Here is a 115,760-nt window from a genome sequence, read left to right on the forward strand (position 1 = left end):
TGAAAGAGCTGCAAAATCTGGACCACTACAAATCAGCCGGGCTAGACAATCTGGACCCTCTCTTTCTAAAATGATCTGCCGAAATTGTTGCAACCCCTATTACTAGCATGTTCAACCTCTCTTTCGTATCGTCTGAGATTCCCATAGATTGGAAAGCTGCCGCGGTCATCCCCCTCTTCAAAGGGGGAGACACTCTAGACCCAAACTGCTACAGACCTAAATCTATTCTACCCTACCTTTCTAAGGTCTTTGAAAGCCAAGTTAACAAACAGATTACCGACCACTTCGAATCTCACCGTACCTTCTCCGCTATGCAATCTGGTTTCAGAGCTGGTCATGGGTGCACCTCAGCCACGCTCAAGGTCCTAAACGATATCATAACCACCATCGATAAGAGACATTACTGTGCAGCCGTATTCATCGACCTAGCTAAGGTGTCACGACTTCAGCCGAAGTCGGTCCCTCTCCTTGTTCGGGCGGCGTTCGGCAGTCGACGTCACCGGCCTTCTAGCCACCGCCGATCCACTTTTCATTTTCCATTTGTTTTGTCTTTGTTTTACACACCTGATTTCAATCCCACAATTACTGTTTCATTATTTAACCCTCTGTTCCCCCATGTTTTTTTGTGAGTGATTGTTTATTGTATTTTCGGTCTGTCCTGGTGTGCGTGTATTTGTTACTTTGTATATTTGACATTTTGAGTAAAAGTATGTTGATTAATCACATCTGCTGTCCTGCGCCTGACTCTCTACACCAGCTACACATAGGACCCATTACATAAGGCTTTCGACTCTGTCAATCACAACATTCTTATTGGCAGACTCAACAGCCTTGGTTTCTCAAATGATTGCCTCGCTTGGTTCACCAACTACTTACATGCTGCCATCCTGCCCTGGTTGTCATATGGTGACAAGGACCATGTTATTTTGCTGTTCTTTGAAAAACAATTATCTCTTTCACCTTGGGGGATTTCTTCTTCATCTGAAGATGATGCATTGTACTCTGGGTTGTATTATTCTCCATCTTCTTCAGATTCCTCTTCTAAATCATTGTTCTCTTGATCCTTCTGGACAATTGAAAAAAGCATATCTACGACCTGTCGGGGACTGAAACGTGAAAGAGAGCAAAGAGAGAACTGGGGGGACTGTAATCTGCGGCACCTTTATAGCCTCTGACTTCATTCCCCACTAGTAAACAAGGAATGGTTTTATTTCAGACAAATAGATTTAGTTTATTTTGTCTGAAATGGTTTTTATTTTGTCTGTGACTCATGTGTGGGGTCATGGAGGGGAGATGCTGCACATGCACAAGAAAGTTATAGTTTTGTCTGAGTTAAATCAGTACCACACATAATCTAAATTTCTCATTGTGTGTCTGTGTGTGTGTGTGAGAGAGAGAGAGAGAGTCTTTGTGGTTTTGGTGTTGTGTAAATTATTGTATAAATGCTGTGTGAAAAAATGACCATAAGACAATCTTTGTACCCTGGTGGTGTACAGTTTTCATGGAAATATTAACAAAGGCGGTGTTTCACTTTTTCTAATGTTGGGGTCACTCTAGGAAAAGTAATCAAATATAAAGTAGAAAAAACATGATTTAGGGGGTTGTCTCTGCTGTTAAACATAGTGGTGGGTCATTTTTTACCCTTTATACAACACAAGGGTTAAGAGGCAGGGTTGGGGTGAATTCCATTTCACTCATCAATTCAGGAAGTAAAATGAAATTCCAATTGCCAACATCTTCAATGCTTTCAATAAGGATTTAAAAAAAATTGGAATTGGAATTTGGTTTACTTTCTGAATTGAGCGGAATTAAAATGGTATTGAACCCAACCTGGCATGAATACAACCCTTGTCTGCAAAAGCCAACTTTTACCTGGGGGCATGCTTTGTAGACCATTCAAATGCATTCCGATACCTGGTCCCCATGAAAAAAAACACATGTTTGAAGGTTCATAATCTATGCTTGTAGTCATCAGAAGAAGATTGAGGAACGTTTGGTGGATCCAAGAAGTACAAGCCCCCACATCATTCTCCAACCTCTGAAATGTTGTCTTTGGTGTGTGCATTTTTAAGTACCCATTAACGTTTTGTCTCTGTCTGACCGGTAGAGTAGTGGTTATGGTGGTTGATCCCCAAAGGAGGGTTTGAGAGTTCAAATCCCAGAGAAGCAGTTAATGAGGCAACTTCTTTCTTGTTGCCTTTGTGGGCCTGAAAGAGCAACAAGAGGTATGTAGGGGGACAGGGGCTAGTTCCCATCAAATAGCAAGAATGAAGTGACACCTTATTTCAAATGTCATTTCAATAGAGTTGTGATAACATATTATGCTGTGGAGTAACAATACAACCATTCTCTGCAAAAGCCTACTTTTACCTGGGGGCATGCTTTGTAGACCATTCAAAGGTGTTCCTAATCTTGGTTCCCCTGAAGAAAACCACATGTTAAGATAGTTTAGAAATAGTTGTAGTAGTGGTTATGGTGGTGAATTCCCAAATTCCCAAAGGAGAGGTTGTGAGTTAAAATCCTTGCAAAAGCATGCCAACTTGCTTTTGTTGCCTTGACAGAACAATGTTGAGGTGGGGTTCTGGAAGGACATAGACAGCAAGGGAAATTTGATTATAAAATGTTAGGTTACAGCAACTGGTGTTGAGTAGGAGTGCTGATCTCTGATCAAACCCACCCCTGTCCATATAATCTTATTCCAGATGTAACAGTATAGCTTCCATCCCTCTCCTCACCCCTACTTGGGCTCGAACCAGGCACCCTCTGCACACAACAACAACAGCCACCCACGAAGCATCGTTACCCATCGATCCACAAAAGCCGCGGCCCTTGCAGAGTAAGGGGAACAAGTACTTCAAGGTCTCAGAGCGAGTGACGTCACCGATTGAAACGCTGTTAGCGCGCATCCCGCTAACTAGCTAGCCATTTCACATCGGTTACACAGAGACAACTGATTCAGTATGATCTAGGCAAAGCTGATCGTAGAACAGTACTCCTCTGTACGCATTTATGAAATGTCTCAGGCTAAGAATGCTGAACTGGAATCAGTCCCCCCTGTCAAAGTAATGTTATTCATTCTACTCAGAAATTCTGAACAGATCCTAGTTCAGCACTCCTACTTCAAGCCACCAAGTGAATGTTGGGTCTTGGGTGCTAAATGTCTCGAACAGTGGTTGAAAAAGTACCCAATTGTCAAACTTGAGTAAAAGTAAAGATAAGTTAATAGAAAATGACTAAAGTAAAGTTGAAGTCACCCAGTAAAATACTAAGTAAGTAAAGATAAGTTAATAGAAAATGACTAAAGTAAAGTTGAAGTCACCCAGTAAAATACTAAGTAAACGTCATTGCTAAAATATACTTAAGTATCAGTGGTAAAAGTATAAATAATTTGACCTTCCATATATTAAGCAACCCAGACAGCACGATTCTCTTGTTTTTTTATTTAAGAAATAGCCGTGGGAACACTCCAACACTCAGACATAATTTACAAACGAAGCATGTGTTTAGTGAGTCCGCTAGATCAGAGGCAGTAGGGATGACCAGGGATGTTCTCTTGATAAGTGTGTGAATTGGACCATTTTCCTGTCCGGCTTAGCATTCGAAATGCAACAAGTACTTTTGGGTGCCAGGGAAACTGTATGGAGTAAAAAATGATTTTCTTATGAAATGTAGTGAAGTAAAATTAAAAGTTGTAGAGAAACAAAGTGTAAAAGTACAGACACACAAAGAAAACAGATATATAAACAGAATGTAGTGGAGTACTTGAAATACATTTTTGTTAAGTAATTTACACCAGTGGACTTGAAAGGAACACCTCAATTACCTCGACTAACCGGTGCCCCCACACATTGACTCTGTACCGGTACCCTATGTATATAGCCTCGCTATTTTAATTTTACTGCTGCTGTAACAGTATAACTTTAAACCGTCCCCTCGCCCCGACACGGGCGCGAACCAGGGACCCTCTGCACACATCAACAACAGTCACCCACGAAGCGTCGTTACCCATCGCTCCACAAAAGCCACGGCACTTGCAGAGCAAGGGGAAACCCTACATCTAGGTTTCAGAGCAAGTGACGTAACTGATTGAAACGCTACTAGCGCGTACCCGCTAACTAGCTAGCCATTTCACATCCGTTACACTCACCCCCCTTTCAACCTCCTCCTTTTCCGCAGCAACCAGTGATCCGGGTCAACAGCATCAATGTAACAGTATAACTTTAGTACGTCCCCTCGCCCCGACACGGGCGCGAACCAGGGACCTTCTGCACACATCAACAACTGACACCCACGAAGCATCGTTACCCATCGCTCCACAAAAGCCGCGGCCCTTGCAGAGCAAGGGGAAACCCTACATCTAGGTTTCAGAGCAAGTGACGTAACTGATTGAAACGCTACTAGCGCGTACCCGCTAACTAGCTAGCCATTTCACATCCGTTACACTGCTCTTTAGTTATTTGTTACCTTTATTTCTTATTTTTTACTTAACAGATATTTTCCTTAAAACTAAATTGTTGGTTTTAAGGGCATGTAAGTCAGCATTTCACTGTAAGGTCTACACATGTAGTATTCGGCGCATGTGACAAATACAATTTCATTTGTTACACATGTGAACATCGTGTGACATTATTGAAACTGTGTTGACACCTAGTGGACAACAAGGGAAACTACCACACACACACACACACACACACACACACACACACACACACACACACACACTATAACCTTAAAACAAATGGGATGCTTTAAATACGTTGCTCTTTTTTATTAGACACTAATATATATGTCCAATAAACAGACGTTCAAAAGTCGGAATGTAAAGCACAAACGACTGGAAAGTTCTCAAAAGCAGCTGTAGTGATTCAAGCATCTTGAGGTTACCTGAAATAGGTCAAAGCATATATTTTAAATGTTCTAATTTATTTCATCTTTATTTAACTAGGCAGGTTGAACTCAACAACATCGACACAGACACAAGTTACCTGCTATATTTGGGAAACAGACTTAACACAGAGAGAACTTGGCAAAATACAATGTATGTTTCTGTAGTACGAGTAGGCTGGTGTATAGAGTATCATCGGTAACAATTGTGTACAAGCCACCTAGCTAATAAAATACTGGGGATAGCGGCCATTAGTTACATTTCAACCATAGCGATTCCCTAATTGAGGTACAACAGAGTTCACCGGCGAATGCCGGAAATAATAACTAAACCAACGAACGACAAGTGGTGGAGGCTACCAGAATGAAGAGAGACATTTTTCCGAATAAACGTGGTGAGTGAAAAACGTAATTACATATCTCATTCTACCGCTATACGACTTTGTATGCGTTGTTTGTTGGCAACATTGATATTTACGTAGTAAATTCCTGTTGGAACTTTTCACAAATTATGCCCACCTGTTGTACGAAGACGCAAAGCGTTTGATGAGATGAAGGCTCGACTCAAGAGAATGTAAATGGACTACGCACTGCTGTAGCCGGCCACATTGAAGATTATGGTCATCGGATCGCCTAAAAAACTCTACACACCTGTCTGAAGATGCTGCTGTGTTTGACTCTCTCGGGTAAATAACTGTATGCTGCTCCTCCGCAGCATTGGATTTTTTTTATTTGATGATGAAGCAGTGGTGAGTTCTCACGTGCTCCTGTTCAGTAATATTAATATCTTTATTACTTTTCTTGCTAAAGTAACTGCCGCTTATAGCTCAGACTGAGATATGTGTGAATCTATATTGGTGCCCAGGCTTGGTTTTAGGTGGAAGAGCCTCAATCTTCTATTGATTTTCATTTCCACATAAATATAAAGGATGAGGCTATAGAGTGGCTATGCGGACTTAAGAGTCTACATTGGAAAGTTGAAATCCCCTGCATGTTAGCTCGTGGGAAAACCCCCTTTTAGGTCTTTACATGTTTAATTTTCGGGTTTAGTATAGTTCAGGGTTCATATCGTTTGTTTATGCTCGGTGAGATTGGAGTTGAACACATGGGAAAAGGTACCACGCCATTTTTACAGTAGGATTCAGTCTGGATATCGGTTTGTGGTATGTACATGGAACATTAGAGGGAGCCATAACCCCATTAAAAGGAAGAAGATACTGTCTTTTTGAAAAAAGAAAATATTGATATTGCCCTGTTGCAAGAAACTCATTTGGATGATAAGGAGCATCTGAAATTGCAACAGGGGGGGGGGTTGATCAAGTGTTTTTCTCATCATTTACATCCAGAAGTAGAGGTGTAGCAATTCTTGTGAAAAAGAACCTACCACTTAAGGTCTTGAATTGTGTGAAAGATACATTTGTTGGTTTTGTTATAATTAATGGTACTTTACAAGGGCAGAACATTTCCATAATGAATATTTACTTCCCCCCTGCCCACCCCCCTGATTTGCTCACTAAGGTATTTATAGACTTCTCAGAATTAAACTCAGACACTGCAGTGGTTGGAGGAGATTTTAATTGTTTGTTGAACCCCCTTATTGAAAAGTTTCCCAGCAGTATAGCTTCACTCTCTCCTCAAGCTAAGTCACTTAAAGCTATTTGTGATGATCTGGGGTATTCTGATGTTTGGAGAACCTTTCATCCCTCCAACAGAGAGTTCACTTTTTTCTCTTCACCTCATGGATGTCAGACTAGAATAGATTACTTTTTTATGCCCAGGACATCTTTGCAGTCTGTTTTATCCGCTAGGATAGGAAGCATAATCATATCTGATCATGTGGAGGTGATCCTGGACATAAAACTCAATGGGGTATCCAATCTGTCAAGACATTGGATGTTGAATACAACCATTCTTAAAGACCATACATTTACATCATATTTGATTACAGAGTTTACCTTCTTTGGGGTAGGGGGCAGTATTCGGAAGTTTGGATGACTGAGGTGCCCAAAGTAAACTGCCTGATACTCAGGCCCAGAAGCTAGGATATGCATATAATTGGTAGTATTGGATAGAAAACAAAATAATGGCTGTGAGTATAACATAACTGATGTAGCAGGCGAAAACACGAGGAGAATCCGTCCGGGAAAACATTTTTTTTCAGCTCACCACTGATTATAATGGCTGTCTATGGGAATATAAAAGGAATACCTCCCAGATTGCAGTTCCTAATGCTTCCAGCAGATGTCAACAGTCTTTAGAAAGTGTTTCAGGCTTGTTTTTTTTAAATTAGCTAGAATTTGTAAGTGGCTCCCATTTTGGTTGTGGTGCATGTCGGCGAGGGCGCGCACTTCGTTATTTATCTCCGGTAATGAACATACTATTCATCATCTTAAATTTGATAGTTTATTTACATATTAGGGTACCTGAGGATTGATTAGAAATGTTGTTTGACTTGTTTGGACAAAGTTTATTGGTAACTTACGGGATTCATTTGTATGTATTTTGAACGAGGGAAACCGCTGGATTATTGAGTCAAGCGAGCCAACTAAACTGACTCTTTTGGGATATAAAGGAGGACTTTATCGAACAAAAATACTATTTGTGATTTAGCTGGGACCCTTTGGATTACAAACAGAGGAAGATCATCAAAGGTAAGTGATTTATTTTATTGCTATTTCTGATTTTCGTGATGCCTCTGCTTGGTTGGAAAATGTTTGTAATGCTTTTGTATGCGGGGCACTGTCCTCAGATAATCGCATGGTGTGCTTTCGCCGTGAAGCCTTTTTGAAATATGTCAAAGCGGCTGGATTAACAAGAAGTTAAGCTTTTAAACAATGTGAGACATTGTATTTTCATGAATGTTTAATATTACGAATTTTGAATTTCGCGCTCTGCAATTTCACCAGATGTTGGCCAGATGGGACGCTAGCGTCCCACCTGCACGAAAGAGGTTAAAGCATTTTTCTCTATTAACTCTCAATCAACAGATAACCCCTTGCTCCTTTGGGAAACCTGTAAAGCGTATGCCAGGGGTCTGATTATGTCATACACAGCCACTAAGAAGCAGAAAAAGCGTGAAAAGCAAAATACTTTAGAGGGTGAATTAGGAACTAAAGAGAAGGACTACATTAACCTGTTTGGGCTGCAAAGGGCAGTATTGAGTAGCCAGATAAAATGTTCCCATTTCAAACGGCCTCGTACTCAATTCTTGCTCGTACAATATGCATATTATTATTACTATTGGATAGAAAACACTCTCTAGTTTCTAAAACCGTTTGAATTATTTCTCTGAGTGAAACAGAACTCATTCTGCAGCACATTTCCTGACCAGGAAGTGGAATGTCTGAAATCGATGCTCTGTTCTTCTTCCTGCCTATAAATGGGCACAAGACTTATTAGTATACATGCACGTCATACACCTTCCTCTGGGTGTCAAGAGGCTGTGAGAGAAGAAATTAGTTGATTATCTTGGTCTGAGATTGAACACATCATCTTGGAATGACGTGTCCACCATTTTCGGTACTCTGAAGGGCGCGAGCTGGACAGTGGGATTGCCTTTTGTTTAGCTGCCGTTATGGGTGACTACAATCTCCGGCTTTGATTTTATTTGATACATGTCACCATATCATCGTAAAGTATGTTTTTTCAATATGGTTTCATCAGATTATTGAAATTTTTTCGGGAGTTTTGCCGTGTTCCGTTCGCTTCCGTTTGTTTACATGGAGAGATCCGTGCCACCCGGCTAGCGCGCTTGCTAAATGAAGAGGGAAAGTTGCCGTTCTGAATCCAAACAACGACTGTTCTGGACAAAGGACACCTTGTCCAACATTCTGATGAAATAACATCATAAAATGGGTCTTACTTTTGCTGATATTTCATATATCTGTCGTAGTCGCCGGCGCCCAAGTGTTTCTGGCTATTGTGCTAAGCTAATATAACGCTACATTTAGTTTTCGCTGTAAAACACTTAATAAATCGGAAATATTGTCTGGCATCACAAGATGCCTGTCTTTCAATTGCTGTACACTATGTATTTTTCAGAAATGTTTTATGATGAGTAATTAGGTATTTGACGTTGGTGTCTAAGTTTTATGGCTGCTTTCGGTGCAATTTCTGACTGTAGCTGCAATGTAAACTATGATTTATACCTGAAATATGCAAATTTTTCTAACAAAACATATGCTATACAATAAATATGTTATCAGACTGTCATCTGATGAAGTTGTTTCTTGGTTAGTGGCTATTTATATCTTTATTTGGTCGAATTTGTGATAGCTACTGATGGAGTAAAAAAACTGATGGAGTAAGAATAGTGGTGTCTTTTGCTAACGTGGTTAGCTAATAGATTTACATATTGTGTCTTCCCTGTAAAACATTTTAAAAATCGGACATGTTGGCTTGATTCACAAGATGTGTACCTTTCATCTGGTGTCTTGGACTTGTTAATGTGTGAAAGTTAAATATTTAAAAAAATATATCTTTTGAATTTCGCGCCCTGCACTTTGAGCTGGCTGTTGTCATAAGTGTACCGGCGTCGGGCTGCAGCCATAAGAAGTTAAAACTCCCACTCCTGCCCTATTAAAGGAAATATCAGTCCTTAGATCAACGTTGGACTCTCTCCTAACACAGGACGCTGAAAAGAAAATAAGATTTGTCAGGCAAAAGCTATATGAACATGGCGATAAGCCAGGAGAGTACTTGTTGTACCTAGCTAAAAAGAGAGCTGACTCAGTCAATTGCTGCTATTACTGATTCTGATGGCAATCATTTATATGAAAATAAATTGATAAATGACTTAAGAAATTTTATGCAAATCTTTATGCCTCAGAACTGACAAATGACGCACCCAAATTAATGGAGGACTTCTTTTCTAAGATTGAGCTCCCTACTATTTCCGAAGAACAGAGGTCTCTCCTTAATGCCCCTATTACAGAGGAAGAGATAATGTTTGCAATTAAGAATCTGCAAAATGTTAGGGCCCCAGGACCAGACGGGTTTTGTAGTGAGTTCTATAAGGAGTTCCATGGCCTGATCCTTGAGCCATTGCGTGATATGTTTAACCACTCATTTTCAAATGACCAGCTCCCTCAAACGCTGAGAGAAGCCAACATATCACTTATTCTCATAAAGGGAAAATGCCCAGAGTCTTGTTCCTCGTACAGACCCATTTGCCTTCTGAATGTGGGTAGAAAATTGCTTTCTAAAATACTAGCCACAAGATTAGAAGACTCACTGCCACTAATTGCGAAAGGAAACCAAACTGGCTTCATTAAGGGCCGTAAGTCATGTAACAATGTCAGGCGGCTTCTTAATGTAATTCAAGCCTACCAACGAAGTGCTATGGATGGTCTTGTGCTCTCCCTAGATGCTGAGAAAGCATTTGATCGTGTGGAGTGGTCTTACCTATTCTTTGCTCTAAATAAATTTGGTCTAGGGGACCACTTTATAAAATGGGTGAAAGTTTTATATGATGATCCTCAGGCTGCTGTCCTTACTAATGGGCTAAGGTCAAATAGCTTCTCTATAAACAGAGGTACCAGACAGGGCTGTCCTTTGTCCCCTCTCCTATTTGCACTCGTTATGGAACCACTGGCCGAGGCCATCAGGGTAACGCCTGCTATACAGGGGCTGCTCATTGGTGATGTTCACCATAAAATAAGCTTGTATGCTGATGATGTCCTGATATTCATCTCTAGTCCCGAGACTTCAATTACATCTCTTGTTAACCTCTTTGGGCTGCAGGGGCAGTATTGAGTAGCCTGGATAAAAGGTGCCCATTTCAAACGGCCTCGTACTCAATTCTTGCTCGTACAATATGCATATTATTGTTACTATTGGATAGAAAACACTCTGTAGTTTCTAAAACCGTTTGAATTTTGTGAGTAAAACAGAACTCATTTTGCAGCAAACTTCCTGACAGGAAGTGGAAAATCTGAAATCGATGCTCTGTTCTAGGGCCTGCCTATAAATGTCCTTGATATTTATTAGTATACATGCACTTCATACGTCTTCCACTAGATGTCGACAGGCAGTGAGAGAAGAAATGGAGTGTATAACATGATCTGAGGTCGAATAAAAGCTCTTGGCATGACGTGACCCCAATTTCCTGTTTTCTGGAACGCGCGAGAAGTGACCTGGTATTGCCTTCTGTAAAGCTGTCGTTATAGACAACTAATATCTCCGGCTTTGATTTTATTTGATACATGTGACAATATCATCGTAAAGTATGTTTTTTCAATATAGTTTTATTAGATTATTGAAATGTTTTCGGGACGTTAGGCGTGTTGCTTTGTCTGCGTATGTTCAGGAAGGAGAGCTTCGCGCCACTTTGCTAGCTTTCCGTGCTAATTGACTGGAGAAGAGGACATTCTAAATCCAAACAACGATTGTTCTGGACAAAGGACCCCTTGTACAACATTCTGATGGAAGATCATCAAAAGTAGGACCCATTTTATGATGTTATTTCATATCTGTCGTACATGTGTACTAGTAGTTTGCGGCCAGGTTTTGGGCACGCTCTCGCCATAACGTAAACTGCATATCGTAATGAAGTTATTTTTAGAATTCTAACACGGCGATTGCATTAAGAACTAGTGTATCTATCATTTCCTATACAACATGTATTTTTTAGTAATGTTTATGAATAGTTATTTGGTCAGAATATGTGAGTGTCAGAAGAATATCCGGACGTTGTGGGAAAAAGATGCTACGTTAGCACAATGTATAACCACTGATTTCAGCTCTAAATATGCACATTTTCGAACAAAACATAAGTGTATGTATAACCTGATGTTATAGGACTGTCATCTGATGAAGCTTATCAAGGTTAGTCAAAAATTATATATCTTTTGCTGGTTTGTTACGATCGCTAACTTTTGCTGCTGGGGAATGGCTTGTGTTTCTGGCTATTGTGGTAAGCTAATATAATGCTATATTGTGTTTTCGCTGTAAAACACTTAAGAAATCGGAAATATTGGCTGGAATCACAAGATGCCTGTCTTTCATTTGCTGTACACCATGTATTTTTCAGAAATGTTTTATGATGAGTATTTAGGTATTTGACGTTGGTGTCTGTAATTACTCTGGCTGCTTCGGTGCTATTTCTGACGGTAGCTGTGATGGTAGCTGCAATGTAAAACTGATTTATAGCTCAAATATGCACATTTTTCGAACAAAACAGATTTATTGAATAACATGTTATAAGACTGTCATCTGATGAAGTTGTTTCTTGGTTAGTTTGGTTGGTTCTTGGTTAGTTAGGTTGGTTTTGTGCATGCTACCTGTGCTGTGAAAAATGTCTGTCCTTTTTTGTATTTGGTGGTGAGCTAACATAAATATACGTGGTGTTTTCGCTGTAAAACATTTTAAAAATCGGACATGTTGGCTGGATTCACAAGATGTTTATCTTTCAAATGCTGTATTGGACTTGCTAATGTGTGAAAGTTAAATATTTCTAAAAAATATCTTTTGAATTTCGCGCCCTGCACTTGAGCTGGCTGTTGTCATAAGTGTACCGACGTCGGGCTTGCAGCCAGAAGAAGTTAAACTTCTACTTGGTACTCATCCCGGATCCGGGAGCACCCTCATCAGTAAAAAAACTGACTAGCATAGCCTAGCATAGCGCCACAAGTAAATACTAGCATCTAAATATCATGAAATCACAAGTCCAAGACACCAGATGAAAGATACACATCTTGTGAATCCAGCCATCATTTCCGATTTTTAAAATGTTTTACAGGGAAAACACTATGTATTTCTATTAGCTAACCACGATAGAAAAAGACCCAACTTTTTTTTTTTCACCATTTTTTTTACTGCATAGGTAGCTATCACAAATTCGACCAAATAAAGATATAAATAGTCACTAACCAAGAAACAACTTCATCAGATGACAGTCCTATAACAGATTTATTGTATAGCATATGTTTTGTTAGAAAAATGTGCATATTTCAGGTATAAATCATAGTTTTACATTGCAGCCACCATCACAACTCTCACCAAAGCAGCTAGAATAACTACAGAAACCAACATGAAATACCTAAATACTCATCATAAAACATTTATGAAAAATACACGGTGTACACCAAATTAAAGACAAACATCTTGTGAATCCAGCCAATATTTCAGATTTTTTAAGTGTTTTACAGTGAAAACACAATATAGCATTATATTAGCTTACTACAATAGCCTACCACACTGCCCCATTCATTCAACATAACGTTAGTGATAGCGAATAAACCAGCAAAAGATATTAATTTTTTCACTAACCTTCTCAAACTTCTTCAGATGACAGTCCTATAACATCATATTACACAATACATATATGGTTTGTTCGAAAATTTGCATATTTAGCGGCACAAATCGTGGTTATACAATAAGAATAGTAGCCAAACTGCAAACAAAATGTCGGGAGAAATCTTGGGAGAGGCACCTAATCTAATCAATAACTAATCATAAACTTGACTAAAAAAATACAGGTTGGACAGCAAATTTAAAGATACATTAGTTCTTAATGCAACCGCTGTGTTAGATTTTTAAAATTAACGTTACTACGACATACAGCGTGCGTTAAAGCGCGACCGCGCCGAAATTAATGGCGGAATAATAGTTTAACATTTGACACATATATGAATTAACATCATAAATAGTTCTTACTATTTGATGAGCTTCCATCAGAATCTTGTACAAGTTGTCCTTTGTCCAGAATAATCGTTGCTCGGTTGTAGATTGTCGTCTTCAACTTTGGAATTAGCAGCAAACATTAGCCATGTGGCGCAGACGTGTCCAAATCCCCAGAACGCAGCACAAAGAAAAATACCGAAAATCGCAATATACTGATATAAACTGATATAACTCAGTTTAAAATAACTACATTATGATGTTTTTAACACATATATCGAATAAAATCAGAGCCGGATATATCTAACGCCTATAACGACAGTTTTTCAGAATGCAATCCTGAGGTCTGTCTCGCGCCATGACGAACGTTGAAAAGACTACACCCACGGTTCCAAGAGCTCTTGTTCAGCCTCAGATCTACCTAGACACCCCATTCCAATTCTCACTGCTTACTGACATCTAGGGGAAGGCGTATGCAGTGCATGTAGACCCATAGATTACATGCAAATTAATAAACTGACCCTGGAACAGAGCCCCCGATTTCAGATTTCTCACTTCCTGACAGGAAGTTTGCTGCAAAATGAGTTCTGTTTTACTCACAGATATAATTCAAACGGTTTTAGAAACTAGAGTGTTTTCTATCCAATAGTAATAATAATATGCATATTGTACGAGCAAGAATTGAGTACGAGGCAGTTTAATTTGTGAACGATTTTTTACAAAGTTGAAATGGCGCCCCCCTATTGAGAAAAGGTTATTATTGAATTATTCAGCGAATTCTCAGGCTACAAGTTTAACTTAACTAAATCAGATGCTATGCCACTTGGTAACCTTCACTTTGTACCTAATACTTCTCCCCCCTATCCTTTTAAATGGTCTCCCTCAGGTTATACGTATCTGGGTATATTTGTAACTCCTAAATTCCAGCAAATGTACAGAGCCAATTTTGTTCCCTTGTTTGATACAATAAGACAGGATCTGGTGCGCTGGAACTCTCTTCCGATTTCATGGTTGGGTAGAATATCCCTCTTGAAAATGAACATTTTACCTAGACTACTTTACCTAATCCAAATGATTCCAGTATTACCTTCCAGTAAGGTAATAAAGGATGTAAATGGATGGCTAAGTTTATTTTATATGGAGTAAACGCAAGCCAAGACTTAAGATGGAAATGTTGCAGCTGCCAAGTTCTATGGGTGGCTTGGATCTGCCCAATATCAGGTTCTATCAATGGTGTGCCCACCTATGTTATATTTCTGATTGGATCACAAACGATGACTCCTCTATTTGGTTAGACATTGAGACTTCTCTTTCAAAATACCCCTTACAGGATCTTTTATTTTTCAGAAGTTTCAAGTCTGTAGAAGATCACTGCAGTAATCCCATTACACTTAACACACTCAAAGTATGGAGGTCAGTTCAGTGTTTTTTGGGAAGGTCCAAACTAACCTCTGCTCTTACCCCAATTCTTAACCCAGATTTTGGTCTAGGGTTGCTGGATGCTGGCTTTAACTTTTGGCTTAATAAGGGCATACGCAGACTAGATTATTTATTTGCTGATAAGATTTTGTCATTTTAGCAGATGGTTGAGAAATACCGACTCCAAAAGCAGGACTTTTTCCGCTTCCTACAAGTAAGACATATTAAGAAGAGCACCACCTTAATTGGCAACCCTGATGTGTCTGTCATTGAAATAATGTTTTTTTTCCCCACAAAGGAAAATGTAAGTCTGTTTTATGATGCTGTAAGGTTATTTTCTGCTGTCGACACACAGAGGGTGAAACAAGTGTGGGAGAAAGAATTGCCTGTTACTATTGACGAAGAGATGTGGGAGGACATTTTGAGATATGCAAAAACAATATATATGTAATCGTACTAGAGCAATCCAGTTTGCATATATCCCCATATCGCAGACATGCTTTTAGCCCCTCTTCCTCTGTCTCAAATGTAAAACTGATACAGGCACCCTAACACATTGTTTATGGTCATGTACCAAAATACAAAGATACTGGTCTGGTGTTCTGCAAGAAATTGAAAAGATCCTAGCGGTTGATCTAGAATTGGACCCAGTTTCTTTACTGTTAGGTCTCCCTAGTAGGCATGTTACTTCTGTGGGTAAGAGGCTTTACAACATCCTTACCTTCGCAGCGAGGAAAAACATCCTCTTACAGTGGATTAGTGATAAGGTTCCTTCTATTAAAGATTGGCATAAGATACTATTTGAATGGGTGCCACTGGAATATCTGACATGTTCATTGCATTCTGAACCAGATGGGAACCTTATCTAAATGATCTAGAACCCGAGGTAGCAGCTATTATGCTGCAAAGATTCTCTTAGAATGGTGGTGATCTATGTATTTCAGAATTACACTGTACGTTCCATGGTTTAAAAACGGAGCTTTTTTGTTTAAATTCTGTTTGTATGTTTGTTTAAAATGTATGTATTGAGACGCAATAATGGGGATGGGGTGTGAGAAGCGGGGAGAGGAAGATGGTGTGTAAGAGTGAGTGCTGTTTTATTTTTTTACATCTCTTAATATGGGTGAAATTCCAATAAAAATACTGTTACCAAAAAAACTGGTCTTCCCAGGCAGACATTTTAGGAGATCAAATTGACTGGATAACATTAAACCACTCTGCAAATGTTCTGTATGATGCTTTTCTCAATGTTTGCTCAGAGTTTAACTCTTAACGTAATGGAGAGTATTCAAAACATGTTGATCCTGCCTTGTTCATAAAATTCTACAATCAACAATTTTACTGAGATATTGGCACACATTCCCAATCAAGAACAGCTGGGGCGGCAGGTAGCCTAGTGGTTAGAGCGTTGGCCTAGTAACCGGAAGGTAAGATTGAATCCCCGAGCTGACAAGTTAAATCTGTCGTTCTGCCCCTGAACAAGGCAGTTAACCAACTGTTCCTAGGCCGTCATTGAAAATATGAATTTGTTCTTAACTGACTTCCCTAGTTAAAGGTAAAATAAAATGCAATTTTCACTTGTAAAATACACAATTAGTTCACCACTAGAGGGATTCATTGGGTCACACTGTAGACTGGAGGTAAATGAATAATGGTAATTATGCCAGTCTGCACTACTCTTCTAGCTCCTCTTTCTAACCAAAGATGCTGAGGAATTTTACAAAACAAACTCCATTCATCAATACTAAGATTAGTGTAGTCCACGGTCAATCAATGCTATAAATTCCTGAATCAAAACATGTAGGAAAACAGAATACACACGAACAGCCTTCTGACAAATATGGCATTTTGGTAATATTTTATTTATTGTCCAGAGATTAAAAAGTGATATTTAATCCTAATAAGTCTATACTGTGCCCTTTAAAAAAGACATTGGTTTAACAGATACCTATAAAACAGTCAAAGCAATGTTATGTACCAGGGTAAGCCACTATGCAGTATAAGAGCAGTGAAGGCATTGTGTGTGAACAAATGTCTCTCCCAAAATGAACAACATTTAGTTCCAAATTCCATATCATGTATTTGCATTTTTAATTATACAATACTTTGTCCACTCAATCAGACAAATATTTCTCAAAGTATCCCTTACATTTAAGCACATTATAGTAACTTTGGTCAGCAAACTATAGACAACCTATTGGTGCAATACTTGGTCATAATTCTGAGCAAACCCACTTAGATGGAAAGTGTTAGTCTATTTTACAAGCCTCAAAATAGGATTGTTTGAATGATATACCTTCTCCAAACTCATCTGTGAGCACGTTTCCTATTTTCAGCCCTTGGGCTGAAGCACAAAGCATTGGTAATCAACAAATAGGTTATCATAGAAAGCTTTAAAAATCCAATTAAGTGCAAAGAGTCAAAATCAATATTGCAAATGTGCAGCAGTAAGTCAGGAAAGTACGGCAGAATTACAGCATGAGCCATTAGCCCACATCTTCCTGCTTGCCGTTCCATCAGTGGCTTCTGTTGAGTCGAATGGCAACATTAGGGCTTCTAAAACGTATGAGGAGAGGTTACTGCATACACCACCACATCACTGCCAATGAGGCAAGAAGGCCCAGCAAGGGCTTGCCAGTGCCAATGGATGTGGCTCCGTTGCATAGGTCATTGGAGCAACAACCAAAGGTGAATTTTGGTACAGATGGGAACATCTGGGCCAATCGATTGAAGTCGCAATCAGAGCCCTTGATGCACTGCCGAGTGATCTGTCCCCCTGTGCCAAATAACATACGAGTTACAGGGGAATGCAGAGAAATGGGAGGATTTTCATAATTTGATTCAGATTACACATTTTACGGCACCTGTCTCAGTCAGTGTCAGGCAGGCATCGTCAGAAGGGCAGTCCTGTGTATTTGTGCAGCTCCCTGTGTTATCCTTGCATGTGAAACAGCGGATGGCAGAGCCTGAGAAAACAAGGTGAGACACTTAGCCCTTCACATGACTCATCATTCCACTTCCCTTTTGATTAGCTACTGTGATTTGGTCAAATGTTCCATCCTTGATTGCGATACAGTTTTGGAAAACTTTAACTCAACTTGAATATCATCCCAAAAAAACTTTACATATACAAAACATACACTTACTGTTTTACCACAAATGTCCACTTATGTTTTTGGAAGCTTTTGTTTCCTCCTGAGTTTATTAGCTCAGGAAGTGCGATGCAAAACACTTCTGTGGGAATCTGTTAAAACTGCGCACAGTAAATGCATCTTTTGTATTTGTAAAATCATTTTTGCATGCTATGAACGTAGAGTGAGGTTTCCAAAACCGTATTGTATGCAGTGATTATTAACGGTTAGACAGAGCATTGTAAATGTGAACCCTATGGCTATATGACCTTTAATTCTCGAGAGCTAGGGGAGACTCAACAGTATCAAAGAACCAACTTTAAAGGCAGAAAAATGATTACTTACCCAATCCAAATATTGCAAAACAGAACACTAAGCACATCCCGGGATAATTAGCCATGATTTTGATTTCTGCTGACTCACTTCTGGATAAGAAAAGAGAATCATTTAGAGCTATACTCCTTAGTTGCTAAATCCATTTTTGGACTTGTAAATTAATTATATATACCCATTAATTTTTGAAGAATAACTTAAATTCCTCATACGCTTATTTCAACTGTTGTATCCCATCAAAGCCCAAAATAAGCTTGTTTTAATGTATAGCCTCAAAACATGGTTAAAACTATCATTTTGATGGCAGTTTATGAATTAGTGTTACATTTCTCCAGGCCCATCCCTCAGCGTTTTACCAAAACAGGGGCATGGTAATTGTGTCAATTAAGGACTGGGGGTAAAAACCTATACAGTTACATATCGGGATATTATGTTTGACGCTATATCATTTTGACTATCGCAATATACATTTTGCGCTAGTTGGCTGTACCCGCACCTGTCTGATCCAAACTAGTTCTCGTGGCTCTCTTGTCCCTAGGCAGCAGACATATGGGGAGATATGTTTGAAACATCGAATCACAATACACATATTGGCACCGGCTAAGTATTGTGACAATGGGTGCGTTCGTAAAGTCACTCTGGCCATCTACTCCGATTTCAGCGCGCTCTCGTCTGAATGTGCCAGAGCGCAGAATAACTGATGAATTTACAAAAGCTTTTTACACCCGTTGAATATGACCGGTGTCGGTAAACGTCGGCAAAAAAAGCGTAATTAAATTGTTGCCGGCAGCAAAGTTGCAGTCACCAACGCTCTGGAAAACAACCTAACCTGCTCTGCAAGGGCGAGTAAAATGGTCAGACTGAGGTGTTCTCATTTGTGTCGAAGTAGCTAGCCAACGTTAGCTCGGGTGCCGTTGTGAGGTCAGAACGGTAGGATCATCCCTACTCATCGGCCAGAGCGTCCAGAGTGCGTTCTGAGCGCTCCTAGGGCGAAAATCTCTAAATCTACGAATAGACGATGTGACAACGCTCAGAATTTACGAACGCCCAGCTCTGGCACTTCCGATTGAATTTACGGACACACCCAATCGTGAGCTCACTGGCAAGTCACATGACTCATTTCAATGACACTTTCCGGATAACGTCCAAACGCATTTCCTAATGAAAGCCATGACACATTTTTAACAATGCTTTTTTTCCTGATAAATGAGTTCATTGCATCCGCCGTGGAGCCCCGTTTCATATTACCATACGTCCAAGCTGCTTGCCATAGTTGAAGTAATCAAGAAAAAAAGATACCTTATTTTAAGGCTTTTTCACGCTGCCATCTCGTATTAGTTCTATTGAACACCAACTCGCCTTCAGAACGTTCTATTCCCAGTTTATTATTCTACTTCACAATGCTTGCTTTGCTATTGTTGGCAATGAGACCTGCCCACGTTGTTTGTAGTTAACTACTTCTCGTTATGCAGACATAAGCACACTTGGCACCATTGAGGTGCGGATGTTTACTACACAAGTTGTTATTTTTTTAGTTTCGTCTTAAGAACAGATTGTAGTAGTAAAATAAAAAGGGATACATCTTTTGGTGCAATGAAATTCTAAGCATCACTCCAGTCAAAACAGGCTCTGCGAACGTTCCATTCCATTCGTTTGCTATGGGCTCGCGCTAGTGTTCCAGCTTAGCCAACGGTATTTTGCCATTTTTCAGCTTTATCGCTCTATATGCATCTGCCATGGCTTTGGTTTACAGTAACCTGACCAACACAGTATCTAGTGATAGCCCAAAAAGTCCAGACTTGATCAGCTGGCAGGACTAAGGTTACAGTAGCTAACATTAGCTGTGTACCTAAAGCTATGCTAGATAGCCAACTACACCACATTAACTCAAATAGTTACGTTAGTTCATACATTGAACATGTTTTACGAAATAGATCTTTACTTACCCTGCTTGCTCGAACAACGAAAGCAAAATGTCAGGCAGCTGATTCGGAACTCGAAATATGTCAACCATGGCCCCTCCCCTTCAGAAAAATAAACTGCCGACTACTGGGGAGCGTAGTTTGGTGGTGACACCACCAAGTAAATTCAGTATTATTTAAGGTGTGATGTTATATTCAGTGTACAACAATTTACATTTCATAATAATGTATTACGAAGCATTAGTCATTTAATGACTGATTAATTCCCGATACAGCCTGGTTCGAATCCAGGCTGTATCACAACCGGCCGTGATGGGGAGTCCCATAAGGCGGCGCACAATTGGCCCAGCGTCGTCCGGGTTTGGCTGGTGTAGGCCATCATTGTAAATAAGAATTTGTTCTTTTAGCTGACTTGCCTAGTTAAATAAAGGTTAGATTAAAAAAATACAAATAATAATCATTAATCGACACATGACATGAGCCATACCAAGTTGGAGGTTGAAGTGCATTTCAAAATGGCCAACTCTTTGAACCGAAACTCTTATCTTCAGGTAGACTAACTGATTACCCCACAACTGCCTAAACCGGTTTGTTTCAGAAAATTAATGTCAGGGCAAAGTTTAACAGCTGGGTTTTACAATGCATCTTTGGAATGTGCTATATTCATTGGAATAGATAACTACATGAACTGAATTGAGAACTGTAATACAGTTGTCATAGACTGAATGCTAGTCATAAGAAAGACCAACTTACTGCACCCTACTTTACATTAGTTATCATGACATGAATGGGTGAAATGAGGCTATTGGTTTACACTAGTAGGCCAACAACTCAACAGCTGAACAAAGGAACATTGGTCAGGCTACAACAGAGGTCACTTGAGGAATATCTGGCAACATCAAGACAAATTCCAAAACCGACAATTGTGAGCTCGTCTAAGGAAGTAATTTGTGTGGGATCAGCATTGTTGTTTTAATCAAACAATTTGATGAATTTCTTTGTGAATTGTGCTTTTAACCTGACACAATCTCTGCAGAAGTGAAAGTTGAACTAAGATCGGCCTATTAAGAAACATTTTGTACAATGTTCTTCAATAGGCATCTTGGTTTTCAACTTTGACTTCTATAGAGATTGTGTAATGTACTATATGCACACTTTTTCTCTATCAAAAATAGTCTTTAAAACATTGATCGCATCCAATTTCTAACTGATCTTTTTATTCTTATGAATCTATTTCTCAGTTACTGCAGGTAATTGAACAGAAAAAAAAAAAATGATATCAACAAAATAAATCCATCACAACAATGCATGAACAAAAAATCTTATGTGCTTACAAATTCAGCATTTAGAAAAACAAACACACACGTTTATGAGGTAAAAAACTTATACTGAACAAATACCTACATGCAAATCAAATGAGGTTTGAAATTATAATAGAAAACAGCCAGACATTATTGCACAGTTCAGTACAAGGGGAAAATAAGATTAAAACAGTTATTACCCACAAAATATGTCTTGCCATTCATAGGCAAGAAGAACAGAAGGCAAACGCCTTCATTCCATATTTAGAGAAAATTATTTTAAAATAATACATAACAGCACACATCTTCCTGGCAACATTGTCAAAGATAAAACATCTCTCTGAAAAAACTGAATTTGCTCTGCTAAGCCAGGGTATTTTCATGTCCAGTTATGCACAGTTGAAGTTGGACGTTTACATACACTTTAGCCAAATACATTTAAACTCAGTTTTTCACAATTCCTGACATTTAATCCGAGTAAAAATTCACTGTCTTAGGTCAGTTAGAATCACCACTTTATTTTAAGAATGTGAAATGTCAGAATAATTGTAGAGAATGATTTTTCAGCTTTTATTACTTTCATCACATTCCCAGTGGGTCAGAAGTTTACATACACTCAATTAGTATTTGGTAGCATTGCCTTTACATTGTTTAACTTGGGTCAAACGTTTCAGGTAGCCTTCCACAATAAATTGGGTGAATTTTGGCACATTCCTCCTGACAGAGCTGGTTTAACTGAGTCAGGTTTGTAGGCCTCCTTGCTCGCACACGCTTTTTCAGTTCTGCCCACACATTTTCTATAGGATTGAGGTCAAGGATTCGTGATGGCCACTTTTGTACCTGTTTCCTCCAGCATCTTCACAAGGTCCTTTGCTGTTGTTCTGGGATTGATTTGCACTTTTCACACCAAAGTACGTTCATCTCTAGGAGACAGAACGCGTCTCCTTCCTGAGCGGTATGACGGCTGCGTGGTCCCATGGTGTTTATACTTGCGTACTATTGTTTGTACAGATGAAAGTGGTACCTTCAGGCGTTTGGAAATTGCTCCCAAGGATGAACCTGACTTGTGGAGGTCTACAATCTTGTTTCTGAGGTCTTGGCTGATTTCTTTTGATTTTCCCATGATGTCAAGCAAAGAGTGTAGGGGGTGGGTCCCAAAGACAGTCAACTTAGTGCATGTAAACTTCTGACCCACTGGAATTGTGATACAGTGAAATAATCTGTCTGTAAACAATTGTTGGTCCTAACCTAAGATGTCCTAACCGACCTGCCAAAACTATAGTTTGTTAACAAGAAATTTGTGGAGTGGTTGAAAAATTTGTTTTAATGACTCCAACCTAAGTGTATGTAAACTTCTGACTTCAACTGTATCATGAAAATTACATTAGTAATCTGTTAGCTGTAAATCATTTTTAGATCGTAACAGGTTTTTGTCCACTGCTATCATCTCTAGTCTAGTCACCTACCGACAACGCCTGGCCCACGGACCTCCTCCACATTTCCATTAGCATTGGTGATCTTCCGATAACGACAAGCATTCTCAGGGAGGGCATCATTTGCCATTTCAATCCTGAGGGTAGAATTTAATGTAGGGAAGTTATGACAGCTGTATTATGATCCATTTACCCATATCTTTTTAATCATTATCAGGAGCTGAAATCAGTAGAGGAAATAGTGGTACCTGATCCGGTAGGTGAAGAAGAAATGTGGAGGATGCACTGAGCTGAGCTCCGGTAAGAATGAGGTAGACACTGAAACAGTAATGTCCCCGTGGCGGAAACACACTGCTTATCATGGACGTACCTGTGAATAGGGACAAAGCTTAAACCTTCAAAATCCTTTGGAAGCCTTGATTTGAATGCATGTTAACTACATATTAGTGGTGTTCTCACCAAAAAATAAATAAATCTTGGTCGACCAAGAGTTGTCTGTTCTTTGAAAAAAAATGTAAACATGTATTTTTCCATATATAGACACATCCTATGTGTTTAAATCAAGTCAACTACAGTGCATTTGGAAAGTATTCAGACCCCTTGACTTTTTGTTACATTACAGACTTCTAAAAATTATAAAATAAGAGTTTTTCCTCAATCTACACACAATACCCCACGACAAAGCAAAAAAACAGGTTTAGACATTTTTGTAAATGTATTAAAAATAAAACAGAAGTATTCAGACCTTTTGATATGAGACTCGAAATTGAGCTCAGGAGCATCCTGTTTCCATTGATCATTCTTGAGAGGTTTCTACAACTTGATTGGAGTCAACCTGTGGTAAATTCAATTGATTGGACATGATTTGGAAAAGGCACACACCTGTCTATACAAGGTCCCACAGTTGACAGTGCATGTCAGATCAAAAACCAAGCCATGAGGTCGAAGGAATAGAGCTCCGAGACAGGATTGTGTCGAGGCACAGATCTGGGGAAGTGTACCAGAAACTTTCTGCAGCATTGAAGGTCCCCAAGAACACAGTGGCTTCCATCATTCTTAAATGGAATAAGTTTGGAACAACCAAGACTCTTCTTACAGCTGGCCGCCTGGCCAAAATGAGCAATTGGGGAAGAAGGGAGGTGACCAAGAACTCAATGGTCACTCTGACAGAGTTCCTGTGTTCCTCTGTGGAGATGGGAGAACCTTCCAGAAGGACAACCATCTCTGCAGCACTCCACCAATCAGGCCCTTATGGTAGAGTGGCCAGACAGAAGCCACTCCTCAGTAAAAGACACATGACAGCCCACTTGGAGTTTGCCAAAAGGCACCTATAAGACTCTCAGACCATGAGAAACATGCCAAGCGTCACATCTGGAGGAAACCTGGCACCATGGTGGTTGGAGCATCATGCTGGGGGGGGGGGTTCAGCCTAAGTAAGTTACGGTATTAAGACTAAACAGGATTCGCTCTTAGGCCTTCAGCTCAATTATACAAGGCTGCTACACTAAGCCTATAAATGATAATGACATTACTGATCCAAGATGGCGTAGCAGTCAGACGTCTTTGTTCTTCGTATTGGCAGACTCAACAGCCTTGGTTTCTCAAATGATTGCCTCGCCTGGTTTACCAACTACTTCTCTGATAGAGTTCAGTGTGTCAAATCGGAGGGCCTGTTGTCCGGACCTCTGGCAGTCTCTATGGGGGTGCCACAGGGTTCAATTCTCGGGCCGACTCTCTTCTCTGTATACGTCAATGATGTCGCTCTTGCTGCTGGTGAGTCTCTGATCCACCTCTACGCAGACGACACCATTCTGTATACTTCTGGCACTTCGTTGGACACTGTTAGCTAACCTCTAGACGAGCGTCAATGCCATACAACTCTCCTTCTGTGGCCTCCAACTGCTCTTAAATGCAAGTAAAACGAAATGCATGCTCTTCAACCGATCACTGCCTGCACCTGCCCGCCCATCCAGCATCACTACTCTGGACGGCTCTGACTTAGAATATGTGGACAACTACAAATACCTAGGTGTCTGGTTAGACTGTAAACTCTCCTTCCAGACTCACATTAAGCATCTCCAATCCAAAATTAAATCTAGAATCGGCTTCCTATTTCGCAACAAAGCATCCTTCACTCATGCTGCCAAACATACCCTCGTAAAACTGACCATCCTACTGATCCTCGACTTCGGCGATGTCATTTATAAAATAGCCTCCAACACTCTACTCAACAAATTGGATGCAGTCTATCACAGTGCCATCCGTTTTGTCACCAAAGCCCCATATACTACCCACCACTGCGACCTGTACGCTCTCGTTGGCTGGCCCTCGCTTCACTCTCGTCGCCAAACCCACTGGCTCCAGGTCATCTACAAGTCTCTGCTAGGTAAAGCCCCACCTTATCTCAGTGGTCACCATAGCAGCACTCACTCGTAGCACACGATCCAGCAGGTATATCTCACTGGTCACCCCCAAAGCCAATTCATCCTTTGGCCGCCTTTCCTTCCAGTTCTCTGCTGCCAATGACTGGAACGAACTGCAAAAATCACTGAAGCTGGAGACTCATATCTCCCTCACTAGCTTTAAGCACCAGCTGTCAGAGCAGCTCACAGATCACTGCACATAGCCAATCTGTAAACAGCCCATCCAACTACCTCATCCCCATACTGTATTTATTTATTTATTTTGCTCCTTTGCACCCCAGTATCTCTACTTGCACATTCATCTTCTGCACATCTACCATTCCAGTGTTTAAATGCTATATTGTAATTACTTCGCCACCATGGCCTATTTATTGCCTTAACTCCCTTATCTTACCTCTCACTGTATATATACTTTTTTTCTTATTTTTTTTCTACTGTGTTATTGACTGTATGTTTTGTTTATTCCATGTGTAACTCTGTGTTGTTGTATGTGTCGAACTGCTATGCTTAATCTTGGCCAGGTCGCAATTGTAAATGAGAACTTGTTCTCAACAAGCCTACCTGGTTAAATAAAGGTGAAATAAAAAATTAATTTAAAAAAATAACTTAATCATCATAATAATAACAACAATAAGAAGGACATCAACAAAATGTAATGTTATTATTATACATTTCTTCTGACAATTTGGAGCACTGTAGACACTAAATCGATTATAAATAATACAGGAGAGGCTGTTCTAACAAAATAAAGTGTAAAGCCTTTATTACAGTAAAGCAAAGATTTAAAAAAGCTGAATTTGTGAAATTGTTTACTTGACTTGTCGTTGCATGACGCTTGGTGCTCATGGAATCAGTAGGCTATTAAACAAACACTCAAACAGGCAACAGAAGCAGGATCTGTCTTATTTCTGTAGATATAGAGTACCAGCCAAAAGTTTGGACACCTACTCATTCATTTTAATATGTTCTACTTTGTAGAACAATTGTTTACACATCAAAACTATGAAATAACACATTTGGAATCATGTAGTAATGAAAAAAAAAAGTTAAACAAATCAAAAAATATTTTATATTTGAGAATCTTCAAAGTAGCCACCATTTGCTTTGAAAGCTTTGTACACTCTAGGCATTCTCTCAACCAGCTTCGAGGTAGTCACCTGGAATGCATTTCAATTAACAGGTGTATCTTAATTTGTGTAATTTATTTCCTTCTTAAATGCATTTGAGACAATCAGTTGTGTTGTGACAAGGAAGAGTTGGTATACAGAAGACCAAGTCCATATTATGGCAAGAACAGCTCAAATGAGCAAAGAGAAACGACAGTCCATCATTACTTTAACACATGAAAGTCAGTCAATGCGGAAAATTAAGAACTTTGAAAGTTTCTTCAAGTGCAGTCGCAAAAACCATCAAGCGCTATAATGAAATTGGCTCTCATGAGGACCGCCACAGGAAAGGAAGACACAGTTACCTCTGCTGCAGAAGAAAAGTTGAATTACTGCAAAGAAACCACTACTAAAGGAAACAAATAATAATAAGAGACTTACTTGGGACAAGAAACACGAGCAATTGACAGACCGGTGGAAATCTGTCCTTTTGTCTGATGAGTCCAAATTTGAGATTTTTGGTTCCAACCGCTATGTCTTTGTGAGATGCAGAGTAGGTGAACAGATGATGTCTGCATGTGTGGTTCCCACTGTGAAGCATGGTGGAGGTGGTGTAATGGTGTGAGAGTGCTTTGCTGGGGACACTGATTTATTTAGAATTCAAGGCACACTTAACCAGCATGGCTACCACAGCATTCTGCAGTGATATGCCAGCCCATCTGGTTTGGGCTTACTGTGACTATCATTTGTTTTTCAACAGGACAATGACCCAACACACCTCCAGGCTGTGTAAGGGCTATTTCACCAAGAAGGAGAGTGAGAGTGATGCATCTGATGACCTGGCCTCTACAATCACCCGGCCTCAACCCAATTGAGATGGTTTGGGATGAGTTGGACCACAGAGTGAAGGAAAAGCAGCCAACAAGTGCTCAGCATATGTGGGAACGCCTTCAAGACTGTTGGGAAAGCATTCCAAGTTAAGCTTGTTGCGAGAAAGCCAAGAGTGTGCAAAGCTGTCATCAAGGCAAATGATGGCTACTTTAAGATTCTCAAATATAAAATATATATTTTGATTTAACACTTTTTTGGTTACTACATGATTCCATATGTGTTATTTCATAGTTTGATGCCTTCACTATTATTCTACAATGTAGAGAAAAATAAATACACTTTTTTTTTTACTTGAAAGAGTAGGTGTCCTAATTTTTGACTGATATTGTGTGTGTATATACACTGTGCTCGACTAAAGAAATCTCGGTCAACCAACAGCCTACACAGAAACTACGACCTCCCTGCATGTGTCAGTTAGGTATTTCAGAAAGGGAAAGTTAATGGAGGTTACCTGAAGATCTGATCCCGGATGATGGGGTATTCTCCTGTTACCACATTATGGACGTACGAGGTAAACCACTCAGTAAAGCTGGACCCTAAGGTGAGAAATTAGAGTGAGAGGAAGCAAAATAATGAGTAAGTGTGAGACACTGCATAAGTTCAAACCCATTTATGTTGAGGAGCTAACACATTTTTTATTCCATTAATGGAGTGCTATGTTGCAATACAGCAGTTTATATTTCACATCTCCCATCATGCAGTTAGTCCACAATCTCAAGAATGGGAGCAATGCCGGCATCCTCTGTACCTTGAAGAATTCCTGGACTTACATAATAACCTAGTTGTTAAGCATCCAAATAAAAGTTTGCAATTGCTTAACTTGCAGTGAGATGTCGCCATGAAACATTTTCACACAAACTGAAATATTTTTATAATATATGTAACAAACTAATAGCTCATCTTACCTGTGATGAACATGTCAATTGCAGATGGATCTTGTGCCATTTGATCCTATAATAGAAAAATGTAGAACAATCCTATTAGTCATCCATTAGTGTAAAGTACTTAGGTAAAATAATTTAAAGTTGTTTGTTGGGGCATTTGTACCATTTATATTTTTTATAACTTTTACTCAAGTACATTCCTAAAGAAAATGTACTTTTTACTCCATACATTTTCCCTGACACCCAAAAGTACTTGTTACATTTCGAATGCTTAACAGGATAGGAAAATTGTCAAATTCACACACTTATCAAGAGAACATCCCTAGAATTTAATGTAGGGAAGTTATGACAGCTGTATTATGATCCATTTACCCATATCTTTTTAATCATTATCAGGAGCTGAAATCAGTAGAGGAAATAGTGGTACCTGATCCGGTAGGTGAAGAAGAAATGTGGAGGATGCACTGAGCTGAGCTCCGGTAAGAATGAGGTAGACACTGAAACAGTAATGTCCCCGTGGCGGAAACACACTGCTTATCATGGACGTACCTGTGAATAGGGACAAAGCTTAAACCTTCAAAATCCTTTGGAAGCCTTGATTTGAATGCATGTTAACTACATATTAGTGGTGTTCTCACCAAAAAATAAATAAATCTTGGTCGACCAAGAGTTGTCTGTTCTTTGAAAAAAAATGTAAACATGTATTTTTCCATATATAGACACATCCTATGTGTTTAAATCAAGTCAACTACAGTGCATTTGGAAAGTATTCAGACCCCTTGACTTTTTGTTACATTACAGACTTCTAAAAATTATAAAATAAGAGTTTTTCCTCAATCTACACACAATACCCCACGACAAAGCAAAAAAACAGGTTTAGACATTTTTGTAAATGTATTAAAAATAAAACAGAAGTATTCAGACCTTTTGATATGAGACTCGAAATTGAGCTCAGGAGCATCCTGTTTCCATTGATCATTCTTGAGAGGTTTCTACAACTTGATTGGAGTCAACCTGTGGTAAATTCAATTGATTGGACATGATTTGGAAAAGGCACACACCTGTCTATACAAGGTCCCACAGTTGACAGTGCATGTCAGATCAAAAACCAAGCCATGAGGTCGAAGGAATAGAGCTCCGAGACAGGATTGTGTCGAGGCACAGATCTGGGGAAGTGTACCAGAAACTTTCTGCAGCATTGAAGGTCCCCAAGAACACAGTGGCTTCCATCATTCTTAAATGGAATAAGTTTGGAACAACCAAGACTCTTCTTACAGCTGGCCGCCTGGCCAAAATGAGCAATTGGGGAAGAAGGGAGGTGACCAAGAACTCAATGGTCACTCTGACAGAGTTCCTGTGTTCCTCTGTGGAGATGGGAGAACCTTCCAGAAGGACAACCATCTCTGCAGCACTCCACCAATCAGGCCCTTATGGTAGAGTGGCCAGACAGAAGCCACTCCTCAGTAAAAGACACATGACAGCCCACTTGGAGTTTGCCAAAAGGCACCTATAAGACTCTCAGACCATGAGAAACATGCCAAGCGTCACATCTGGAGGAAACCTGGCACCATGGTGGTTGGAGCATCATGCTGGGGGGGGGGGTTCAGCCTAAGTAAGTTACGGTATTAAGACTAAACAGGATTCGCTCTTAGGCCTTCAGCTCAATTATACAAGGCTGCTACACTAAGCCTATAAATGATAATGACATTACTGATCCAAGATGGCGTAGCAGTCAGACGTCTTTGTTCTTCGTATTGGCAGACTCAACAGCCTTGGTTTCTCAAATGATTGCCTCGCCTGGTTTACCAACTACTTCTCTGATAGAGTTCAGTGTGTCAAATCGGAGGGCCTGTTGTCCGGACCTCTGGCAGTCTCTATGGGGGTGCCACAGGGTTCAATTCTCGGGCCGACTCTCTTCTCTGTATACGTCAATGATGTCGCTCTTGCTGCTGGTGAGTCTCTGATCCACCTCTACGCAGACGACACCATTCTGTATACTTCTGGCACTTCGTTGGACACTGTTAGCTAACCTCTAGACGAGCGTCAATGCCATACAACTCTCCTTCTGTGGCCTCCAACTGCTCTTAAATGCAAGTAAAACGAAATGCATGCTCTTCAACCGATCACTGCCTGCACCTGCCCGCCCATCCAGCATCACTACTCTGGACGGCTCTGACTTAGAATATGTGGACAACTACAAATACCTAGGTGTCTGGTTAGACTGTAAACTCTCCTTCCAGACTCACATTAAGCATCTCCAATCCAAAATTAAATCTAGAATCGGCTTCCTATTTCGCAACAAAGCATCCTTCACTCATGCTGCCAAACATACCCTCGTAAAACTGACCATCCTACTGATCCTCGACTTCGGCGATGTCATTTATAAAATAGCCTCCAACACTCTACTCAACAAATTGGATGCAGTCTATCACAGTGCCATCCGTTTTGTCACCAAAGCCCCATATACTACCCACCACTGCGACCTGTACGCTCTCGTTGGCTGGCCCTCGCTTCACTCTCGTCGCCAAACCCACTGGCTCCAGGTCATCTACAAGTCTCTGCTAGGTAAAGCCCCACCTTATCTCAGTGGTCACCATAGCAGCACTCACTCGTAGCACACGATCCAGCAGGTATATCTCACTGGTCACCCCCAAAGCCAATTCATCCTTTGGCCGCCTTTCCTTCCAGTTCTCTGCTGCCAATGACTGGAACGAACTGCAAAAATCACTGAAGCTGGAGACTCATATCTCCCTCACTAGCTTTAAGCACCAGCTGTCAGAGCAGCTCACAGATCACTGCACATAGCCAATCTGTAAACAGCCCATCCAACTACCTCATCCCCATACTGTATTTATTTATTTATTTTGCTCCTTTGCACCCCAGTATCTCTACTTGCACATTCATCTTCTGCACATCTACCATTCCAGTGTTTAAATGCTATATTGTAATTACTTCGCCACCATGGCCTATTTATTGCCTTAACTCCCTTATCTTACCTCTCACTGTATATATACTTTTTTTCTTATTTTTTTTCTACTGTGTTATTGACTGTATGTTTTGTTTATTCCATGTGTAACTCTGTGTTGTTGTATGTGTCGAACTGCTATGCTTAATCTTGGCCAGGTCGCAATTGTAAATGAGAACTTGTTCTCAACAAGCCTACCTGGTTAAATAAAGGTGAAATAAAAAATTAATTTAAAAAAATAACTTAATCATCATAATAATAACAACAATAAGAAGGACATCAACAAAATGTAATGTTATTATTATACATTTCTTCTGACAATTTGGAGCACTGTAGACACTAAATCGATTATAAATAATACAGGAGAGGCTGTTCTAACAAAATAAAGTGTAAAGCCTTTATTACAGTAAAGCAAAGATTTAAAAAAGCTGAATTTGTGAAATTGTTTACTTGACTTGTCGTTGCATGACGCTTGGTGCTCATGGAATCAGTAGGCTATTAAACAAACACTCAAACAGGCAACAGAAGCAGGATCTGTCTTATTTCTGTAGATATAGAGTACCAGCCAAAAGTTTGGACACCTACTCATTCATTTTAATATGTTCTACTTTGTAGAACAATTGTTTACACATCAAAACTATGAAATAACACATTTGGAATCATGTAGTAATGAAAAAAAAAAGTTAAACAAATCAAAAAATATTTTATATTTGAGAATCTTCAAAGTAGCCACCATTTGCTTTGAAAGCTTTGTACACTCTAGGCATTCTCTCAACCAGCTTCGAGGTAGTCACCTGGAATGCATTTCAATTAACAGGTGTATCTTAATTTGTGTAATTTATTTCCTTCTTAAATGCATTTGAGACAATCAGTTGTGTTGTGACAAGGAAGAGTTGGTATACAGAAGACCAAGTCCATATTATGGCAAGAACAGCTCAAATGAGCAAAGAGAAACGACAGTCCATCATTACTTTAACACATGAAAGTCAGTCAATGCGGAAAATTAAGAACTTTGAAAGTTTCTTCAAGTGCAGTCGCAAAAACCATCAAGCGCTATAATGAAATTGGCTCTCATGAGGACCGCCACAGGAAAGGAAGACACAGTTACCTCTGCTGCAGAAGAAAAGTTGAATTACTGCAAAGAAACCACTACTAAAGGAAACAAATAATAATAAGAGACTTACTTGGGACAAGAAACACGAGCAATTGACAGACCGGTGGAAATCTGTCCTTTTGTCTGATGAGTCCAAATTTGAGATTTTTGGTTCCAACCGCTATGTCTTTGTGAGATGCAGAGTAGGTGAACAGATGATGTCTGCATGTGTGGTTCCCACTGTGAAGCATGGTGGAGGTGGTGTAATGGTGTGAGAGTGCTTTGCTGGGGACACTGATTTATTTAGAATTCAAGGCACACTTAACCAGCATGGCTACCACAGCATTCTGCAGTGATATGCCAGCCCATCTGGTTTGGGCTTACTGTGACTATCATTTGTTTTTCAACAGGACAATGACCCAACACACCTCCAGGCTGTGTAAGGGCTATTTCACCAAGAAGGAGAGTGAGAGTGATGCATCTGATGACCTGGCCTCTACAATCACCCGGCCTCAACCCAATTGAGATGGTTTGGGATGAGTTGGACCACAGAGTGAAGGAAAAGCAGCCAACAAGTGCTCAGCATATGTGGGAACGCCTTCAAGACTGTTGGGAAAGCATTCCAAGTTAAGCTTGTTGCGAGAAAGCCAAGAGTGTGCAAAGCTGTCATCAAGGCAAATGATGGCTACTTTAAGATTCTCAAATATAAAATATATATTTTGATTTAACACTTTTTTGGTTACTACATGATTCCATATGTGTTATTTCATAGTTTGATGCCTTCACTATTATTCTACAATGTAGAGAAAAATAAATACACTTTTTTTTTTACTTGAAAGAGTAGGTGTCCTAATTTTTGACTGATATTGTGTGTGTATATACACTGTGCTCGACTAAAGAAATCTCGGTCAACCAACAGCCTACACAGAAACTACGACCTCCCTGCATGTGTCAGTTAGGTATTTCAGAAAGGGAAAGTTAATGGAGGTTACCTGAAGATCTGATCCCGGATGATGGGGTATTCTCCTGTTACCACATTATGGACGTACGAGGTAAACCACTCAGTAAAGCTGGACCCTAAGGTGAGAAATTAGAGTGAGAGGAAGCAAAATAATGAGTAAGTGTGAGACACTGCATAAGTTCAAACCCATTTATGTTGAGGAGCTAACACATTTTTTATTCCATTAATGGAGTGCTATGTTGCAATACAGCAGTTTATATTTCACATCTCCCATCATGCAGTTAGTCCACAATCTCAAGAATGGGAGCAATGCCGGCATCCTCTGTACCTTGAAGAATTCCTGGACTTACATAATAACCTAGTTGTTAAGCATCCAAATAAAAGTTTGCAATTGCTTAACTTGCAGTGAGATGTCGCCATGAAACATTTTCACACGAACTGAAATATTTTTATAATATATGTAACAAACTAATAGCTCATCTTACCTGTGATGAACATGTCAATTGCAGATGGATCTTGTGCCTTTTGATCCTATAATAGAAAAATGTAGAACAATCCTATTAGTCATCCATTAGTGTAAAGTACTTAAGTAAAATAATTTAAAGTTGTTTGTTGGGGCATTTGTACCATTTATATTTTTTATAACTTTTACTCAAGTACATTCCTAAAGAAAATGTACTTTTTACTCGATACATTTTCCCTTACACCCAAAAGTACTTTTTACATTTCGAATGCTTAACAGGATAGGAAAATTGTCAAATTCACACACTTATCAAGAGAACATCCCTGGTCATGCCTACTGCCTCTGATCTGGCAGACTCACTAAACACAAATGCTTTGTTTGTAAATTATGTCTGAGTGTTGGAGTGTGACCCTGACTATCTGTAAACTTTAAAATAGAAAATCATGCAGTCTGGTTTGCTTAATTTAAGGAATGTGAAATTATTTAAACTTTTATTTTTGATACTTAAGTATATTTTAAATCAAAGACTTGTATACTTTTACTGGGTGACTTTTACACGAGTCATTGTATATTAAGATATTTTTTTACTTTAACTCAAGTATTACAATTGGGTACTTTTTCCACCACTGCCATTAGTTAATTTCCATTATTCAACATTTTCTCCTGCCTGTGGTGAGATACCATAGGTAGAAAAGGGCTGCCCCTGGTGGCAAAGAGTTGTCCTTGCTCCAATTTATGAAACGTATACACTGGAAGCTGTTTGCAATTGACATGGTGAGAAAGCTAGAAAATGGCTCCCCCCAGTTGCAGTGAGTTGTATCTGTCAAAAATAAATTATGAAAGCTCAATACTGAAAGTTATATAAAGCTCAAATTAAGGAGTTGTTTATCATTACTAAGCGATGCTACAGACTTTCTTATTATTTTCATCCCTAACCTGTGTGTGAGAATAAAAGGCTGTCTCCCTGTTGTAATGGGGGTGGGGGCTGGGGTCTCATATGGAAACTGACCAGGCAGTGGTAGAAGATCTCGCTGCGGCCCTCAGTGCCCTCCAGGGCCATGTATTGGCTGAGGCCTGTGTGGACACAGAAGTTGAGGGGCAAACACTGCCTCATGCCCTTGCGCTGCTTAAAGCCACCTGCTGCCGTTTCAATATCCAGCAGGTCCTCTGAGCAGTAGTGGTTAGACAGGGTCATGCTTCCCATTAAACTGGAAGAAAATAGGGGTAGATCATTTTTTACCACAAGTACACTTTTCATGTCAATTTGTTCATGTAAATTCATCTTATTCAGCTCAGCAGCACAAAAACAAATATAGACAAACAATGGATTATCATAGCCAGGAACGACCAGCTTCTGCCCATTGTGTATCCGGTACGAGCACCGGTAGTCATTTGAAAGCTTGCAACACACCTGCGCCTCAATGCCATCCAGCTCTTCTTCCTTTGCTCCCTCTGCTCAGGGGAAATCATTAAATTAACTTTGGCAAACAAACGACAATAAAAAAAATAAGTATGGATTTTCTATCCATTACATTTGGAAATCCATCAACATATTGGTTGAGGGTTTTATGATAATAAGGCCTAATGGTTCTATCGAACCATCTCACAGCTATCAAATCACCTAAAGTGGTGATGTGTATTCCTTGTGGAGGCTTACCTTTGAGAGAGGCGATCATTCTGGGGCACCGCTGGTCAAGGTATCTCTTCAGGTCATCCCAGGCTTTATTCAGGGTGCCATAGTGATCAAATGTAGTGACCCAGGTCAGTATAGAACTCACAGAAGAGTTCCTTCCGGAGTGAACCTTTTGGATTTTGTCGGACCTGCTCAACAACCAAATATTTGCTAAATAAAACGTATCAATACTATTCAGTTTGCCAAATAAACACATTGAGTAATCAGTACAAACATTCCTGATTAATACATCAAATAAAGGATCATAAGAATGTTGGTACAAGCCATTTTGAATCTTTTATCATTTTAAACGTTTTCATGTGAATGTTTTGCTGTTACTCTTCACCACGAACCAGAGGAAGTGAACTACAACTCTACTCTTTGCTACAGACAAGATTCTCATACACAGGCTTTGAACGGCTGATGAAATCCATGTTTTTTGTTGTTTATTAACACACTTACTCAGTTAAACAGTACTGCAAACATTTTTACTTACAGAGTGCATCAAACATGATTTAGACCTTGTTTATGGAAAACTGTTTATAACGTTATTTCATGTTTGCAACTTGCTGAAAATTGTCCAGTGTTCCTATCATCTAGTTTAAACAGTACTGCAAACATTATTACTTACAAAGTGCATCAAACATGATTTAGACCTTGTTTATGGAAAACTGTTTATAACTTTGCTGAAAATTGTCCAGTGTTCCTATCATCTCGTTTAAACAGTACTGCAAACATTTTAACTTACAGAGTGCATCAAACATGATTTAGACGTTGTATATGGAAAACTGTTTATAACGGTATTTCATGGTTGCAACTTGATGAAAATTGTCCACTGTGTTCCTATCATCTAGTTTAAGAGCCAATGCTTCAGACAGAGGCCTTTCCATAATGGGTTGTGACTGGAAAGCTCGTTGAGTCGTCTACTCACAAAATTGCAACTAAGGATAGAACATTTTAAAAAGTTATTGCTAGTTATCAGGTTCTTGGCATGGATTTCGGTATATCAGGACGTGATGATGCGATACCTGTAGAAATTCAATCCACTGGCATCTAGCTAGGAATGCTAGCTAGCTCAAATGAGCTGTTTCTGCTAGCTAGCTCAAATGAGCTGTTTCTGCTAGCTAGCCAATTTCTCTTGAAAATCAAATATCATACAGGGGAGAATAATTTGAGGGTTATAAAATAACGGACACGGGTTAGCATTAGCTAGCTCGGACGCTAATAGCCTGGCAAATAAGTAGTTCAAGAACCCAAGGGGTAGACCAAAGATGATCGATATACTGTCAAGATACATGTCTCTCCGCCCTAACATGCTGACCAGACCGGACACGTCGCGTGCGCGAGCGTCGCAAAATATATTTAGAAATCCATGTTATTCAATTATTGCACCCACACTGCTCGCGCGCGCCAACGAGCGTCTGCGACGCCAAGGGCTTTTTTTATTTTTTTATTATTATTTATTTTATTTTATTAACAACAAATCAATACAGAAAGTACATAAGGGAACACAAGTATATATAGATTATATATAATGGACAATCGAGCTAGGGGGTACACATATCACATTACAATTACACAAGGACCTTAAGGGACATACATACACTTACAATTCTAACAGCTTTTTCGTTAGTAGAGTATTTAATAGTCTTAAAATACAGTTCAATTTCTTTTTGTAGGGTAAGAAAATGTGTTTTTTTGTTAGTAAATTTACATTTGTGTATATGAAATTTGGCCAAAAGAATAATGAAATGAATTACATGAAAATGTTTCAGCTTATTTTTATCATATGTAAAGAATCCAAGCAGTACATCTCTCCACAATAGTGTAAAATCTTCATAAATGTGTTCAATTATAAATCTACTGATGTCTTGCCACAGTTTTCTTATATGTATACAATGCCAAAAAAGATGCAACACTGTTTCTGGGTGGTCATTACAAAAGGAGGAATTTGAATTTATGTTTTCCTTAAACTTCTTCATATAGTGGTTGGCAGGGTAATATTTATGAATAATTTTAAAGGAAACCTTAATTTTGTTAACCAGTAGGTATGTGTGTGGCAACATCCAAACTTTTTTCCAACAGATATTATCAATAAATCCATCCCAATAAGGCATGACATAAGGTATAGATACAACATCCTGCTGAAACAAGGTTCGTATCGCTCTGTTGTTGAATGGGCCAAAAGAGAAACAAATCTTTCCTACTGATGAGTCAACAGGGTCAATAGAAGGTAGGCTCTGAGGGTCAGGTCTTGACACGTTCCTGAATAACAGAGCAACACCTGAGGGAATGGCGCCTAAAACAATTGCAAAATCTTTAGGTGTTACAGGGACCTTGTAAAGAGATAAGAATTCCTTATAACTGAGTACAAGACCCTCTGCATTTACCAGTTGGCTCACCAATAGGATATTATTTCGGAACCAATATTCTAAAAACAAAGAAGTATTTTTATACAATATATCCCGATTATTCCATATATAATATCTGTGTGGAGAAGAATTGTGTTTATAAATTAAGGACCATGACAAGAAAACCTGCCGATGAAAAGCAGAAAGTTTCACTGGAATTTTGTCAATATTATAATTGCACAACAACATGAAGTTAAGGCCACCAAAAGTAGAGAAGACATGATGAGGAATAAAATTCCAGATAGAAGTGGGTCTTCTTAGGAATTGTTTTATCCAATTGATCTTAAAAGTATTATTTAAAGTAGTAAAGTCCAGAAAATTCAGTCCACCATTCTCATAAGTGTTCATTACAACAGTTTTCCTAATGTAATGGGTACGGTTTCTCCAAAGAAAGTTGAAAAGCATCTGGTCAATCTCCTTACTTATTTTACTGTCAAGATATAAAGATAGAGCGCCATATGTTAGTCTAGAGATACCTTCGGCCTTGGTTATTAGGACTCTACCTTTTAAAGTCCCTCTGTAGCCATTGATTTAGCTTCTTCTGGGTATTTTTAATAAGAGGGTTAAAATTTAGTAAGTCTCTAGACTTCTGATCCTTTGTAATGGTTATGCCTAAATATGTAAGTTTTTCTTTTACTGGAATACCATAATATGAAGGTGTCACACAATCTTTGACAGCTATGAGTTCACATTTATTAATGTTAAGGTATAGACCAGACGCTTTGGAAAAGGATTGTATCACATTGATCGATATGGGAATTTGGTTAGCGTCTTTCAGAAAAAGTGTAGTATCATCAGCCAGCTGGCTTATAATAATTTCTTTACCAGCTATGGAAATACCTTGTACAGGACTATTTTTTAAAGAATTTGCAAGAAGTTGGGTGATTAATAAAAACAGGTATGGGGAGATAGGACAACCTTGCCTAATTCCTCTCTTTAACTCAAATCTAGGTGAGGTACCATATTTCAATTTGATAGAGCTGTTACCATTTGCATAGAGAGTCTTAATAGCCTTACAGAAAAAATCCCCAAAGCCAAGTCTCTCAAGGGAGTGGAAGAGAAACTGATGCTCTACTGCAGGGGTGTCAAACTCATTCCACGGAGGGCCTAGTGTCTGCAGGTTTTTGGTTTTTCCTTTCAATAAAGCCCTAGACAACCAGGTGTGGGGAGTTCCTAACTAATTAGTGATGTTAATTCATCAATCAAGTACAAGGGAGGAGCGAAAACCCGCAGACACTCGGCCCCCCGTGGAATGAGTTTGACACCTGTGCTCTACTGTGTCAAATGCCTTATAAAAATCAAAAAATAATATGAAGCTATCCTCAGTTATTAGGTCTGAGTAGTCAAGTATGTCTAATACTAGTCTGACATTGTTAGAAATATGTCTGTTCCTCATGAAGCCAGACTGTGTTTCATCAATGATTGCATCCAGGACTTCTTTAATTCTTTTTGCAAGTAGTAAGGCTAATATCTTATAGTCATTATTAAGAAGACAAATTGGACGGCAGTTATCGATGAGCAGCACTTCTTTTTTAGGTTTAGGTATCAGTGTTATTAACCCCTGACTCATTGTAGGAGGGAGAACATTGTTTTTAATACTCTCTAAAAAGACTTCAAATAGGAAGGGAGCTATTTGTTCAGAAAATAATTTGTAAAATTCTGATGTAATTCCATCAACACCTGGTGATTTATTGTTCTTTAGATGTTTGATAGACTCTATAATCTCTTCAACTTTGATGGGTTCATCACACTGTTTAGATTCTATATCACTGATAGAGTGAACATTATTCAGTGAGTTAAAAAAGATATCTGTGGATTCCTGACAGTACGTAGAGCTATACAATTTTCTGTAAAAATTGCTACAGTATTTAGAGATTATTTTTTGGTCATCTGTAATAACACCATCAATGTTTAATTTATGGATAGTGTTATTTTTAGAGTGAAATTTCTCAAGTCTAAAGAAATAGGATGAATTCTGTTCTCCCTCCTCAATCCATTTTTTCCTAGATCTAATAAAGGCTCCTTCTGCTTTTAATCTATATATATTATCCAGTTTATTTTGTAACTCAATTAGTTCCATCTTCTCCTCCCCCGAGAGGCCGGCTCTGAGAAAGGGAAGTTATTGTCACGCCCTGGCCTTAGTTATCTTTGTTTTCTTTATTATTTTAGTTAGGTCAGGGTGTGACATGGGGAATGTATGTGTTTTTGTATTGTCTAGGGGTTTTGTATGTTTAATGGGGCAGTGTCTTGTATAGGGGTTTGTATGTCTATGGCTGCCTAGATTGGTTCTCAATTAGAGGCAGCTGTTGTTCATTTGTCTCTGATTGAGAGCTATATTTAGGCAGCCATATTTCATTGAGTTTTCGTGGGTAATTGTCTATGTCTAAACGTTAGTAGCTTGTGTCTGCACTTTCGTTTTGTAGCTTCACGGTCGTTTGTTGTTTTGTATAGTTTGTCAGTGTTCTTCGTTTTGTCTTCGTTAAAATAAAAGAAGATGTATTCACTTCACGCTGTGCCTTGGTCCACTCTCTCACCGAAAGACGATCGTGACAGTTATCTTAATGATCACCTTTTCCTCCTCAGCTCTTCTGGTCTTAGCAAGATTACTACCATATTTTCTAAGGTATTTGGACACCTCAAATTTAAAGAGCTCCCAGACGCCAAGGGCTAAAATAAAACTCATTCCTATTTCTGACGCAGATCAGGCTGCAAGTCCTGCCTCTCCCATCTCCTCATTGGTTTATAGAAACGAATTGCAAAAATCTCTGAAGCTGGAGTCTTATATCTCCCTCTCTAATTTTAAGCATCAGCTGTCAGAGCAGATCACTGTACCTGTACACAGCCAATCTGTAAATAGCACACCTAACTACCTCATCCCCATATTATTACTTACCCTCTTGCACCCCAATATCTCCACTTGCACATCATCATCTGCACATCTATCACTACAGTATTAATGCTAAATGGTCATTATTTCGCCTCTATGGCCTATTTATTGCCTACCTCCCTACTCTTCAACATTTGCACACACTGTACATAGATTTTTCTATTTTTCTTTTCTATTGTGTTATTAACTGTATGTTTGTTTATGTGTAACTCTGTGTTGTTGTTTTGGTCGCACTGCTTTGCTTTATCTTGGCCAGGTCGCAGTATAAATGATAACTTGTTCAACTGAACTACCTGATTAAATAAAGGTGAAATAAAATGTACAATTAAATTAAATAAAAAGATTGTTCTTAACTGACTTGCCTAGTTAAGTAAAGGTCAAATAATAAAAATTAAAAACACACCCTGTAACTCTTCTGATGTCAAGTCTCGTGTAACAGTATAACTTTAAACCGTCCCCTCGCCCCGACACGGGCGCGAACCAGGGACCCTCTGCACACATCAACAACTGACACCCACGAAGCGTCGTTACCCATCGCTCCACAAAAGCCGCGGCCCTTGCAGAGCAAGGTGCAACCCTACTTCTAGGTTTCAGAGCAAGTGACGTAACTGATTGAAATGCTACTAGCGCGTACCCGCTAACTAGCTAGCCATTTCACATCCATTACACTCACCCCCCTTTCAACCTCCTCCTTTTCCGCAGCAACCAGTGATCCGGGTCAACAGCATCAATGCAACAGTATAACTTTAGTACGTCCCCTCGCCCCGACACGGGCACGAACCAGGGACCCTCTGCACACATCAACAACAGTCGCCCACGAAGCATCGTTACCCATCGCTCCACAAAGGCCACGGCCCTTGCAGAGCAAGGTGCAACCCTACTTCTAGGTTTCAGAGCAAGTGACGTAACTGATTGAAATGCTACTAGCGCGTACCCGCTAACTAGCTAGCCATTTCACATCCGTTACACTCGCACACCCAGTTACCTCTCTGCAGCTGCCACCACAACCTCAATTTTCTGCGACTTATGTGCCATCCCTGCAGTACAGTTGATAACCATTGCAATAACTGTTAAACATCCAATCTTACTGAAACATATATCACTTGTTGGCCTATCCCTCTGTACTGGTACAGATCTACTACTCATACCACTCCTCTTAGGATCCCTCCCCCTTGATCAATCTTCCTCTACGTTCTTCACTGCCTCAGCATATGACAAGTTTAAAACAAAGCATCGCGAAGGCCCGCAGTGGGTGTTGACGCGATGTGATTTCTGCCCAGTGCTCTGAATGTCAAAGTGAAGAAATTCAATGAAGTGCGGGTAAACAGTGGGAGTAACTTCTGCACTACTCTAACCCTGGAAAACTCAACCTGCCTCTCTCGCACGGTAAGACTCAACATCAAAACTCAAAAGAACAGACAATGACTGTCCTCACCTTGCACGCACATTTCCATTGGACCATTCCATTCCACCTTTCCTGTTTCTCAAAATACAGCCAGGTGCAACTTTCCTAAACTGCATACATTAAGTGTATCGTTTGTATAAATATAAACAATATTTTTATTGTTTATATTAAAGTTAAAGCTGCAATATGTAACTTTTTGGGCTATGACCAAATTCCATAGAAAAGTGAGTTGTAGATCTGTCATGCTAACTTTAAAGCAAGTACAAGAAGCGGTAGATATGTTCTATGCGTGCTATTTCTATGCTTCCCCTTCCTAAATTTCGTCTTTGAGTCTTTTACTTTTGGTTTTGTACACCAGGTTCAAACAGCTGAAAACACAATATTGTTGGTTATTGAAAATATATTTCACAGCGGTTTAGATTGTACAATGATTCTCAACACTATGCATCGCTTGAAAAAAAAACTATGCATTGCTTGGTTTGTCACATAAACAAAAAAAATTGCAACCAGGAAATGGCGGAGCCATAACTGCATACTGCACCTTTAAGTTCCAAACGTTTCAAAAATTGAATCTCGTGCTGGGCTCTTTTTTGTTTAGACAGCGTCGGAGTGTCTGCAAAATCTCCTCAGGCAGCAGACAGTTTTGTGAATAGACACGCTATAATGTTTAATAACATTTTCCGTCTAATCTGAATGGGACAGCGGATTAGTAACGTTAGTTAGCTACAACAACAAGGATTCTGAAACCGAAACAAACCAGTATGCTGCGTTCACATCCAAGCGGGAAGGTGGTATTTACCCGTTGGCGGCATTCAAGCGCTTTGAACTCGCTGAAAAACACTGCCGAAAATGCTGTTATCGAGGTCATATCTTAGTAGGTGACGTCAGCATGTGGGAGATGTCGGAGAACATGAATAATAGACACGTTTCTTTATGTAACCACTAAATACCACCTTCCCACTTGGTTATGAACGCAGCATTAGCCTGGCGATACTAAATTAGCCAACGGCTAATTGATAGTTACATTTTATGCAATAAATATTCCTGAAACTGTCACATTGAATAAGATCCATGACCAAACAACCAGGAAAGACTACAACATGTGGGAGGGGAGGGGTGCACATCACGAGGGGTAGCAAGAATGGGAAAGTACAGAAAAGACAAGAAAACAGGAACTGTGAATGCAACAACAGGGGTGTGGGGCAAGACAGCAACACTATCAAGATAACAGCGGACCCTCCGGAGCGCTAAGGGGCTGGACTAGGAAAAGCGCCAAGGGGCTGGACTAGCTTAAGCGCCAACACCAGCGATAGGCCAGTAAGTCTAAACCACACTGGACCTCTACTCTAACAGGCTTGCTCTGAAGCAGGAACTAACACTGTTAGAGTATATAGGGGAGGGGTTTTGGGGTGTTGCCCAGTTCCCTGTTTTATCCTGCGTGATGATACATTGAACCCGTATATACGAAAATTGCATTTGCCATTTATTGCTTAGTTAATAAAAAATACATAGCATACAATCGGTGACTCATTGTCATACTTATCCTTATACCAGATTGAATTGAAGCAACCCTAACAATTACACAACATAAACTCGTATGGTATTTTGTGCACAGGCATTTATCCATCTGAAGCGAGTTATACATACCTGATCAAATCTCTAAAGTCAAGAAAGAATAACATTAACAGCAAAGGATCGGAGGGTAAATTGTTCAAGCTTAGCTCCATGGACAGTGCCATTTTGGAACCTGGAGTTTTGCTTGTAGGAACATACTGTGTAGTAGCTTCCCTGTATTTGAGACCGGTCTTCTGCCCAAGCTTGGTTGATAGGCCTATGTGGCACATACAATTATAAGGACATTATATCCTTGTGTATAGTACCAAAGATTATTATAGCTGGTAGTGCAGTGTTCATGCTATGTATGCTTGCTTGTTCAAGCCACCTGTTAAAGCAGGAATCAGCAGTTGCATCCATAGACAGAACTATGGATGCAGGGACTGACAATCCATGATATCAATTATCATTTTCAAATCAACTTTTATTTGTCACATGTGCCGAATACAACAGGTGTAGACCTTACAGTGAAATGCTTACTTACAAACCCTTAACCAACAATGCAGTTTTAAGAAAATACCTACAAATAAAAGTAACAAATAATTAAAGAGCAGCAGTAAAATAACAATAGCGAGGCTATATACAGGGGGTAACGTACAGAGTCAATGTGGCTTGGGGGTAGAAGCTGTTTAGAAGCCTCTTGGACCCAAACTTGCCATGCGTTAGCAGAAAGAACAGTCTATGACTTGGGTGGCTGGAGTCTTTGACAATTTTTACCATGTTTTGAGGCTATATAGTGTTTGTTTACATTTACTTTGTTTATTTACAAACATTGGAGTAAAACAATCTTATATTTTGGGTTCTGATGGGATACTACAGTTGAACTAAGCTCATGAGGAATTTATAAATTGTATTCTTCAAAAATCAATGGGTACATATCATTAAGTTATACATCCAAAAATTAGTGTAGCAACTGCATATTTCCCCTTTAAACTGCTTACAATTTAGGCCATCCTCCAGATTGCATCAAAGATTAGGCCTATATTCTACATTGGGTTATCCTTCAATTCACATATTGTGCTCTTGCATGTTCAATTCACATCCATGAATGAGTATTGTCTTAAAAGGGACTTCCCTCACTGTCTGAAATAATAATACTGTACTTATTTATTTAACCTTTATTTAACTAGGCAAGTCAGTTAAAAACAAATTCTTATTTACAATGACGGCCTACCAAAAGGCAAAAGGCCTCCTGCGGGTTTAACACTGGATGTAGATTGCTGGATACATGTAAACCTATAGAATGCTATCTTTTTGTTTCAATTGTATAGATGAGCTGTGTTAAAAATGAGAATTATGAACCAGTATTGCCTTCTGAATGAAAGCGGCCAGGAAAACCAAACTGAGGCAGCATACGTCATACCTCATCACACAGTTTGGAGAGATGGCCACTGCCCTGGGGGAAATTTCAGGATGTGATTCATCTAGACATGGGGATGGAATGTAAAAGAAGACTGAAGTGTTATTAAGTTATCCAGACCGCCATAGTGATGGCTTTCATTATACAGCATGTTTCCAGAAGAGCTTGCAAAGTGAAACTACTTGCAGTCAGCTACTGTTGTTAGTAAATTAGCCTTTGAGCTTTTTTATTTGTTATGTTCAAGTGCTGTACTTTTGGTTACAGCAGTGCTAAGAACAGTGCTTGGCCCCAAGATGTTCACAGGTTTTGGGAGTCTGTTTGTACTGTGGGTTATGTTGTTTCCATGGAAATTGCATATTAAGGCAAGGTTGGGGAGCCAAATATAGAATTTGATGAGCGAGAATATATTTTTTTACTATTCATGTGGCTAAATGAAATGTCTTCATGCTCTAGTTATTTCAGATTCAGAGAGATGTTCAATTCAGAGAGATATCATTTGCCTAGCCATGAGGAATATACAGAAATATTGTGGTGGTGCACATTCTCCTGGCTGAACAGCATAATGGGGATAGTGCATTGAGAGAAGATCAGAGATCAGCCTATTTTTTTTAAACTTTCTGTTGGTGTGTAAAAAAAAAAAAAAAAAAAAAGGTTATCCTGGGGAGCAGGATTTTTTCAGACGTCAGACATGGATGTGTCTGAGGGAAACAGGAAAGTGGTTGTGGGGAAGAGAAGGAAGGAAGAGAGAGAAACTTAGAGATAAAGAGCAAAAGAGAGACAGGGAAGGTAAGCATAAATGAAACAGACATAATACACAAAACAGACATATTCTGTCCTAACCAGCTAACCAGACAGCCAGCCTGTACCCTCCCACTCCTTTCTATCCCTTTGTCCTTAACCCATCCCTCCTCTCACTGAATATATGCAAGTAGACAATGCGGACTACCTCTCTCTCACGCTATTCTCTTCTGCAGACAGGAACATTCTCCCTCTGTCTCTGGATGAGGGAACTGCAGATTGAAAGTGCTTGCAACCAACTGCTGGTACCTGAATGAAGTGTAGCCTGTCTCCTGAAAAAGCATCCTATTTTTGTGGGACATTTGCTGAAGACTAACCAATCAGCATCTTGATTTGTAATGCTGCCTGAAGAGTAACTTGGACATTTTTAGCTTCCTTTCTTCTTCCTTTATATTTTTTCCTGTGTTGCCCTTGTTGACCAGCATGATTTTCACCACAGCTGCTGTCCTTGGCGCTACGCTGGGCACTGCGTCAGGCATCCTCACTCTCTGTGGGCTCTCACTGATCTGCAGGTCCTGTAAAAAAGGCAAGCCGGAAAGTGGTGAAGATGCAGACCCAGAGAAGGCTAAACCCAGTGTTCTGCACTCCTCAGAGCAGGTGAGCTGCCCTACTACAGTACTTGGACATAGACTCAGATCTTAGAGAGCTTACTTTCCTGGGAGGGTAACTACCAGCACCGCAGGGGACTTGGTGAATCTGTGTCACTAGGTTTATGTGGCGTGGGACTGGAGTGAATGCCACGGTTATTGAAGTGATAACATTCACTAAATGTCATATCACGTGTGGAGCTGTTTTTTTATCTCATACGTGATCTATAATTGTAGTGCAAAAAGCTTTGTCCTGTATGTTTGATTTGAGCAACTACAGTTTCACTGAGTGGTAACTAACTTACTTTGAGTAACTACAGTTTCTCCTGGTAAATAATATAGCTAGCTACAGTTGTTTAATACACTGACACAACAACTACTCTTTTGATTTTTGAACAGAGAAGTTGGTGGGCTAAGATGATTCCAAATATCTGCTTATGACAGCCTTTGATATCTCCCTTAACTGATATTAAGATTGTAACACAGGAAATGCAGAAGTAAAAAAACAAACATCAGATAGGGGTTACATTACAATAAAGGACTGCGTTAATTAAGATAGAGCCCTTCAATTGGCTCCTCTGATGACCATTTGTTTTAGTCTTTTTACTGTCATAGGCACTGGAGTACAGTTAGTATAGCACTCTATTCTTGTTCCTTTGGGCTGCAGGAGGCTTAACCTGTGACTTGGCTTGTGGCATTGTGTCACAGTTCTGCTCACAAACAGTGTCCTTTCTGTGGGAAAGGTTGATTGTCTGTTGCAGTCCCCTTTACAGTGAACCCACCCATCCTCTCTCTGAGCCAAGCAAAAGGTGTTGCACGTATGTCCACATTTGACCTTGAGTGATTAGTCATAGAGTGAGATCCCACAGCTTTGAAGCAGACTTAACACCTCAGCAACCACTGAAGAACCACAGTGTGTTTAATTGAAATTCCTATGGCCTAATGGGCTGTGTAGTGTTCCTGAATATGGGTCTCATTTGAAGATGGCTAAATAATGGTGTTAGAAGCAGATCATAATTTTAAAAAGACACGCGCATGTTCGCACCCACCAATCCGATGAGTTTGTGACGAGGTGATGAGTGATTCAGAATCTTTCAAAGCGGAAAAAAACTGCTAGGACTAGCCTAATAAAGAATTCATAGGTTCCCTGCACATCTGTGTCAGTGTAATTTGGGGAGGAGCAGGATACCCCTGCAGCTCACGCTACAACCTGGACTCAGGCGTAGACTTAATATAGTAAATGTAAATCTGGGACACTCCAATTAGTATGATATGTTAAGTTTCGTTTGGTATGTATTCATTTCTGGATGTCGATCATCCATTTCGTATGATATGTTAAGAATTACAATTTGTTGTGGCTAACGTTAGCTAGGTGGCTAACGATAGCTAGGCTAGGGGTTAGGGTTGAGGTTAGGGTTAGGAGTTAGGTTAAAGGATTGTAAGGGTTAAGGTTCGGAGTCAGGTGAAAGGGTTAAAGTTAAGCTAACATGCTATGCAGTTGCTAATTAGCTAAAATGCAGAAGTTGTCCGTGATGAGATGCAAACACGCAACCTTTGGGTTACTAGACGTTTGTGTTAACCCTTTAACCTTTGTCTTATGTAACCATACCAAACGTAACATGTCATACTAATTTGATCGTCCCAGATGTACATTTACTATGTTACGTCAAGTCTATGCACACAGCCTTCCTTTCCTCAGCTTACGCAAGCCCTCACACATGATGCATGCTCCAGGGGGACACCACGTTCCAGTCAGCTTGCTTTTTTCAGTACTTCAAATGTGCTGCTAAGGAGGTGAAAAAACACTTGCTGGGTGGAGAGATTTAGTCCTCCTCTGAATTGTTTATATCCCATTATGGAATGTAACTTAACAAGGTGCAATTTATTCCACAAGCATAAATAAAGTTCTATACTTTAATATAATAGCTTCCAGTTACCAGTCAATGTTATCATTTAGAGTTTGATTTGGGAGAGTAATGATGCATGCCCAGGAGAATGGATGGAAATTCTTATCAGTATAACCATAACTAACCCATCTGAGTGGCCCACCTTTAGCTGACTGTCAGAGAGTTGCATTCACTGTAAATTGGTGTTCCATGTTTTCCTGTGAATTGCCAGACTGCAGTGATAATGGACTGTTATGGACGTAATGAACCCCTCTGGGATTGGTTGCATACAGCAGGCTTGCTGTCTTTGAACTGCACGACCAACACTAAATCTTCATGAAAGCAGTCTACAAACTAGCTGTGATTTCTCACCACACCTTGTATCACAGTACAGTATTATTAGCCTGTGTTTAACCATCTCTTCCTCCTCTAGTTCAGTGTGGAAAAATCCACAGAGCCCATCCAACCAAGGACATTGTTGAAATTTCCCAAAATATACAAGCCCAAACCGTCTGTGACCTCATCTGAGGTCATCAGCTACCCTGATCATCCCTCAGAGAAGGGGGGTGAGCCCTCTCCCGAGGGACCCTCGACTGAGCCTGATGCTGGTAACCAAGCAACTGACAGCTCTGACACGTTCACGATCCTCAGACAAGGTAAACTCCAACCAATAACATACACCCTGAATTAAACAAGATAAATCCCTTTATCGTTTCCTATTCTTTTCATAGCTACTATGCCTTCATCATGTTATACAATGTGTTATACTCTTCAGTTATTTCGATTCAACATTTTTCAGGTGAAATTTTACATGTGAATTTTTGGACCTAGATTGAAACCACTTTTTCTCTGTAAATCCGGAAAACAATCTTGGCAGTTTCTTGGCAGAAACAAATTTAGTTGTTAATTACTGTAGTCAATCACTTCCTACTATTGTATTAGAGTTACCACTCACTCAGTCTAGATAATTGTGTTTGAGTTACTTAACTCTATTGGGCTCCCAAGTGGTTCAGCAGTCTAAGGCACTGCATCTCAGTGCTAGAGACGTCACTACAGACGCTGGTTAGATTCCAGGCTGTATCACAACCCGCCATGATTGGGAGCCCCATAGGGCGGCACACAGTTGGCCCAGCGTCGTCCGGGTTAGGGTTTGGTCGGGGTAGGCCGTCATTGTAAATAAGAAGTTGTTCTTAACTGACTTGTCTAGTTAAATAAAGGTTAAGTAAAAATAAATAAATACAAATAAACTCACCTCTCCTCCTGCCAGAGCATTGTGATCAAAGGCTTTGCCCCACTTTCCCTTCTTCCCTCCCTAGTCCCTACACTCATCCACTTAGTGTTATTGATGTGTCCAGTCAATGGAACCTAATGCATGATGGATAGGACTGGTCCCAGAAGGCTAAGAGCTTCCTACTGCTATTCTTGGTGCTTTCTTACACCTGAATGCAGTTGCCTTACAGTAATAGCCAGTTTGGCTATACATAGTTTCTCAAATAATTGTTTAAAAAAAAAATACAAATAAATGTAAGATGCACTGATTTTCATGGTTTAGTTGATGCACACATTTACCATTCAATGTCCCCAGGAAGAAAAACAGCCAGTAATTTCCATATATGTCACGCCCTGACCTTAGAGAGCTTTTTATGTCTCTATTTTGGTTTGGTCAGGGTGTGATTTGGATGGGCATTGAGAACCATACTTAGGTAGCCTTTCCCACCTGTATTTGTGGGTAGTTGTCCATGTATAGTTGCCTGTGAGCACTACGTTGGCGGCATGTTTTTTCGTTTTGATGTTTATTGTTAAGTTGGCGACATCTTAAAATAAAGAAGTATGTACGCTTACCACGCTGCGCTTTGGTCCGCTGTTTCCACCTTAGACGATCGTGACAATATAAAAGGACCCATGAGCACCAACCTGTTAAGTTCATAGGAGCATATCAATTGGGTGTCAAATGAAAGCTAAGATATTTTAGAGAAATTAAAATGTATATTCACAATTTGGAATAAGCAAAGCCTTCGATTTCTGGTCAAACAGATGGAAAAGGGGTCTTAGAAAACATCTAACAGAAATAGTCTGAAAAGGAAGTATAAATCAATCAAAACACAATAATGTTGAAGTAAAGATCCCTGCCAACTAATATCAACACTGATATTTAGTTTTGTGAAATGTTTCTGCTATCTGTAAGTTGCCTTGTGCCTTGAAATTCCGTTACCAAAAACCCATACATCTTTAAGATATTTTTTAATTTCTCTCCCTCATGAGAGGGAGAGAAATTACAAGTAAAGGTAACAAGTAAAGGTAGACCTATCAATTATTTATGGTGTTTTTACTGATACCAATTTTGTTTATGAATTATTAAGTGATTAAAACTTGAAATTCTGTGACCAAATCGATAATGTAATTTCCGAAACATCGGTAACGTGATTTCTGCAATTGAATTGGCTACAATGGGAAATCAAGGTAGTCACAAACCACAGTTGGGTTCACAAGTTTGGAAAGTACAGTACATTACAGTAGAGTAGAGTACAGTACAGCAAGGAAAAGTAGAGTATAGTTCAGAACAGTACTGGGGTAGAGTTCAGTACATAGTAGAGCACACTAGAGTAGAGCACACTATAATGTACTGTATTGTACTGTACTGAAGTCTACTGCACTATACTGTACTGTACTGAACTATATTGTACTGTAATGTACTGTACTGAACTATGTGGTACTGAACTCTACTCTACTGTGCTGCACTTCGATGTCCAAACCTGTGGAACATAGACGTCTATGATTGGTTCAGATTTGGTCTCGTCTGGACCAAACAAATTTGGTCTTGTTTGGGGGCAGAGCTCATTAAAATAATAGCCATTGTGTAGCAACCAAATATGTAAAGGAGGATATTGCATATTTATACCTTTGTGTACCTATTTAGGATACATCACCATGAAGAGAATGACATTGAAATCCATAATTATGCATTTCTGTGTAGTACAGATCACGGACCCATGAATAAATTCCGTTAACTCAATTCCGTTAACGGGTGTAAATCCACTTTACTTACTGTAGTTCAATAACCAAAATAAATATTTTTTTTCAAAGTCAATGTGTCATGTCATAGCTGACACCCCATTCTTTCTGCAGACATTGTTAAGTCTTAATTCGGAGCACATATTTAAAAGAGTTTTTGGAAAACGTGGACACATAAAACAACTGAGGGAGATTTTACCAAGATTCTGTTACCAAACTTTGCATCTGCATATTTCTTCCAGTAAATGTGTTTTGTAAAATGTTCAGTGTAAATTGTTAAAAGTAGTCCTTGTGCATGGAGTTGTGTGGTTTGTTGAACTTTGAAATCAATGGTTTTTGTTTGGCATACATTTTAAGTGAAAAGTCTCAGCGCAATACCGTTACCAAGGAATTGACCAGCCCTAACGCCGTCTCCTTTCCCAGACTCAAAGGACAAAACCCTGTGTGCAAGGGATCTAACCAATGGGATGACAACAAGCAGCTCCATCCTCCACCCTAAACTGCATTTCTCTCTCACCTATTATACCGACCAGAATGAGCTACACATCACCGTGATAGAAGGTAAGGCAACAATCTCAACAGTATGATCTGCCAGTATGTCCACTTCATGGAAATTATGAAGGGTGAGGTATCACTAAACATGATGTTGACCCTAGATGTTGACCCTATTAAACATACAGTTGAAGTCGGAAGTTTACATACACTTAGATTGGAGTCATTAAAACCTGTTTTTCAACCACTCCACAAATTTCTTGTTAACAAACTAAAGTTTTAGGGCTTCCCGGGTGGCGCAGTGGTCTAGGGCACTGCATCGCAGTGCTAGCTGCGCCACCAGAGTCTCTGGGTTCGCGCCCAGGCTCTGTCGAAGCCGGCCGCGACCGGGAGGTCCGTGGGGCGACGCACAATTGGCATAGCGTCGTCCGGGTTAGGGAGGGTTTGGCCGGTAGGGATATCCTTGTCTCATCGCGCTCCAGCGACTCCTGTGGCGGGCTGGGCGCAGTGCGAGCTAACCAAGGGGGCCAGGTGCACGGTGTTTCCTCCGACACATTGGTGCGGCTGGCTTCCGGGTTGGAGGCGCGCTGTGTTAAGAAGCAATGCGGCTTGGTTGGGTTGTGCTTCGGAGGACGCGTGGCTTTCGACCTTCGTCTCTCCCGAGCCCGTACGGGAGTTGTAGCGATGAGACAAGATAGTAATTACTAGCGATTGTATACCAAGAAAATTGGGGAGAAAAGGGGGTAAAATTTTACAAAAAATTAAAAAATAAAAATTTTGCAAGTCGGTTAGGACATCTACTTTGTGCCTACCTTCAAACTCAGTGCTTCTTTGCTTGGCATCATGGGAAAATCAATAGAATCAGCGAAGACCTCAGAAAATAATTGTAGACCTCCACAAATCTGGTTCATCCTTGGGAGCAATTTCCAAATGCCTGAAGGTACCACATTCATCTGTACAAACAATAGTACGCAAGTATAAACACCACGGGACCACGGAGCCGTCATACCGCTCAGGAAGGAGCCGCATTCTGTCTCCTAGAGATTAAAATACTTTGGTGCGAAAAGGGCAAATCAATCCCAGAACAACAGCAAAGGACCTTGTGAAGATGCTGGAGGAAACAGGTACAAAAGTATCTATATCCACAGTAAAACCAGTCCTATATCGACATAACCTGAAAGGCCGCTCAGCAAGGAAGAAGCCACGGCTCCAAAACCGCCATAAAAAAGACAGACTACGGTTTGCAACTGTACATGGGGACAAATATCGTACTTGTTGGAGAAATGTCCTCTGGTCTGATGAAACAAAAATAGAACTGTTTGGCCATAATGACCATCATTATGTTTGGAGGAAAAAGGGGGAGGCTTGCAAGCCGAAGAACACCATCCCAACCGTGAAGCACGGGGGTGGAAGCATCATGTTGTGGGGGTGCTTTGCTGCAGGAGGGACTGGTGCACTTCACAAAATAGATGGCATCATGAGGAAGGACAATTATGTAAATGTTTTGAATCAACGTCTCAAGACATCAGTCAGGAAGTTAATGCTTGGTCGCAAATAGGTCTTCCAAATGGACAATTACCCCAAACGTACTTCCAAAGTTGTGGCAAAATGGCTTAAGGACAACAAAGTCAAGGAATTGGAGTGACCATCACAAAGCCCTGACCTCAATCCTATCAAAAATGTGTGGGCAGAACTGAAAAAGCGTGTGCGAGCAAGGAGGCCTACAAACCTGACTCAGTTACACCAGCTCTGTCAGGAGGAATGGGCCAAAATTCACCCAACTTATTGTGGGAAGCTTGTGGAAGGCTACCTGAAACGTTTGACCCAGGTTAAACAATTTAAAGGCAATGCTACCAAATACTAATTGTGTGTATGTAAACTTCTGACCCACTAGGAATGTGAAGAAAGAAATCAAATCTGAAATAAATCATTCTCTCTACTATTATTCTGACATTTCACATTCTTAAAATAAAGTGGTGATCCTAACTGACCCAAGACAGGGAATTTTTACTGGGATTAAATGTCAGGAATTGTGAAAAACTGATTTGAAATGTATTTGGCTAAGGTGTATGTAAACTTCCGACTTCAACTGTATTTAAGTACTTCCATGACAGTGCATTTCTTTCTGTCAAACCTCATTTATTAACATTATCAAAAAAGGTCAACAAGCAGATGTCTTCTGCAAATGAAAACAAGGATAAAGGGAAAAACTAAGAGGCAGTTGTCTGCAAATAGAATAAATAAATGTGAGGCAACAGTCAATCAAGAGTGACAAATAGATTGAAATTGTAAATGGAGACCTCACAACCCAATCCCCTCAGTGCATCGTGTCTTGTGGAGCAATATTCCGAAGCCAATAGAGTGGCAAAGTGATGACGCACCAACACTGTCACACTGGCTTAATCTATTTCAATATTCTACCTTGCTTCTTTTATGTTCTCCATCTACAAAATAATTGATTTCATTTGTGGTGAGACAAAGCAATCCACCGGCCTTCCCCTTCATAAGACTGTGGGTGATTTGATAAGGGGTTGAGAGGCTTGGACGCCTTTGTGTTGGCACTCTGTTGGCTGGTCCCCGTATGTCGATGCTTAGCGACTGTAGATGCTGATGCGTCACCCAATGAAAAGGTCAGCAATGCATCTACTTTGCCTCGCGGGAGGTTGGGTGGGTGTTTGTTGGTGGTGGGGTCGGGGTGCAAGCTGTCACACTGTTCATACCAGCATCATACGCCTGTTGAGATATGCTAACGGAGGACACAGGTTCTCTGCAGGCCAGCTATCTGCGAGTCCTGCCTCTTTGGTTTGTTTATCACCTGCCGAGTGCTCAATTATATATCATTATATCCAAGCCCTTAGCTTCATTAATTACTATTTTTATTCAAGGCGTACCGTCTGCTTTGCTGTTAGAGAAACTGCTGGGAGAGACCTATGCCGGGTCTGCAAAGTGCTTCTGCATTGTTTATCATAAACACATCTACTAGACATACGCATTCTCTCCTTATAAATACATAGCCTATAAAGTTCTAACGTCAGTGAATTCTACATAATAAGATATTTTGCAGACCTTTGTCATATATGCTTATTTCATAAATATGGAATTGGGAACAGCTAATGAGATTCTCTCCTCCGCACACTCCACTGGCTTCGAGTCGAAGCTCGCGTCTGCTACAAGACCATGGTACTTGCCTACGGAGCAGCAAGAAGAACTGCCCCCCCTCTACCTTCAGGTTATGCTCAAGCCCTACACCCCCAACGCGAGCACTTCGTTCTGCCACCTCTGTTCTCTTGGCCCTCCCACCCCTACGGGAGGGCAGCTTCCGGTCAGCCCAGCTCTTCTCTGTCCTGGCACCCCAATTGTGGAACCAGCTTCCCCCTGAAGCTAGGACAGCAGAGTTCTTGCCCATCTTCTGAAAGCATTTTAAACCCGATCCTCTTCTAAGAGTATCTTAAATAATCCCCCCCCCCCCTAAAGAATGCCTTTTGTGAACAGACACTCACACTTTACTCCCCCCCCCTTACGAGCTCTGACTTTGCTAAAAGCTACTTTATTGGGGAAAAATATACTCACTAATATGTGGTTATCCCATCTAGCTATCTTAAGATGAATGCACTAACTGTAAATCGCTCTGGATTAGAGTAATTTAGCATTTGCTAAATTACTAAAATGTAAAATGTAAAAATGGAATTAAAACTACATCAATAGACTGCTATTCTCAGCGTTCACTCCCCCTCTCTCTGTTGCCTTCCTTCCCTCTCTGTCTTCCTCTGTAGCGGAGCATTTGAGTGTGGGGTCGGGCTGTGAGGGCTATGTGGCCGGAGTCCTGACCTTAGCAGCAGGACAGAGGGAGGCTCAGACTTCGTCGCGACGCCTGACCAGCCACACCCGCTGGGAGGAAGGCCTGGTGTTCTCCCTGCCAGGGGGGTATGAGGTGGAGGGCGAAGTGGCTCTCTCCCTTCACGGTTGTGACCAGTTCTCCCAGAACACCAACCTGGGCGACATGAGGTTCAAGCTGGTTGATGTGGGCATGATGTCCAACGCAGACTGCTGGGTCGACCTTCAGGCACCAAAACAGGTAGGCTACCCTGTTCTTACCATTGATATATAGTAGACAGCATTGGCCGCAAAGTTAAAGAGCAACTGCGTCTAAAAATGAACTAATCCTTTTGAAAATGGCCTATTGGCAGAACATTTATTATATTGTCAAAATTGACTACAAAGTCTAAATAGGGTCATTTTGGTCATAAAGTCAGTTTGGAGTTGAAGGTTGGGTTTGGATTATAATTATGTCAACAAATCATGCCCCGTTTTGCCAAGCTCCACATGCAAATTGCCACTCCTCTCACTTCGATTCCCTTCTTTAAATGGGGCTCCGTTGTTTCATCGCCCCCAGCCAACATGTTCAAAGGATCACGGCCGTTTGAGACTGAAAATATCTATATGGATTGACCATGCAATGCATGCGTCCAGCAAGAAGCATGGCCAACAACTATGGTTTGCATGCCCTGCCGAAGGACCCTATCATGCGGAATAGGTGGTTGGAGTTTGTTGGTCCCCAGTGGAGATGAGTATACCGGTAGCTAGACCATAGACTGCTGGTTATGTATCTGGTTATGTATATTGATAATCATTATCACTATCATCGCTAACATAGCTGACGTTAGCTAGCTAGCTGGCTAACTTTAGCCTACCTAAATACAACTCAGATTTGGCATGGAGACACGATAACATTTCAAAAGAAGGCAAATAATTAGTAGGGAAGCCTTTTGTCATGACTGTGATGTTTCCAGATTGACTTTAGATGCAGTATAAAATTAGCCAGCTAACTAAGATTGAGGGGACCACCGTATTTTAGTTAGCTAACATTAGCAGTGCTTTACAAACTTTGCTAGTAACAGTAATGGCAACATTGCCATCTCTCTAAAGTAAATTTGACGACATCATACTATGGCAAAGTTGTATCATACAAATTATTTGGTTACTTTAGCGATGTAATCATATTTCCATGCCACTCTTAAGTTAGTGTCTAGGTAGGCCACAAATACATATTGTTGTTCGAGAGATGTCTAGTTTGCAGCCAAACATGCAGCATAGAGACCAGCAGGAGGGCCCTCATCAGCATCATGCAGACTTGCCCTTGATGTGAGGATTCCTATGGCAAGTATCCGGCCAGCAACCTTCACCTGTCTGCGGCAACAGCTTTCACAGGCTCATCATTTTGTACAAATACAGAAGGTAACCCATTTTGTTACTTTGATACATTTGATAACCCAATTGTGAAACATAATTGTTGTAAACTGACATTACTTGTTGCTTTTCTTCTACTTTTTAGATGCATATAATGTCCGGGGCATAAGCTAGCTTGGTGGAACAAGCTTGATCTGAAGTGAAATAGAATGATGATCGGCAGCGATCAGGTTGGTTCCACCAGGCTAATCATAATCGGTGCTCTGTGTGTGTGTGTGACCGACCAGTATCTTTGAGGGGCCAGGAGCTGATCTACGCTGCTATGCCTATCAAAGGGGCTCTGGCAAAGACCTCACCTCCAGCCTCACCTCTTGCCTGCTCACCAACGGTTATTGATAGGGAGAACAGAATTAGGTAGGTCTAGTCTGACTTGTTCAAACTCCAACATAACACTTGTTTGTGTGTCAGATATTACCTATCCTAACTGCCATTGGTAATATGACAGTGACTATGTGCATATGTGTTCACAGAAACATGAATGGAGCCAGCACATGAAGACTTGCAAGATGATGGGATGAAGTCCAGACTAACAGATGGGCTTGATACGGATGTCTCTGAATGGAGAGAGATCTTGCACTCTGCATAAACATTTGACTAGAAACAACTTTTACTTGTATTGTCTTTTTTTATTATTGAATTGAATGGTATCAGTCAATATGGGGAGGGAGAAACCCTGTGTATTCTGCATCTGATCAGGGAACTCAGGGATTTTACACAGGAAGGTATGACCACTGACATGTTTGCCAAGGTAGCCCCATTACCACTTGACAAAATGCTGATAGGCAGAGTATCTGTATCGACTGGGAATGACAATGAAAGATGAAAGGTGCTCATTGTTATGTTAGCAGAACACGGCTTCTACGGTATTATGTAAAGAGTTGTTTATTCTACATGGACCTTGTGATACATTTAAACGTTACCAAAACACTTAGTTTAAAATGTATACATACATTCAGCAATTGCATTCTTCTCGTTATTACTCTGTAGGCTACTGACCTATTCAAAGTTTTCTCCGGCATCTCATCATGCATCTGTAGTTATTAAACTCAACCTCCAGGAGGTTTGTTGCGATTGAGTGGGAGGAAACAGCTGCGGGCAAGGTTCTGACAGATGGTTGTGTCTTGGTGGTGGCTAGGACACCCAAGAAACACCCACATCAAACCACACCCCCAAGCCAACTCAAGTTTGTTTTCTGTCATAGCTGCAGGCATTTCTTGAGGAGTGTCACGAATACGCCGAGAGTCAGGAAGCAGGTGCAGAAGGTGAGTTTAATAATGATAAATACAGATAAATAAAACAGGAGAAGTGTACAGAACGTGAATCAAATCAAACCAATACTGCCTGATGACTGAGGCTACCGAGGGCTAAATAAAGGGAAGGTAATCAAGGTGATGATGAAGTCCAGGAGTGCGTAATAATAGTTACCAGGGCCTGTGGTTAGTAGACTGGTGATGTCAATCATTGGAGAGGGTGAGCGGGAGTAGGCATGACAGTACCCCCCGCCGCCATCATAGACAGGGGTCCCATAGATGTCCATGGTAGACGCAGGGGTGTCGAGGGGGACGGCATCAGCCAGGAGACCAGGAGCCACCGGCCTGAGGAGGGAAACATGAAAAGAGGGTGAGATCCGGTAGTTGGTGGGGTAAGTTACCTCATTGATCCTCCGGAGAACCTTGAAGGGACCCACAAACCGGGGGCTCAGCTTCCTGCAGAGCAGGTGGAGTAGGAAGTTCCTGGTGAACAGCCAGACGCGATCACCAGGATGGCGGTCTGCCTAATCCTTCTGACAGTGGATGGCACACTGGAACCACTCGACCACTGCAGGGGCCTTGGTCTGGCTCGGAGTCCACAGAGGCAGGGCGTGCTGATAACCCAGGACGCACTAGAAGGGAGTCAGCCGGGTGGAGGAGTGACAGACTGAGTTCTGGGCGTACTCCGCCCAGGGAAGGAACCGGGCCCACTCCCCCTGGCAGTGACTCCTGAAGAACCTCCCCAGCTCCTGTGTAACAGTATAACTTTACGTCCGTCCCCTCGCCCCGACACGGGCGCGAACCAGGGACCCTCTGCACACATCAACAACAGTCACCCACGAAGCGTTGTTACCCATCGCTCCACAAAAGCCGCGGCTTCTAGGTTTCAGAGCAAGTGACATAACTGATTGAAACGCTATTAGCGCGTACCCGCTAACTAGCTAGCCATTTCACATCCGTTACACTCACCCCCCTTTCAACCTCCTCCTTTTCCGCCGCAACCAGTGATCCGGGTCAACAGCATCAATGTAACAGTATAACCTTAGACCGTCCCTCGCCCCGACACGGGTGCGAACCAGGGACCCTCTGCACACATCAACAACAGCCACCCACGAAGCGTCGTTACCCATCGCTCCACAAAAGCCCTCTGCAAGGGGAACCACTACTTCTAGGTTTCAGAGCAAGTGACGTAACTGATTGAAACGCTATTAGCGTGTACCCGCTAACTAGCTAGCTATTTCACATCCGTTACACCTGGTTGGTACTCTCCACCTGCCGGTTGGACTGAGGCCGGTACCCGAATGCGAGGCTGGCCATGGCCTCCAGCTTCTCCATGAAGGCTCTCCATACCCGTGATGTGAATTGGAAGCCACGGTCAGAGACGATGTCCTATGGAAGGCCATAGTTCCGGAAGACCTGCTGGAACAGTGCCTCTGCCACCTGGAGAGCGGTAAGGAGACCAGAGAGAGGGATAAAACGGCAGGATTTGGAAAATCTGTCCACAATAACCATCAGATGGGGGGGAGGTCAATAACAAAGTCTATGGACAGATGGGACCAAGGCCGCTGAGGCACAGGAAGGGGAAGTAGTTTCCCTGCTGGAGTGTGCCGGGGAGATTGGTTTGTGCGCATACAGGGCCGCCCCTCTGCCATAGTAGACCCCGGGTTGGGACGCACAGGACACCACTGAAGCTGGTGCCCCTCCTGGCCACAATAGAGACAGAGCCCCAGCTGTCTCCGGCGACGCCGCTCTTCCGTGGAAAGGCGTGTGGCCCCTACCTGCATGGGTTCAGGCTCTGCCTCAGGACAGCCAAAGCAGGAGGGCGAGGAGAGAGGTAGGTGCCGGTGCTCCAGAAGAAGGTTATCCAGACGGATGGCCATCGCGATGAGTGCGTCCAAGGATAGGTTGTCATCTCGATACGCCAACTCCGTCTGGACCTCTTTGCGCAATCCTCACCGGAAAAGAGTGCGGTGCTCCGGCTCATTCCATCCGCTGGAGGCTGCCACAGTCGGAAAGGTGAGGGCATACTCCGCAGAGGTCTGGGAACCCTGTTGGAGAAGTATCTCCCCTCCCTCTCTGCCCTCTGGGAGGATGGTCGAAGACTGCCTTGAACAGAGCCATGAACCTCTCAAAGGATCCCAGCTCCTCCTTTCCTCTCTCCCAGAAGGCCGTAGTGAGCCATAAAAGGAGCCAAATCAGCGGGTGCAGTTCCCCTTTTAATATTATTATATTTTTGTAAATTGAATTGTATAGGACTGTGTTCCTCTTTGAGACCATCATAGATATAGTTTGAGTAATGAGGAGTACTGTAACTGTTTATCTTCTTTTGAAGATTGTGTGATATTATGAGGGATTCTGAATTGGGGTGAGATGTATTGGCTGAGTCACTGTGATATTTTGTGTGTTTCCACTAACTATGTCTAACCTGTGCTTCTCTGGGCTGTCAGAAGGTGTTGCCATGGCATCCTTCGAGAGCCCTTACCCCTCGGTGATCTGATAGTGACTTGAGCCATCCCAGCTCTCAAACTGGACAACTGTTCTGTGGATCTGGTGAAACTGAATACTAGGCACTGTGATCAAAATAATGTTTACTCAAGGCCAAAGTCATTTATCTCAATAGCTAGGTTTGGTCTGCCTGTCTGTATGGCTACCCTGTAACAAGCACTGTCAAGCCTCCTCAAGATACAGCGATAACCATCCGGCTTTATGTTAACCTAAAGAGGATTTAGGTTAAAAGGACAGCTACTCAAGCTGCTATAGAGAAAGGAAATCCATTTCACGCCTCATTCTCAGTGACACAGGGAGTATTTGTATATAGTGTTGAAAGGGAGATTGTTGTTGGACGTTTTGATAGAAATGTCTGAAAGGATTGAGCACATACAGAGAGACAAAATGTATACTGCAAGTTTATTCAGCCTCTGATCCATTTGCAAGGTTAAAAAACCCAATATGATCTTGTTTCTATTTTCTTTCGGAACAGCTCATTCTGTCCACCCACAAGCTGTTCTTCAAAGCTTCAGCTACAAGGACACCTGAATGCAAATAGGGATTTAATAAAAAACAGCCAGCTCTCCAGTCTTTCCTGGCTGCTCCATCGTAAGCCTCCAAGCTAGGCAGGAGATCAGAATCTACGTCATCACAAACCCTTGGGATTATCTTTCTTCTGGGATGCGCAAGAGAGCATGAAGTCCTGCCAGGAATCACAAACAGGGATGATGCATGAGAGGGAGATGACGTAGAGAGATACGAGGATGACATGGGAGAAATAAGTCTTGCCAAAGATAAAGAGCAGATAGAGGAGCTAGAGAGGACAGGAGGAGGCTGAGAAATGTAGGAAGGGGAAGGCGGGAGTTTGTATGATGTAGGCTGTGACGCAAGTGATACACCGCTGCGGAAGAATAGCTATAAATGATTTCTAATTGAACACAGTGAGAAGTTTTCCAGCTCTTTATTTAATGGTCATAGCTGCATAAAGAGAACACAGGGGCAGATGGGGCTGACAGAAGCCAGGGATGACACACACAGCAGTAGACTGTGCTATAGCTCCTCAGGAGATTACACATTATGATACTCCACTGAAGAAAGAGAGAAGATATTTGATTTATTAGACGTCCACTGAAAGAGAGAAAAACATTTTCATGAAACTGTTGATTTGGATGTAGATGTACAGAGTTATGACTTAGAGAAGAACACTATTCAAAAAAACAAGACTACCCCATTCCCTTTGCATCGATTACTTACCACTCATTTGATCTATTTCTCACAGGAAATCAAAGAGTGAGTCAGGCCGCTACTTTAAAGGGTTTACTTGCTATGGATCGCAGACTATAAAGGGATGCTCAAGCTGTAAAATTGTACTGTGCTCTTTGGTGCTGTTAAAATGATGTAGTTAACATGTCATTTTCAAGCATCCCCTAAAAAGCCAATAATGCCTCGTCTATACTGCATATTGGCAAATGCATAATCCTTGACTTTTTGTCCATTAGTGGGCTCCCTATTTTTTGTGTGGCCTGTTGGAACATAATACGAACCTCTTCCTCATATGTGCACTACTGGATGACCAACGACCCTAGATATCAATTACTTTCACTAATCAACCCTCCACACAGTTTGGCTGTGCATGATAACAGTTTGAGAAAAGGTGGCGTGTTGACTGTAAAGCCTCTCCTACACACGTATTACGTTTATATGATATTACTTTTACGACAGACTTTCCTGGTTGTAAGAGTCTCTGAATTAGTTAAGTGACATATTGGGACATATTGCAGTATGTGTAGGAGTTGCAATGCCCCTAACCAACGCAGGAAGACCATTTACCAAAGTGGCACGATTTCAGATCAATATGAGATTCACCAGTAGCATCAGAAGCATAATAGCAGGGATTATAAGGATTTGTGCCTAATGAATCCTAATCTTCCTGAGGCACAGAGGTGACTCACACAGCCATTCATCCAGTCCATTTGATTACTAGTGAATCAGACCTTTGTGTCCGTTAATGATGGTGTCAAGGTAACAGGCAGGCGTACCTTATTGTCATTCATAAATGGACATTGCTTGTTGATATTTGTTCTAACCTATGTATATTAAAGTCTGCTATGTGTTGAAGTTTTCCGCTGTGCGTTTTTGACATTATTCGCAGAGGAAACGTTTTCATGTGACCTGTTCTAATCACAGTGAATTGGTGTAATTGACTATAATCGGCAGGATGTCCAGTCAGTTGGAGAGCTCCTGCTGTCTATAAGTTACCTACCTGCAGCCAACCGGCTGGGAGTTGTGGTGATGAAGGCTAGAGGACTACAGTCAGACAAGCTGAAGGACTCCATAGGTACACCCTGTTTATTAATATAACCCATTGCAGCTCATACTGTATGACGCCTACAACTGCTCATTAAACCATACAACCATGAATGGATAGTCCATCCACAGGTTGACGATAGAGTATGCTAAGATAGACAAATATTTGTTGGTGGATTTCATTGTAGTGAAAGCCTTGTTCCTTGTTCCTAGACCTGTCTGTGAAACTGGTCCTGAAGCACCAGACTACCAAGCTGAAGAAGAAGAAGCAGACGCGACGGGTCAAGCACAAGATGAACCCAGTGTGGAATGAGATGATGATGCTGGAGGTTCCCCGCGAGCTGCTGTCTAAATCCAGTCTGGACTTGGAGGTGTTGAACCAGGCAGGTCCTGTTGAGCAGGAGTCCCTGGGCTGCTGCCAGCTGGGTTTACAGGCCTCTAATACTGGCCTCCAACACTGGCAGCAGATGCTAGATAACCCCCGTAAGCAGATCGCCATGTGGCACCCACTGTATGACTAAGATAACCACCTGTCCGCTTTGCCCTTCCAAATACCCAAATGATGGTGGTGGTGGGGGGGGGGGGGGCAAGTCAACTGCCTTCCTGGATCAGGATTTAAGAGCCTAAATCTATTTATCTACTTATATGGAAAGTATCCCATTACCTGTAATTAATTATCCCACAGCATCCCATGACATATCAACAATAGCATACACCAAACTGAAATGTCACTGAATATCACTGAATTTCCAAAGAATACCAATTATGAACACATTTTATATATTCAATGAAACTCATCAATGCAATGTAATACTTTGCCTACAGTACCTATACTCAACCACCTCTATGATCTGTTTTTATAGCTGAACAGAATAAATATGATAATGCCTGTGTTTTTGTGTTATAGGGGATTGTGTATATGGTATGTAATGGTATGATAAATATCAGTGAATTATTCTACAGTAGAGCTGTCATTTTATTTGTAAAGTGATGTATTCACACGCTTGGAAAGCAATCGAGAGAATGCACCTAGCAGAAACTTAAGGGCCAGCCAATATTGAATGGATAGGAGATTTAAGAGCCCTGTGTACTACTGAAAGGACAAGTATTAGTACTCATAGATATACTGTAACAGTGATGGAATTACAGTGGACTACATGTTTCAAGTTTATCTTATTACACAGGGTCTAAAAACGGCAGCTAAAGGTATACACACGATGTATAAAAAAATCATGCAGTGTTTAATCAAGTAATATACTGCATTTGTCATTTTTATGAATATGTGCAGCTGTATTTTATCTTAGGAGAATACGAGAGTTGTTATACATGTTATATTTAAAGTAGTTACAATACAACTATCAACTCAATTTCACACCTGTTTCCATTCAACCCACTTTGCTTCAGTTATGTACAAAAGGTATTTTTCTCCATTGTGGTTTTACTTTTACATAGCTTTTGTCAAGTGAACTGCTATAGATTGCGCCAGTGAGGAACATACTGTGTATTTTGAAAATGTACACACTGACACACAAAATGTGTGAAAATAAAAAATATCTTCAAAATATGGCATGCCAAAATCTGATTCTAGGCGACTTGTACTGAGGATGTGCAAATACCCAGGTATCCAGAGAGCACTATGTACAATATCAGCCCCTAACACCACATCCGGGCAGACATTGATGTAATATATCTATTTATTGATACTTCCTATCCTCAGAGCTCATTTTGCGTAACTGATATAACCTTGGACCTGACCTAGTATACAGTAGCTCGCTTTTCATAGCTGAATGAGCACTACCATTATCATGTTGAGATGAAGTTACATATTAATATCACTCATCCAAGCCATTTCACAAAAAACAAAGATGTACTGTAACAGACCAGAATATAATCAACCTGTTAAATGATAACTTATTGACTACTAAAGTATGGCTGTTTCACATGCAAGGTGTTGAATTTACAAGAACACTGGTAATACTGTATGCTGAGTTTTTTTTGTTGTAAAGCATATCACTCTTAAAGTGGAACAAGGGGTTAATCGCAGTCAATACACCTACGTAAATCCTACTCACAGTATGTAGCCTACTCCTTGACTCACAATCACAGGCTTATATTTTCTGCTGTAATAAAAGTGTTGCAATTTCCATGTTAAATAAAATGTAGATTTTTTTCTATTAAATCATTTCAACAAATGTCTTATTTTGTGTGTTATTGTACTTAGGCCTTAAGTCATCGTTTGTAGATATTGAAAGTTAGGTCTTAAAAATTTTTACATCTTCATGAGATTCTGAATGATCATTTGCCAGATTGTTTTAGCATGCCATGGCCATTATATTCCTGCCTATTTGTTAAGATATTAGCTTGTGTGCAAGTAGTGCAGTCATTATGCATGCAATGGTGTGCAATGCGCATATACTTTATAGCCCTAAACAACAGCAGTTCCAACTAATGATGTAGCTACATTGTTATGTAAATTAACTTGTGCAGAGGCAGTGGTTGGATATAAAGCAACAATAAATCATCCAACGTTTCCAGCCAGTTGTCTTTTTTAATATTTTTTTATTTTTTATTTAACTAGGCAAGTCAGTTAAGAACAAATTGTTATTTACAATGACGGCCTAGGAACAGTGGGTTAACTGCCTTGTTCAGGGGCAGAACGACAGATTTTTACCTTGTCAGTTCGAGGATTTTATCTGGCAACCTTTCGGTTACTGGCCCAACGCTCTAACCATTAGGCTACCTGCCACCCCTTCTGTGGACTATCCATTACAAAATCCCTGCAGCTGCAGACATGGCCAGAATTAATAATGAATGTTGTTTCCAATGTGCAGGTTATATAACATAACCAATAGTACAGTTCATCAACCTCAATATCCGTCATGGCCCGAAAAGAGAGAAAGAACGATGGGACATTTTTTATCCATTGCCTGGCAAGGACAACATGAACCTGGAAGAATAATTGCATGAATGAGAACTACGAAATAAACCCACCGATTCATTAATAAGTGAACCGTACTGACTAGATCCGCCTGTCCCATGGGTCTAATACTTCTCTTTTCAATTTAAAATGAAAATGCTTGTTACTGCCTAGTTGTGTGTCAGCAATGGAGCCATTGTTTAGGCCAGAGTCAAATCTGACATAGGACAATGTGATGAGGCTAAACAGTTGTGACATCATTGTGTACTGAATAAATAAAATGACCAAAATTAAGTATCATCTAGCTCCAACCAAGAGGTTTATTTTGACTAATAAGCCACAGTTTCACATGTTCTAGCTCAATACAGACGGGGTGACACTTAAAGCACCTATAAAGAATCAGTTGGCATTAAAAATAATGGCACTCGCAGGAAGTGAGATACAGTATATTTTCCAAGTGAAAGGTAGAAAAGTGGTCTGTGGATGCCAAAGACACAACCCTTAATATATAAACATTTGTGACTTTCAAAAGTCTCCAGCAATACATAAGACTTTAACGGTACATAATACAAATAACAGGGCAGATAGCAAACGCAAATAATAGAAAGATGATGTCAAAACTGTAACTAATATACATATATATACACATATACAATTGTTAAACAATTGTTTATAGACAGATTATTTCACTTATAATTCACTGTATCACAATTCCAGTGGGTCAGAAGTTTACATGCACTAAGTTGACTGTGTCTTTAAACAGCTTGGAAAATTCCATAAAATGATGTCATGGCTTTAGAAGCTTCTGATAGGCTAATTGACATCATTTGAGTCAACTGGAGGTGTACCTGTGGATGTATTTCAAGGCCTATCTTCAAACTTAGTGCATCTTTGCTTGACATCATGGGAAAATCTAAAGAAATCAGCCAAGACCGCTGATTTTTTTTTTTTTTTTAGACCTCCACAATTCTAGTTCATCCTTGGGAGCAATTTCCAAACGCCTGAAGGTACCACGTTCATCTGTACAAACAATAGTATGCAAGTATAAACACCATGGGACCACGCAGCCGTCATACCGCTCAGGAAGGAGACGCGTTTTGTCTCCTAGAGATGAACGTACTTTGGTGCGAAAAGTGCAAATCAATCCCAGAACAACAGCAAAGGACAGTGTGAAGATGCTGGAGGAAACAGGTACAAAAGTATCTATATCCACAGTAAAACAAGTCCTATATCGAGTGGTTAAAAAACGAGTTTTAATGACTCCAACCTAAGTGTATGTAAACTTCCGACTTCAACTGTACATACGCACATGTATGTATATACAGCCCTGGAAAAAATTAAGAGACCACTGCAAAATTAGCAGTTTCTCTGGTTTTACTATTTATATGTGTTTGGGTAAAATGAACATTTTTGTTTTATTCTATAAACTACTGACAACATTTATCCCAAAATTCCAAATAAAATATTGTCATTTAGAGCATTTATTTGCAGGAAATAACACATATGGAATCATGTAGTAGCCAAAAAAGTGTTAAACAAATCAGAATATATTTGAGATTTGAGATTCTTCAAATAGCCACCCTTTGCCTTGATGACAGCTTTACACACTCTCTCAACCAGCTTCATGAGGTAGTCACCTGGAATACATTTCAATTAACAGGTGTGCCTTGTTAAAAGTTCATTTGTGTCATTTCTTTCCTTCTTAATGAGTGTGAGCCAATCAGTTGTGTTGTGACAAGTTAGGGTGGGTATACAGAATATAGACCTATTTGGTAAAAGACCAAGTCCATATTATGAACAGCTCAAATAAGCAAAGAGAAATTACAGTCTATCATTCATTACTTTAAGACATGAAGGTCAGTCAATACGGAAAATTTCAAGAACTTTGAAAGTTTCTTCAAGTGCAGTCGCAAAAACCATCAAGCACTATGATGAAACTGGCTCTCATGAGGACCGCCACAGGAATGGAAGACCCAGAGTTACCTCTACTGCAGAGGATAAGTTCATTAGAGTTACCAGCCTCAGAAATTGCAGCCCAAAAAAATTCTTCACAGAGTTCAAGTAACCGACACATCTCAAAATCAACTGTTCAGGGGAGACTGTGCGAGTCAGACCTTCATGGTCGAATTGCTGCAAAGAAACCACTACTAAAGGACATAAATAGGAAGAAGAGACTTGCTTTGGCCAAGAAACACGAGCAATTGACCAGTGGAAATTTGTCCTTAGGTTTGGAGTCTAAATTCAAGATCTTTGGTTGCAACCGCTGTGTCTTTGTGAGACGCGGTGTGGGTGAACGGATGATCTCTGCATGTGTGGTTCCCACCGTAAAGCATGGAGGAGCAGATGTTATGGTGTGGGGGTGCTTGCTGGTGACACTGTGATTTATTTAGAATTCAAGGCACACTTAACCAGCATGGCTACAACAGCATTCTGCAGCGATACGCCATCCCATCTGGTTTGGGCTTAGTGGGACTATCATTTGTTTTTCAACTGGACAATGACCCAACACACCTCCAGGCTGTGTAAGGGCTATTTCACCAAGGAGAGTGATAAGTGCTGCATCAGATGACCTGGCCTCCACAATCCCCCAACCTCAACCAAATTGAGATGGTTTGGGATGAGTTGGACCGCAGAGTGAAAGAAAAGCAGCCAACAAGTGCTGAGCATATGTGGGAACGCCTTCAAGACCGTTGGAAAAGCATTCCAGGTGAAGCTGGTTGAAAGAATGCCAAGAGTGTGCAAAGCTGTCATCAAGGCAAAGGGGGGCTATTCTCAAATATAAAATATATTTTAATTTGTTTAACACTTTTTTGGTTACTACATGATTCCATGTGTGTTATTTCATAGTTCCTTATGTCTTCACTATTATTCTACAATGTAGAAAATAGTGAAAATAAAGAAAAACCCTTGAATGAGTGGGTGTGTCCAAACTTTATATATATATATATATATATATATATATATATATATATATATATATATATATATATATATATATATGTATATATAATCATAGTTTTTTCATCTTCATGGAATTGATCAGTTCTCTCATCACCACCATAGTCTCGGTGTGCTGTTGCTGCAGAAGGCTTCGCAGCTGATTAAAGCGCTCCTCTGCCCTCCTTTCCCTCTCCTCTTGCAATAGTTTGTCCTCCTCCCTATAACCCTGAAAGGCATCCAATATATCTGCCATCCTCCTTCTCTTCCGCCCACTGGGTCTAACATGGAGGTGGTTTCCTCTATGTGAAGAGGAGAAGGAGGCAGAAGTGGAGGGGGGACTGACAATGTCAATGGGGCTCGCCGGCACCTCCACAATGTGTAACAGATTCTGGCTTATGTCCTCAACCCCTGCATCTGCCTCAGCATCTCCCATGCTGCCATCAGGCTCGGGGGAGTCTTCAAATAGTTGAAGGCTGAGCCGGTGGCCTATGAGGTCCTGGAGCCTATTGAAGTAGGCTGGAAGCTTCCTCTTGGCCATGTCAGCCTTCTCTGGGTTGAGGACGTACTCCTTGTACGCCCTCGACAGGTTCTGCCATTTCTGGAAGCATCGCTCCCCCGCCTGCTCAGGCACATCACTGATGGGGAAGCCTTGCTCCTTCAGCCTGCTAGCTAGGATCTCAAAGATCCTCTTGGTTTGGGTCTTGTTTTCCCTGATCAGTCCCTGGATCTCTGGAGAGCTGTACAGCTCTACTAAAGCCTCCGTTGCCTCAATGTCCTGACTGATCACTTTCCACTCCGACCACACAGGCAGGGACCCACCGTTCTCAGCAGCTAGAGACGTGGATAGGAAGACAGAGAAAAATGAAGAGTTATTACACAAAGACTGTCAATGATTTTGAAAATGGCTGCGTCCTTTTCAGTTATAGGCCAACTGCTAAGATTCAACGTCATAACACGTGTACCTCTGTCATCCCCCAGCCATGACCTCATCCTCCCCTTTTGGAGTTGATTCTCTTCCCTCTCCTCCACCGCATTTGACTGGAGTATCTTGGGAATTGGGAACCGTTCGCTCCTGGACTTCCTGGCTAGCGGTTCAGGCTCAGTGGTGCCTTCATAGACTCCAATCTCTGACTCTGGGCTGGAGGTGGAGGGGATACCGAGGTTGACTGGATGGCCTGATGGGACTACAATAGCATAGAGGGGCAGGCTTGGAGTTGGTGCTACAGCTTTAGGCTTCAGCTTGGTCAACACCCTGGCTGGGGTGTCAGCAGCAGCCAGCTTGGAGCTCAGCCTCTGGCCCATGAGTGCATGGAACTGGTCAAAGAACTCGGGCTGTTTCCTGCGTCCAGCGTCAGTCCTCTTGGACGCCAGCACATAGTCTTTGTACGTGCGCTCCATGTTGCGCCACTTTTGGAAGCATCGCTTGCCAGCCTGCCACGAGTTCTCACTGATCAGGAAGCCCTGTGCCTCCATCCGACTGGCAATGATCTCAAAGATATGCTTGGTTCTGGTTGTCCGGTCGTTCAGTAGGCCCTGGATCTCTGGGGACCCGTAGTGCTCGATGAGGGCCTGGTTGGCCTCCCGGTCCCGGGCTGTAACATTCCAGGGGCTTGACCACACTCGTGAGTCCTTTTCAACTGTTGTGGAGGGAGACAAGATGATCATTCAAAACCCCAAGTTTAACTTGATCAGCCTCTGACAGGTAAGCACCTTAAAACTGCTTATAATATAAACAAACATGTAATCATTCTTACATAATAAAATGACAAAATCCTCTTTATTAACTATATTTGTGCGTAAAACGACATGCTGATATATGAAGTATTAATTTCAAAAAGGTGACTACTGGTTTGATATTGCCATTCATTGTTTGAGCTTCTGCATGTATTTTGCAACATGGCTCCCCCTGGTGGTCAAAATGTCATACTATTGAATTTCTTAGAATAACTATTTAGGAGATCTTAGATCAGTGATATGAGTAGAAAAGTACACACATTGTAGCACTCTGGAAAGCAATAAAAAATAAGTTTGGTAGTTAACTAGAGGGCTGGCAAAGGGATGAGGTAGGAGTGTTACCTGTGGCCAAGTTGCTGTCAATGGTGTCCTGGGACATGCGGTGTAATCGGTCCATGTAGTCATCACTGTACCATACCCGAAGCCTCTCTCCCACTGACAGGTCACGGCACACCCGGAAGTAGATGTGCTCACCATGCTGGAAGGCTGTCAGGTTTCGCTCAATGTCCTCTGAAGAGTTTCGGACATACCTCATCCAGTTGGCTTTGGTTTCGTCGCTGCCATCAATGGATTTGTATGAGTTGTTTTTGTCCACCAACTAGGGATAAAAATCATTGACATAAATACATAGATGCAAGAGCCTTAAAGTTACACATGGTGCATGAAGTTAGGAAGACAATTTCATGAGTCATACCATATACTAGTGAAAAGTGAATTGCAAAACATAGTAAGGTTTGTGGATTCAACTTACCATCCAGGGGAAGAAACCAGAGGACTTGTCCTGTGACACCACTTCACCCTGGTAAGGACCGAATAGTGCCCCCCTAGGAATGTCTTTGTCTACGCAGTACACGTCCACCTCACTGCCTTCCTGAATGACCTCGATGCCACTAGGGGTAGTAAGGGCGGCACGGTTTGGGACACCCACTGGCACAGGGGTGTCAGGCACAAAAACTGGAGGGCCGTGTGTGGGGCATTCGTCAATAAAATTGTCTTTGCACTCTTCACAAACTGTAAGGCATGACAAAGGTACATTTTAAGCAATATAATTTGAAGGTAAAATGTACAATTATTTTTAAAATTACAGCAATGATGCATGGATGAAAAAACAATACCACAGCAACAATAGAAGTTGTAGAGTACATTTCATTAGCAATAAAAATGCAATATTCACATAAAGAAACGATAGGCCTAGTGGCACTGGGAAATGTATCAAAGTATCAGAACAAATGAAACAGTCAAACACAGTTCAGCTGCTCTTAGTCATAGTCTAAGGCTCTAAGTGCGAGTCTGTGTGTAAAGGCACTGGACAGAAATAGCTAATACTCACACCAGAAGTAACATTTTTGGTCTCTTTCACTGGTGAAAAGCAAGTGGTTGACTTTCAATCTCTGGTTGGCTCCCTCTGTCTCAAATGACTCAATGTCTTTTATTTCACTATAAGATTATAGCATATCACAATCAAATCAAATTTTATTTGTCACATGCGCCGAATACAACAGGTAATACAGTACAACAGACCTTACAGTGAAATGCTTAGTTACAAGCCCTTAACCAACATGCAGCTTTAATACATTTTTTAAAATTTGTTTATACTTAACACTTCTTTTTCATAAAGAGCAGCAGTAAAATAACAGTAGTGAGGCTATATACAGAGTACCAGTACAGAGTCAATGTGCGGGGGCACAGGTTAGTTGAGGTAATATGTATGTAGGTAGAAGTAAAGTGACTATGCAATCTCTGGATGAGCGTCAAATGTTTTATTTTTATAACTGCACCTGATTAGCATCCATTTATTCAACTAACCTGCAAAGATGGGCTATCAAGGCAGCAGATATTAAAACAGACTAGGCTATATGAAAACCAGTGGAGGCTGCTGAAGGGATGACGACTCATAATAATGGCTGGAATGCAATGGTTATCATGTGTTCGATTCCTTTCACTCCATTTCAGCCATTATACTCTATTTCAGGCACATTTTATGAGCCGTCCTTCCCTCAGCAGCCTCCACTGATCAAAACAGCAGATCATTGATTAGTAGAGGATAGAACACATAGCTAATACTAGGCTATCCAGCAAATCCAACCCGCTTGCTTACAACTGCACTAGGGTCAGACAATCTTTCTGTGTAGATTAATACACATCAGAGTTGGTGCGAGATATGGCTCACAAAACATACCTCAATCCAGGAATGAGGAATGTGTTGTACTCCGAATTGTCCCATTATCCCAACTGTTACACAGAGACGATTGAACAACTGCTATTTGATTTTCTCTGTATAACAGTTGGGATAATGGGACAATTCGGAAGTTCAATGCATTTCTCATCCCTGGATTGAGGTACGTTTTGCGCGCCATATCTCGCGCCGGCTCTCCGCTGTTATTTTAGCAGTAGTTCAATGTCTCAGTGTAACAGTTGGGATAATGGGACAATTCGGAGTACAACACATTTCTCATCCCTGGATTGAGGTACATTTTCGGAGCCATATCTCGCGCCAGCTACGCGGTGTCTTAATTTACACAGGAAGCCTGTCCGACCCTAGCCTGTCTGCAGCTGTAAGCAATCTGCTGTCAATCTGCTGGCTACTAGGCCAAATTGATTCATATTACTACTTGGTGCATAGTTCTGCTTCTGTTGAATGGTCCTGGATGGCAAGTGACTCTGCCATTGTGCATAGGTCCCCAGACTCCCCACCTCAGCATACCATGTCAAGTCTGTTGGTAGAAAAAGCATAATATAATGGCAGTTCATGAATACAGGTGGATCAGGTAATACAATTAGTCCTAGTATTTAAAATAAACTCGACATTCAATTTCAGTCTGGCAATGGCAAAACCATAAATGGGACCACGGCACTTGCTGTATGAGAACGTACATGAGTTCCTATTGCCGCTGACAAATATATGTTGTAAATTAGCTAGTTGGAAAAAAACAAAAACAGCAAGGTACGATAGCTAAAGATACATGACTATATCATGTAGTCATCTGGCTTTTTAACGATTCGAATTAAAATAAATCTAGCATTTACGATGTGGGTCAAATGACATGTTTCCTGTCGGAATGTTTCGATAGAAAGGAACTTGAGGACTTCCGGATTCTGTCCTCGGCTGGAGAACGATGATTTTCCCGGAGTTTTCAAATGGAAAAAACGAATGATACAAATTGGCCAAGACCCTGTGGAAATCCTGAGTTAGTTGAAATATTTTCATGTTATTGCCGCGAATCGAACGTCTACTTGAAATATGTTTGATATCCTAATCGTAGTATCATGTTCACACTGTCGTCGACTGGTTAGCCAGACAACAACAATGTAGCATGCATGGTAGCAAAAACAGTAGCTTGAATTTGTTAGTTAGCATCATCACTGCCACCAAGAACAAATAAAAAAGCGTTAACGTTCGTTATTAACTAGCTATCAAACTAAATAACTACTGTTTCTAGAGTTCTGATATATACTCAAGCCTGTTCGAGCTAACGTTAGCTACTGAAATCATAGCTTGCTAGCTCGCCAGTTAATAGTTGGCTTGTGCTTCTTCATAATAATTGTCTGCCTGTGTCACAATTCATTGACAAACTTACTCACGGTCCCATGTCGACGTGTACTGTTTCCAGTTAAGCAGGCCAACTTTTGTTAGTGAGCAAATTCTGTTAACGTTGGCTAATGGTTTTGACAGGGGCTTACATTAGCGCTGAAATGTGTTGCCTTGTCCGCGCATGCGCAGGCATACATATGTTGTCACGACAAAGCTTGCCACCCGCCAGGTCACGTATGCATGTCACACACAATTATTGATAAACGATGGCCATAAATCTCAGTTAGCTATATTCCTATGGTATATACATTGTATATATGGCTGCTGTTTCTTATACAGTACTGTATCACATTATACAAGTACTGTATCAATGACAGCTTGAAACACAAATCAAGAGATAGGTTTCAACTTCCAATGTAGCTAGTCATTGTAAATGACATCCAAAACGTGTATTTTTGTTTGTCATTGTAAGCTAATCATTGTAAACAACGTTCAAAACATTTGCATTTTTAAGAGTCTACATTTTGTGGCTACAGAGAGTAGGATGGACTCTCTGGGTATGAGGGGCCCATCCCTAAACCAGGACTTCCTACACAGTGTGCTGAATGCTGTTCCCCGTGGACTGACAGTGGGCCCCTCTCTAGCAAATGATGGCCAGTTGGGGCTCTGGTGTGTAGGACATGCTCTGCAGAAAGGGATGCTTCTGGGTGTGGAAAACCAAAGCAACACCTTTGACCAAAGTGAAGACTTTACAGAGGTATGTATCAGAGTGGTTGTGATGGCGGAGGCACACACTTGCTCAAGTTTCTATAACATTGCAAATGTATTGAATGTAACACATTTGTTGTCGTCAGAGCTTGATGGAAGAAGCGTATCAGACGATAATCAAGGGGCATCTTTGGGACAGGTGCTATTGGATTAGGTAGGTGTCTCTAGGTAAAGAAGAATAACCCAATGGTTTTTTTGTTTGTAGCACTCAGCTGTATCAAACACATTAACATTACTGTCACATTGAATTTGGTCATTGGGAGAGAGAAACCCTCTTTGTTTTATGCAGATTTGCCTGTAATGCAAGAAGAAAGGATGAACAGAATGTTACTGTTCATGAGGTGGATGGAAGTCTCTGTCTAAGGGCCTGCAAAGACATCAACCCAGGGACAGAACTTCTGCTTTGGAGTTTCCTAGCTGGTCCTCTGGAACACGATGGAAGCCAAGGAGGGTCACTAACAACACCTGGCAAACCTCGCAAACAAGTTACACCTCGCAAGTCCAGGGAGGAGAGATCCCCAGGTGTAAACTCCACGGAGCAAGAGCTCAAGCTTACAGGTAGCCTGACACCCACATTCTTAATACACACTAATACATTTTTTTACTAATAAGGATGATGTTATGAAATGATGACATTTTATATTTGGATAGTGGTTTCTGAAATGTTACGTGGAAGATATTTGTATGTCTTACAGAGCCTGAGGAGCACACTGAAGATTCAGACATGTCAACTTCTCCACTGGGGTCTACAGAGTCTATGATGGTGGAGGAGGAGAAAAGCCAGGCTGGAATCAAAAGGACCAAACCTCTTATCTACAAAATGAAAAAGAGATGTGTGAGAGACTCTCATTCCAGGGGTGAGAAAACAATGGAACAGAATGGAGAAGTTGACTCAGGCAAAATAATAAAAACAGAACGTTTCATTCCAGAAATAACCAATGTGCCATGCTCTAATGAGGACAAACTTGTGAGTCCTGCAGACGAGCCTCCAAAGAGCAGTGAAGAACCAGGTAATGTGGTAAGAAAACCCCAGGAGGAACAGGGGCCACAGGTTGTCAGGGCCAGTTGCAGACTGGCTGCTAAACCCAGGAAGGTACATTCATTAGTCGGCTGCATCCACAAGCGTCTTCAAGGGCACAAAAATAGGTATCTGGATCGTCAAGTGACATTGGAGGTTACGTCCAGAGTTGGTGATGAAAATGGTCAAGCTTGCCAAGAAACAGACATAAAAGGTAGAGAAAATATAGGCTCAGATGAAATCTCAAAGGATAGTGACAAAGGGGGGAAGAAAGACCCGGAGGAGCTTATGACAGCTCCAGACCTCTTTAACATCAGGGAAAGGAGGTATACATGTGACGAGTGTGACAAGAGTTTCTTCCAGCTCTGTCACCTGAAGAAGCACAAATTCACTCACTCGGACCTGAAGCCTTACTTATGCACAGAGTGTGGTAAGAATTACAGCTCCCAAGAGAACTTCAGGGCCCACCTTCTAATGCATAAGGGAGAGAGGCCATTCAAGTGCCAGCAGTGTGACAAGAGCTATGGCCTGAAACGGGATCTGAAGGAGCATGAAGTTCTTCATACAGGAGAGAGGCCTTTTGTCTGCGATATCTGTGGGAAGGCTTTTGCCCGCCGGCCTTCATTACGTATTCATAGAGAGGCCCACCGCGCCAAGGAAGAGAATTACCATGCTCCTAAGCTCAGGTGCCCTGTATGCGATAAAGAACTGGCCAATTCGGGCTCCCTTAGGAATCACATGCGCTTGCACACAGGAGAACGGCCTTATGCCTGTCCCCACTGCAGTAAGACATTCCGACAGCGGGGAAACCTTTTGGGGCATCTACGCATCCACACAGGGGAGAAGCCTTACAAGTGTAACCATTGCAATCAGTACTTCTCGCAGGTGCCTGAACTCCGCAGACACCTCATATCACACACAGGGGAAGTCTACCTCTGCCCTATATGTGGCAAAGCCTTGCGGGACCCCCACACCTTGCGGGCCCACGAACGTTTACACACAGGGGAGAGACCTCACAAGTGTGAGGTGTGTGGGAAGGCCTACACCATGGCCACCAAGCTACGCCGTCACATGAAGTCACACCTTGAGGAGAAGCCCTACAAATGTCAGGCATGTGGTGCTGGCTACACGCTAATGCAGAGCTTGGTTCGCCACCAGCTCTCCCATAAAAAGAGAGAAGATCGGACATCTGGGGAGCTAGCTGACGCTCTGGCAGCTCTGGAGTCTAGCCACTCTGCCCCTGCTAGAGGCAGACCTAGAAAGACCCCTCGCAAGACAGAGGTCAAGCCATGGGTTGATGTGACTGAAGAGAACATGGAGAGTCAGACAGTTGTGTATGTTCAGGCCATCGAAGACTTAGCCATGCCTAACTCAGGGGAGGTTATTGTCAGCACCTATGACTCGTATCATGATAATGCCATATCTTCAGTGGTAATAGAGGAAGGTTTGGAACAGGATGTGGGCCAGATCCAGCTAAATGAGAATGTCATTGAGATAGTTGTTTCAGATTCTAGTGATAAGTGCATTGTGGTAAGGGAGCACAAAACACACAGCAACCTGGTGATTCTACAGGGAGAGGATGGACTGAGCTCTGTGGCAGAGACAATAGAGATAGAAACAGGAGTTTAAAACTGCAAGTCACACCATTTTGCTTTCTGTTGCTGTTTTTAATTTGTTTAAATCTTCAAATAAAACCAAGAATGTGAAGAAAAAATGTTGTTTTGCCTGCTAGATGTACTTTACCTAAAATAAGACAATAAGCAGTATTTATTTGGAAAATACATTTGTCATGAATATAAAATATGTTATGTTATCACCATCAGGATACTACGAGTTAAAGATATCAGCAAATATTGACTCACATCTGTGGTGGATCTTGTCTAGCCACTATCTACAGCAAATGTTATTTTCAAGGACTGTGCTAAAACTACCTGCCCCTGTATTTTAGGAAATATCTTAATGGTTACAAAGAGAAATCCTCATGAATATTTTTTAAATTTATCTGACTAAAATATATTTGATGTCTAGAGAATGTTTGAAGGCTTTTTAAATAGCTTTACTGTATTTTAATACACTGTTTAAATATGGGCCATCAACAAGAGGATCATTATTGTTGAAGACTCCAATTAAAATGGAGAAATGAAGTACCTCTGTGGTGGCTTTACAACAGTTGTATGTGTTTTTGAACACGACTTTGACCATTCACTCTTTATCCAATGCGTCATTCAATATTTGGGTGCAAATATTTAGATGGTTGGGACAGTCCGAGACTGAATCAGCAAATATTCTGGTTTGGAGCAACTTTAGTGTGTGTTTGCTATGCTTGTCTATGCAGCACACACTATCATAGTCTAAATTAGTAAATGGCAGTATTTAAAAGGTTGATTTATTGTGTGTGTTTTTGACATTGCCTTTGTCTTTATCATTTTATATTCCACTTATAATTACTTAATAGCAAACATTTTTATATAAAGTAATCCATGAGTAGGCCCTGACAGAAAATAAACAATGGAGAAAGCTATTCTTGACATAGTGTGGAAAGCTTATCCATGGTCATATGTAGTAGTTTAAACTTTAATGGAAATACTGAGTTCAATTTTATGTTGTTGACATGACCCAGATGGGAGGTGCAGCCCCGACTCAGTCTTAGTACAGTGGTTCAATATTAACCAGGTGGTTCAATGTAACAGAAAGAGGGGGGTTTCAATGAGTACTGGATTTTGAGGGGGTGAGAAGGTTTGGTGATGTCCTAGGTTTTACAAGGAGTTCTGTCTTAACCATCCGCAACAATGGGTCGAATACCTGCAACTCTCATTTTCATTCTACTATTTTCTTCTACTCTTCAGATCACCCTTTGTGAAAATGGTAAGATATCAGTTTTTATTTACCAGCCCTGAAAGCTCAAAAGCAAGCAAGTTTCAAAATATCGATATTCTGAAAATGTATACCCCTTAAACTGTTACTCCTTGATGTGAATAAGGCTATTTGTCAGTTATAATATCACTAAAGAATAGGTTGAGTTATCAAATATTTGTTTCTAGTATTTCTTAACAGCAAGGAGGCCTCACAGGTTTTTATCCGTGCTAAACGGGCAAATTCCTTCCTCGAGGAGTTGAAACCTGGGAACTTGGAACGGGAGTGCATCGAGGAGATCTGTGACCATGAAGAAGCCCGTGAAGTCTTTGAAAAGCCTGACAAGACGGTGAGGATGTCTGGCTTGTTAGATTGAAGTATCATGCAAAGCACATTCATATTCACCTTGGTATACTGGTAACTAAATCATGAGCTTTCTGTTTACCTGGGTAACACTATATTTGCATAATAAAGTATGATTATAGTATTTCTCCCCAAATAACTGTCTAAACCGATCTTTCTTAATTTAGAAGGCCTTTTGGGGCAGCTATTTGGGTAAGTATTTGTTTTTATTCGTTATTACTTGTGTTTTCTATCAAAAACCTTATCTATGGAATATGCAATCATCAGTCAGAACACCCAATGTAAATAGATTGTATTGAACCAGAACAAAGTGCAACAGATGTGAGTCGACTTGTTTGAGGAACAGGCTTTAGCCCTAGTGTCGGTGACCCCACACGTTTTGCTCTTCCCACACATGCTATGCTCTTTATACTTAAAAAACAAACATTAATATCGGCTTTGGCAATTATAAGCAAGTAGAGTCAAGTATTTCCGCATGTTTTCTAATTCTTGCTTGTCTTCTTCACAGCTTGCAAAGGCACTTCACTGCTGAGAGACAAGGACAATATAAAAACATTGAGAGGGTGTATTGATGCCAGTGGTAATAATTATGGCCTGATTACACTGCACATTTCAAATACAGTGGCTTGCGAAAGTATTCACCCCCTTTGGTATTTTTCCTATTTTGTTGCCTTACAATCTGGAATTAAAATAGATTTTTGGGTGGTTTGTATCATTTGATTTACACAACATGCCTAACACTTTGAAGATACAAAATATTTTTTTGTGAAACTAACAAGAAATAAGACATAACTATTCACCCCCCCCCCCCAAAGTCAATACTTTGTAGAGCCACCTTTTGCAGCAATTACAGCTGCAAGTCTCTTGGAGTGTCTCTATAAGCTTGGCACATCTAGCCATTGGGATTTTTTTCCCATTCTTCAAGGCAAAACTGCTGCAGCTCCTTCAAGTTGGATGGGTTCCGCTGGTGTACAGCAATCTTTAAGTCATACCACAGATTCTCAATTGGATTGAGGTCTGGGCTTTGACTAGGCCATTCCAAGACATTTAAATGTTTCCCCTTAAACCACTCGAGTGTTGCTTTAGCAAAATGCTTAGGGTCATTGTCCTGCTGGAAGGTGAACCTCCGTCCCAGTCTCAAATCTCTGGAAGACTGAAACAGGTTCCCCTCAAGAATTACCCTGTATTTAGTGCCATCATAAAATTCTGACCAATTTACCAGTCCCTCCTGATGAAAAACATCCCCACATGGTGTTTTTGTGGTGTTCTCGGGGTGATGAGAGGTGGTGGGTTTGCGCCAGACATAGCGTTTTCCTTGATGGCCAAAAAGCTCAATTTTAGTCTCATCTGACCAGAGTACCTTCTTCCATATGTTTGGGGAGTCTCCCTCATGCCTTTTGGTGAACACCAAATGTGTTTGCTTATTTTATTCTTTAAGCAATGGCATTTTTCTGGACACTCTTCCGTAAAGCCCAGCTCTGTGGCGTGTACGGCTTAAAGTGGTCCTATGGACAGATACTCCAATCTCCACTGTGGAGCTTTGCAGCTCCTTCATGGTTATCTTTGGTCTCTTTGTTGCCTCTCTGATAAATGCCGTCCTTGTCTGGTCTGTGAGTTTTGGTGGATGGCCCTCTCTTGGCAGGTTTGTTGTGGTGCCATATTCTTTCAATTTTTTAATAATGGATTTAATGGTGCTCCGTGGGATGTTCAAAGTTTCTGATATTTTTTTATAACCCAACCCTGATCTGTACTTCTCCACAACTTTGTCCTTGACCTGTTTGGCATGCTCCTTGGTCTTCATGATGCTGTTTGCTTAGCGGTGTTGCAGACTGGAGCCTTTCAGAACAGGTGTATATATACTGAGATCATGTGACACTTAGATTGCACACAGATGGACTTCTTTTAACTAATTATGTGACTTCTGAAGGTAATTGATTACACCAGATCTTATTTAGGGGCGTCATAGCAAAGGGGGGGAATACATATGCATGCACCCCTTTTCTGCTTCAGATTTTTTTTTAAACAAGTAATTTTTTTCATTTCACTTCACCAATTTGGACTATTTTGTGTATGTCCATTACATGAAATTCAAATAAAAATATATTTATATTACAGATTGTAATGCAACAAAATAGGTAAAACGCCAAGGGGGATGAATAATTTTGCAAGGCACTGTACGTCAATGATTTATTGACTAAATGTTAATGTTTGTGTTGAAATCAGCTAAAAAGTGTGAGGAATCTACCAGGAAAATGTTATAATGTAAAGATACATTTTTTGAGCAGGACATCCTGTTTCTCAAATATTATGTGGGCCTGCGTCTTACAGGAGAGTGCTCAGTGGGCAATGGTGTGAACTACAACGGTACCATCTTCACTACTTCCTCAGGAAAAACATGCCAGTACTGGTCCAGTAACTTCCCACACAGAATTACGTATGTAATATTGACCCCATAACTTGAGGAATGTAATTTCAAAGTTGTCCCATTCGTGATGTGTTGTTGCTGAGGGGTAATATCTCTTCTTAGGGAGTTCAATAGTTTCCTGGATGAGACCCTATATGAGAACTATTGCAGGAACCCAGACAAAACTCCTGAAGGACCTTGGTGCTTCACCAGGGATCCCACAGTCAGGAGAGAGCAATGCATCGTCCCAAAATGTGGTATGATTTCACTACTTGCATAATAACCAACATTTGGTTGCATGTTGTTGCTGAGCTGGGTGTACTTTTACACTGACAATCGGTGGTTTATATGCCTCCTTGTTCAACAACAAAGTGCAGAGCATGTTGCTTGTTGCAATATGTCTTAGTGGTACTCTATTGTGATTGTTCCCTTACAGGTGAGCCTTGGGTACCCCCAAAAGTATCTGCTACAGTAGATGGGAAAGCCAAGTACACCAAGAAGGACTGCCTGGCCAACAATGGCTTGGATTATACAGGTGATCTCTCAGTTACCATGAATGGCAAAAAGTGTCTGCCTTGGGCCTCCCCAAAGGCATTGGCACTCAGCAAAGGAAAGAATTTCATCCCAGAGGTCAAACTTGTGACGAACCACTGTAGAAACCCTGACGGAGATATGGAGGGACCCTGGTGCTATGTGGACCAGCATGGAAATACCACTGTGGACTACTGTGACCTTGAGATGTGTGGTGAGCTGTTTCAACACTTTTTCTAGTTTTAAATGATTCACTTAAAATATTAGGACACTGAAGAAAAAAAAGATATCTGACAGGTATCATAAATGCTCAGTGCTGGACTGTTGTTCTCTTTCAGATGACCCAATAGATAACTATGAGGAGGCGGCCGGTGGAAGGGAAAGGACAACACTCTCTGGGCCCAGACAATCCTTCTTCAGCCCTCGGAGCTTTGGCAGTGGAGAGATGGGTAAGTAGTATAATTTTGGTTAGGATTTTTTTTTTACATAAAGTGTAAGGTACGGCTTTGACTTTGAATTGTTTTCAGTGTGCGGAGAGCGACCCATGTTTGAGAAGATAAGTAAGAAGGACGGTAGAGAGCAAGAACTGATTGACTCCTACCAAGGAGGCCGTATTGTTAAAGGGATTGACGCAGAAGTGGCCAGTGCACCATGGTAATGAAATTAATAGATATTCAAAACACCACATGTATTCTATTGCATTACGTAGGACTACTACTTAGGATCATTGTCGTCATGTTTGACCATATACACGGTGGGAGCGGGAAAGGAAGTTATCTGTGTTGTCTGTCATTTAGAGGATGTGTTTTGGGGTTGTCGACGCATTGCCCAATTTAAAAGAATGTAGTGGCTACAGATGTGACTTTTCTGCACCTTGCTTCCAGACAGCCAAGGGCCCCCGAAGCTTTTGCACATGCGAGATTCTCTACTTTGCACACGGTCTCTGTTCTACTCATAGACAACAGGGCTACTCTGGCGAATGGTGCCCGTTTTAATAAAGTTAGATCAAAGCTGAATCAATGTCTACAAGATCACATAATGATAGTAGCCTATTCTACATAGCATAACCAAATATAATAGCACAGTAACGTTACTCTAAGACAAAAAACACCACCTCATTTCTTATGATATTTTAGGATGATTGAGATCAAATTGTCTTTTTTTTCCTCATGTGGCCAAAACTCAAAAGCACGCCACTAGGCAAAATATGTACTTTGATTGAAACAAAACACAGGTAGGCTGTACTACAGTTTGTTAACACCATCTGCTCTAAAATACACTCACTGTACATTCATTCAAAACAACACTGTAGGCTTCTTTGAAACGGTAGCCTACAACTCAAGAATATCTAAATGCTTATCCCCATGAAACTGATTGAGATCAAATGGTTGGTATGTAGATGAAGCTTGGACGTTTCACCAGTAAAACCTGAATAATTATAATTTCACGATTGACAGTGAGAAATGCACAAGGCCGGAAAAGTCAGATCCGCAGCCTCGGCCTAAAAAGAAAGGCACAGATGTAATTTGGCAGAAGAAAATGATGATACCTGTTATTCATGGATGCTTTGATGTTAGGCAGGTGATGTTGTACAAGAAAAGCCCCCAGGAGCTGCTGTGTGGGGCCAGTCTAATCAGTGACGAGTGGATCCTCACTGCAGCCCACTGCATCCTCTACCCACCATGGAACAAGAACTTCACCATCAATGACATCCTGGTCCGCCTTGGCAAACATAACAGAGCTAAGTGAGTGGTTATCTCCTATTTTCCCATATTATCTTTATTAAACAAACGATACACATGGACTTTTGCACAGTTCAACAGTGAACTATGACATGCCATAAGACTTGACAAAACAATAATATAGCCATACCAAAACATTCTTGGCTCATACCGTATTTCATCCTAATCCCAGGTTTGAGAAGGGCACAGAGAAGATTGTGGCCATTGATGAGATAATTGTCCACCCCAAGTACAACTGGAAGGAGAACCTGAACCGGGACATTGCTCTGCTGCACATGAGGAGGCCCATTACTTTCACCGATGAGATTCATCCTGTCTGTCTACCAACCAAGCAGGTTGCTAAGACGTAAGAGAGTTTAACGTAGCTAGCAGTAATTATTAAATAGGAATTATTAACATTTCTGAGCTTTTTCCCATACTAGCAATGGTAGCATCCTTTTTTAAAATTTCTCCTTCAAGACTGATGTTTGCTGGTTATAAAGGCCGTGTGACAGGCTGGGGGAACCTATATGAGACATGGAGTTCCTCCCCCAAGTCTCTACCCACAGTTCTCCAGCAGATCCATCTACCCATCGTTGAACAGGATATCTGCAGAGACTCTACCTCTATCCGCATCACTGACAACATGTTCTGTGCTGGTGAGTAGCAGTTCTCAGCTCTCATCTCAGTGTGGTAATTGCTGTATACTGCAGCTCAAGTCCATCCAATATGTTAACCAAAAGTGAATTGGTGCATTGTGACTTGATAAAAAATGTGGTGAATCACAGGTGTTACCATTAGTATGATGCTTCCTTACAATTCCATTGTACGTTTCAGGCTTCAAACCAGAGGAACAGAAAACTGGTGACGCTTGTGAAGGGGACAGCGGTGGTCCCTTTGTCATGAAGGTATACAACTAGAGAAAAACAAACTTCACTCATTAGATGTCTTGCATATCCCCCGCTTTACTTGATATACTCATGAGAATGACTTATATCCTCATTCACAGAACCCAGATGACAACCGTTGGTACCAGATCGGCATTGTGTCCTGGGGAGAAGGATGTGACAGGGATGGGAAATATGGATTCTACACCCATCTTTTCCGTATGAGAAGGTGGATGAAGAAAGTTATTGACAAAACAGGCGGCGATGACGACGATTGATTGTTATTTCTTCTCATTTTCTCTACATGCAAAGGAAACTGATGTAATATTGGAAATAAACATGCGTTCCTGATCATTATCTGCTTGTTATTACTCGTAGACTCAGCAATTATAATTATTATAATTATTACAGAAATTAATCAAACTAAATTCAGATCTGAGATTGCCACTAGAATTCTGCATGTTGTTACACAAGGTTTTCCATACATTTTTTGATACAGATCTAATGATGAAGTAAACGCAAGCACCGCTGGAGAGCTATCAGACAGGAAGGTTTGAAACCTGCTATCATAATCAAAGCTAAGCCTAGTTCACACAGCACTTCCCCACCTTTGCCTCTGTCTCGTTTCGGAGTCAGAGGAGTGTGGTTGCCAAGGCAAGGAGAGCTCTCCACCCACGGAACGAAAACCGGATGTTTGTGACTTGTGAAGCAAGCAGCTGTCACTGACATAGCTAACGTTAGTAGCCTAGCGAGATAACTTAGCAAGCATTTCAGCGGGGATCAATTTCACAGATTTTACGGTAAATCCACCAATTTAATGATTTATGTTTGAATGAATCAATGTATTTTGCGTGTTATATAGCTAGCTAGGACATAAACGTCAGACGAGCTCATTTGGATTAGCCCCATATAACCAGGTGGTTAGATAGTTAACGTTAGCCTAACCAGCCGAGGCTAATGGTAACATACTGTACCTTGCTAGCTGACAAGATAGTTAGCTGTCAACTAAAATATTGTTAAGTAGCTAGCTAACTACAGTTAAACAGGTTAGCTGCTGCTGGTAGTTGACGCGTTAGCTAGCTAACGTTTGTTTTAATCTATCGATATTTGTAAAACATTGAGTAGCTAGGTTACCTACTGCTGTATCGTCTGGCGTTAGCTAACGTTTTTTTGTGTATATATATATATATATCGACATCGCAGCGCAATGGGGCATACGTGAAATAACTAACTAGTTAACTAGAGGAGTCGGGACAAATTGTAGCCTTGTTTTGGGTAACGTTAGATAGCTAACGTTAGCTGTTTCTCTAAGACACGAATCACCTTATTTTTGTAGCTAAAATATATGGCAGTTGTAGTGTTTCGCAATATACAGTATTTTGGCTAGTTTATCTACTATAGATGTATAAAATTATTGCACTTTGCCTGAATGCAGTTCTCCTCACCTGGACTGCGCATACATGAATGTGTTTCTGACTCCAGTCGTGATATTTAAAGAACCAAAATGTCAGAACATATTGCATCTCATAGATAGGGAGGACTGTATTTGAGCCTTCCCGCAAAACGAAGAACGGGTAACACAGCAAGGCTGCTTCTTCAAACACAGCCCCTGTGGTGTTGTACGATAGATTGGGTCATTTCATACGAAAATGTGTGTGTGAAATGTGTAGAACTTCCACAAACAAACCAGCCAATCAATTGTTGCTTCATTGCACAGACATCTCCTCAAATTATTACCAAATGCTAACCTGATTACAGATGTGAATTAGACCTTGTCTATTTTTCTTTTAGGCTGGACTTTGAAAAGAGTGAAGGACACGAGTTTATAGACCTATTTGTTTCTTCAGTCCATGTTTCATGCATTGTCCTTTCTGGCCCCATTGGAGTGGCTCTTCTGCAGTTATGATGTAACAGTACAGCTTTAAAACATGGTTTTTGCCTAGGGTCCATTATAGCAGTGATAATTTACCACAAAGCACAAGAGAAAAGGCATCTTAAAAAATGTTGCAACTGTGCCTGTTAAACACTTGTTAGCTGTTTTATTTGTCTAAGTTAAGCTATAGGGAGGGACTTTGAGGAAGACGCTAAAAAAGATCTTGAAAGTGATCCCACTGCTGAGATAAGGTGATATCTCATTGCATTAGATACGTTATGGATGGATGTTGATGAACACACTTATTTCTGTGACAGGAGGCTGGCTGAGCACCTGACCAGATTTTGATCCGTGTGGAGTCTCATAGTTCACCACCATGTCTTCAGACCTTCTGGTTGACCTCAATGATGACCTTGGAGTAGATGATCCTCCCAGCAATGCCCTGGACCAGCTCAAACTGTCTCCAATGGGGGACAAGCTGTGGCCCCCAGATGACTCCAGTATGAGCAAGTCTGGTAAGAACCTAAAGGCTATTAGAAGGACAGCTGGACCTCTCTGTGCTGTCAGATGTGGACAGTTGGGTAACAATTAAAAAAATGAAGTTGCTGAAATTTGAGAAATGCGTAAAAAAATTATATTGTTCTATAAGCCACCTAATCCCTTGAGTAAAACAAAATCATGAGATCACTGTTTTAAAATGCCACATTCCTGGCAAAATGTTGGCCATTGTAATATGATAATAATCAGCCTGTTGTAAGATCAGCTGAGTTTTTAGAAATGGAACGTTGTTGTAGGGCTATTACTGTTATTTCCCTAAAAATCATATAGTTTTACGTAAATCTGTCATTGGTCCAAGGGAAGACTAAGAGAGCCTTATTCACAGCCCAATGCAGTGAGCCTTTTGTTACTCGTGTCATATTATTACAACTTGATTGCATATTGCCCTCTGATGCAGTCTGCATACATTAGTTATGCATTCTATTTGTAGGCACAGTCAAATTTCTGGTTCATTTCTGTATCACAGCAGATCTCCAGCCCCTGTCTGATTGGAGGATGAGGACCGTGCCATTATTTGTGACTAATAGATGCATCTACAGCACCATGATTTAGAGTTAGAATTATTCTCAGAATCGTTATTAATGAACAGACGATTAAAGAGAAGGGTACAAGGGTTCATCTTATGAGATACCAAACGAAGCGCACACTGTCTGACCACGCCTCGGGCAACTGCATGTTAGTGACTTATTCTGTGAGAAGAACATTGGTTTACTAAGTACACAATGCAGACGTCGCAGTCATGTGTGTGTGTGTGTGTGTGTGTGTGTGGGATAGCCTGTAAAATGCAATGTTTCGCCCAACTAATTATTTTGGTATGCATCGAAGAGGCTCAAAGTGTGTTCGCAAACTCATTCTAAGAGTGCCTGAGCAGTGAGCACGTACTGTCTGTGACGGGGCAGAGCCGAAACATTGAGTTGTGAAATTCTGAGCACTCTGCCCTCGAAGATATGAGCTAGTGAGATACGCGTGAGGTGGTTGAATGTGTCCCCTTTCCTGTCAACAGAGACGGACATATCCAAGCGGTTGGGGGAGGGGTCACACCTATCCTGGGACCACCCATACTATGATATTGCCAGGCATCAGATTGTCGAAGTAGCAGGTAAGAACTTTGTCTCTACATGTGTAGCTTATCTGACCTGAATTTCCTGTTCAGTCTTGAATCCAGTTGACACTGTTTCCTCTCTCACTCTGCTGTCAAGGTGATGATAACTTTGGCAGGAAAGTGATTGTCTTCAACGCCTGTCGGATGCCCCCCCACCACGAACTGGACCACCACAAGCTACTGATGTGGGTGTTGTTGTTTTGAGATTAATGAGACATTTTCATCCTGCCAAATGTCTAATAAATAGCTTCTTGTTGTGCTTTGATTCCCCCGCTGCTAGTCAAGTCGGTAGTCGTTGTTGTGTTTTCATAAGTGATGAGGATTGACTTCTCAACTATCATACTATCATCCAGGTATCTGAAGGCTACCCTAGACCAGTATGTTGAGAGCGACTACACCCTCATCTACTTCCATAATGGCCTCACCAGTGAGAACAAGCCATCTCTCAGCTGGCTGAGAGACGCCTACAGAGAATTTGACCGGAAGTGAGTCCCACCCTACCTCCAGCCAGACACTGGAGACCATAGTTGCAAAGCACATTTTGATAATTTTTCTCCTATGAATGATGAGATGCACTCCATTTCACTAGAGATCTGAAAACTAAAGCCAAAGAGGAAGTGGACTTTGCCCTCACCCATATTTATGTCTGGGTGAGGGCACTAATGGCTTGACTTCTCAAACAAGTGAACCGATTCAAGTTTGCTTTTGCTGACTGCTCCGTTTTCTTCAGGTACAAGAAGAACATCAAGGCACTGTACATTGTCCACCCCACCATGTTCATCAAGACTCTTCTCATCCTCTTCAAGCCTCTCATCAGGTTAGCATTCTAGCACCGGAGATGCTCTTTATTCCTTTTAACTGTAAAGTGTTTGCCATGTGTGATGAATCTCCTTTCTTTTCTAGCTTCAAATTTGGACAAAAGATCAACTACATCAACTACCTGAGTGAACTGGAGGAAGTTGTTAAGTGTGAGCAGCTAGTGATACCCACCCGGGTGCGAGTGTAAGAACATTACTGTAGCTCAACATTGCCAATGAGTTGGTCACGCTTGCGTAATGGATGTCTATTTGTGATATCTGACTAGTTTATTAAGTGCATTACTTTGCTTTCTCACACCCAAACCGTTAGGTATGATGAAAAAATCAGAGCCTCACTAAAACCATCAGTTCAGGCCCAGATGTCCCCCCCCCGCAGTCCACCACTACCCAATCAACAGTTTGGAGTCTCCTTGCCAATGTAGGTAGTTGGATGAGGGCTGTTTTTATTTGACTCTACTTCCTCAATATCCGACCTTGACGTTACATACGTAAGATATTATCCTGTGTATGTTTCAAAGAGTTTCATTTTTTTTTGTTCTTGTTGATTTGTCAAGGCTAAGAGCGAGAAGCTCAGACAACGAAGCAGTTCCATTGGTGATGCGAGACACCGTGGCCTTCTTAATGGATCAAGGTAAGCACCTTTCTTGCATATTTTTTTACCAGTGGTCATTTTTCTTGATGATGGGTTAAACTTTTGAGTCTTTGTTCAGTTTTTTGGACAATTCCAATTTCATGGATACTGGACATGGATTTAGTATTTGACTTGCAAAACAAGGCAAATTCTGCTATTTGATTCTGTTTTACAAAAGGTTTTGTTTTCATGGTTTCCCCCTTTTTCTGTCCTGTCTTAGGTCTTGAAATTGAGGGGATATTCCGGCGGTCAGCCAACGTGACGCTCGTCAAGGATGTTCAGCACAGATATAACTCAGGTGAAGCATTTGCACTCATTGTTACTCTTAAATTAATGTCTAAAAATAATATCCGTTCATGTAATCCGTTCATGAAGTCCCTGGGTAGACCTAATTTATCTCTTTGGCTGTAGCTGTGGGATTTGTATGGCTCTGTGATTGTGTGTGTCTGTGGCTCCAGGTGAGGAGTTGAGTTTTTCCCAGATGGAGGACGTTCACCTGGCAGCTGTCATCCTCAAGACATTCCTCAGAGAACTACCAGAGCCCCTCCTTACATACCAGCTCTACAATGACATTGTCAACTTTCACAGTAAGTCTGGGGAACTCTCTCTTATCCTCCACACAGTAGATGGGGATATCTTTTTATGTTTGTTGCTATAGCTGTCAATTTGTTTTGTAGGTTATAATCCTGAGGATAGTTTTTAGTCATAGCCACGTAACGTTAAAGGTCTATTTGTTATGCTCATTCCTCAGATGTTGACAGCAGTGCCAAAGTGACTGCGATCCGGAACATGCTGGCAATGCTCCCTGAGGAGAACTATGCCTCCCTGAAGTTCCTCATTGAGTTCCTGGTGCAGGTATGTTTGCTGTCGTATCATATCCCCAGCTGAATACTTATCAGAAGCTCGGCAAACATTCCTGTTTGTCTTTGGAGGCCTGTTGTTCTATGGTTCTGTCTAAATAAGCATCATTCTGGGCATTTAGTACTGCCTGGTGACACTGGCCCTTACCAGTTTGTGTAAATTAACCAGTGAGTCGTTTTCTTATTGATATTCTACAAACATGCATGCTTGCCCATGTAGGTGTCCGCACAGAGTGAGATCAACAAGATGAACAACACCAACCTGGCAGTGGTGTTTGGACCCAACCTGCTATGGGGACAAGACGCTGCCATGACACTCAGTGCCATCGGCCCCATCAATAACTTCACCAGAACTCTGTTGGACCAACACGACAAGGTATTTTCCCCCTAAGACGTCTCCTGACAGCTATCTCTAACCACGCCCCATTCGTTCGGTGTTTAAATCCCCGTCTCTGACCATGTCTCTGTATTGGTCTAGTACAGTGTAACTGTGTCTCTCCCAGTGCCCCTAGTAGTGTTGCCAAATGCATGAGTGTATTGTGACTGTGACTGAGGACACAGAGAGAGAAAAAGACAGGGGAGACGAACCATTGAAGATGCCAAAAGTCGGGTTAGAAGTCAGGTAGGAAGAAGGCTTTAATGTCTCCGCCAGATATCTATCACTCAGGAGAAGTTCAACACAGTGTACATGATTTGGTACTTTAAAACAATTGGAATAACCTATATCAGTTCACATCTGTTCTGGTTTGAATCATATCAAATATTTATTTTGATGGTACAGATTTCAGAGAACATTTATGCAATGTTTTGTATCTGGGGAGCAAGATATATTTCATATTAATTTACTTTATGTCAAGTCCTATTTGCATTGGAACAAATAATTTTCGAATTTCATAAATGATCGGTCGCTACAGTCAGTGAGCCAGTGTACTCCAATATTCAATGTACTCTAAATTCTATCGGGAGTTTATATTTTGCCACAACTTGTTTAAAAATCATGGTTATGTGTAAATCTACAGTCTATAGCTAAATAAAACCATAAGAGTATGTGTATTTACGTTTTTGGGGGGGGGGTCACATATCGCCTTACTTTTTAAATGTTTACTCATCTGACAAAACATACTGGTATACCCTTTAAACATTTTCAGCACGCCTTTGTTTGTTTCTGCTGCATTACTTTTGATCATTTGTACAGGTCAACTATAAAATAACTATTCTTAATCATGTAACTTCTACATTTCATGTTATGCCTGATAAGCTTTCTCAATGCAGAACAGTCTTTTCATGATACATATTCTACTTTCATTTGTGTATTATTACTCTACTTACGGCAGTTATTCCTTGAACATCACTATCCCTCTGTAAAGACTGATGGCTAGTGTCATTGCTGGCAAAAGATCTTTATGTAGCCTTAAAGTCAGTAAGGGGCATAGAAGGGCTCCTAATCACGGATAGACTGAAATGCTGTGTACTTAGACCCGGGGGCTCTCAGGCTCTATTGTATTTAATTTGTTTACTGTATGTTAACTGTTAGGTGAGTTGTTTCTCAGCCTTATTTTGCTCGTTTTATTGACGTCCGTTGCTTTTGTTCAATACTAAATTCAACTCAACCAAAGAATTATGGTTGCATTGGAGAACACTAAGATGGTTCCATTAGATTTTTTTCCATTTGCAATGGCCAAACTTTTGGGGGTACAGCTCCTGTGCTTTGTGATCCTGAATTACTTTAATGAACATATCCTGAACAAGAACAGTGCTAATGTTAAGACTGAATAAGTAAGAGTTCTGTTGTGCTTTATGTTTAGTTTACTGTGTATGAAAACTTCCTAGTCATGTCAATGAAACAATTGCATTGACATGCGGATCAGTGGCTTAGTAGAGCCTTTACAACCCCATTTGCGTCTGTGCCTTAAGGAAACAAACAGGCGAGTAACCAACTCCAGTCATATCTTGTAAAAATTGTGCCCGTTTGTCCACCTTTATTGTACTGTTTATCTGTATTGTAAAATAATAGTATTTCCTGGTTGCTACAGTGAAAATGAAATTTCTCGTTAAGAGTATTTTACTGCAATCTTTATATGTTGTGAATATAAAGTATAAATAAAAGGTGATGGTTAAAAGTGCCTTTGATTTATTCAGGTGTCTGGAGGGTCGTACTCATGTGACAAGAGTATTGATGCTCTATTGTATTTTAAAAGCTTCAAGGACGACGAACACGATCACTCGTGTTGTGCTGGTATAAATCACAAACGACCACAATCAGAAATATATAGGGCCTCTGGCTTATTCCTTTCCCATAATACAAAATAGGCCATTTGAAGTAAAAATGTATTACACATGACCATGCTACTGTATATTAAAGCAAATCAAGAGGACTTAAGATTGATACATTGAAAGTGCAAATAATGTTTACCCTCTTTACAGATAGGGGAAAAGGAAGCTTGCTTTATATGGTGATTCAGAGGTGAGCAGTGACTGTACATCATTTGTAGTGACACACAGTGATTTGTGGCCTAGAGTTGGTAATCTAGAGAAGAAAGCAGAAGACAACACTTCTCCCCATTTACAAAAAAACAACTACAGGAACTTCTCTTTCAACATACAGATTCAGCTACACAGCATGTTTGCTGTTTCTTGGATATAGATTCACTACTATTGATCAATTTCCATACATAGCTTGGCATCTTCCCATCTACTAAAACATGGCCACGTCTGACTCCATAGTTGCTATGAACGTTCTCAGTGTCACACGGGACAGCAATAACACAACGCCTCCTGACATTTAGACAACAGCTTTGATGAACTGAACGTCTTTGTTATTATGTGTTAAGTTCTATAACAGCAAGGTGAGAGGGGATCTGGTATTTACATTACGACACAGTCTGCTCAACACTAGAGCAAACGTTGCAGTTATTCACATCAGAAAAGAAACCGTGCAATTTTTTTTGAAGATGTCTTCGATTGTTGGGTACAGGCTCTCTTACTCTACAATACATCAACCAGTGAGGTTTGAAGAGAAACATTCTGATTACAAATCAATGTGGAATTTCAACTATGAGAAGAAAGAACAGGCATACACAGGCTGAATGCAAACAAGCTTGAAAGACAACAGGACCTTGCAGATGGACTAAATGGGATAATTTGTCATTTGAGACAGTGGATCCATTTCTATCCCTACTGCAATGTGTCCACAAATGCATCAAATTCATCAATGTTCTTCTCGTATACTGCCAGTTTTTCAGGAAGAGAGTCCTGTAGGGAAAATGAAAAATGAACATCATTACAAACACAGAATGACTAAGATATTGATTTATTAGACTAAAAAGCACCACCGAAAAGAGACATTCAAACACACAGTAAATCATATAATGGTAACTACTATGTTCCCCTTTCACTACTATGTCAGTCGTTTAAATTCCAACAGGACCACTTCATAGACAAGGAGACCCCAACACCCCCCACCTGGCAACAAAACAGAAACCATCTCTCTTAGGAAAGTCAGAGAAGTGTGTCTCACCAGGTCCTCTGCCATGGACTGAGAACTGACATCAATAGTGAGGCTGGTGAGCTGTGGGGGGTTCTGGAACTCTCTGTAGAATGTGCCAAGGTCCATGGGAAGGAGGTCATCCTTGGAGAACGCAGGCTTCTGAAGAACAGAGCACCACAGAACACAATCAGATGTGCAGGGCAACAACTGTAACAGCCCCTTCCTTAATAACAGACTTCTTCCTACAATTTTTTTTTTGTCAGCAGCACATATTATTCTCAAAGATGTTCCGTTTTTAACATTTTCTTGCCAGCAACATAGTCCTAATTAATTCTCAACTGTTAACCACAAGATAAGGGGTCCGAGGTCAGAGATTTGAATTAAGAACGCTCATTCCCATAAACTTCATTTTCTCGACATCAGAAGCGTTTATCTAAAATGTTCAGAGCTGACCTCTCCCTCTGTTGCTTTAAAAAGCCAGCTCCTTTGATCGATTTTGGTTTTCATTAGGTCTTTGCTATGTGCTTTGTCGCATTCGCCTTTGGTGTTTTGGATTTTAATTTCTCATGGTCCCTCTACAGCCCAGATACAAGTCAGAAATAAAAACTGTCTGAAGCAGTTTGCATGCTACCCATCCGAAACAGTTTGTTAATGTTGGTCTTGGGCAAGGGTTATTTTGGCTGTTCATGCACACAATTTTTTTTTTCCTGAGGCAAGCCGATGTTTGGTAGCCGAAGTCTCCGCTCCTTCGTCGGTGACTGGTCAAGAGTAGGGATTCTTCAATGAAGTGTTTGATGTCATTCAACGAGAGAGGACTCGTTTTCATGCATTTCAGTTGAGAAATACTGCACCAAACATCTGTTAGTTGTAAAATTGCGCGACTACGACTGAAAACTTCTACATTTATTACAGATTTCTTGAGTTATCTTAGATTAATTTCAGACTATTTTGAGGAAGTGTATACTTCTACGGCATCTAAAGAGGGACAAACAGTACTATTCCTGCTTTTTAAAATAATTTTTCAAGCCAAGGTCTTTAAAGGGAGTACGCGAGGCACAGACATTCACTTCGTCTAGCTGAGTTCTGTTTGGAGCAAATCGAACCTAGTATGCAAACGCATTAAATTACCACTGCTAAGTGATGTAAGTAATGCTCATTTCTATAAGAAGAAAATTCACGTTTTCTTCCTCTACAGATAACATCCACAATTGACAGACATAAACAGACATTTGTTCGTAGGAGCATTTGATACGACATAGAAATGGGGTTAGATTGATTGAGTTACTATCTATCCTTGACTAAAATGTAGTGTCTGTTTTCCCCTGGAAAACAAATAGAGCAATCTGTGTTACCGAAGGCAGGGTACTTACAAAGTCCACCATAACAAAGTCGTCCTGTGCCGGGCCTCCACTCTCACCAGAGCCTTGGGAGTGCAAACTGCCCTGCAGGGGAGAGGACGTGGCTGAGGACCCCGGCGGCTGAACCTTGGATAAAGGAGAAGTAATATCATCACCACGTCTGCACTAAAATGACTCCTAACCATAACCCAGAAAATAGTTATTTAAGGCTGACAATTATTTATGTGAATAATTGATTTACCATAGGGTCATTTTCCTCGAGGTCATAGGCTCTGGGAGCAAACGCTGCAAATGGTAAGTCCAGGCTTGCTGTGGTTACCTGCAATGGACATAGGTTAATACTGCAGTAATTACAAGGGTGTAACACTCACTGGTAATATGTCCTTTACTCGTAAGAATGGGTACTTCCAGGAATAAATATCTAAGCTTTGTACTTAAACAAGGACATAAAAAGGCTGTCGCTACCTGTGTGCCTGGCTTGTTGACAAAGGCACCCACTTTCCTGGTGAAGGTGGTCTCCAGTACACCACAGGGAGAGCCACTCTTCACCTCAACGCTCCTCGACGAGGTCTCTGCGTCCTCACCACTTTGAAAGATCACATGGCAAAGCTGTAACAAACAGGTGTCTCCCAAGCAAGCGTCACCTAAGGTGATCCTCAGTTCCACAGGGTGCTTCGCTTTGTCACACGGGGGTCATGGCAGACTGGGGCTTACCTGCTGGAGGGCGTGGCGGGAACATGATCAGAAGGGGGGCATGAGGACACTCGTCGATGCTCTGCCTGGGCTCCATGACAAGGCTGCACAGGCACCTTCTGGGGTACGCCCCCCTCCTTCCCTGGAACTCCCATCTACATAGGACGTGTGAAAGGCCATAGTTGGCACTGGCAAAGTCATGTTGAAACACCTATGCAAAGCTTAGTTTCCCTTGTTGGCCCTCATCTATTCATTTAGAGCATCTTGACTGGCTGCGTCACCGCCTGGTATGGCAAAGTGCTTGGCATCCGACCGCAAGGCGTCATCCATGACCTCTATACCAGGCGGTGTCAGAGGAAGGCCCTACAAATGGTCAAAGACTCAAGCCAACCAAGTCATAGACTGTACCGATGCAACAAGTCTGGAACCAACAGGACCCTGAACCGCTTCTACCCCAAGCCATGAGACTGGTAAATAGTTAGTTAAATAGGTACCTGGACTATCAGCACTGACCCTTTTTGCACTAACTTTAACTCATCACATACGCTGCTGCTACTGTTTGCTATTGATCCTGTTGCCTAGTCACTTTATTCCTAGTTATACAGTATGCACATATTTACATCGTACCCCTGCACTGGTACCTCGTGTATATAACCAAGTCATCGTTACTCATTGTGTATTTATTATTACTTTTCTATAATTTCGCTATTTTTTCTCTCTCAATGCATTGTTGGGAAGGGCCGGTAAGTAAGTACTTCACTGTTAATATACAACTATTGTTTACAAATCATGTGACAAATAAAATGTGATTTGACTAGCTCAATACTTGGGTGGTTACCTGGTGTGGGTTGGCAGCGTTTAAGGTGGAGGGGTGGCAGAAGTCAGCAGCTCCAACAAGCACAGGAGACTGATAAGAAAGACGAGAGCAGTAGAGCTGAGAGAGAGAAAGAGAGAAAGGGCGAGAAAGAGAGAGAGCAAGAAAGAGAGCGACAGAGACAGAGAGAGAGAGTGAGTGAGAGAAAGAGACAGCAAGAAAGAGAGAGACAGAGAGAGTGAGTGAGTGAGAGAGAAAGAGACAGCGAGAAAGTGCAAAATAAAGAAGGAAAAGAGAGCGAGCTAAAACATGAATTAATCCACAGAGGAGAAATGGGGTGATGGGAGGCAGGCAGCAGGAGGTAGAAACTATAGCATTAGAGAGGATAGGGTAAACGTTTTAAGCACAGCTCTTCTAGGCAGATTTGACTTACCCTGACAATGAACGTGATAATCTATTAAACATATTTAAGTGATGACTAACTACTTGTTAAGGAATCCTTGTCAGCAAACCAATGGGACCATGTAGAAAGGTTTGAGGTTAGGAATCCTAGGGCAGTCAGTAGATAATTACATAAGCACTTCCGTAGGTTATAAAATACCTTTTACCAAGACAAATATGATTATTCATGTTCTGAATCGTTCAGTGGACTCTCTCTAACATATTGTTAACATTACATAGAAAAAGTTGGATTTCTTAACATTATACATACGATAATACGCACAGAGCTCTGTTAACCTAGCGGTGGCAGGTTTCTCGTAACAACTTTTCAGCATTTTACATTTTGTGGTCCTTGTCTTTCAAAGTTGTTTTCCGTGGGTCGCAAAAAGCACAATTAGCACGACACGAGCTGAATTAAATGTAAAAAGCTTTGTGGGAAAAAAAAAAAAAAAAGCTTGGAAAAACGCTCAGTGCCCCGTTGACATTTCACAGAGATACGCTTGTTTTTGTGAGAAATCTTCAAAAAATAACAGGAATTTCAAATGAATATGAAAAGAGTACCCTAAAATTCTACATGTCATGTCTCAAAATCGATATCCATCTTACATCTATATTGTTTTATGTCCTGCGGATTTGAAGAAAGATGAGTTCAATGGGAAAGTGAGCCTGTCAGGTATCCACAGTAGCCTTATTTCTCGCACAGAATCCAGCATAGCTGACTCGATGCAGTTGTCCTGATTTTTTACCCTATTTTTTTTTTCTGGCCTCCATTGATTTAGTCCATTCTACAAGGGTTAACACCTTCAATAACTTTTGAACTGATTATTATAGAGAGATGAGGTCAGGACCATTGGTTTTATTAGAGGAGTATCTACATAATAAACATATTTTACCCATTGGTCAAAATATGTGTTTTTGATTGGACACCCTAATGTAAGGGATAAAGAGATGTCCCATTTGATTGCTTCATTTATTTGCTTTTAAGAGTTCTATACTTCTATTACTTTTAAAGAGGTATCAGAAGACAGGCCAAATAGTCCTGGAACACCTCAGGCATTGTGAGTGAGTGAGATACATGCCCACACACAAGACTCACTTGGTGTGAGAAGGCCAGGCCCATCATGGGGAATTTCAGAGTGTCCATCACTGCAGGTTTTTTATTTTATTTTTTATTATTATTTTATTTATTTTTTAATTTTAAATGTGCCTTACTTACAGTGAACACGCACTACACAGACAGCACAGAAAGAGGGAGAGAAAGGGGCTAAGAAATGAAAGCACTTATACAGAAAAATGGAAAGGACACATTTGGTACGGGGGCTTGGTAATGTCTCCAACACAAAATGTCTGCTATCCCACTGCCAGAATTGTGACATGAGCTTTGGGTATGAGAATAGCAAACCACCAGATACACAAACAAGCCACCAGATACACAACTACACAACAGTTGGATGTATGGTCATCAATATATGTCAAATGTTTGAATATGCAAATCTATTTGAACGCGGCGCAAGACAAAATAGTTTAAGAAAACACCTGACCCTTTTGGTAGTGAAGTCACATTCACAAATCTCACCGTGGACACCACATATGAAGTTACACATTTGCAAAATTTACACAGTTGCAAAGTTTGACTTTGCTAAGCAGTGACATACGTACTTGTGAGGGTGGAGAAGTGGAGAAGGACGTGGTGCACACTTCCTGAGAATCCTCCACCCCATTGTATGCTCCTTCATCTTCCCCGGGTGCTCTGGAGTATAGGGAAGGCAAACAAACATGACCAGATCATTACACAATCCTTTATTTTAGAACTTCACTAAAGATTATCATAAATAATAGGCATGCACAAATCTGTATTGGGTCAGTATAGGTGTTTGGGTGAGGGCTAACCCACCTGTAGTTACATGGATGCATGTGTCCCATGTTGCCAAAGGGGCGCTCAACGAAGTGGTCAATGATTATGCCCATAATCGGAGCCGTCCTCTCAAACTGCCTGTGAGAATATGAATATAGAATTAGGAATAAGTGTATAGGTAAAACCAGTGGAGAATAAGGAGGATAGTGGAAGAAAATGGGAAAACATATAGTGGCAGATTTTACAGGCAGTGCATTTGAGACCGCTGAGTGAGCACATGCAGTGCTGTGAACAAGAACAGCTTCTGTTTCTGTACCTGGTGGACATGAAGGCCAGGTTTGTCCTGTAAGCACAAGATAAGGTGATGGTTCCAATAGGAGTTCCCACAACTCCTACACGCACTGTCTGGAACCCTGAAAAACAGCATTCAGAAACAACAAATATCAGAATCTTCACAGCCCTATACAACACTTCCAAAGACCCGCACAACCGACAAAATGTATACAGTGCATTCGGGAAAGTATTCAGAGCCTTTGACTTTTTCCACATTTTCTTATGTTACAGCCTTATTCCAAAATGGATTAAATAATTGTTTTCCCCACATCAATCTACACACAATAGCCCATAATGACAAAGCGAAAACAGGTTTTTAGAAATCTTTGCAAATTTATGAAATAATAAATAACAGAAATACCATATTTAGGTAAGTATTCAGACCCTATGCTATGAGACATGAAATTGAACTCAGGTGCATCCTGTTTCCATTGATCATCCTTGAGATGTTTTGACAACTTGATTGGAGTCCACCGGTGGTAAATTCAATCGATTGGACATGATTTGGAAAGGCACACACCTGTCTATTTAAGGGCCCACAGTTGACAGTGTATGTCAGAGCAAAAATCAAGCGATGAGGTCGAAGGAACTGTCCATAGAGCGCCGAGACAGGATTGTGTCAAGGGAAGGGTATAAAAATATCTGTGGAAGGGTACCAAAGAATTTCTGCTACATTGAAGGTCGCCAAGAACACAGTGGCCTCCATCATTCTTAAATGAAAGAAGTTTGGAACCACCAAGACTCGTCCTAGAGCTGGCTGCCAGGTCAAACAGAGCAATCGGGGGAAAAAGGCTTTCGTCGGCGAGGTGACCAAGAACCCGATGGTTACTCTGACAGAGCTCCAGAGTTCCTCTGTGAAAATGGGAGAACCTGCCAGAAGGACAACCATCTCTGCAGCACTCCACAAATCAGGCCTTTATGGTAGAGTGGCCAGGCAGAAGTCACTCCTCAGTAAATGGCACATGACAGCCCGCTTGGAGTTACCAAAAGGCACCTAAAGGACTCTCAGACCATGAGAAACAAGATTCTATGGTCTGATGAAACCAAGATTGAACTATTTGGCCTGAATGCCTACGGTGAAGCATGGTGGTGGCAGCATCATGCTGTGGGATGTTTTTCAGCGGCAGGGACTGGGAGACTAGTCAGGATCGAGGGAATGATAAACAGAACAAAGTACAGAGAGATCCTTGATGAAAACCTCCTCCAGAGCATACAGGACCTCAGACTGGGGAGAAGGTTCACCTTCCAACAGGATAACGACCATAAGCACACAGGCAAGACAAGGTAGGAGTGGCTTCGGAACAAGTCTCTGAATTTCCTTGAGTGGCCAAGCCAGAGCCCGGACTTGAACCCGATCTAATATCTCTGGAGACCTGAAAATAGCTGTGCAGCGACGCTCCCAATCCAACCTGACAGAGCTTGAGAGGATCTGCAGAGAAGAATGGGAGAAACTCCCCAAATATAGGTGTGCCAAGCTAGTAGCGTCATACCCAAGAAGACTCAAGGTTGTAATCGTTGCCAAAGGTGCTTCAACAAAGTACTGAGTAAATGGTTTGAATACTTATGTAAATGTAATTTTTCCGTTTAAAAAAAAATACATTTGCAAAATATTCTAAAAATCTATTTTTGCTTTGATATTATGGGGTATTGTGTGTAGATTGATGAGGAGGGGGGGGGGGGTGAAAATGTAATCCATTTTAGAATAAGGCTGTAACATATCAAAATGTGGAAAAAGTCAAGGGGTCTGGATACTTTCCGAACGCACTGTAAATAATATAACAGGCATGGTTACCTTCTCCCAATCCTGTAAGTTGAACCTCTCCAAAATATATCCTGCAAAAGAATGTATCTATTAGTCAGATTGTTTACTAACACGATATACATCATCATTAGCAATACTGGTCAAAATAATGTTAACACATATCTGTATACCATAAAACAAACAAACCTGTACAGTATGACATAGTCATGCCCTTGCTTTCGTGAGAGTTTGTAGGCTGGGGTTACCCTTGTGATAGCCAGTAGTGACTTGAGCAGTAATGACATGCGGTTATAGACAGTGTAGGACACCTTAATATCTTTGTCACACCTGCAAAAAAAATAATCATACATTTTACAATGAGTGTTACGGTCCATGAAATGTAAAAAGCAACTACAAAACCTGGGGCACAAAAAGAAGAAAATGCTAAACTTATTCTCATTACTTACTTCTCGTTCATTTCGAGACACCATGTCTCCAATTCCATCGAGTCTCCCTGGAAAATATGAGAAAAACATGTTGATGTTTTTCTAACCTTTACAGTCACTTGGACTTATTGACAAACAAATGCCCAATGATCCAGACCACTGGTCTCTATAACTGTCTGTGACACCAGTCTGTGCTATCTTACCTCTGAGGTTTTGAGGGAGATCTCAACACACATGGACCGTCCGATGCCAGGAAGCTGCCCGGCCAGAGCTTTCTTTGACTCATGTGTAACTTCTGGGATATCTTTAATTGCCAGGTTGAACTGGTGAAAATAATTTAGTTTAATGAGACTTGAATCTACAACTCTTTCAGGAAAAAAATGTCACCAGTAAATTAATGAGTTGAGAGGCAAGAATGAATTGTGACTTACCCAATCAGAGCCAGTAGGTGAAGACAAGGAGCGTGTGCATACTTTTTCCCCAAGTCGAGCTTGGACTATCACCTGTACTGTCTGATGACATAGAGAAATTATTAAATTATCAACCTCAGTGAATTAATCAACTCAGGAATACTATAGAAAGTGCTTGATAATCTAATTGTGGCAATATTGCGTATAATTAAAGACATTACCTTCAAAGCGAAAAACTTTATGAACTTGTCCAAGTCTTTTTTATCCTGAGGACTTAGATCACTGTCCATCATGGAATGCCCTTGTAATGTAAAAACATATTCTGGTGAGCAAGGACAGCCACATTAATCTAACTGTTGGCAGGCTATATCAATGGCGTGTCAGTGAAAACAATGCTAGATTTTGTCTAGCCCCATTCTATTAGCTAAGAACTCCAGTGTGTCCATATTAAGCTTGTGTGTGTTGACAAAAAACAGCTAGCTAACGTCGACTCTAGCTAGGTAATATTTGACTAAAACATTGGCTGTCAATGACAAGAAAATATTCAAGATTGGTAGTAGCTATCTAGATAATTAATACGATAGCATGGCTAACTACCGAGTTTAGCAACATAGCTAGCTAGCATGCACGTACTTAGCTCATCACATCAGAAATGCACAACATGTATTTCAATGTTGCGCTGATAGCGTACTGAAAAACGTAGTTCTGGTTACCTATATGTCTAAATGTTATATATTCTTATATTGGCTAAGTTACACCGTCGCATTATGTTATTTGGACACCAGCCTTGACCACCTGGCCCATTTCTTGTTTATTTTCTTTGGGGGTATGACGTGTATCGAAATAGTTGTATTTTGAGAAGCACTTTCATCTCCAACACTGTGGTCTATAAAATGTGCAAAATCCATCTATCGACATTTCAGTGTTTTAATATCAATAAAACACAGTACACGTTGTTTTGTAAACAATAATTACGTTCATTTGTTTGTTTTAAAATCGAAACTGCGTCTCACATATTTTTGCTAGATATCAGAAAAGTGACATGCGCAGTGTACTTTGCGCAGAAGAGTCACAACGACAATAACAACAAACGCCGGTAGGTTCAATTTCGACGTGTTTTTTTTGTTACTAATGAATGATATTTATAGTTCGTATTCTTCTAAGTTAGCACCATCTCGGGTGACTCTGGTTCACTGTTACCAAATAAATGTCTGATAAGGAAATTGCTAGGCTAGCCGCAAGCCTGAATGCTAGCTAGCTATACAACAAATTGTATAGAACACCGATCATATTTATATCTAGTAGAGACTATCTCTGACTTATCTAACTGGACATTTGGTTAGAGATTAAGCATATCAGACCAGAACATACTATTGAAAGAAACAGACCATGCTGAAAACACAAGGCTCTGTTTTGATGCATTCAACAATGCCTTTCTCTTTTTTCTCCCTACAGAATATACATAACGAAATGGCTATACAAATAGCCATTCTGGATTGTGACCTGCTGCTCCATGGCCGTGGACATAAAACTCTCGACAGGTTTGATATAGAGACTGTTTCAGATGAGTTCCTATTAACAACATTTGGATTCCCTCGAGATTTCATCTATTACCTGGTGGAACTACTGCGTGACACTTTATCACGACGTACGCAACGGTCTCGAGCAATAAGCCCAGAAGTTCAGATTCTAGCTGCTTTAGGATTCTATACCTCAGGATCCTTCCAGACGAGGATGGGAGATGCCATTGGCATTAGCCAGGCTTCCATGAGTCGCTGTGTGACAAATGTAACCAAGGCACTGGTTGAGAAAGCGCCAAAGTGCATAGGATTCATGAGAGATGAAGCCACAAAACAGCAGTCCAAAGAGGAGTTTTTCAGGGTAGCGGGAATACCTAACGTCATGGGGGTTGTAGACTGTGCCCATATAGCCATTAAGGCACCCAATGCAGATGATTCTTCATATGTCAATAAGAAAGGCTTCCATTCAATAAACTGTCAACTTGTGTGTGATGCCAGGGGACTTTTGCTCAGTGCAGAGACTAACTGGCCTGGCAGCTTACAGGATAACTGCATATTTAAACAGTCTTCAGTGTACAAGGAATTGGAAGAGCAGGAAAATCACGAAGGCTGGTTATTAGGTAATATAGCTGATAATCCTCCATTTTAAACTTTCATTGTTGAAAATATATATATATTTTTATTATTGTCTTGCTCTTCAAGCTTCCCTCTTTCATAATGTCTAACCTAGCCATGCCTTTTCTTGTAGGAGACTGCCACTATCCTTTAAAGAAATGGCTGATGACACCTGTCCAGTACCCAGAAACTTCAGCAGACTTTCGATACAACCTGGCTCACACTGCCACTCATGAGATTGTGGACCGCACGTTCAGGGCCATTCAAACCCGTTTCCGTTGCCTGGATGGGTCCAAAGGCTACCTTCAGTACTCACCTGAGAAGTGCTCTCACATCATTCTGGCCTGCTGCGTCTTGCACAACGTGTCATTGCAATCAGGCTTGGATGCCTGGACGTTTGAGAGGACTGATATACCAGACCAGTCAGACGACGGCAGTCGAAAGCCAGAAACTGTGGACTCGGAGGCAGTCCGAATCCGCCAGGAGCTCATTCTTAGTCACTTCAGCTAGGTCTGCATGCTCAGAATCAACAGGGAAAACACTGTTTCACAGAGACACTGCCTGCAATAGAGAAGTGGTTGACACCAGATTCTGTATAAGCAGAAAGAAAGATGATTTTGTGACAAATATAGGTTTTAGTAGGTGTAGATGTACAGTCGCTTCAGAAGGTATTCATACCCCTTGACTAATTCCACATTTTGTTGTTGGATTAAATTGATTATTTTTCTCACCCATATACACACAATACCCCCTAATGGCAAAGTGAAAACATGTTTTTAGAAATGTTTGCAAATTTATTGATAATTAAATGTGTATCCTAAAAAACTCTGTAGTCCTTTCTGATGACAAGCATACCCATAACATGATGCAGCCACCACCATGCTTGAAAATATGGTGGTACTCAGTGATGTGTTGGATTTGTATGTATATGTAAAATGTATGTATATGTTGCAGAAAAGCTGTAAAAAAACGAAAAAGATATTTCTCCTCCAAAGAGGGGCGGTGGTGGAGGGGTTAATAAAACAATTTTAAGCCCTAATAGCGGACACATATCTCAACATGCTCACAACATGCCATTGGATACAAATTATAAACATTTACATACAGGAAAAAAATGGTGCAAGTCAAATTCTACTCAAATACTGTATTTGGCGGGTTGTGAGCATGTTGAGAGATGTGTCCATTCTTAGGGCTTGATTCAATCAGATAAAAAAAGTGCATGTTTTGGATTATTTGTATTCTGTACAGGCTTCCTTCTTTTTATTCTGTCATTTAGCTTAGTAATTACAATGTGTTCGATCCATCCTCAGTTTTCTCCTATCACAGCCATTAAACTCTCTTAAAGTCACCATTGGTCTCATTTACATTTACATTTAAGTCATTTTGCAGACGCTCTTATCCAGAGCGACTTACAAGTTGGTGCATTCACCTTATGATATCCAGTGGAACAACCACTTTACAATAGTGCATCTAACTCTTTTAAGGGGGGGGGGGGGGGGTTAGAAGGATTACTTTATCCTATCCTAGGTATTCCTTAAAGAGGTGGTGTTTCCGGAAGGTGGTGATTGACTCCGCTGACCTGGCGTCGTGGGGGAGTTTGTTCCACCATTGGGGTGCCAGAGCAGCGAACAGTTTTGACTGGGCTGAGCGGGAGCTGTACTTCCTCAGAGGTAGGGAGGCGAGCAGGCCAGAGGTGGATGAACGCAGTGCCCTTGTTTGGGTGTAGGGCCTGATCAGAGCCTGAAGGTACGGAGGTGCCGTTCCCCTCACAGCTCCGTAGGCAAGCACCATGGTCTTGTAGCGGATGCGAGCTTCAACTGGAAGCCAGTGGAGAGAGCGGAGGAGCGGGGTGACGTGAGAGAACTTGGGAAGGTTGAACACCAGACGGGCTGCGGCGTTCTGGATGAGTTGTAGGGGTTTAATGGCACAGGCAGGGAGCCCAGCCAACAGCGAGTTGCAGTAGTCCAGACGGGAGATGACAAGTGCCTGGATTAGGACCTGCGCCGCTTCCTGTGTGAGGCAGGGTCGTACTCTGCGAATGTTGTAGAGCATGAACCTACAGGAACGGGTCACCGCCTTGATGTTAGTTGAGAACGACAGCGTGTTGTCCAGGATCACGCCAAGGTTCTTAGCACTCTGGGAGGAGGACACAATGGAGTTGTCAACCGTGATGGCGAGATCATGGAACGGGCAGTCCTTCCCCGGGAGGAAGAGCAGCTCCGTCTTGCCGAGGTTCAGCTTGAGGTGGTGATCCGTCATCCACACTGATATGTCTGCCAGACATGCAGAGATGCGATTCGCCACCTGGTTATCAGAAGGGGGAAAGGAGAAGATTAATTGTGTGTCGTCTGCATAGCAATGATAGGAGAGACCATGTGAGGATATGACAGAGCCAAGTGACTTGGTGTATAGCGAGAATAGGAGAGGGCCTAGAACAGAGCCCTGCGGGACACCAGTGGTGAGAGCACGTGGTGCGGAGACAGATTCTCGCCACGCCTGTGGGATTGTCAGGTAGGACGCAATCCAAGCGTGGGCCGCGCCGGAGATGCCCAACTCGGAGAGGGTGGAGAGGAGGATCTGATGGTTCACTGTATCAAAGGCAGCCGATAGGTCTAGAAGGATGAGAGCAGAGGAGAGAGAGTTAGCTTTAGCAGTGCGGAGCGCCTCCGTGACACAGAGAAGAGCAGTCTCAGTTGAATGACTAGTCTTGAAACCTGACTGATTTGGATCAAGAAGGTAATTCTGAGAGAGATAGCAGGAGAGCTGGCCAAGGACGGCACGTTCAAGAGTTTTGGAGAGAAAAGAAAGAAGGGATACTGGTCTGTAGTTGTTGACATCGGAGGGATCGAGTGTAGGTTTTTTCAGCAGGGGTGCAACTCTCGCTCTCTTGAAGGCGGAAGGGACGTAGCCAGCGGTCAAGGATGAGTTGATGAGCGAGGTGAGGTAAGGGAGAAGGTCTCCGGAAATGGCCTGGAGAAGAGAGGAGGGGATAGGGTCAAGCGGGCAGGTTGTTGGGCGGCCGGCCGTCACAAGACGCGAGATTTCATCTGGAGAGAGAGGGGAGAAAGAGGTCAAAGCACAGGGTAGGGCAGTGTGAGCAGAACCAGCGGTGTCGTTTGACTTAGCAAACGAGGATCGGATGTCGTCGACCTTCTTTTCAAAATGGTTGACGAAGTCATCCGCAGAGAGGGAGGAGGAGGGGGGAGGGGGAGGAGGATTCAGGAGGGAGGAGAAGGTGGCAAAGAGCTTCCTAGGGTTAGAGGCAGATGCTTGGAATTTAGAGTGGTAGAAAGTGGCTTTAGCAGCAGAGACAGAAGAGGAGAATGTAGAGAGGAGGGAGTGAAAGGATGCCAGGTCCGCAGGGAGGCGAGTTTTCCTCCATTTCCGCTCGGCTGCCCGGAGCCCTGTTCTGTGAGCTCGCAATGAGTCGTCGAGCCACGGAGCAGGAGGGGAGGACCGAGCCGGCCTGGAGGATAGGGGACATAGAGAGTTAAAGGATGCAGAAAGGGAGGAGAGGAGGGTTGAGGAGGCAGAATCAGGAGATAGGTTGGAGAAGGTTTGAGCAGAGGGAAGAGATGATAGGATGGAAGAGGAGAGAGTAGCGGGGGAGAGAGAGCGAAGGTTGGGACGGCGCGATACCATCCGAGTAGGGGCAGTGTGGGAAGTGTTGGATGAGAGCGAGAGGGAAAAGGATACAAGGTAGTGGTCGGAGACTTGGAGGGGAGTTGCAATGAGATTAGTGGAAGAACAGCATCTAGTAAAGATGAGGTCAAGCGTATTGCCTGCCTTGTGAGTAGGGGGGGAAGGTGAGAGGGTGAGGTCAAAAGAGGAGAGGAGTGGAAAGAAGGAGGCAGAGAGGAATGAGTCAAAGGTAGACGTGGGGAGGTTAAAGTCACCCAGAACTGTGAGAGGTGAGCCATCCTCAGGAAAGGAACTTATCAAGGCGTCAAGCTCATTGATGAACTCTCCAAGGGAACCTGGGGGGCGATAAATGATAAGGATGTTAAGCTTGAAAGGGCTGGTAACTGTGACAGCATGGAATTCAAAGGAGGCGATAGACAGATGGGTCAGGGGAGAAAGAGAAAATGTCCACTTGGGAGAGATGAGGATCCCAGTGCCACCACCCCGCTGACCAGAAGCTCTCGGGGTGTGCGAGAACACGTGGGCAGACGAGGAGAGAGCAGTAGGAGTAGCAGTGTTATCTGTGGTAATCCATGTTTCCGTCAGTGCCAAGAAGTCGAGGGACTGGAGGGAAGCATAGGCTGAGATGAACTCTGCCTTGTTGGCCGCAGATCGGCAGTTCCAGAGGCTGCCGGAGACCTGGAACTCCACGTGGGTCGTGCGCGCTGGGACCACGGTCTCACGGTGAAATCCCTGAGCGGTTTCCTTCCGATCCAGCAACTGAGATAGGAAGGACACCTGTATCTTTTTTTAAATTTTACCTTTATTTAACTAGGCAAGTCAGTTAAGAACACTGAGCTCAGCACGCACTGAGCCCCAATTGTGTGGGAGTGTATTGGGAGTCCCCAATGGGACTCCCAATAACGGCCGGTTGTGATACAGTCTGGAATCAAACCAGGGTCTGTAGTGATGCCTCTAGCACTGAGATGCAGTGCCTTAGACCACTGCACCGCTCAAGAGTGACTGGGTGTATTGATACATCATCCAAAGTGTAATTAAAAACTTCACCATGCTCAAAGGGATATTCAATGTCTGCTTTTTTAAATTTTTACCCATCTACCAAAAGGTGCCCTTTGCGAGGCATTGGAAAACCTCCCTGGTCTTTGTGGTTGAATCTGTGTTTGAAATTCACTGCTCAACTGAGGGACAGATAATTGTATGTGTGGGGTAAAGAGATTAAGTAGTCATTCAAAAATCATATTAACCACTATTATTGCACACAGAGTGAATCCAGCAGCTTATTATGTGGCTTGTTAAGCAAATGTTTACTCCTGAACTTAATTAGGCTTGCCATAACAAACAAGTTGGAAACTTATTGACTCAAGACATTTTAGCTTTTCATTTTTAATTAATTTGTAAAAACTTCTAAAAACATAATTCCACTTTGACATTATGGGGTATTGTGTGTAGGCCAGTGACACAACATCTCAATTGAATCCATTTTAAATTCAAGCTTTAACACAGCAAAATGTGGAAATATTTGCAAACACTGGAATTGTCTACAAGAGTGCAGGGTGTGGTGTACAAGATTTATACGCTCCAATAAATACATGTGTAAATGACTGGTTCATTTATTTTACTCATTATACGCATAACTATGCACAACTATTTTTAAAAAACTATACAGTTTAAAGTTCATTCCAAAAACTCTTTGATAGAAAGTTAATTCGCCATATCTGTCACGACCGTCGTAGGGAGGAGACCAAGGCGCAGCGTGATAAGCGTACATACTTCTTTATTTAAAGAATGAACACTGAACAAAATAACAAAACGAACCGTGAAGCTAATATGGCTAGTGCAGACAGGCAACTAAACATAGAATAAGAACCCACAAATACCCAAGGGAAAATGGCAACCTAAATATGATCCCCAATCAGAGACAACTATAAACAGCTGCCTCTGATTGGGAACCAATTCAGGCCACCATAGACCTACATATGCCTAGACTTACAAACACCCCTAGACATACAAAAACCCTAGACAATACAAAACAAGCATACCCACCCTCGTCACACCCTGACCTAACCAAAATAATAAAGAAAACATAGATTACTAAGGTCAGGGCGTGATAATATCAAAGGTTTGTTTGAGTTAACGGTGAAAAGACCAAGCTGTCTCCATCGCACAGCATGCTTGGCTATCAACAGCAATAAATCAAATCAATTTAATGAGACTTGGAAGGGGCGCGCCCTTCCAGATTGTTTCATTTTGAAAAGGGAAACTAAAGGCAATGGATGGACTGGACTGTGAGCTGAAAACCTGAGCAAATGATGGAGAACAAACATATTTCTGTCTCCCAGCATCTTATTGAGTAATTGGAGGACCAGACATAGCGAAGTGATTGAAGAGAGTGAGTAAGGATAGACAGTATTTCATATACGTTGCACCGATTTATTTTATTTTTTTTAAAGAAAATATGCATGAACAGATGTAGTAGGAGTTCTCAGAACTCTGCTGAATCCTGGTTTTGAACTAATTGTTGTAGACGAAAATAAAAAAGTGTTCAACTAATGAAGATGAAACAAAAAAGTAAACAGCCGTCTCATCACTTAACCTGTCAAATGGAAACTCACAAGTGTCACGAACCGGCTCAGAGCCCGTAACAAAAGGGAGACCACGTGGAGATAAGGAGTAACAAAATATATTTATTAAATAACGAAACTAGGTATAATATACAATGGTGTGTGTAATCAGTAATCAGTAGTGTAAGTGAATGTTTTGCATGCATGAATGTGATAATGCAGGGTGTTGAAAGATGCTAAAACAAACAACCAAAAAGCACCATGAAACATAACCGAATCTATCAAGGTGTCTGCATGGAGAGAGTTCCCTCCATGAATGGGGAAGTGGTGTATTTATCCTGGGAGAGTGGGCCCAGGTGTTTCCCATGTAGCTGACGACCCTCCCAACTCCGCCCACCGGCATCCTAATAAGGAAACAAGAGCAGAGAGAGAGAGAACGGTAGACAGAGTGGGAGGGTCGTCACACAAGGTCAAGGACATGGTATGTGCACATCTTGCAAAAAAACATGTTCCAGGTGCTGGATTTAAACAACAATTGTAGAGAACAAAACAAACTGGCGTATGCTCCCAAAAGCGTATGCTCTGCCCCTGCTAGAGTCGAAATGTTGCCATGAACAGACCACTTTTGAGAGCATAAAACCAGTGTACAGATGTATCTTGCTCTTTATTAAATAACAGCTCAACCTTTGTGGTCCCCCCCCATGTCTCTTGTTATCTCTCTCTCTCTGCAGGAGTCTGTGGGTTCTGCAGCACCTTCTCTTGAGAGTTCCATTAAATGGGCCGATGGTTTCCTTATTATGTATTCCATCACAGACCGGAGCAGCTTTGAGTCTGTCTCACACTTAAAGAGGATGAGTATTGATCATGTCAAGCAGACCCTGGGTGAGATGACAATTTTACACTTGTGGAAACACCAGTAAAGGGCAATCAAATGGAGTCTGGAGGGGAGGGCATCTCATTATTGCAGAGGTTACATCTTCTAAGAGGCTCTTTTCAGAACCTACTTTACATAGGCTAGTCCAGCTATCTTTTCATTGAAGGATATTACGCTTTTGTATGTTTGTCAAATGTATCATAATGATTCCATTAAATCACTCATGACCAGGGGAACTGGTTTTATCAAGGCTGTGTTAAGCTGAGTTTGACTGCTTACTGCTTTTGCTGTAGTAAAAAACGTAAGCCACTGTTACACACCAGTACAGTGATAAAACAGTAGGTCTGCTTATTGTAACGGCAAACGTTATGTGCTGGTTGTCTTTTCTGCATAGCCTCAAATTCCTTGCAAGATACAGATAGACCATCTTAAACAAGATCATCTCTGTGTATTTTGTGTGTGTTTTGTGTCCCTTTAATAGGTTTCTAAACTCTGTTCCGTGCTCTTTCATCAGGCATACCTACTGTAATAGCTGTGAATAAATGTGACATGGAGAATGGAAGGGTGGTGCGGGCAGGAGAAGGAAAGGCCCTTGCCAGTGATCTGAGGTGACATGTTTCAATGGATTCACTTGTCTGGCGCCATCAGCAACAACTTCCAATCGGCTATATTCTTATTAGCCTTGGAACACTGAATCAACTACATTTTGAAGATGTGTGAACTAAAATGTAGTAAAAGTTTTTGCCGACACAAGTGAATTAAAATATAAAATCAGCCAGTGGTGAATGATCCATGCTGGAAAACCATTTCTTTGTCCCTCAACCATATCCATACATTAAATTGACCAGTTGACAATGTCCAATTGTTTTCAGTGGGTGATGAGGAATGGAGAACTGATCTTTAGCCTCTTGTGTATGTTCAGGTGCAGCTTCTTTGAGTTGTCTGTGGCGGAATGTTCTGTGGCTGTGGAGGTAGCGGTTGAGAAGTTGGTATGAGAGGTGTCTGGAATACCAGCGCCACCTACTGGCCATGGACAAACAGTCACGCATGCTCCAGATGAGGCACGCACTGAGCCTCAAGCTCCCCCGCAGCAAGACCATGCAATGGTGAAGAATGCATTTCACAGAACACACACACAGTGGGTCTATGGCTACATATTGGTTAATGCACAATTGCATAGAGGTTCACACAGCTTTGATATGGCACTTGACAACATCAATGGGAGTTTGACAGAAAGCAGCTGAAAATGGATCGGAAGTTGAACTTTGACCAGGAGTTATTATCTATTACTACCACCTGTTTGACAGTGAATTGTTTGCTGTCTACAGTGTTTGTAACAAGAACTGTCACACACTAAATCTTGATGGCTGTTTATAAATCAGGATATATTTATACAGAGAGAGAAGAGAAGCCACAATTACAACTTTGTAATTTTATTTAAAAATGGTCAAATAAATAAATACAAATTGATCGAATGCTCCAAAAATCTTGACTTACTCTGACACTGCAATGGAATTTGCCAAACACTGCATACAAATAGCTACATAAAATAACTCAAGTACAGGAAAGAGGTCAAATAAATCAGTGGATCACAGGCAACAAAAAGGATTGGTAACAAAACCGTAGTCAAAAATAAACAAATACTTCTTTTAAAAAATTATTGTGAAAAAATACAACTGACAAATATTACAAGAGAGTATGCAGTCTGTGTAATAAACCATTTACACTATATTCGGCACATTAGTGCCTTTGACTTGCTACAATGCATCTTAACAAAGAGGAAGAATACTTTACGTTGAGAAAAAGCCTTCTAAATTAATGAAATTATATGAGTGCATGAAGTAAGAGGTGGGACAGAGGTTACAAGAAAGGGGGGGGGTCTCCATATTGATGGAAATGAAATGCAACTAAAACACTTGAAGGCCACAGATGTGACATGATATAGCATGAGAATAACTGTTTTCAGAACTAATCAAGATATGCAGAGATGAAGAATCGAATCAATATTGGTTTCCTAATTGGTTGCTCTCGTTGTGAATATTATTTAGCTGGTGTAGATCATAAATGGAAATAAAAAAGGCTTTAAAATCATTCTTTGGATATTAACTTTGTTTCCATTTTTTTTTTACCCACAACATGACATTTACTTTCTTTCACAGCACAAAGCACTACACAATATTTGAGTTGGCCATACCACATCCTCCTCCCTAAGTCAGAAAATAAAAACAATTACGCCCATAATATTCAGCACTTTGCCTTCAAAGTTATGATCCAATAAAAGTCACTAGTTGAGAGGGACATTTCAATTCCTACATGAGTCATTGGAGTACGTATACAGTACATTAAACATTTAATGGTACAGCTGTAGCTTTCAATATACTGCTGTAACACTTTACATTAAGGTAGCCTATACACCTGGTTACTTTTTGTTACTTATTCGTTATAATGGGTTATAAACTAAAATTTGCAAACGACTAAATAACAGATTATAAACGACTTATGAATATTTTATGAAAGGCACCTTAAAGTAAAGTGTTAACAAGGTTGGAAAGGTGAAATTCAGTTCTATATATGAAAAGTAGGAATGTTTTTATAAGTATAATCATGTCCATACAATCAATTTGCATATGTAGGCATAGGTTTGTTGAGGTTTTGACAGCTGTAGTTTTGTTGTTGGGCTCATCATGCTGAGCACAGATGGGGGAGTGTATTTGCTGAGATCCTTATTATTTCTATTGCATTAGAGGCACCGAGAGCCACATTTTCTAAGCTTCTGCACCAAAAAGGTCCAATAAAAACACATCAAAAGGATTATAAAGATAAGATGAAGAATATGTCAATTATTTAACAATATTCTGAAAGAAATCTGGCCCCAATTATACATTTTCATGGTAAGTATGTGTCATTGCTGCCACTTTTATCATTTTCATCTTGGCCTGTGAAGATGGCAAGTCAGGAGAGAACTAAAGGATTTAACACTGTTGAGTATTCAACCAAAAGGTGCATTATAATATTTGCTAATTGCTTGTATTTGAGGGACTTGGTGGAGGGACAACTCAAATAGTAGTTCAAATCACAATCCTTATTTTTCATACACTGGCAAGTCAAGTCAAAACAATCAGAACTCTCTTACGTGATGACTCAGAGCAACTGACCCCTTGTAAATAGAATAGGTTCCCATTTTAGCCTATCATCTCAGTTCTGTGCAAAGAGAAGTAGATTTCCTGAAGTGGTTCATCACAAATAGACAATATTTCCACAATTCATTGAATTTTTTTGTGACACTCAAACAAGACCAACAATACACCGAACAGTTTGTTCACGAGGCGCAACATTTTCTTAAGGCAATTGCTATACAATGGCAAGTACCGCAGGCCAAAAGGAAGAGTGGCCTCAACACAAGACACTGGACTGGGCCATCACTTATTCTTTAACTAATGCTTTCCTTTTGATCTGGCTATAGATTAAAAACCGATTTGCATCTTCTCTTGTGCTTTCCAGTTAATTGCATTATTATTATGATTTTTTAAATTTTGAAACAAAACATTGCCATAGTTTGGGTGCATTTCATGTCAGAGGAAATATATAGAGCCCTGTAAAAGCCTTCAAACTCTCTAGGAAAGGCACCCCCAGGGGAACCCATACCGTACGGTGTAGTACAGCAAGTAGGCCCTGTGATGAAATGATATGTTTACTGGCAACCTACTCCTTCATTTCCATTTAACGTCCCTAATTTCTCAAGTGTTTCACAACTAATATATCTACATTGCATTGCAACTCTAAGGACTTAAAACATGTAAAACGGCAGGTTATAAACAAAAGCTACACATACTGTACAAAAGTGTAAAATGAAAAGTGACTTGTCAGTGTGGTGGTGTAAAATATAATCATTCAAATGTTCATATTTACTTTAGACATGTTTATGGCAGGATGAGGGTATGTGGTTCGGTTCCAGTTCTTTTTTGCCAACAAGTTTGTGCTTTTCCTATAGCGTTCCTGACAGTTTTTCCAAACAACATTCGGAAAACAATGTCATTGCCACGCTCTCTTTTGTATGTATGTATGTAACTGCCATGCTAAATTTGTGCCTATCTATGGGGACTCCTAATTGAAACCGTAAAAACATTATATAAGAAAATAGGACTGTTTCCCTGCTGTATTTGGATACAATAGCATTTGGCAGTTATGAATTCAGCATATTGAATAATAATTCAATT

At 41.1% G+C, this 115,760-nt stretch overlaps 9 protein-coding genes and 1 pseudogene across 17 annotated transcripts; 6 read left to right on the forward strand and 4 right to left on the reverse strand.

Moving 5' to 3' along the window:
* Positions 1-16,763: 16,763 nt before the first annotated feature.
* On the reverse strand, positions 16,764-43,942 carry LOC120025189 (annotated as a pseudogene).
* On the reverse strand, positions 16,997-20,415 carry LOC120025190 (CD59 glycoprotein-like). The gene is made up of 4 exons (XM_038969649.1): positions 20,333-20,415; positions 18,399-18,478; positions 17,787-17,888; positions 16,997-17,698 (listed from the first exon to the last, which is right to left on the reverse strand). Exons 1-4 carry the CDS (start codon positions 20,398-20,400, stop codon positions 17,499-17,501), a joined length of 450 nt encoding a protein of 149 aa, XP_038825577.1. The 5' UTR covers positions 20,401-20,415; the 3' UTR covers positions 16,997-17,498.
* Positions 43,943-46,148: 2,206 nt separating the features above from the next.
* On the forward strand, positions 46,149-65,358 carry LOC120025245 (synaptotagmin-13-like). Its single transcript, XM_038969729.1, has 6 exons — positions 46,149-46,572; positions 48,882-49,104; positions 51,884-52,021; positions 55,726-56,027; positions 63,154-63,274; positions 63,457-65,358. Exons 1-6 carry the CDS (start codon positions 46,399-46,401, stop codon positions 63,762-63,764), a joined length of 1,266 nt encoding a protein of 421 aa, XP_038825657.1. The 5' UTR covers positions 46,149-46,398; the 3' UTR covers positions 63,765-65,358.
* Positions 65,359-69,115: 3,757 nt separating this feature from the next.
* On the reverse strand, positions 69,116-74,547 carry LOC120025259. Of its 2 annotated transcripts, none has more exons than XM_038969750.1 (7): positions 74,417-74,547; positions 73,447-73,548; positions 72,165-72,271; positions 71,586-71,845; positions 71,177-71,432; positions 70,063-70,737; positions 69,116-69,931 (listed from the first exon to the last, which is right to left on the reverse strand). In XM_038969750.1, the coding sequence occupies exons 2-7, from the start codon at positions 73,500-73,502 to the stop codon at positions 69,171-69,173; spliced, it is 2,115 nt and encodes a 704-aa protein (XP_038825678.1). In that variant the 5' UTR covers positions 73,503-73,548; positions 74,417-74,547; the 3' UTR covers positions 69,116-69,170. The 2 variants fall into 2 exon arrangements, with proteins under 2 accessions (XP_038825678.1, XP_038825677.1); XM_038969749.1 differs by having other exon boundaries at positions 74,413-74,547.
* On the forward strand, positions 73,914-78,730 carry LOC120025258 (zinc finger protein 408-like). 3 transcript variants are annotated; one of them, XM_038969746.1, is made up of 5 exons: positions 73,914-74,022; positions 74,903-75,123; positions 75,221-75,288; positions 75,424-75,692; positions 75,830-78,730. In XM_038969746.1, the coding sequence occupies exons 1-5, from the start codon at positions 73,986-73,988 to the stop codon at positions 77,779-77,781; spliced, it is 2,547 nt and encodes an 848-aa protein (XP_038825674.1). In that variant the 5' UTR covers positions 73,914-73,985; the 3' UTR covers positions 77,782-78,730. The 3 variants fall into 3 exon arrangements, with proteins under 3 accessions (XP_038825674.1, XP_038825676.1, XP_038825675.1); XM_038969748.1 differs by having other exon boundaries at positions 73,935-74,022; positions 74,964-75,123; XM_038969747.1 differs by having other exon boundaries at positions 73,938-74,022; positions 74,881-75,123.
* A 123-nt stretch (positions 78,731-78,853) lies between these two features.
* LOC120025261 (prothrombin-like) lies at positions 78,854-85,268 on the forward strand. 2 transcript variants are annotated; one of them, XM_038969751.1, is made up of 14 exons: positions 78,854-79,017; positions 79,194-79,354; positions 79,536-79,560; positions 79,877-79,948; positions 81,697-81,802; positions 81,896-82,029; positions 82,209-82,517; positions 82,642-82,752; positions 82,831-82,957; positions 83,881-84,048; positions 84,218-84,391; positions 84,505-84,683; positions 84,862-84,932; positions 85,034-85,268. In XM_038969751.1, exons 1-14 carry the CDS (start codon positions 78,942-78,944, stop codon positions 85,187-85,189), a joined length of 1,869 nt encoding a protein of 622 aa, XP_038825679.1. In that variant the 5' UTR covers positions 78,854-78,941; the 3' UTR covers positions 85,190-85,268. The 2 variants fall into 2 exon arrangements, with proteins under 2 accessions (XP_038825679.1, XP_038825680.1); XM_038969752.1 differs by having other exon boundaries at positions 81,944-82,029.
* A 263-nt stretch (positions 85,269-85,531) lies between these two features.
* LOC120025263 (rho GTPase-activating protein 1-like) lies at positions 85,532-92,873 on the forward strand. Of its 2 annotated transcripts, none has more exons than XM_038969759.1 (13): positions 85,532-85,711; positions 87,102-87,299; positions 88,346-88,441; positions 88,542-88,629; positions 88,798-88,929; positions 89,175-89,261; positions 89,348-89,440; positions 89,573-89,680; positions 89,817-89,893; positions 90,114-90,191; positions 90,352-90,480; positions 90,645-90,748; positions 90,974-92,873. In XM_038969759.1, the coding sequence occupies exons 2-13, from the start codon at positions 87,161-87,163 to the stop codon at positions 91,142-91,144; spliced, it is 1,302 nt and encodes a 433-aa protein (XP_038825687.1). In that variant the 5' UTR covers positions 85,532-85,711; positions 87,102-87,160; the 3' UTR covers positions 91,145-92,873. The 2 variants fall into 2 exon arrangements, with proteins under 2 accessions (XP_038825687.1, XP_038825686.1); XM_038969758.1 differs by having other exon boundaries at positions 85,533-85,711; positions 89,348-89,446.
* Positions 92,874-93,143: 270 nt separating this feature from the next.
* LOC120025262 (autophagy-related protein 13-like) lies at positions 93,144-103,159 on the reverse strand. 4 transcript variants are annotated; one of them, XM_038969755.1, is made up of 17 exons: positions 103,045-103,159; positions 102,553-102,632; positions 102,353-102,433; positions 102,125-102,244; positions 101,943-101,989; positions 101,683-101,823; positions 101,527-101,567; positions 99,718-99,814; positions 99,441-99,539; positions 99,206-99,296; positions 97,130-97,225; positions 96,313-96,446; positions 96,064-96,184; positions 95,840-95,917; positions 95,611-95,724; positions 94,271-94,399; positions 93,144-94,005 (listed from the first exon to the last, which is right to left on the reverse strand). In XM_038969755.1, exons 2-17 carry the CDS (start codon positions 102,622-102,624, stop codon positions 93,928-93,930), a joined length of 1,539 nt encoding a protein of 512 aa, XP_038825683.1. In that variant the 5' UTR covers positions 102,625-102,632; positions 103,045-103,159; the 3' UTR covers positions 93,144-93,927. The 4 variants fall into 4 exon arrangements, with proteins under 4 accessions (XP_038825683.1, XP_038825684.1, XP_038825681.1 ...); XM_038969756.1 differs by having other exon boundaries at positions 97,130-97,198; positions 102,965-103,159; XM_038969753.1 differs by having other exon boundaries at positions 102,965-103,159.
* A 203-nt stretch (positions 103,160-103,362) lies between these two features.
* LOC120025029 (putative nuclease HARBI1) lies at positions 103,363-105,814 on the forward strand. Its single transcript, XM_038969461.1, has 3 exons — positions 103,363-103,427; positions 103,787-104,471; positions 104,600-105,814. Exons 2-3 carry the CDS (start codon positions 103,802-103,804, stop codon positions 104,974-104,976), a joined length of 1,047 nt encoding a protein of 348 aa, XP_038825389.1. The 5' UTR covers positions 103,363-103,427; positions 103,787-103,801; the 3' UTR covers positions 104,977-105,814.
* Positions 105,815-111,175: 5,361 nt separating this feature from the next.
* LOC120025079 (ras-related and estrogen-regulated growth inhibitor-like) lies at positions 111,176-112,653 on the forward strand. The gene is given in 5 exon segments (XM_038969515.1): positions 111,176-111,184; positions 111,401-111,551; positions 112,058-112,151; positions 112,466-112,546; positions 112,548-112,653. Coding segments are annotated over 5 exon segments (441 nt in total).
* The last annotated feature ends 3,107 nt before the right edge of the window (positions 112,654-115,760 follow it).

The sequence above is a fragment of the Salvelinus namaycush genome, chromosome 30 (assembly GCF_016432855.1).
Source record: "Salvelinus namaycush isolate Seneca chromosome 30, SaNama_1.0, whole genome shotgun sequence".
NCBI classification, from domain to species: domain Eukaryota; kingdom Metazoa; phylum Chordata; class Actinopteri; order Salmoniformes; family Salmonidae; genus Salvelinus; species Salvelinus namaycush.

Excerpts from the sequence above, each read along its gene's own strand:
- LOC120025258 (XM_038969746.1), top strand. The coding sequence starts at position 73,986 with ATGATACAAATTGGCCAAGACCCTGTGGAAATCCTGA. Across the intron at positions 75,124-75,220 it reads AAAGTGAAGACTTTACAGAG|AGCTTGATGGAAGAAGCGTA; the intron begins GTATGTATCAGA and ends TGTTGTCGTCAG. Across the intron at positions 75,693-75,829 it reads GCAAGAGCTCAAGCTTACAG|AGCCTGAGGAGCACACTGAA; the intron begins GTAGCCTGACAC and ends TATGTCTTACAG.
- LOC120025261 (XM_038969751.1), top strand. The coding sequence starts at position 78,942 with ATGGGTCGAATACCTGCAACTCTCATTTTCATTCTACTATTTTCTTCT. Across the intron at positions 82,030-82,208 it reads ATGCATCGTCCCAAAATGTG|GTGAGCCTTGGGTACCCCCA; the intron begins GTATGATTTCAC and ends GTTCCCTTACAG. Across the intron at positions 82,753-82,830 it reads CTTTGGCAGTGGAGAGATGG|TGTGCGGAGAGCGACCCATG; the intron begins GTAAGTAGTATA and ends AATTGTTTTCAG.
- LOC120025259 (XM_038969750.1), bottom strand. The coding sequence starts at position 73,502 with ATGGCAGAGTCACTTGCCATCCAGGACCATTCAACAGAAGCAGAACTA. Across the intron at positions 71,433-71,585 it reads CTGGTTTCTTCCCCTGGATG|TTGGTGGACAAAAACAACTC; the intron begins GTAAGTTGAATC and ends TTTTATCCCTAG. Across the intron at positions 69,932-70,062 it reads ATGGCTGGGGGATGACAGAG|CTGCTGAGAACGGTGGGTCC; the intron begins GTACACGTGTTA and ends CCACGTCTCTAG.
- LOC120025190 (XM_038969649.1), bottom strand. The coding sequence starts at position 20,400 with ATGGTTGACATATTTCGAGTTCCGAATCAGCTGCCTGACATTTTGCTT. Across the intron at positions 17,889-18,398 it reads TTTTGCAATATTTGGATTGG|GCTCTGCCATCCGCTGTTTC; the intron begins GTAAGTAATCAT and ends TTGTTTTCTCAG. Across the intron at positions 17,699-17,786 it reads CCTGACACTGACTGAGACAG|GGGGACAGATCACTCGGCAG; the intron begins GTGCCGTAAAAT and ends TATTTGGCACAG.
- LOC120025029 (XM_038969461.1), top strand. The coding sequence starts at position 103,802 with ATGGCTATACAAATAGCCATTCTGGATTGTGACCTGCTGCTCCATGGC. Across the intron at positions 104,472-104,599 it reads TCACGAAGGCTGGTTATTAG|GAGACTGCCACTATCCTTTA; the intron begins GTAATATAGCTG and ends CTTTTCTTGTAG.
- LOC120025263 (XM_038969758.1), top strand. The coding sequence starts at position 87,161 with ATGTCTTCAGACCTTCTGGTTGACCTCAATGATGACCTTGGAGTAGAT. Across the intron at positions 88,442-88,541 it reads TCAGATTGTCGAAGTAGCAG|GTGATGATAACTTTGGCAGG; the intron begins GTAAGAACTTTG and ends TCTGCTGTCAAG. Across the intron at positions 88,630-88,797 it reads GACCACCACAAGCTACTGAT|GTATCTGAAGGCTACCCTAG; the intron begins GTGGGTGTTGTT and ends ACTATCATCCAG.
- LOC120025245 (XM_038969729.1), top strand. The coding sequence starts at position 46,399 with ATGATTTTCACCACAGCTGCTGTCCTTGGCGCTACGCTGGGCACTGCG. Across the intron at positions 56,028-63,153 it reads ACCTTCAGGCACCAAAACAG|GATGTCCAGTCAGTTGGAGA; the intron begins GTAGGCTACCCT and ends TATAATCGGCAG. Across the intron at positions 63,275-63,456 it reads CAAGCTGAAGGACTCCATAG|ACCTGTCTGTGAAACTGGTC; the intron begins GTACACCCTGTT and ends CCTTGTTCCTAG.
- LOC120025262 (XM_038969755.1), bottom strand. The coding sequence starts at position 102,624 with ATGATGGACAGTGATCTAAGTCCTCAGGATAAAAAAGACTTGGACAAG. Across the intron at positions 96,447-97,129 it reads ACGCTGCCAACCCACACCAG|ATGGGAGTTCCAGGGAAGGA; the intron begins GTAACCACCCAA and ends CGTCCTATGTAG. Across the intron at positions 96,185-96,312 it reads CCCGCCACGCCCTCCAGCAG|TGGTGAGGACGCAGAGACCT; the intron begins GTAAGCCCCAGT and ends GATCTTTCAAAG.